This window comes from Cavia porcellus, unplaced genomic scaffold (assembly GCF_034190915.1).
Source record: "Cavia porcellus strain 051 isolate PalLab524CR breed Dunkin Hartley unplaced genomic scaffold, mCavPor4.1 scaffold_7, whole genome shotgun sequence".
NCBI classification, from domain to species: domain Eukaryota; kingdom Metazoa; phylum Chordata; class Mammalia; order Rodentia; family Caviidae; genus Cavia; species Cavia porcellus.
The window spans coordinates 24,155,634-24,279,518 of NW_026947490.1; the positions used below are offsets into that span (position 1 = coordinate 24,155,634).

The 123,885-nt window shown below is 52.0% G+C and overlaps 7 protein-coding genes and 2 long non-coding RNA genes across 21 annotated transcripts; 4 read left to right on the forward strand and 5 right to left on the reverse strand.

The window, feature by feature from the left end:
* Positions 1 to 207: 207 nt before the first annotated feature.
* Positions 208 to 8,509, forward strand: Calm3 (calmodulin 3). Its single transcript, NM_001173034.2, is given in 6 exon segments — positions 208 to 377; positions 4,326 to 4,356; positions 6,300 to 6,443; positions 6,563 to 6,669; positions 6,842 to 6,977; positions 7,068 to 8,509. Coding segments are annotated over 6 exon segments (450 nt in total). The 5' UTR covers positions 208 to 374; the 3' UTR covers positions 7,097 to 8,509.
* A 5,073-nt stretch (positions 8,510 to 13,582) lies between these two features.
* Positions 13,583 to 17,777, reverse strand: Ptgir (prostaglandin I2 receptor). The gene is made up of 2 exons (XM_003464600.4): positions 16,568 to 17,777; positions 13,583 to 15,576 (listed from the first exon to the last, which is right to left on the reverse strand). The coding sequence occupies exons 1-2, from the start codon at positions 17,333 to 17,335 to the stop codon at positions 15,196 to 15,198; spliced, it is 1,149 nt and encodes a 382-aa protein (XP_003464648.1). The 5' UTR covers positions 17,336 to 17,777; the 3' UTR covers positions 13,583 to 15,195.
* An 80-nt stretch (positions 17,778 to 17,857) lies between these two features.
* On the forward strand, positions 17,858 to 20,827 carry LOC134476877 (uncharacterized). 2 transcript variants are annotated; one of them, XR_010048662.1, is made up of 3 exons: positions 17,858 to 18,037; positions 18,214 to 18,579; positions 20,527 to 20,827. It is a non-coding gene; the product is annotated as an uncharacterized LOC134476877 (long non-coding RNA). The 2 variants fall into 2 exon arrangements; XR_010048663.1 differs by lacking the exon at positions 20,527 to 20,827 and adding an exon at positions 18,757 to 19,202.
* A 5,573-nt stretch (positions 20,828 to 26,400) lies between these two features.
* On the reverse strand, positions 26,401 to 36,152 carry Gng8 (G protein subunit gamma 8). Of its 2 annotated transcripts, none has more exons than XM_063252944.1 (3): positions 29,308 to 36,152; positions 26,843 to 26,928; positions 26,401 to 26,591 (listed from the first exon to the last, which is right to left on the reverse strand). In XM_063252944.1, the coding sequence occupies exons 2-3, from the start codon at positions 26,924 to 26,926 to the stop codon at positions 26,463 to 26,465; spliced, it is 213 nt and encodes a 70-aa protein (XP_063109014.1). In that variant the 5' UTR covers positions 26,927 to 26,928; positions 29,308 to 36,152; the 3' UTR covers positions 26,401 to 26,462. The 2 variants fall into 2 exon arrangements, with proteins under 2 accessions (XP_063109014.1, XP_003464737.2); XM_003464689.5 differs by having other exon boundaries at positions 27,939 to 36,152.
* Positions 36,153 to 36,306: 154 nt separating this feature from the next.
* On the reverse strand, positions 36,307 to 45,881 carry Dact3 (dishevelled binding antagonist of beta catenin 3). Of its 2 annotated transcripts, XM_063252939.1 has the most exons (4): positions 45,553 to 45,879; positions 40,002 to 40,098; positions 39,718 to 39,870; positions 36,307 to 38,488 (listed from the first exon to the last, which is right to left on the reverse strand). In XM_063252939.1, the coding sequence occupies exons 1-4, from the start codon at positions 45,799 to 45,801 to the stop codon at positions 37,098 to 37,100; spliced, it is 1,890 nt and encodes a 629-aa protein (XP_063109009.1). In that variant the 5' UTR covers positions 45,802 to 45,879; the 3' UTR covers positions 36,307 to 37,097. The 2 variants fall into 2 exon arrangements, with proteins under 2 accessions (XP_063109009.1, XP_063109010.1); XM_063252940.1 differs by lacking the exon at positions 40,002 to 40,098 and having other exon boundaries at positions 45,553 to 45,881.
* Positions 44,965 to 54,207, forward strand: LOC134476878 (uncharacterized). The gene is made up of 2 exons (XR_010048664.1): positions 44,965 to 45,170; positions 46,770 to 54,207. It is a non-coding gene; the product is annotated as an uncharacterized LOC134476878 (long non-coding RNA).
* Positions 52,236 to 80,377, reverse strand: Prkd2 (protein kinase D2). Of its 3 annotated transcripts, none has more exons than XM_063252935.1 (19): positions 80,226 to 80,377; positions 79,372 to 79,776; positions 77,287 to 77,425; positions 73,926 to 74,057; positions 72,792 to 72,946; positions 72,483 to 72,693; positions 71,077 to 71,154; positions 70,842 to 70,998; positions 69,686 to 69,803; positions 68,752 to 68,829; positions 66,735 to 66,993; positions 64,621 to 64,673; positions 64,451 to 64,523; positions 63,224 to 63,330; positions 62,243 to 62,404; positions 59,803 to 59,901; positions 56,778 to 57,045; positions 52,856 to 52,941; positions 52,236 to 52,582 (listed from the first exon to the last, which is right to left on the reverse strand). In XM_063252935.1, the coding sequence occupies exons 2-19, from the start codon at positions 79,606 to 79,608 to the stop codon at positions 52,370 to 52,372; spliced, it is 2,625 nt and encodes an 874-aa protein (XP_063109005.1). In that variant the 5' UTR covers positions 79,609 to 79,776; positions 80,226 to 80,377; the 3' UTR covers positions 52,236 to 52,369. The 3 variants fall into 3 exon arrangements, with proteins under 3 accessions (XP_063109005.1, XP_063109006.1, XP_063109007.1); XM_063252936.1 differs by lacking the exon at positions 80,226 to 80,377 and adding an exon at positions 80,054 to 80,177; XM_063252937.1 differs by lacking the exons at positions 77,287 to 77,425; positions 80,226 to 80,377 and having other exon boundaries at positions 79,372 to 79,500.
* A 1,834-nt stretch (positions 80,378 to 82,211) lies between these two features.
* On the reverse strand, positions 82,212 to 108,312 carry Strn4 (striatin 4). 4 transcript variants are annotated; one of them, XM_013146925.3, is made up of 19 exons: positions 107,986 to 108,312; positions 100,454 to 100,557; positions 99,987 to 100,060; positions 98,598 to 98,676; positions 95,776 to 95,973; positions 92,320 to 92,461; positions 89,512 to 89,671; positions 88,842 to 88,955; positions 88,411 to 88,505; positions 87,050 to 87,124; positions 86,786 to 86,961; positions 86,656 to 86,703; positions 86,253 to 86,374; positions 85,430 to 85,597; positions 85,176 to 85,316; positions 84,677 to 84,775; positions 84,448 to 84,534; positions 83,089 to 83,323; positions 82,212 to 82,937 (listed from the first exon to the last, which is right to left on the reverse strand). In XM_013146925.3, the coding sequence occupies exons 1-18, from the start codon at positions 108,265 to 108,267 to the stop codon at positions 83,154 to 83,156; spliced, it is 2,334 nt and encodes a 777-aa protein (XP_013002379.1). In that variant the 5' UTR covers positions 108,268 to 108,312; the 3' UTR covers positions 82,212 to 82,937; positions 83,089 to 83,153. The 4 variants fall into 4 exon arrangements, with proteins under 4 accessions (XP_013002379.1, XP_013002378.1, XP_003464651.1 ...); XM_013146924.3 differs by having other exon boundaries at positions 88,411 to 88,526; XM_003464603.5 differs by lacking the exon at positions 87,050 to 87,124 and having other exon boundaries at positions 107,986 to 108,311.
* On the forward strand, positions 107,855 to 117,496 carry Fkrp (fukutin related protein). 5 transcript variants are annotated; one of them, XM_005001341.4, is made up of 3 exons: positions 107,885 to 107,926; positions 109,518 to 109,582; positions 113,294 to 117,496. In XM_005001341.4, the coding sequence occupies exon 3, from the start codon at positions 113,333 to 113,335 to the stop codon at positions 114,815 to 114,817; it is 1,485 nt and encodes a 494-aa protein (XP_005001398.1). In that variant the 5' UTR covers positions 107,885 to 107,926; positions 109,518 to 109,582; positions 113,294 to 113,332; the 3' UTR covers positions 114,818 to 117,496. The 5 variants fall into 5 exon arrangements, with proteins under 5 accessions (XP_005001399.1, XP_005001398.1, XP_013002380.1 ...); XM_013146926.2 differs by having other exon boundaries at positions 107,907 to 107,926; positions 109,521 to 109,582; XM_023562820.2 differs by having other exon boundaries at positions 107,911 to 107,926; positions 109,477 to 109,582.
* Positions 117,497 to 123,885: the final 6,389 nt, after the last annotated feature.

Below are 123,885 nucleotides of genomic sequence, written 5' to 3' on the forward strand. Positions count from 1 at the left end.
GACCCAGGGGGCGGCGGCGCGCGGCGACGGAAAGTAGTCCGTGGCGGGGGCGCGAGCCCGTGGCCAGGCGCAAATTCCACCTCTTTGCTGTGTGAAGACAAGCGATCCACGCGCCAGTGGTAGCGGAACGGGGCGCGGAGGGATCCGTGGGAGCCGCAGTGCGGTAGCGCGCGAGCCGGGAGGGGCGGGGCCGGGCGAGGCGGGGCACGCGCGGCGGCCGGTGAGGGACCGTTGGGGCGGGCGGTGGTGGCGGCGGCGCGCGCTGCGGGTGTGAGTGTGGAGGCGCGGACGCGCGGCGGAGCTCGAGCTGCTGCAGCTGCTGCGGCCGCCGGAGGAACCTCGCTTTCCGTGCTCCGGACACCCTGGGCCTCGCCATGGTGAGTGAGGCTGAGGGGTGGCCGAGGTGCCGGGTTCTGTAGGACGGGAGGACCCCCGAGGGGGCGAGAGAGATCCGAGTGGGGGCGTCGAGGACCCGACGGGAGCCTCGAGGCTTTGAACCTTCAGAAGGACGTGTGGGTCCCAGAAAAGGGCTTTGGGGCTTTCACTAGCAACGTTGACCCCAAGTAGCGTGTTGAGTCCCTAGATGGGTGTCTGAGCGTTCCGAAGGGACAGTTAAACCCAGAGTGAAGCATTTGGGCCCCCGAGGGAAGCGTTCAGACCCCTTAAAATTATTTTTCGGTTTAAGACGGAGCTTGTGGTTTCAGGTTTGGGTGTGTGGAGCCCCAGGAGGCGGATATGAGACATAAGTGGCCGAGGAGGGAGCTATGTGGGCCCAGATGAAGGCTTTGGGTCCTGATGGAGGAAAGAGGGGACCGAGTGAGGCCAGACTCCTGGACGGGTGGCCTCGGGCGGCTCCTGGGTGCAGAGGGGAGGATCGGAGGTAGGGGCGACTTTGGCACCTTAGATCCTTGGGAGAAGGGTCTCCAGCAACCAGCATTGCAGAGGAGGAGGGAAAGGTAGGTGCAAGCCAAGGTGAGGAAGAGCCTGAGGTGGGTGGCAGCGGAGGATTGGAGATGCTTTTGAAGCCTGCAAGGACTGAGAGGGATTGGGTGGCAGATGTAGTTAAAGGGGGTGTCAAGGCTGCTGCTTGCCCGTACTGGGGGAGCAGGGAGCCTTGTGGTTGATTTGAGGAAGCTGGAAAAGGTTTTTAGAAGACTAGTGGGTTAAGATTGTTGAACTAAGGGTTTTTTTTTTTTTCCCCTTTCTTTTTAATGGGAAGGAGTTGGGTTGGGAGTGTTGTGTTTGGGTTCCTGAAAGGATAGGTTTCCAAGGTGAGCGGTCAGGAGAGATTTTGACTTCAGTGTAAAGAGGTGAGGTCGAAGGGAGCTGGGAGTGTAAAAGGGGATGATGGATGGCAGCCAAAGTGGGCCTAGTTTTGGAGGGGGGTGTGGGGAGCTCCCCACCTGTCTCTGGGAAAAGGCCCAGATAAAGACGGTGGTTCTGAGCGGGTTGGGGGGGCAAGTGGAGTAGGGGGCTGCAGATGCTGGAGGGAATGGCTATGCAGTGTCCTGCTTCCCTGGAGAGAATGGATTGGTAGCACCAGGGAAGTGAGAGCAGGTGGGCGGAGTTGTTTAGGCCCTAGTTGCGCACTGAAGCCCCATAAAATGGGAATGGGGGATCAAAGTTGGGGTACATCAAATAACCAGCTTGTTTGAGCCTAGAAACCTTAACCCCCTGGCTACCCATTTAGACCAAGGTAGCTGCCTTCCAGATAGGGGGCTGCTTCCCTCTGATCCCCAGCTCCCTGGACCCTTCTGCATCTTCTCACAGGTTCCAAATGACAGTGCAGTACAGTACAGTGTGGCGTCAGTGACAGTCAGAAGCCTATTCCCATGCCTTCAGGGTGGGGACTGCAGCGCTTGCCCAGAGGGGACTTTAGGGAACCTTTCATTATCCTGAGGGCCTCGTGTTCTTTTTCCTGGTCCTCGCTGAGTGCTTCTGTGAATTCACCCAGCCAGAGCTTTGAGAAAAACCCAGCAGACTACTTCTTTCTACTCCTGACACCCACGACACCCACAGCCAGTCCACACACACACACACACCCAGCCTGGAACCGTGTGCAGCCATCTACCCTGGCAAGGCCAGAGAGAACAGGCAGCCACGACTGTGTATCAGATCTCATACTTGCTGACACAGACCTAATGGCTCCTCTTGCCACTATCCCATTTTCCCTCAGCAGAACTGTGCTAATGGGACTCTGCAGTGCTCACAGGTGCCGAGCAGGCCCCCCACCTCCAAAACAGGGCCCCAGCATTCACCCTGACCAGTTGCTCTTCCCATTTGTAATCAGCAAGGTATGGGTGGGACGAGGCACTGTTAACTGGCTTTGGACTTTGGCCTGAGCTCTGTGGCTCCTCCTTGGCCCCAGAAAGGGGCCCCTGGCCTTGGTTTCTGATCTCATCTGACACTACTGGCTGGCATTGGCTGGGGGCTGGAGCAGGCAGAGAAATAATACCCTCCTCCCTCCCCCACCCCAAGCTTTTTTTTTTCCACCCCTTTACTGGAGCTCAAGATGTAAGGACAAGGAAGCAGGAGACCAGCTGGGTTATTTTGGAGACAGTTTTTGGTGACTGTTTACAATCTTCTAGTCTGGAAAGGGTAGACACCCTGGGGAGGGGTCCCAGTGATCACTTCTCAGGCAGTTGGTTTTCTGGACAGCAGCCAGGCACTGAGATCTATAGCTCGGAGCTGGGACCTTTCCTGGGCCGAATGGGACAAAGAGCTCCTAAAAGGCAGGGAGTCTGACAAGCCCTCCAGGCAGAGCCACGCCTATTTGCAGCAGCCCAGGAACCAACTGCGCTCACCTGCAGCTTCTAGCTCTTGGGTGGGGACTGGCAGGCACTGGCCTTCAGCCGCGCTCCAGGGCATTCTGCAGCCTCTTGCAGTGCTGCCCCAGGCAGGCTTGGTGCAAGGCAGTGCTGCAACACGCCTGGGCTGGCGAGGGCCCTAGCTGCACTCTCTGTTTCCACTCTGGGCCTGGGGAGGAGAATGAAGAGCAGATGGAGCTGTAGCCCTCCTAGTCACCCTTCCTCCGGGACCGCTCCTCTGGCTTGTGCCTCTCCCCCTTCCCCAGCCGCGCTGCCATAACCAAAAGCCCATCCATCCCCTCCTCTCACTTTCCCCAGCAGCTTCCTCATGTGTCCGGACAGAAGGGCGGGTCTGAGCCTCTGTCCGAGGGAGCTGGGGGAGGCAGTGGAGTCCGTGCTCACGGGTTGGCATTGGGCCTGCATCCCTGAGTCTTTGCTGATAGCCTTGCAGAAGAGTCTCCATCTGACCTCCTCACCTTCCTTTTAGATGTTGGGGTTTTCTAGAATATGCATGTGTGGGGTTTTTCTTCTGTGCCTTCCTTCTGTTTCCAGGACTCTCAAACTTAGGACCAGAATCTGCTGCAGAGTTGGAGCTAATTGGGAAAGGAAGGAAAGGGAAGGGAATGTTCATGGGATCCACCATAGCCTAGGGATATAAGGAGCGGGGCCTGCTTGTCTTTTAGCTGTCCGAAGTACCTATCCTGCACTCCCGCAGGACATCTGTGCAGGAAGCTCAATCCCTGTGCCTCCCCGCCATCTGCCCCAGCCCAGCCCAGCCCACATGTAGCATGGGCTGCCTGCCACAGCCGCCCAGACCCCAGAGTGGCTCGGCTGGAAAGGGTTAAAAAGTGCAGTGCTGAAGCTGACTTCAGTGTTTGCCACTGCTGCAGTTCTCTCCCTGATACTCATCCCTTCCACTGGAAAGAAACAGATCAGGGTGGTACCCCGTGCCTACCCTGGTTGCTAGGGGCTGGAGTAGCGACCTCCAGCCTGACCAGGGTTCTTCAGGCACCAGAGCAAGCAGGTCACTGGATAAGAGAATTTTTGCCACTTGGGTGTACCCTGCCTGGGCCTAGCACCTCCAAATAGGTGACACAGAAACTAGCAGAGATGGCCCCACACATCTTTCCTCTGCCCTACCCACGGACTGGCCTGTTTCAGTTTAGAGTCTTCTAGAGCTGCTTGGTTGGGCCTCTAGGGCAACCGCTCCTTCATGCGGCCTCTGGGGCTCCTAGCAGCAAGAAGAGAACCCATTCTGCTCCATATTGCTGCAGCTGGCTTGGGACTGGAGCAGGCATTGTCCCTGCCATGGGCCTGGGTTTCCAGCCCACCTGTCCCCAGCTTCTGCAGCTCCACGCCTCGTTCTCTGCCCAGCTCTGCCTCAGACCCTCACTTGGTCCTGTCTCTTGGCCAGTGGAACACCATGTGGCAACCTTTGCAGAGGGCTGGTAGGGTGGGGGAACCCATCCTGGCTGCTGGGCAGCTGGCCCAGGACTGACTCTCCTTCTTCCTTTCCAGGCCGACCAGCTGACTGAGGAGCAGATCGCAGGTGAGTTTGCTGACTCTTTCCCGTCATCTTGGCTGAGAGAAGTCTGTATCCCCAGCCAGAGCTTAGCCCCAAGACTAAGCCAGCAGAGGAGTGTATGTGTCCCTGTGTCACCCAGTGCAACACCTGTGCCTGGGATGGTAATACGTGTGCTTATGAGCTCGCCCTGCCAGCGCCATGGCCCTAAAGCAGACCTCAGACCTCTGATGGGTAGCAAAGGCTGTGTCCCCCTGCTGGCTGCTGGTCATTCAGAGTCTTGAAATCAAGGGCCACAGGACAAGCCTAGCTCTTTGCCAGTGACATCCAGCTAGGCCTAGAAGGTGAGCTTGATGTGGGCCCATGGAGTCCTGTCCCACTTTAGGAGCTGCCCCTGAGATGACTGTCACTCCCACCTCTGCGCTCGCCTGGCTGTGCGCCTCCCTTGGCACGTGCCTGTGTGCCTGCGCTTGCTTTTTCCTTTGCCAGAAACGCTCCCCTCCCAGCCCCTACAGGGCAGCTCCTCCCCCTCCCTCAGGTCATAGCTCTGCATCCCCTGGGAGAGGCCTTCCTGGCCCCCTAACTAAGTAAGTAACCTCACTGTACGTCCTTCCTGGCATTTCTTGCTGTCTGCAACTTGTTATTGTCTTTACCTGTAGTATCATCTGTCACTAGAAAGGAGTCCCTTGAGCCGAAGACCTGGTCTTGCCATCTCCTCGGTATCTGAACTTAGGTGATGCTGCATACATGCTGCCAGCTAAGTGGTGATCAGAGAAATGACTGTGTCCCTCCATTGTGTCTGGCTCATTCATTTTTGTAGATGCCTCCCCAAGATTCCCCATGCCTGGAACTGCTGTGTGACTGTCTTGTGTTCCCCCTACCCATTCTGAACTGCCAGAGAGTGGGGGGCCGTGGCTTATCTCGCTGCCTCTGAGTGGAGGGGGCAGGAATGGCCTCATCCATTGCCCCTGTCCCTGGTGCCCACACAGGTCACACTCACAGCTTCTTAGCTTTAGCCCGGGGCAGGTGGAGCCTGAGGAAGAAAGAGAACTGCGTTTCCTGATTGTGAGCAGGGGCCCACATGACGAATTCTCTGCTCCCCACCCCTACCCCCACCTCCAGCAGCACAGGGAGCTGACCCTGTCCCCAAGCTGCCCAGTGATGTGTATCCCTCCCAGTCTATTTGCCACCAGTGCCCTAGCATTGCTGTCCTGTGCCACACCCACCCTCCTCTTCTCACCCTGTCCCCGTTAGCAAACTGTCAGCTGCCTCACCCCAGCTCACACCCCCAGGAATAGGCTGCCAGGCATCTGTTGTCTGAGGGTTTGCGGGTAGGGGAGCACCAGGTGCCAAAATGGCCCCCGTGGGAGGGCAAGAGCCACATGCTTCTGTTCCTGACTCGTCCCCAGCTGTGACCTTCCCACCCGGCACCACTCACTGCTCCAATTCCCGGCCCTGATGCTGCCAGCCTCTTACCTTCCGCTGGCGCATCAGCCACGCTCTGCTGCCAACTACCCCCACGGTCACCACCTCGAAGGCCCAGCCCTTCGGGAAGCCAGCAATGCCCAGCACAAGTAATTCCGGGTCTACATTTCCTCATGCTGTCGAGCTGTGTCCCACAGCCTCTGCTCTCCTCCCCTTTCCTCTGCCAGTTGACCTTGGCTTCAGAGGAAGAATTCACCGAGCTCCCATCTACTGCATGACTTTAGCCCATGTCATCATTTGAGGAAGAAGCTACAGCCAGACCAAAAAAGCCCACACAGTTATCTAAGGGCAGCGTCAGTCCACTCTCTCCCCAGCATCTTCCCTGAACTGAGTTGGCTGAAGAAATTGGGGCACCAAGAAGAGGCTGGGCTTGGGGGAAGTCAGGCCCCACACCTTGTGGTAGGGCCGACTCCATTGCTTTCTCCATGGAGATCGGGCACACCCTGTGGCTTCCTAACCCAGCCCCGTGCCCTCTGTTCCCCCAGAATTCAAGGAGGCTTTCTCCCTCTTCGACAAGGATGGAGATGGCACTATTACCACCAAGGAGTTGGGGACAGTGATGAGATCCCTGGGACAAAACCCCACTGAAGCAGAGCTACAGGACATGATCAATGAGGTGGACGCAGATGGTAAGCCCCAGAGAGTCTCCCTCAGGGACAGATGGGACCATGTGTCCTCTCTGGGGTCTCCAGGCTCATCTGCCAGGGCCCAGGCCAAGGGCTACTCTTTCTTCCCTTCCACCTGCCAGGGAATGGGACCATTGACTTCCCGGAGTTCCTGACCATGATGGCCAGGAAGATGAAGGACACTGACAGTGAGGAAGAGATCCGAGAAGCCTTCCGAGTCTTTGACAAAGTAAGTGGTCCTCTCGCTCCAGGGTGCTGTGAGTATGGCCAGAGCCACTAGCTGCTGCCCAGGACAGCCTCAGCCCCTCCAGGCCCCAGCCACCTCTTCTTGCCTTCAGTCCTGCCTGCTTCCACTCCTTTTCCAGGGGAGCTAAGGCAGAGCCTTTGTCCCCAACCTCCAGGACGGGAACGGCTACATCAGTGCTGCAGAGCTGCGTCACGTCATGACGAACCTCGGGGAGAAGCTGACCGATGAGGAAGTAGATGAGATGATCAGAGAGGCTGACATCGACGGCGATGGTCAGGTCAATTATGAAGGTAAGCAGTGCTGGCACCGCGGCCCCTGGCCCTGGTGCTTGGAGGCCACCAGGCTCCGCCACACTCACCGCCTTCTCTGTCTCTCCACAGAGTTTGTACAGATGATGACCGCAAAGTGAAGGCCCGGGCAGCTGGTGATGCCCGTTCTCCTGATCTCTCCTCGCGCGCGCTCTTTTCTCTCCAACACTCCCCTGCGTACCCGGTTCTAGCAAACACCAATTGATTGACTGAGAATCTGATAAAGCAACAAAAGATTTGTCCCACGCTGCATGATTGCTCTTTCTCCTTCCTCTGAGCCTCCCTCCATGGACCCCCTCGCTCCTTTTTGCCGCCTCTGCCTCCCCCCATTCAAACACTCCAGGCCTGATGCATTCATAAGAGGACCCTTGTCCCTTAGGGAGCCTCTGCCCCCCTCCTCCAGCCTGGGTGGCTCTCCTCCCCTGCGGTTTGTTTCGTCTGTCCTCTTATTTGGGTGCCGGGGTGACTACCAGCCCTGTCCCGGCCCTGTGGGTGTGAAGCCCCCACCCAGGCAAGGAGCATGCCCATGGCGCCTGCATGCAGCCAGCCTGTGATTCAGTGTGCAGATCCCTGCAGCCTGGGGCAGGGGGCCCGGAGGGGTGTGCGGAAACCCTGGGGGTGAGAAATTGTGGCATTGACCGGAAGTGGCCCAGGAGGGGGCAAGGAGCCCTTGGAAGCTGGGGGCTTTTTGTACGGGAGGGACCGGCTTGGAAGGGAGCAGACAGAGCGGACGGCACTCAGGTTCTGCTGGCTGCTGTTCTGGAACCATCTGTCTGGCTTTCTGAGGTGTGGTTGGGCAGGGCTGCTCATTAGGCCCCTGTCCCTCGGGGTCCCAGCTGTTCTGTAAATACCTGGTGCTAACATCCCATGCCACTCCCCTACGGCGCACCGCCCCGGGCGTCTAGGAATGGATGTGGGGTTGGTCGCTCTGTAATGTGCTGGTTAGCCTTTATTTTTCTTTTTTCCTTTATGTCCCTTAAAATTTTGATTTTGGTCCCAAACCATGCCAGGCCAGCCGAAGGGTAGAGAGAGGGAAGCTCAGCCTCTCCACACCTTCACAGGAATAAACCCGCAATAAAACCCTCATGCTAATCCGCTTCACGCTGCCTCTGCCCCTCCTGCCCCGGCCCCAGCGGAGAGCATGATCCGCGTCCTCGCTTCTGACTCACCTCTGGGACAAGTCAGTCACCGCGGGCAGTCAGTCTGGGTTCTTTTCTGTTCTTTTCATCTGGCTCCCCCACCCCAGGTCGATCAAGTGGCTTTCCTGGGACCTGCCCAGCTTTTGGGACCCTTCTCCTCCACCCTGTGGCACCAGCCTCCAGGGAGGGAGGGAGGGACGGGCCAGGTGGGAGACCCGGCCAGGAGTTGAGGGCAAGGGCAGGTAGGCGTGAGGCTGTGGACACTTCCAGAATGTTTTGAGTTTTGTTTTTTTAAACCGGGCAATATTGTGTTCAGTTCAAGCTGTGAAGAAAAATATATATCAATGTTTTCCAATAAAATACAGTGATACCTGATGTAGCTTGCTCCTCCCATCTTGTCTCGGATCCTGAGCCTGCCCTGCCATGGACTTGGCCCGTGTCACTTCCTGCAGAGTGGGCAGCTCCGTGTCACGGTCCCTGACACAGTGTGACTGCAGGGTTGTCGAGCAGGACAGGGCTCTTGAGTGCTGGGGTGGGTCAGAGTGGTGGCACACACAGTGCCAACTGCACTCTGTAGAGGCCAGGAACTTGGTCACACTTGACACTGGGCAGACAGCAAGGCAGAGCCACTGCACCACAGAAGGACCCAGAGACTGCAGTCAGGCGGGCACCCTGCTGAGGTGGAAGCTGAGTGCACGTGGCCAGGGATTTAGCTCCGTGGCACAGCACCTGCCTGGCAAGCAAGAGGTTCTGAGTTTAATTCCAGGTACGCAAAAAAAAGCTACAAACAGTTGTGAACTACAGAATTGCATTGACTTCCCATTCTGCGCAGGCTGTCATGGAGGGATGTGTCCCTATCCTGATTCTCCCAGGGCTTCTTGCGGAGCAAATCCCCCAGACATCTCTGGGGTCTTCTGCGGGGCTGACGCTCGACACTCACTTCTGGACAGCTGGGCAGCAGTGGACAGAGACAGCATCCTCCGTTTTTGCTGGCCAAGAAAGGGCAGTGGCTGGGGTACCAGGCATGGCCACTGGGGGAATTTCTATGGCGGGGTTGAGCCTTGGCTGGGGCGTCCCTGTTATGCCAGCATCAGACCTCAGCCATGGCCGGAGATGCTCGAAGTGGCAGCTGTTTCTCCAGAGCCTGCATCTGTGTTGCCTTTGTCGCCAGCTGCGTAGGGCGTGGTATTTGTGATGCAGTAGACAGAGTGTAATGGAAAGGCGTCTGGGACTCAACCCTCCATACCTCTGGACAGGTGACGTCCCTGTGGGCTGCAGATGAAACTGGGCAGCCAGATGAGCCCAAAAGCCTCAGTGGGCATCAGTCAGTGTTTACTGGGTGTGTCCAGCCTCACAGGTCATCTTCTAAGCTCCACATCCGGGACCACAGTAAAACCCTAAGCAGCCATTTGGCTGGGTATCATGAGTCTGCCTTGTGCTAACTGGTAGACTTGAGACCCAGAGAAGCAAGGTCACTCCTCCTTGGATCTGGTAGAAAGGTTTTCTTTCTTCTTTTTTTTTTTTTTGAGGTAGGGTTTCACTCCATGGTTCAAGTTGGCCTCAAACTCGCTTTGTAGTCTAGGCTGGCCTCAGACTCACAGTAATCTTCCTGCCTCAGCCTCCCAAGTGCTGGGATTACTAGTGTGCATCACCACACCCAGCCACTATTGTGGATTTTTAACTTGCTGTTTTTTTAAATGCTGACTTCAGGCCGGCCAAAGACAGAGCCAGCTGGGCCTGAGCAGAGACTTTAGCAGCATGGGACTCTGACGTGGGAGTGGCCTTCTTAGCAGCCTGTGGGAAGTTCTGGTCTAACAATTGATTGATTTTTTTTTTTTTTTTTTTTTGAGACAAGTTCTCACTAGGTAGCCCACCAGGCTGGCCTCAAACCCATGGCCATCCCCCTGCCTCAGCTTCCTGAATGCTAAGATTACACAGGTATACCATCATGCCCTGCTGGTCAGGCACCCGATGGGAAGCAATCCCACAGAAGGAGGCTCCTACCCCAGCTGGACCACTCACCAGAGTGAATGAGTCTTGGCCCTCACTAAGCCTTAGGGACCACCTCGGCCACTTCTGACTTGATAATGCTACAGAGGTGATTTTGTTACTCCAAGCCTCAGTTTACCAGCCTGAAAAATGGAGAAGAAACTAAAAGAAAGATCATAAGGATAACTGCCTCGGTGGATAGGGTCACCAGACCATTTAATTCTGACCCAAGCCACATGGGTCTCTACTGAATTTCAGCACCTGCTAGTACTCATGGTATGCATGCTCTGGCCCAGGCAGAATAAATGATTACCCAGCTCTGACAGGAGAGAATGGCAGTGGGGCAGATAGCGCCTACCATACCATGCTGTACCTTTCTTGTTTGGTTTGGTTTGTACTGGGAATCGAACTCAGGGCCTCGAACTTGCCAGGCAGCCACCATGACACTGAGCTAATCCCAGGCCCAACGCTGCACTTCTGGGAGCTGTACTTTTAACAGCTGAGCTGGATCTCACAACTGGATCCCATTTGCTCGGATCCCGAACACCAGGCTTTTAACCACTGCATTCCTTGCCTGCGCTCCTCAGGGCTTTTATCATCCCCCCAGGCCTGTGTTTTGGAAGACTTTTACCCCCAGACAGTCTTCGCGATTAAGTAATCATGACTTCCTTTCCCATTCTTTATTAATCAAAGACACATGGAAGGCACTCAGCTGCTAATGGCCCCTGGGCAGCACTGAAGCTGTGGACTGCAGCTCCAGCTCAGCCTTGCTGGCTCGTGATCATCTCCTTGGGGGCTCCCAGCTCTGCCAGAGCAGCTCACAGCCTGTCCTGACAAGGTGACCAGACAGGGGGACTGCAGAGGCCCCCTCATTTCCCAGAGCATAGCGGGCCTGCTGGCTTAACTACTGTGGGGCCGCTTCAGAGTGCCACTCCCAGTGTGACCAGCAGGTGGAGCCATGGCGACAAAAGGCCCTGGATAGCCGCAGCTCCCAGGACCAGCGAGGGGATGGAAGTAGGTGGTGTGCCTAGAGAAGGCCCTGCGTGGGTTGGCCTCCCACTAGGGAGACAGAAATGAGTAAGGACTCATTCCCAACGTTTCACTTCCTGACCCCCGCCCCAGACGAGGGTCGGCAACTCACACTGGCCCCTGCATATCTTCCTTTCACAGCTTTCGATTTTGCATTTGAGCTGCTGCCTCCGACGTGTGATTATTCAGTTGTCCCATGATTCATGAGCCAAGTAGGACCAAGGCTGTCATTGTCACTACTACATCCCCAAGGGACACAGCAGTCAGCCCACAGCAGGCTCCAGGAACTTAGTTAAGGAACTTAGGAAAGGCACAGGTCTCCAGAGCCGGAACCAGAAGAGCGAGTGACAGATTCCTCTTTCCTCCATCACTTTCCTCCAAACTCTCTGGCTCAGCCATCACTCCTCCAAGGAGCATCTCCGGGCCTCCCTAGGCTCCCCCAACCACCACCCGCCAAGCCCCACCCACTCTGAGGACAGAACTGTCTTCACTGGACAGTGAGGGTCAGGAGGGTATGGCCAGGGCTGTCCCAGTCACTGTCCTGTCCCCAGCATCATGGGCGGAGCCCTGCCGATCAAGAGATGAGTCTGTGCTCAGGCAGCCTTGGGCTTGGCCTGTGGCCTCCAGGCGGCCGGCAGGGAGGTGACCCATCAGACAGCGCCCCCAGCCAGCGCTGTGATAGTAGTGGGCATCGAGGACAAACTCCCACACTTGGGACAACTCCAGCCAGGCAAAGAGTTTCTAACTCATCCCGGGCTGTGGGGAGGCAGGAGGCGGCTGTCTGAAAACCGCCAGCCTGACAGACGATGTGACATCCAGATCAGAAGGCAGGGTCCTCTCCCTGAAGATGGGACTGATGGCCTCTCCGGGGTTGAAGGACTGAGCCCCACACCAGCATTTACAAACCCTGAGGGCAGCGAGAGAAGTGCCTCACATGAGGGATGACAGTGAGGAGGGGAGTGGTTCCCCATCCCTTTGTGGCTACCTTCTGTTCAGTGGGGGACCTTTGGATTTGTTCCAGCTGAGACCAGGCCAGGTTTGGTGACAAGGGCAAGACTCATTTTGCTATTCTGGATCAGTTTGGTTTGGTTTGGTTTTTACAGACAGGGTCTCATTATATAGTTCAGGGGGGACTTGAACTCACTATGTAACCCAGACAGGCCTAAAACACTGGACAATCCTGCCTCAGCCTCCAGAGTGCTGAGATTACAGGCATGCACCATCACACTTGGCTTTTTTTCTTATAATTGGACTTTTTAATTGTTAGATTCACCCAAGATATTATTACTCAGTTACAATTGCTATAAAAGTCTCTAAACACCCTCATCTTTTTCGGTATTACATGTGGTTTTTTGGGGGGAGGAGGTGCGATTCCCATTATACAAAGGTTACTTTTTGCAGACTTTACAGTTGATTACAAAGTTGGTGGCATTTAGTACATTTATATTGTCAACAACTGTTCCCACTCACATTCCAGAACCACTTCGTTACCTCCAAAGAAAACCCCATATCAAGCCGGGCATGGTGGTACACTCCTGTAATCCCAGCACTCAGGAGACTGAGGCAGGAGAATCATTTGCAAGTTCAAGACCAGCCTGGGCTACAAAGTAAGCCGAAGACCAGCCTGAACGGCATAGTGAAATCCTGTCTCAAAAAGACAAAAAAAAAAAAAAAAAAAAAAAATTAAATAGAAAACAAAGAAAAAGAAAAACCCACACCTTTTAACTGGTCACCTCAACCTGTTTGTTTTGCTTTATAGTGCTGAGGATTAAACTTAGGGCCTTGCATATGTAGGCAAGCGCTCTGCCGCTGAGCTACCTCCCCAGCCCAACTGACTGACTGATTGTCTTTTTGAGACAAGGTTTCACCATGTACCCTAGGCTGGCCTCTAATTCTTGGCGATCCTCCTGCCTCAGCCTCCCTAGTGCTGAGATCACAGACATGCAACACCATACCTGTTTGTTTGGTTTTTTTTAAACAGTACGGGGGGATCAAACTCACAACCACATGCTTTCAAGGCAGGCGCTTATGTCGCTGAGCTAAATTCCCAGCCCCTTATATTTTATTTTGAGATGAGACAGAATCTGGCTAAATTCCCCAGCCTGCCCTTGAATTTGAAATCTTCCTGCCTCAGCCTTATGACTAGCTGGGATTATAGGCGTGTATCACTGTGTTCAATTTTGATCTGTTTTTAACTCTCCCCCAAACACTCTTTGTTTTGCTCTTTTATTTTTGGTGTTTTGAGTTGAGACAGGGTTTCATTGTGTAGTTCACCCTGGAACTCAGGGCAATCTCCTGCCTCAGACTCCAGGGTGCCAGGATTGCAGGCATGCATCATCATACCCAGGGTACCCCTTGTTTTTCTTGAACGTGCTTTGAAATATAGTGAATACAAATAAGTAAATAAAAGTGAAAATAATGATCCCATGCTTGCTTCATTTGGTTTTCAGGTCATGTTTGCTCAGATAATAACGGAAACAATAATGGCAGTAATAGTAATGTCCAGTGCAGCCCCTCTTGTAAGCCCTGCACTTCAGAGGGATCTTCAGAGGCAAGCTCTCTCTCATCCTCACAGCTTGAAAGCTAAGCACCTGATTATAGTCAGAAAGGGAGCAAGGCACAAAGGGGTTAGGAGTTGCAGCCAGCAAGCTGGGCCCCGCAGTGGACTAGACCATCCAGCTCCATGGCCAGCAGTTGGCTCCACTTCCGCCCTGCTGTGTGACCCGGGGCAGTGATTGCCCTCTCTGGGCCTTGACACCAGTGTACTCCTAGCGGCTCTCATCACAGGCTGCGCGGTGGCTGGAGGGTGTGCCTTGCATGCAGGACTGCTCGCTTGCCACCAACTTGCTGATGAGCTCTCAGGTATACTTCACTACCCTTCCCCAAGTGCAGCTTTATTGTTTTGGGCCAGGGGCGAGTGAGGAAGGGGAACTGAGGCAGGCAGTGTGGGGTGGGAGTGGGAAAACCCTCCCCCAGGTCTCCATACCAACTTACTTCTGTTCCCAAGCTCCCTGGATGCCCACACCTGAGAAGGAGGGGCTGGCTGGAAATCACCCCAGCAGGCTCTGGAGACTTTTCTGTGTCCCTGACACCAGGTGGAGTTGGCACCTGCTGTGTATTGGTTGCAAGAAAAAAAGAAAGAAAGAGAGAGACAGAGAGACAGAAAGAGAGAGAGAGAGAGAGAGAGAGAGAGAGAGAGAGAGAGAGAGAGAGAGAAGAAAGAAAGAAAGAAAGAAAAAGAAAGAAAGAAAGAAAGAAAGAAAGAAAGAAAGAAAGAAAGAAAGAAAGAAAGATCTTTGCAAGGACTCTGAGGACAGTGAGGTGAAGTCAGGCTCTGTAAGGAGGCAATACTTTGTCCCGGCCCAGAGGACAGCACAGGCCTGGGGTCTGTATTCCTGGCTGATTCCGGGATTCCCCCACCTCCACCCGTTGAGTTGCTGTCCTCCCAGCTGCTGTCACTGGCAGGTCACAACGCATGACCCATTACACTATGACGTTTCTTGGGTACCAGGCATACGTCCACCAGTGTCACCTACGACGCAACAGCCTCTCCTTCCTCCTGAGTTCCCTTGGGACACAAAACACCCAAGAATGATGGAGAACAGGAAGTGGGGAGCTTTCTGGGAATCCCTGGCTTGGGAGAAGGCAGGGCCTTTCCGTGGGAGCTGGGGAGGGTAGCTGGGACGCCCCTGATGGATAAGAAGGGGAGCAGGAACCCTAACCTCTGCAGATTTGAGTACCCTGAAGTCACTGGGAACTTTGCCACCTTCTAAATATTTGGACAGTGAGATGGATGGGGAGCCCAAGGCCAGGGCCAGCAGGTCAGGCTGTGGGCTATTTTGAGACAACTGTTCTTTCATGCTCCAGGGTAACTTTCTCTCCTCCCACAAACTACACGGCCACCCCAATGGAGGGCAATGGCAGCTGGTCACCCCCACAGTTCAGAGGCCAATGTGCTGGCTTCCATAGCATCGGCCGTGTCCCTTGTTTCCCGGCTCCTCCACCAGGAAGACAGGGCAGGAGGTCAGGGGCCGATGTCCTTGTCAGCAGAGAGAGCAGGCAACCGCAGCCTCAGCTTTGGACAGTGTCGCTGTTCCCACGGTGCTGCCGCCACCGGGCCGCGAGACCTGTGCCTTACTCCAGGCGGACAGGGGCACCCAGGTCCCTTCTTTGTCCTCCAGACCAGCAGGGATTCTGGGGTCCCTTCTCCCTGAGGCTGGCCGGGACTGGAGAGTCTCTGAGTCACCTCGAGAAGGCCGAGGACACAGACAGCAGAACCAGAGCCTGAGTCGCTGGAAAACAGCCTTTCGGAAAAGGATGAAGACCCAGGGGTCCAGGATGGGGTTGAAGGCATTGAAGCGGAAAGCAAGGAGGTCTCCCATCTCGCTGCTGTCCGGGGCGATGGCCTGGGTGAAGCCGCGAATCTGGGGTGCAGAGAGAGGGACCAGGAAGGGGCTATGAGTTCCCTCCCTGCCTCCTCACCTCACTCCTCATCTCCTATTTGTTCCTCACAGAGATGAGAGGGTGGCACATCAGAGGAGAAGGAAGCAAGATAAAATGAAAACAAAACCGCTAATGCATCTGGAGCAGAGGGTGGGGAAGCTCCAGGAAAGCGCCCATCGCCCTCCAGCAGGACAGACGGGCCAGCCATGCACCTGACCCGCCCGTGGCACCTGGGAGGACCTTGGGCTCACAGACTCTAGTCTGTGGGCTGAGTCCAGGTGCTGGCTGTGCCTCTAAGTCCCTGAGTCATCCTAAGCCTCCCAAAGGCTGAAGTAAAGACCCCCAAATCCAGCCCAGCACCTTGCATTTTACAGAAAGAGAAACTGAGGCCCAGAATAAAGATGAGAGGACCAGATGTCACAGACCCTGGTGCTGCTCCAGTGGAAAGGGCGAGGGTGGCAGCCTTAAAGAGCCCAGAACGACTGCAGGGTGGGGCTAGGCTGGAGGACCCGGGAGCACTAGATAAGGGGTGACCCTGGCCAAGAGATGCTGCCCGTCTCCATGAAGGGTGGCAGGGCTGAACTTTGCACCATTTCCTGCCCAGTGTTGCAGGCTGGGCGTGGAAGGTTGTTTTGAGGGTTATCTGAGGAGGTATTTAAAAGCCACAAAGCATCCGGTGGACAGAAGGCAAATTCTCTCAGATGGTAGGTCCCACTGTCACAGCTCAGGGGAAGGCAGGGCTGCCTGATTATGGAGGATGTAGACAGAGATAGGGCACTCAGTGGTCAAGTGAAGCAGAAAAAAATGGGGAGAAGTGTCGCTGGGAAGTTGGAAGCTGTTTGGCCTGGACCAAGTCTCAGTCTGACCTCTTCTGAGACTCAGTTTCCCCATCTGTGAAAGGGGCTCATCCAATGGTAGGGCTGAATGCTACTCTCCTGTCCTCTCCCTGCCCCCACCCCCAAGGAGACTCACCGTGAGTGGCAGAGAGCACACGGTCATTATGACTGTCATGAGGGCCAGCAGGATCAGGTGGTCCACCTCGTCCTCGTGTGTCCGGGAGCTAAGGACCAGCAAGCCCTGGTGGCGCCTCTGCTGGCGGTACATTCGGCAGAGGCTGAGAGTGACGGAGCCATTGCACAGGACAATAGCACTCACCAGCAAAGCCACAAGGCTGGCATAGGCCAGGGAAAAGGCACAGCCCCTGGGCTCGGCAGACCGCAGGCGGATGAAGCACCAGCTGCCCGGGCAGTACTGCTGGTGCTGGCCCAGGCCGAGCAGAGGCAGTGCGCAGAACAGCATGCAGAAGGCGTAGATGGTGGGCAGCGCCAGGCGGGCACAGCGTGGCCCATCCAGCTGGGCATACAGGTAGGGGTGGCTGAGTGCCAGGCAGCGCTCCACCGCCATGGCGAAGAGGATGAGCATGGAAGCTAGACCAAAGAAGGTCATGGCGAAGGCGAAGGCGTCACACAGAGCGGGGCCCCCTCGGGCCAGGCCCAGCAGCGAGCTGTTGCGAGCATAGGCCACGAACACGGCCGGGCTCAGGAAGCAGGTGCCCAGCAGGTCCGTCACCGCCAGCCCGGTGACCAGCACGGCAAAGGCTGATGGGCGGGACTGCCGCCGCGCGCCCAGAATGCCCAGCGCCAGCCCATTGCCCACCACACCTGCCACAAACATCAGGGTGCTGGTGGCCGGTCCCACCGAGTCCCGCACGTAGGTGAGGTTGCGGCAGGAATCGGCCATCACCTAAGGCAGCGTGCAGCCTGCGCTGGAGAGCTCCCAAGGGTGGGACCACTGGGATGCCGGCTGCAGGCCACTGTCCTTATGACAGCTGGGGTCTGTCGCCCCCTGGCCCAGTTCTCCAAGTGTGTGTCTCTGTCTGTGCTCCTCTGGACTCCTCTGGTGTCTGTGCAGTCTCTTTCCTTCCCCAGGTCTCCTCCTGTCCTCTCTCAGCGTCCCTAGCTCTTTCCTCTGTCGCCCTGCCCTTAGCTGCCTTAGCTGTCCCGATCCCAGCTCCCTCTCTCCAGCCCCTATCTGCTCTTGCTCAGCATTCCAGGACTCCGAAGCCCCAAGCCCTGCAGCCCCTGGCTTCTCCTCCTTCTGCTCAGCAGCATCTGGCCCCAGCGCGGTCCCGAAGTCTGAAGTCTGCGTTGATCTCTGTGTCAGCCTCTCCGTCCCTCCCCCTCCACGGCCCGCCTTCCCTCCCTCCCTCCGCATCTCGCCTGCTTTTTCATTTCCTCTTTGCCCCGCCCTCCCTGCACAGCCTTCTCCAGCAGCCCCCAGGGCTCCCTGCACCCTCCCGCCTTGCACCCTGTCCTCCCTGCATCATCCCCCCACCCCCGCCAGCAAGCGCCTGCCTCCCCTCTCTGCCTCTCTCAGGCCCCACAAAACAGCCACCTGCTTGCTCCGGTACTTAAGTCTGTCCTTCCTCCTCCTCTGGCCAGGGTGGGTATCACAGTCCCAGCGCACTCAGCCAGGAACAGAATGCCTCCGCTCTCCTGAGGTTGGCAGCCTGGGCTGTCTCAGGGTGGCCTTTGGGCTCTGCTCTGGGCTCCAGGCCTCGGGGTTGGGACATGGCCCCCGGGATTGAGAAATGACTGGGAAATTCCTCCTTGATGCAGTGTTTTCCAGACACCACTGAGATTTCTGGTCCCCGGACATAATTCACTCCTTCCAGAGGCTGAGGAAGGCGGTGGCCTGGCCAGGCCTTGTCCCCGGGATCCCAGCTTGTGAGCACAGTGTCCAAAGGAGGAGCGGCTCTGGTGTCCGGTAGTGGGGTCAGGCCCGGAAGACTTGGGTGGCCCCTCATGAGAAAAGCACGCTGCGGACCTCTTCCTTCTCACACAGCAACTGGTCCAGGCCCCAGGCCAAGCTCCGATGACCTTGATCTCCAGGAATAATATTTTGGCCACAGAAGGGTCTGCAGAATCACTGCCACATGGATGACTTCCATCCTCCCCAGACACAGCCCAGCCGCCTCCTCCCAGGTCAGTGTGGTCAGCCCACAGGTCACAGCTGTCAGTACAGCAGTGTGGGTCATTCCCACCTAGGCCACAGCTCTCCAGGGAGCCTTGGGGACCTTGGGGGGGGGGCTCATTTGTACCTGGAGGGTAGAGATTCCAGACTCAGGATTCTGCATCTGTTTCACTTGTGTTTCTGTCCAGAGAGAGAAACAGAGAGCGACAGAGAGAGTCTGTATTACCGTGAATTAAACTCAAGGCTTTCACATTGAGCTACATGCCTAGCTCTTTTAAAATGTTTAATTTTGGGGGTCTTGGTGAGGGCAGGCCTTGCTAAGTCAATAAATTGCCCAGGCTGGGCTTGAACTTATGATCCTCTCAGAGTACAAAACTGTCCCACTTTGACCACCTTCTTCCTGTGTGATGGTCCTGGTCAAGAACAGGAAGCTGGTGTGCCTCAGTTTCCTCTTCTGTGCAATGCCTCATACCAGCCTCACAGGCCTCTGGCTGACAGGAGCCAGCAGCATGGTCCAGGTGTCTGTGTAGCCAGGAAGGATCCTGTGCGGTCTCCCAGCTCCACGGCACAGGGCCGCTGCAGACCTCAGTGCCGGACTGAGGGCAGCTGTGGCCTTGCCCTCTCTGGCCTCTCTCCCGTGACCACAGCTCCCTTGTTCTTCTCCCATCTCCCTATCACCCATGCTCAGCTGGCACCCAAGCTTCCGGCAGGATCAATGCTCTAGCTCCAGACATACCAGGGATCCCCGAGAGACCACATAGCCCCACCCTAGGGGTGCCTGTGTGTGCCACCGTGCTCTCTGGTTCCCAGGCAGGGCAGAGGGAACTCAGGAAGTTATATCATACTAATGAGGGATGACGCCGGGCAAGCTTGGGTCCTGTGTCAGCACCAGGGGAGTTGTTGGGGGGAGGTGGGGAGCTCTGGTTCCCGGAGCTCTCTCCTGCTGGCTTCCCATCCCCAGTCCCCATCAGCATCACTAAGCATTCAGGAAGTTCCTTCTGCTCCCATGCCCAGGGGGACCTAGGACAAGCCCTGTTTTCCTCAAAGACTCAGTTTCCCCTTCTATGCCACTTGGGGACACAAGTGCTTGCACCGCCAGTATCAGTTCCATGCTCCTGCATCAGCAGCTGAAGAAGGTGACAGCTTCCTTCCTAATGAGGGGACCAAGGGCAGACGGAGGGGGGGGAGCCTGTGTCAGGCTTGCTGTGCGTCCATGCATTCCCTGGGCATGGCTGGCCTCTGCCTGGCTACAGCCCAGCAAGGTCCACTGCCAAGCCCACAGCAGGAGCCACTGGGATTCAGTTCCGCCCAGGTGCCACGGGGGAGGGAGGTGGCAGCCCTCACAGGGGGAGGGGTGTCTTGGGGGGGGTTCAGGGAGGAACTGCTGGGGTGTTCAGGGTGACTCAGCAGCTCTCTCATCCCTCCTCCACTGTGAGAGCAGGACTCATCCTCCCTGAGGGACCCAGGGAAGCTGGCAGAAGAGGAAGAACAGCCCGAGACTACAGAGAGTCATTGTGCCAGAAGGGCGGGCTTGGGGACCCAGCAGAGGGCAGGTGCTAGGACTGTGCATGGGAATTTGACATGGTGTCTATGTGCAATTTGGGGCCCTCCAGGACTTAAGTGAGCTTCTGTTTGTTTGTCTGTTTGGTTTTTCTCTGTGCTGGGAATGGAACCCAGGGCTTCATGCATGCTGGGCAAGTGCCCCACCTCTGAGCCAGCTCTTTTTAGTTGAGTCTTCCTGAATTGCTCCAGCTGGCCTTGAACTTGTGGTTCTCCTGCCTCCTAAAGCAAGCTGAGATTACAGGAGTGCATCACCATGCCTTAAGAGAGCATTTTGTCAGCACAATGATTGTGGGTGGTATGTGTGTATGTGTGTGTCAGCGATTGGAAAAACATAAACTATCTGTGTGGCTTCTGTGAGTGCATCTGGGTTGGCTATTTCTTTTTTTAACTTTTAGGGGTACATGTTTTCCCAGCTCTCAGGAGGCTGAGGCAGGAGGATCTCCATGAATTCAAGACCTTCCTGGACTACACAGTGATTTCAAGGGCAGCCTAAATACATAGCGAGACCCCTGATCTCAAAAAGCAAACAAACAGAAAAAAAATAGTACACAGGGGTCAGGGATATAGTACTCAGTGGCTCAAAAGCTTGCCTGGTAAGCGTGAGATGAGTTCGATCCTCAGTTCCAAAATACAAAAATAAAGTACACATTTGTAGTCCATAATGTTTACATTCATTTTAGGAGCTACATGCATATACTTATCACACAGTAATTCTTTTTGTTATTTACCCTCTCCTCTCCTTTCCCCCTCCCTCCATCTCTTTGTCCACTTTCTGTTTGCAAAAGGTCAATCTCCCTGTTTCTTATTATTTTTTTATTTTGTCTTCTAAATTATTTATTCTTTGGATATCTCATATCAGAGAAGCTATACAATATTTAAACTTGTTTGCCTGATTTATTCCACTTAACATTATGGTGTTAAAGTGCATCCATATCCCTGCAAATAACTGAAATTTACCCTTCTTTCTTGCAGAGTAGTACTCATTATAAATAAATCCTCGATTTTCTTTATCTGTTCTTTTTTTTTTTTTTTTTTAAGATCTGGTCTCACTATGCAGTTCAGGCTGGCCTTGAGCTCACTTTGTAACCCAGGCTGCTCTCAAACTGGAAACAATCCTCCTGCCTCAGCCTCTTGAGTGCTAGGAGTACAGTTGTGCGCCACTATGCCCGGCTCTTTATCTATTCATCTGCTGATGGACATATGGCCTGATTCCAAGCCTTACCAGTTATGAGCTGTGCTACAAAACACTTGGCTATGCGCTTATGCCGCTGAGCTAAATCCCCAGCCCCCTCTAGTTGTAGTTTTTGAGGATGCTCCATAGTGGTCTCCATTGTGATGTCACTAGTCTGCTTTCCCACCAGCCATGCGGAAAAGTTCCCTTTCCCATCCCAGGCAGCTGGCTGGTTTTGGTGCTGTGTGTGTGAGTGTTGTGAGCAGGACAAATTCTGTGTGCACGGACACGCCCAGATAGGTGCTGCCGTGTCCCATTTGTGGCTGGATCTGTGTAAGGACATTTGTGACACAAGCCCTGTGGGTCTGCAGCCGTGCTTGTATCCCCATGGTGCATTGCTAAACTGTGTGGCTTTGTGGGCAGTTTTTCTCAAAGAGCATAGCTGGGTCTACTTGTATGGCGGTGTGTGTTGGTTTAATGTGTGCTCACACATCTCCTTACGGCTGTGTCTCCTCCCTGTGTGTTTGTATGTGGAGGGGCCCTGGTTCAATGAGAAGAGAATGAATTTTTTAAATTTTGATTTTAGTTTTTTGAGACATGGTCTCCCTATGTAGTTTAGGTTGGCCTTGAATTCACTACATAGCCCAAGCTGGGCTTGAATTTGTGGTGATCCTCCTGCCTCAGCCTCCCAAGTGCTAGGACTATAGACACATGCCCAACAAGAATTTGAAGATTTTGAAGCTGTCTCACCACTCACAATTTGTCTTGTGACCCCAGGAAAAAGACCGCCTTGGAAAATCCTTGATTGTCTTCATCAAAGTGCCATCTTGACCTCATTGGGATGCTGTATGAAAATCAGGGGAAATTCACCCTGCCTATACTTCAGGAATCCCCCCAAGAGGTCATGGTGTTATCATTCATTCAACAAACCTAACAGTTTCCTGTGTACCAAGGACTGGGAAAGAGAGGCTTTGTGAGCACCAAGCAAAGGGGAACTGAGTATAAATCCACATGGCATGAAGACCTGGGCAAGGGGTTTTCAGCTGAGGTGTCCCTCACTCAGCTAGCACAGCCATCTGGGTGTGTGTCCTCAAGGCAGCAAAACTGCCAGGTGCGGTAGAATGGGCCTACAATTCCAGCATTTAGGGAGGCAGAAGCAGGATGATTTTACATTCCAGACCAAGTGTATGTACCCTAGTGCCACTAAGCAAGACCTTGTCTCAAAATAAAAGTTTAGGGGCTAGGGATTTAGCTCAGCGGCATAAGCGCCTGCCTTGCAAGCAGGCAGTCATGAGTTCGATTCCTGGTACTGATAAAAATGAGAAAGACCAAAAAAAAAAAAGATATAAATAAAAGTTTAAAAGGAGGGGGCTGAGAATGAAGGCCCAGGGCTTAGTCGCCACTATCAGGGTAGGGGACATGCCTATAATCCTAGCACTCAGGAGACTGAGGAAAACTCACCGTGAGTAGTTTGAAGGCAGCCTAGGCTACAAAGTCAGACCCTGTCCAAAAAAAACCTGAGACAAGCCATGTGTGGCTCATGCCTGTAATCCCAGCACTCAGGAGGCTGAGGCAGGAGGATTGTTGTGAGTTCAAGACCAGCCTGGTCTACAAAGTGAGCGCAAGGCCACCTGAACTGCATAGTGGAGACCCTGTCTCAAAAAAAAAAAAAGCAAACCTGAGACAGAGAGAGAGACCGAGAGCCACACTAGGTACAGAGCTGTGACAAACCTCTCCCATACCTGCCTGCCTCTGCCCAGGCAAGAGGTGCCACAGACTTGAGACTGCCGTGTGCCCTGAGAGTGACCCTCTCCTGCCTGCCCGGCTTCCAGCCTCCTGGCCCCCACCTGAGAAGGCTCACCCCACCTCATGCCCTACACATCTGCGTCACCAGCTGCCATGTCTCACCGGGCCTGCTGGTCTTTGGTCTCTGGCTGCTCCTGCTGCTGCCGTAAGAAGCTGTCCTGTGTCTGTCCAGACCTGCCGTCCTGGGCAGGCCCACTTCTATCGTCAGAGGCTGTTTTTCTCTGCCTGCCACACAAAGGGGCCCTTGCAACCCTCCCTGCCCGGCCCGGCCCTCTGCCTGGGGTGTGCCCCCACCAAGAGAGATGCTCACGTCCCCTCCTCCAAGGCCCAGCATCCAATCTCTCCTCACAGCCTCCATCAGACCCTTGCTCCAATCCCCAAGGCCACCTGGCCAGAGGATAGCCCCTGCTCCATGCCTGATTTCCACATCTGCAGGATGGGCATAAACACTGTCCTTGGGTGGCCTGGTCGTGGTGAGGATCCAGTGAGATGCGAATTGTGAAAGGGACTCCCAGTGAGTGGTGGCTGTCACTCTCAGCTCCACCAAGCACAGTGATAACACATAGGGTCAGAGTGTGGGTTACAGGGGTGTAAGGGAGTGACTGCCTGCCCTGAGTGGGGCAGTCAGAGCTTTGCAGTGGTGTTGAAGGGGGAACAAACAAGTTCCCCCTTCTGCTTGGCCTGGCCCTAGCCCCAGCCTGGGCCTGGCCCTACAGCTGACCTCACAGATAGGGTGCCTGGGAAGAGCCCTGAGTGACCAGACCTGGTCCAGCTGTAAGGCTAATAGGATTAACTGAGTCTGCACACATGGCAGCTGGCCACCCAGGGGCCTGCCCTGTCCCTTCTGGCTTCTGGCTTCTCTCTCATCCCAGCCTCCTCACCTCCCCCCTCCCTCCCCACCTCCCCTTTCTAGGTATGCCTCTCCTCCTGGTCCTTCTGTTCCCCCTGTCCTGGGTCCCCTACACCAGTCCCAAACAACCACCCTCATTTCCCCACAGATGTCCAGAGCCAAAAGATGCAGGCAGGAGGGTCAGCCTATGGAGCTCCCAGATTCCAGGCTGGGAGAGTCTGAACCCAAAAGAGCTAAGCTCCAGAAGTCCCTACCCTCCTGAGGTGCCCAGCTCAGAGTCCCTGCCAGACAGAGAGCTAAGACCCAGGGATCTCAGCCCCACAGGTTGGCAGACACCTTGGAATCCAGTCTTCAGAGGTGCCTAGATGCCTCTGTGTGTCAGGCTCCGGCTGCAGCAGTGCCGGGGCTGAGACTTTGGGGACGCTTTCCCACTCCATCCCTCCCTGGCATCCTCCCCCTCCCCCACCAGCTCTTTCTTGGCTCTCACCCTATCCCCCTGCTCCCTAGAGGCTCCCACAGACATGATGCAACCAGGCAGAGCCGCAGAGAGGTGGGAGGCAGGAGGGAGAGGTAATTATAGTCACTCCTGCCCCAGTCCTACAGGAAGCTCAGAGTAGGGCCCAGGGGACGCTAATTCAATCCAAATGGAGCATTTGCCAAACTCATGGAAGGCACGCAGGGAGGAAAGCTCAGCAAGCCACCTCCAGCCACACCCATGGGTCCAGCCTCGATCAGCCCCAAGCTGATAAGGAGGGAAAGGGCTAGGGGACGAGGGTAAGGAAGGGGCTTGCAACCCAGAGGCCCTCAAGCCAGCAGGTGAAGTGATTAAATAAAATTATGGCCCACCTGATCCGAATTTTCCTTTCTTCTTTCTTCTCCTCCTCTTTCTTCTCCTTCTTCTCATCCTCCTCCTCCTTCTTCTTTTCCTCTTCCTTCTCTTCCTTTTTCTTTTTTTTGTTTCATGAATTGAACTTGCAAACCTCATGCTTTCCAGGCAGGTGCTGTGCCACTGAGCTATATACCCGCCCCTCCTCCTTTCCCATTTTTGTTAAAAACAGGGTCTCTATATGTAGTTAGGCTGACTTTGAACTCACTTTGCAGTCCAGGCTAGCCTGGAACTCATGCTGGTCCTCCTGCCTCAGCCTCCCTAGAGCTGAAATTACAGGTATGCACCATCCCATCCAACTCTCCAGTTTCAATGGAAACAGAATATTACACTTTACACTGAAGCCCCAACACAGGCTGCATGATAAATGGACCCTGGCCTTCTGCTCTTCTTTAGCAGGAAGACGGTGGAGTGTGGTGGGGATTTCCGGCAGGCCGGAAAGCCAGGGTCAGTCTCATAGCCTATGTAACCCGATGGGTCAGTGGACCTTACAATTCATTTGGCAGTGTGGATTTTCATTCAAAATATCTCTATTTTTCAAATTGGGAACTGAGTCAAGAATGTCTTTAAATATCATGTAGGCTAAAAGTAGAAAGCCGAAAAGTATAACTGTTATTGCAGGCCACCAGTGTGTGTGCTGGGAAACAGCAGAATCCAGGACCGTCACAAGTCACTTTCCTCTGTCCTCAAAATTTTAAAAATAAGATTTTTTGTTTTCTTTTGTTTGCAGTACTGGGGATTGAACCCACAGCCTTCGAGCTATACCCTCAGGCCTTTTTATAATCTTTTGAGACAGAGACTTGTTAAATTGCCCAGTCTTCCTCCAACCGAGCTCTTTCTGCCTCAGGTTCCCAAGTCTTAACACCGTGCCCCCTCTCAGAAGTCTTCTCCAGGAAGCCCTCACTGTTCCCAAAACTGGGTCAGGCTTGCCAACATATCTGTCTAGGAACCCTAAGCCCCAGGAGGGCAGGACCAGGGCTTTCTAGGTCACAGCCACAGGTCCAGCATTATCCCAGCACAGCGCTGGTCACAGAGCAGGTACACAGAGAGTGAAAAGAGAAAAAGGTAAGGACACAGCCAGCGGAGGAGAGCAGGGGCTGGAGTCATGCAGGGAGGAGTTAGCCCAGCCAGAGGCACAGGGAGCCTGGGTTCCGCAGTCTTTGCCCCATTATCTCCAAGCTCTGTGACTTTCAGGCTCAGAGATCTCATCTGTAAGATGAGTATCATGGAGCTGTTCTCGGGAGTCGTTGGGACAATTTTTTTTTCCTTTTGGTACCAGGGATCGAACTCTAGACCTCGCACATACCAGGCAGGCGCTTAAGCCACTGAGCTAAATCCCCAGCTCCGTCGGAACAATTTTTAAGTAAGTTCAGGATAGGATTGTGGGGACCCTGGTGAAGGACAGCTTCTTGCGAGGCTTCAGTACCGCTGTGCACCCTCGGCATCCACGCAGTCCACGTTTCACACACACTCGTAAGCAAGAAGGAGCACAGGTTCGCTCAAGGCAGTCCCAAGCTCAGCGCGTGCCTCAATTTCCCCGAAAGCATAGGCACCACCACAATCACCAAATTTATTGGACTCGTAGTTTGGCCAGGAAGGGTAAGCTGTCGGGAGGGGCTCACAGAAGGACGCAAAAGAGGCGCTTGTCGCGGAAGGGATTCTCGGCGGCCGGTACCGGCGTCACCAGCGGGTCGTCTTTGGCGTGCGTCTCGCAGAAAGCCAGGAGCTCGGCCGCTGCCTGCGACACCTGCAGGAGCGAAGGTGGATGTATGGAAGCCCGGGCCTCGAGGCCCCGCCCCTGGAACAGCCCCGCCCCCGGAACAGCCCCGCCTCCTATAAGGCCCCACCCCCGCACGACCTCACCTCTCCCGGTAGGCCCCGCCCTTGCTTAGGCCTCGCCCCCGAATCCGCCCACCTAAGTACCCAGCCCTCTGTGGTGGGCCTCGCCCCCAAAGCCAGCCCGCCTGGACGCCCACTCTTAGCCTCAAGGCCAGGCACCTTCATACGCTCAATGTTCACTTCCAGCTTCAGTTGTTCCACCGTCTTTCGGGCCTCGGCGATCTTGGCCATGTTGTTGGACATGGCTGCAGCAGGTTAGAGGTTAACTAGCTGACAGGAGTGGGGAGGCCTGCAGGATGCCTGCGTCCCCAGATAGGGTTGGTGCCTGGTGGGACCCAGTCACAGGGGCATGGATGTAAGGTCACTCGAATGGGGAGTCTAGAGACGAGTACACTGGAGAATGAAGGGGTACCCAAATGGGTACACAGAGGCAAGTGTGGGAGGAACAGAGAGAGCCAGAGGAGAAGAGAGAGATGCACAGATGGGAAATGGAGAGGCCGATGGAAAGATCCCAGAAGGACAGGGCCACAGGTGCTGGATCAAGATCTATGGATCCAGGTGTCCTCACCCCCCGGGGATGGAGCAGGAGACAGGAAGGGGGAAGGGGCTCCCCAGGCCAATTAGCAGTGGCTCCAGGGAGAACTGAGAATTAAGATCGCGGCGGGAGGGGCGCAGAGGTGGCCTCATTAGGGCCTTAGCAGCAGCTGCCCCCTCTGCCACCCTCGGGGAGACCCCCCACCCCAACCCTGGCTACCTCAAAGGCTGCTCTGCTCATTAGCAGCCAGGAGAGAGACTGGGGGAGCTCAAGCCAGACAGACAGGAGAGGCAGGGCAGGGAGGATGGAGAGACCAGAGCAAGGGAGCAGCAGAGGGACAGGAGAGCTGGGCATGGGAGGACAAACTGAGGATATGGGTAGAGAGCCGGCAGGATACAGGGATGAGGAAGAAAATGAGCGGAACCAATGGAGGGGTAGAGGAAGGGGCAGAGTGACACAGGAAAGAGAAGCACAGAGGAGACAGGCACAAAAGAAGGAGGCAGGACGGAGAAACAACCGGCCAGAGAGAAATGGAGGGGCCAGGGAAGGATGGATGGAGAATGGGGAGAGAAAGGGGGCGGACGAAGGGACAGAGAGAGATCCAGGCTGATGGAGACACAGTAGTACAGTCATCCATTCACCCACTCATTCATTCATTCCCAGGCAGACAGATGGTGGCCCCCGGAACAGGTTGTCCGAACCAGGACCAGAACCTCCTACCTGTTGCTGCTTATGGCTGGGCTGGGATGGCTGCAGGCCTGAGGCTGAGAGCCGCAGCCGGGTTGGTCCCCTCCCCAGCCTGCCCCGCCCCCTCCCCTGGGGTGCAGCCCTCAGGGCCCGCCTTCTCCTGCAGCTGCCACCCTCACCAGCCCTGAGTCTCTCTGGGTCTTCTCTATGTCTCTCTGTCTCTCTTTGTCTCTCCCCTGTGTTTCTGTCGCTCCTGTTTTCTTGGGGTGTTTCTCACACTCACAGAAAGTTGGGCACCTCCAGAGGTACCCAGTGTTCCACAGTCACATAAGCCTGTCCCGTCGGTACCACACAGCCCCTTACCGCATCGTACACACCTCACCCTGTTGATGCAGTCACACTGAGCTGTCCAGTGCTACCCTCTCACTGGCGGCCTCTCTCAACAGCATACCTGGGAAGTCCCCCAAGTGAAGGGCACACAGTCTTAACGGGTACACAGGCTGCCTCACTTTCATGGGAAACCTGTGTCAACACAAGCTCACAACTTCTCTCCAAACACCACACACAGTTACCATCTCTCACCGCATAGGACGCCATTTCCACAACTGCAGATAGGCCATCTCAGGGTGCGAAGTGTACCATTAAGTTTTGTCACCCTCAGGCACAATTTCTCAAAATGCCACACGGACAGGCTTGCAGTTTAAACTTCTCCCGCAGTCTCAGTGCCCGACATAGTGACATGCCACCTGTACAACAGTGCACATGGACAGCCACATATCTTCTGGTACAATGAGATGGCACACAGTCCTACACATTTCCTCCACCATGGGACCACGGAGAGAGGCCCTGTCTGTCTGTCTGTCTCTCTCTGTCTCTCTCTCTCTGTGTCTCTCTCTTTTTCTCTCTCTCCCTCTCTCTCTCACACACACACACATACCATTCAGTGTCATAGTTACACATGGTGACTCAGGGTCTCATAGAATCACTCTCAACCTCAGAGCTTCGCACACACTGCTGAGCTTCATTTTGGGTCATACGTGGCTGTCACACTCATTCCCTGTCTCACGCATCCCCATGAAGCCATCTCCAGTGTTGTACATACTCACTTCAGTGGCTGTCACAACCCTGAAACACGTGTCACACATACTTTCTCACAGCCCGTCTCACACTGTCTGCCACCCCCAGGACCCCTGCATGTTCACCCTGCCTGCTGATACCAGCACTTGGTAGACCCCAGCCTTCACTCGTCCTGCCCCACAACACAAATGGCACTCTTGTCCCCCACCCCTCCATGTAGTGTCACATAAGGTCTCTCCAAATATGGTCTTTCAATGTCACAGAGTCCCCAAAAGGCATCTCTCTCAGACCAAACCACATGATCCCCCATGCCATCCAGGGTCACCTGCAGTATCCCTGTGGCACAGGCACTTCTAATCTCGCAGTGTCACACACGGTCATCGGCACGTAGCTCACACGTGCAGTTCCCTTCAATGCCCCCATGATCGCTCTAGGCCACAGTCACAGGGCCTCCCTTCCCGACGTCGCAGAGCACCTCCAGGTGTCACTGTCGGGCCCCACCGTCTCTCTCGCTCTTTCACTCTCGTGGCAGGCCTCGGGCTTCTCCCGATCTTCCTGCCGACCACACGGCGGCGCCCGTGGCCCGCGAGGCGCCACTCGACCCGCGCCGAGGCCATCAGGACCGGGAGCCCACCACGGGCTCTGCGAGAGATAGAAGCAGGGACTGGAGCTGCAGAAAGAAGTGGGACGGAGAGGGAGACCTCTGGAGTTGGAGGGGCCAGGGACCAGAGGCAGAAGATGGAAGATGAACAGCGAAACTCAGAGCTGAGAGATGCGGGAAAGACGGAGACACAGTTAGGGACACAGACGGTCACTTGGAGAGGTACAGACTTGAGGAATCAGAGATGGAGAGAGGACTGCAGAGCGACACGGGGACAGGAGAGACTGGACACACACAGACACAGAGGGTACAGGAGAAAGGCCCAGGGACGGCTGCGGGCAGACACCACGCGCCTTCCAACCCCGCAGGAACAGCAGAGCCGCGCAAGGGGCGTGCCTTGGGGGCGTGGTCAGGTTAGTTGGGCGCGGTCTCTGGGTGGGCGTGTCTAGAGGGCGGGGCTTCGGTTTTTCTCTTGGAGGGCCTCTGGAAAAGAAGTGGAGGAGGAGGTCCAAGAGGAGCAGACGTGTCCCCACCTCCAGCTCTAACCAACTCTCAGATTTTAAAACCTGGACTGGAAGCAACGCGGGAAGGGAGGGGACACTGGCTCCTGGTAGCCTCTTAATACCGGAGTGGGAGCCAAGCTCCTTTCCCCCTCCCCCACGGGCGCAGCAGGGCCAGGTTGGGTTGGGGAGCAGGGCCCACATCTGGAAAGCATCAGGCGCGCCGGACGTGCCAGGGCCCGGGGCCGGGCTGCGGGGGCTGGGGGAGCGGGAGCCAAGGCACTCCCCCACCACCGATCGGGGTCCGCCGGCGCCGAGGAGGGGCCTGGGCGTATGCCGAGCCCGGCGCCTCCCGCAGCTGGTTTTCATCAGCAGATCAGGCCGGGCAGGCCCTGAGGAGGAAACCCAGCTCAGAGCCGGGGAAGACAGGGTGACACCCCAGTCATGCCTCCCTCCGTCCCTCCCCTGGACAAAGGGCAGAGGCGGGGGAGGGTCACAGGACTCCTGCCGCCTTTCCATCCGGAGACAACCTTCCTTCCCACCTTGAGTTGCACTGGGACCGCTCCAGCCCCTTGACAACCTACTGCTCGGTCATATTATTGTCCCCCCTTATTTGGAGGTAGAAACTCAGATTCTGGACTCGGATTCAAGGAATGATTAATAAAAGGGAGCCTTGAATTCCCAGAGTCAAGGACCAAGGCCTACTGAATGTCTGGTGGGTATCTCGAAGTGTCAAAAGTCACCCCTAATTCCATCTGCCACACCCTCCCTTACTTCAGCTTTAAACATCTCAATGGGTGGTAATTTTTTTTTTTTTGGCGTGTGTGTGTGTGTGTGCATGTGCCTGTGTGATCCTTGACTCCCTCAGCTCACTCCACAACTCAGGTAGCCACAAATTCCAACAATGCAGTCCCAAAGCTTCTCCAGAACTAAATGCTTTTCCTCTGCCTCACCTTAGTCCACGTGGGCTATCACAGTGGCTTCCTTGTTGGAGGATCCTGGAGGCTCCTGCTGGCTTTTACACCTGGCCCTCACAGCCTGTTCCCCAGAGCAGTCAGAAGGACCCTGTGTAAATCTAAGGCCTCGTGTCTCAGATGTAATGCTGTATACCTGTAATCCCAGATTCTGGAAGGCTGAGGCAGGAGGATTATCAGTTTGAGCTGTCCTCAGTGAGCAATTTAGCAAGACCCTGTCCTCAAAAGAAAAATGAAGATAGGGCAGAGCCAGGCATAGTGGTGCATGCCTGTAATCCCAGCAGTTGAAAAGTGAGACAGGAGAATTACGAGTTCAAGCCCAGCCTAGGCTACATAGTGAGTTCAAGGCCAGCCTGAATGACATACTGAGGCTTCCTCTCAAAAGGTGGGGATGGAAATGAAGCTCTATGTGAAGGCCCTGGATTCAGTCCCCAGCACCACAAAAACAAAACTAAACCCCCAAATATGTAACTGCAAAAGTTAGTCTATGGAGAAACCAGAACCTTCATATATTCATGGAGATATAAAAAATGGTGCAGTGGCTTTAGAAAATAGTCTGGTAAGCCTGGCATAGTGGTATATGCCTGTGACCCCACCACTCAGGAGGCTGAGGCAGAAGGATTACCAAGAGCTCAAGGCCAGGCTGGGGTACACAGTGAGTTCAAGACCAGCCTGAACTAGAGTGAGACCCTGTCTCAAGCTATCCCTCAAAAAAAACCAGTGGGGCAGTTCCTCAAAAAGTTAAGCGCAGCTACCATATGACAAAGCAATCCCACCCCTAGGTATATGCCCAAGAGAAATAAAAACATGCCCACACTAAACATGGTCATAAATGATCAAGTCAGCTTCCTTCATGACAGCCTCAAAGCAGAAACAGCCCAGGCTCCACCAGCTGATGAAAGGGCAGAGGAAATGCAGGCTATCTAGGCAAGGGAATAGCATTTCACAAGGGAAATAAACCTGGGACTGACACACACTATCACGCTGATGAGCACAAAAACGTTATCTGGGTGAAAGAAGCCAGTCACAAAAGGCCACGGATTGTATGAGTCTGTTTATGCAAGACCTCCATCCAGGACTGGCAAATCTATACAAGACAAAAATAGATTCACGGTTGCCAGGGGCTGGGGAGGCTGGGAGATGACAGCTTAAGAATGTAGGTTTCTTGGGGATGATGGAAACGTTCTACGACTGACTGTGGTGATAGGTGCACAAATCTGTAAAATTACTAAAAACCATCAAACTGTATACTTCACAAGGGTGACTTTATGATACATGAATTACACTCAGAAGAGCTGTTAACCATTCCCTCCCTCACATACATGAAAAAAACCAGGAAGTCTTTCTTCTGTTCAGAATTCTCCCATGGCTCCCACCTTAGTTGGAGTAAAACCTAGAATCGTGCTCATGGCTTCCCACACCCTACACAATGTGGCAGTCCCTTCCACCTCTCTGGTTTCCTCTCAGTGCTCCAGCCGCATGGCCTTTGTGATGTTCTGCTAATATGCCAGGCACATGCTAGCCTCAGGGCCTTTGCACTGACTAGTCCTTTTGGTTGGGATGTTCTCCACTATGAAATCCACAGTCTTACAAGCACCACCATGCCCAGCTTTTAGCTGTCTTTCAAATGTGACTGCAAGTTTGAGGTCAGCCTGGGATAAGTAGATCATATCTCAAAAAATTTTTTTTGGGCTGGGCATAGTGGCACATGCCTAATAATCTCAAGAGACTGAGGAAAGCAAATTACTGAGAGTAAAAGGCCACCCAGGGCTACATGGCCTGACCCACATAGCAAGACCCTGTCTCAAAAATCAAAAACAAAATTTTTTCAAGTCACTTTCTCATCTGGGCATGGTGGAACATGTCTGTAATCCCAGCACTCAGGAGGCTGAGGCAAGAGGATCACTGTGAGTTCAAAATCAGCCAGGGCTGCAAAGTGAGCTCAAGTTCAGCCTGAGCTAAAAAAAAATTTTTTAAAAAAAGGTACCTTCTCAATGGGCCAGGGATTTAGCTCAGAGGCATAAGGGCCTGCCTGGCAAGCACAAGATCCTGAGTTCCATCCCTGGTATCAAAACAAACAAACAAAAAACAGCAAGACTACATGCAAAGTGGTAAGAATGGAGTCTGACATTAATAAGTAGTCAGTGTGAGCTGCTAGGTTTTTTGTTTGTTGTGGTACTGGGGATTGAATCCAGGGCCTCATGCATATGAGGCAAGCACTGTACCACTGAACTACCCCCCCCCTTTTTAAATCGAGACAGGGTCTTTCTTTGTAAATTTCCTAGTCTGGCCTTGAATTTCCAATCTTCTGCCTAAGACTCCAGTGTTACTGGGATTACAGGTGTGCACCACTGAATTAGCTGTTATTTTGGTGAGTACTAAAATCTTTAAAAGGTCATCCCTACTCATTTCGATCATTTTGACCACTAGGTGGCCTGTGTAGCCCTGGCCCAGTCTCCCCTACTCCCTGGTTTCAGCTGTCAATATGGAGTGGACCGGCACACAGCCCCCCCAAGACCCTGATAAGCTACCGCCTCTCCTGGCAAACTAACACTGAGCTAAAAACATGGAACCGAAGGCCTCGCACATGCTGTACCACTGAGCCACACCCCAGCCCCAAAAGTGATCTTTGCTTATTGCCTCTCCCACAGAAACACACGCTCAGCCCTCAGTCCTAGCCAGCCAGAAGCTCCATGCTGCAGGCACTTCCTTTATTTTGGTCCGTGCTGTATTCCTGGAGCCTGGCTTGGTGTTGAAAATCTAAGTGAACTAAAAAAGAGGTCTTGTCCTGTTCTTTCAGAGCTCAAATGGACAAGAAAGTAGCTCCTCCCAGAAAGACATGTAAAGCAATAAATATCCATTCTTCTGATGAAGTGCCCCTCTCTCCAAGCCTCTATTTACCCACCAATGTAATGGGTAAAATTCCTGGGCTTACCTAAGGAAAAATGGGCAAAGAGTGTGAACAGGCAGTTCATGTAAGAGGAAATGCAAGTGCCAATAAGCACACAAAATATGCAGGACTCCAAAGAAATAAAATGATGTAGGGCTGGTGATTTAGCTCGTGGTATAAGCGCCTGCCTGGCATGCATGAGGTTGTGAGTTTGATCACTAGTGCCACAAAAAAATAAATAGAAAAAGAAATAAGATGACATGCTAACTAGAATTTTTTTTTTTTTTTTTGTACTGGGGATCAAACTCATGACCTCACACTTGCCAGCCAGGCTAAATTTACTGAGCTAAATCCCCAGCTAACTAGAACAGTTTAATCACATAAGTTTGTCAAAATGAAAATGATCAATATTTTTTGACGAAGGGGTAGAAAAATAGGTACCATGGCTGGGGAATTAGCTCAGCAGCACAAGTACCTGCCTGGCAAGTTCAAGGTCCTGAGTTCAATCCCGGTACAAAAAGAAAAATAAAAAATCAAATTAGCCAAAAAAAGATTACTGTTAGCTGGGCATGATGGTGCACACCTGTTACTCCAGCACTCAGGAACTTGAGCCAGGAGGATCCCTCAGAGTTGAAGGTCAGCCTGGGCTATATGGTGAGTTCAACGCGAGAACGAACTACACAGTGAGACCCTGTCTCAAAAAAAAAAAAAAAGGTGTAGCTCAGCTGTAGACCGCATTGTTAGCAGATTTGGTCCCTGGGTTCAGGGCCCAATACCTAAAAAAGAAAAGAATGGAGAGGCAGAAGGGGAAGGAAGACAATAAAGGGAAAGAAAGAAAAGAGAAAGAAAAAAGGAAAAGAAACATTTGTTGCAATGTTCATGGAGGCATCATAGGGTCAATTCAAAATTTATATGCTGTAACAGTGGAGTAATTTTATTCCTGGATGGAGCCTAGGAAATTTGCTGGTCTGTGCACGAGAAGGCAAACCCAAGGACAAGGCTCCAGCCATGAAAGGACTGGGGCACTGACCATAAAGGCAGATTATGGGAATCCCTGCAATGCATCTCTGTGCAGCTCCAGTAACATAGGGGAAGGAAAGTCATCCACTTTTAGAGGAAATGGACACATTCCTGAGTGAATACAAACTAACAAAACAGACACTAGGAAAACAGGCTAAAAAGTACTATAAGGAAGAAATCTCCCCCGGGGATTTAGCTCAGCAGCACAAGTGTCTGTATGGCATGCACAGGTCATGAGTTCAACCCCTGGTACCAAAAAGGAAAAAAAAAAAAAAAAAAAAAAAAAATCTGACCCTTAATTTAAATCCTGTAACCATAAACCAGGTGCACTGATGCATGCCTATACTCCTAGCTACTCTGGAGGCTAAGGCAGAGGATCCTGAGTTCAGGGCCAGACAAAGAAACTTAGAAAGACCCTGTCTCGGAAGACCCCCCCCCCCCAATCTCCAAGCCTCCAATGCTGGTGCACACCTGTAATCCCAGCACTCAGGAGGCTAAAACTGAAGGATTCCTGAGTTTGAGGCCAGCCTGGGCTACAAAATGAGTTCAAGGCCAGCTTGAACTGCACAGCAAAACCCTGACTCAAGAAGACAGAGAAAGCCAGAGATTTAGCTCAGCAGCATAAGCACCTGCGTGGCAAGTGCAAGGTTGTGAGTTCGATCCTTGGTACAAAACAAAACAAAATGCATTCAATAGTCAAAACTAGCTGGGCTTGGTAGCATGCATCTGTAATCCCAGAACTCAGAAGGCTGTGTAATCTGTGGCATCTGTAATCCCAGAACTCGGATTGCTGTGCCTTCAAGACCTAGTGAAACCGTGCCTCAGAAAAGACCAAAAACAACAGTTAAAACTATTTAAATGCATGTTTGCATGTAACTATAGGTAATATAATTGTATATATATTTAAATTCATGTATGTGTGCAAACACGAAGGATGCATTCCAAATTGCTGATTATAAACCCAGTGTGGTAGCACATGCCTGAAACCCCTGCACTTGGGAAGCTGAGGCAGGAGAACTGCTGCAAGTTCCACGCCAGCCTGGGCTGCATAGTGAGATCCTGTCTAAAAAAAAAAAAAAAAAGGAGGAGGTAGTGGTGGAGATGTAACTCAGTTCAAAGGCCCTGCATTCAATCCCCAGTCCAGGGGAAGAAAAAAAATTTTTTTTTTAAAAAGAACCCATGGTAGGAATATGATGTTGATGTTGAAATGCAAGCTGGGACCTGCCATCTGGTTTTGGGTACTGCCCTATCCAAAATAAACAGAAGCTGCTCAAGAAATGTTAGCTCACAGGAAAAGGCGCATTTCTGCCATTTCTGCATTGAAGGAGAGGCCACCGAATATGTAACTTTGTGCATTTATTTACAAGAGGTTAGAGAAACACACAGAATCTGGCCCCCCTATGTACCGGGGAGTCACCATCGTCATAATAAATACAGTTATTCTTAGAAAAAAGAAAACTAATTGGAACATATGGTCACCTGCTTTCCCCTCCCTCTCACAAGGGTGGGACACGATATAGAAACCATTTTCCTTCCTCTCTTTGACCTCCCAATCCTCCTGTTCAGGAATAGAGGTAAGAGTCCTTTCTAGGTTTTGCCAACTCCTACTTGACCCTCAAAACCCCCAAGTCTGTGCTCCTTTCCTTCCTAGGGCACTCTGCAGGCACCGCGTGAGTCAGGCGCAGAGTCTCTGACCAGGGTTCCAAGGGGGTAGGATATCCTAGGAGTCCAGGGGCATGGAGGGGACACTTTGTGAATGACAGGGGCCCATATCTGGGCAGGGAAAGGAGGAATGAGAGTACTTGGTGACAAAGTGAAGGGCAACAAACCCGCTTCTACACTAAAATGGGAAAATTCAAGTCGAATCACCCCTTTGCATACATGGATGCCCATGATACAGATGAGGAAAGTGAGACCCACCCAAGGGGAACTTCCTTGTTCGAGAGCTCGCTTCTTCCCCTTCCACCCTGCCTGGAGCTTTTCTGTCTGAGACCACTTTTGGCCGGGGCGAGGAGGGTCTTTGGAAGCAGAGAACACGGTGGTCTTTTGAAGGTGGGTGTGGAAGGGTCAGCCATCAGGAGTGTGGAGGTGCAGAGGCCATGAAGGGGGAGCCCACGCAAACCCCCAAACTCACACTGTCGTCATGACCTTAAGAGAACCCGAACGGAAACGCAAGATCTTTTTCTTCAGCGCGTGGGAGGCCTTGATCTTCACGAAGACTTTGGCGGGGCCTGCGGGGGCCCCCCCACCCGCACCGCCCCCGGGCCCGGAGGCTGCCACCAGCTGCTGCGGCCACACGAGGCCACCGCTGCCGTCCGAGTCGCTGGAGGCCGAGCTGAAGGCCGGCGACTCGCCCTCGCTGGCACTGGATTCGCTCTCCCCATAGCCGCCGCCGACACCACCTGGGGGCCCGCGGCGGCCGAGCGGCCCCAGGCGGCCGGCAGAGCACTCGGAGTCGCTGCCTGCGCAGCCATAGAGCAGACGGCGCTGGGGGGCGGACGGGGACGGCACGGGCCCGGGGGCGCGGGGCGCGGGGGCGCGCGGCCGCCCGCGGCGCCCGTCTGCGGCGTCGATCTCGGCCGTGGAGCGCCAGCGGCGACAGGAGCCGGCGGCCTGGGCCGCGAGCGTGGGCGCCGGGCCGCGGCGGGGCCGGGGCGGCCGCGGCTCTTCCCGTTCCGCCGTGGGGTATTTGGGGGGCCCGGGAGGAGCCGCGGCGGCGCGGCCCAGCAGGCTGGTCTCCGACTGCGAGCGCGCGGCCTTGCGCGCCCTGGGCGAGCCGCGGCGGCCCGAGGCCTCGGCCATGCGTCCTCGGCGGCCCGAGGCCCGAGGCCGCTCCCGCGGCGGAGACTGCTCCACGCTGCGGCCGCGGGTCAGCGGCGGCGCTTTGCGGCGGGCGGCGCGGCCTGGGAGCCCGCGCGTGGCGGCCTGCGCGGCCGGGATGTACTGCGCCTTCACCAGGCGGCCCTCGGCGGGGCTGTCGGGCGGCGAGGGCGCGGCGGGCGACACCGGGGGCTCGGGCGCCGCCTCCGCATCCCACGACGAGGCCCAGGCGCGGCCCAAGGCGGCGGGGCTGGCGGCGCGGACCCCGGCGCGCTCCACCGAGGGCTCCCGCGCGGACCGCGCGCCTCCGGGGGGCGGGGACGCGTCGGGCGGCCGCTGGCGCACGCTGTTCTGGCGCCGCGGGACCCCGTCCGCGCCCCCGGGACTCGTCCGGGGCTGACCCGCCCCCCGGCGGCGGCGCCTGCGCAGGAGCGCCGAGATGTAGCCGTCCAGGGGCCGCCCCGCCCCCACCCCCCCGTCGGGCGAGTGGACGGGCGAGCGGCCGCAGGGGCGAGGGCTGCGCAGCGCCACGGCGTGCAGGGGGCTGGGCGTCAGGAAGAGGCCCGCGCGCGCCCGCCGCTCGGCGGAGGAGCAGGCATCGGGGCCCGCAGAACCCGCAGCTGTCGGGTAGGGCGCGGAGTAAGAGCGCGGCACCGCAGCCCGAGCGCCCACAGACTCCGGAGTGCTGGGACTGGCGTCTCCTAGGGAGGAAGCGAAAAGGAAGAGGGAGGAGAGGCTCTCAAAGTCCTTTCTCCTCCAGCCTGGGAGAGGCAGGCCTGACTCCCTCCCCACCTCACTTCAGCAGCAGCCTGGCTCTCCCTTCCCTCCTACAAAACCCTGCAGGGTTCGGCCTGGTTCTGTCTCTCTAAATCCCAAACCTACCCTGTCCTGTGTAGTTCTCCAGCCACATGGCCCCGCATGCACGGGATAGTCAAGCTCCAGCCTCAGGACCTTTGCACTTGGTACTCCTGCTTCCCTGGCAGTGTCTGGTGCTTGGCTTGGCCTATTGTCACTTCAGGGAGCTGCTCAGAGGTCACACTCTGTGACACCCTGCCCAGTCTTTTTTTTTTTTTTGTCTTCCTTTTTATCAGTACCGGGGATCAAACTGATGACTGGCCAGGCCGATTGCAAGCAGCCTTTATGCCGCTGAGCTAAATCCCTAGCCCCCCCCCCTTTTGTTTTTGAGACAGGGTCTCACCATGTAGTTCAGGCCAGCATTAAATTCACTATGTAGCCCAAGCTGGCCTCAAGCTCGAGGCAGTTCTGCCTCAGCCTCCCAAGTGCTGAGATTATAGATGTGCACCACTACACTCGGCTGGTCATTTTTTTTTTTTTTTTTTTTGTCTTTTTCCTTTTTATTGATACCGGGGATCGAACTCACGACTGCCTGCTTGCAAGGCAGGCGCTTATGCCGCTGAGCTAAATCTCCAGCCCCACGGCTGGTTATATTTTCTACAAGTCTTGTTCCTTCTCCAAACTCAAAGGGAGGCATCACCTCCTTTTTCCCTGGTTTAGTTCCCATAGTAGATTTATCAGTATCTAGTACCATAGATACCTTACTTGTTTATTATGTTTCTGCAACTAGAAGATCCATTCGATTTGCTGTGCCCCTCACTCCTAGGACAGTGTACAAGAGCAGAGTAGGGGCTCAGGGCGACCTACTGTATGAATGATTGACAGCAGTCCTGTTTAGCCAGGGGCCACCTTGTGGAAGTTCCGGTGCCTCAGGGCAGAGGCCCACTAAGTGCTGAAGCATCTGTACTTGTTACCCATTTGAACAGATGGACAAACGTAGGCCCAGAAAGCAGAGCTGCTCAAAAGTCACACGAAGAGGGAGGTCCCAGCCACAACTGGAGTCCAGGGTTGCCTCACAAGCGTCCCACCCTCTGTCCTCGTCCTGGTCTCAGGGCCCACACGCCATCCACCTTACCTAGGGACTTGGGCCTCTCGCTGGCATAGATGCCCCGGGGCTCAGAGGGACCTAGGCGTCCATAGGAGCCAGATCCGGAGAAGCCACTGTCCCCGCAGAAGGTCGAGGGTGGAGAATCTGGGCCTCCTGTGGAACTGGGGTCCTCGTAGAAGCCTGGAGTCCAGGGGGAAGCCAAGAAACCATCAGGGTTGGGGAGGAGAAGGGGGGCGGGGAGAGATTAGGGTCAGTGGAAACAACTGGGAAGGAGGGTATCCCAAGAAGACCCTCTCCTCCCCCATGCTCACCCGAGCTGCGCCCGCTCTCCTGGTCCAGGCCCCCTGACTCCAGGCTCAGGTCTCCCAGCTGCTGGCCCAGATCCCAGATGAGCCCGGGCAGGGCCTCCTGGGAACATGTGGGAAGCAGGGTGGTCACAAGGTCCCCAAGCCTCTGGTCACCCCATTCCCTCTTAGAAGGCCCATGTCTCGTCCCCTCCCATCAGCTGTCCCCCTTGCTGTGCTCACAGCTCTGTAACCCCTCTTGGATGATTCCTCTTTGAATCTAACTTCAGATCTTTCTGCTGTAGGGACACTTCAGCAGTGACAGCTGCTGACCAAGACCCAGCAGTTCCCTTAGCCTTGGCTCGGCCACCTCCTAGTTCCTGTTTTTGTTGTTTTCCTTGAGACAGTGTCTCAAGATGCAGTTCTGGGTAGCCTTGAACTTTTCTTGAGATCCTCCTGCATCAGCCTCCCTAGATGCTTCCATCTCCCCTCTTTGCCCCTTATCACTTGTGGAAAGTCCTTAGCCCTTCTGCAAGTCTTCCTTTAGTGTCTCCTGCTGCAGGTGGATTCCTTCCCAGGGATAAAACAGACCAATGCTACAACTCTGCGTGTTCACCTTCCAGTACCATAGCAGTGATCCCCAGCTCTTCTTGGCCAGGTGCCTTACAGTCTAGACACCACACACCACATCCCCCATCCTGGCTCCCTTCCCACCGAGATGCGCCCCCTCAGTGCTTCTCAGCTTCCTGAGTAACCCCTGCCTTTAGGGGGTGGAAGCCAAAACAGCAGGGACAGAGGTGGCACCCAGAAGCCAGGCCTTTGCCTCGGTGATCTGTGCCTTCGTGATTTGCCGATTTTCATGAGGCCTGAGGTAGCAGTGAGGCCTGAGGTAGCAGCCCGGCTGGCGGTTGACCCTGAGACAAAAGCAGCTTGTCTGGCCTCACAAGGGGAGGAGGGCCAGGGAGGGCAGGCACCCAGCCTGCCTATTTAGGGCAGAAAGGCTGGCTGGCTCCCACAGCCGCCTCCCAGCCTCTGACTCCTCAGGGCCCTGCCCCCTTCAACAGAAGCCCCCATCTGGGCCTGTTTATGTGAAGAAGGTTAACAAATCATCCAGTCCGGGCTCTGCCCTGGGTTAAAGAGAAGCTCACAGAAGCACAGAGATCACTTTGAACAGAACCCAAAGTGCAGCCCCATGGTGTAGTAGCATCAAGGGTAGCATAAAAGAAAAATCTCAGGCAAACCAGGTGTCTTGGGGATGTCTGTGATACCGGTACTTGGGAGGCTGAGACAGGAGGATCCCTGTGACTTTGAGGCCAGTCTGGGATATATAGAGAGTTCAAGGCCAGTCTGGACTACATAGTAAGATCCTGTCTCAAAAAAAAAAAAAAAAAATCACAGCAGCCTAGGTCCCAGGTGTGGTGGCCCATGCCTGTGCTCCCAACTTTTGGGAGCCTGACACAGGATAGCTAGTCCAGCCTGAGCAACTTAGGAGGACTCTGTCGCAAAATTTAAAAATTTAAAAGGGGCAGAGCAAAGGCCTTTTAGAGCAAAGGCCACGGATTCAATCCCCAGTTCTGGGGGAAAAATAAAACTGCAGGCAGCTCATCAGTGTCCCATGCCACACTGTGAATCTGTGCCTCGTCACCTGGCTCCCACCATGCTGGCCTCCTGGCCAGTCCTGAAACAGGTCTGTGTTCTCCCACCCAGGGAACGACTCCCCACAGACTCTTGCTGGCTCCCACCCCAGCTTCTTGGAGCCTTCTCCTGCCCTCTTCCACATAGCAGTAATGACCTCTCATGGGGAAATTATATATTGGGGTGACTCTTGTGTCTTGTCTCTCTCCCCAGGATGTCATCCCTGGGAGAGCAGAAATGGGTGTCTGTTCACAGCTGCATCCCCAGGCCTAGTACAGTGCCTGGCACCGGGAGATGGGGAGATGCTCGGAGCATAGCTGATGAAAGAATGAAGGTTTACAGTGGGCCACTACACAGCTGCGAAGATAAAACAAGGCAGAGTTGGCGCATGTCTGTGATCCCAGCACTTAGGAGGTTGAGGTAGGAGGATTGCTGCAAGTTGAAGGCCAGCCTGAATTACATAGTGAGACCCTGTCTTAAAAAAAAAAAAATGGACGAAGGCAAAGCCAAATTGCTTCAAGTACAGGTAGAAAGCGAAAGTGCAGAATGTGTAGCAGAGGAGCAAATGAATCAGAACTACAGTCATGTGTCACTTAATAGCGGGGATACATTTTGAGAAGTGCATCATTAGATGATTTCATCCTTGTTGCAGACATTGTAAGCCGGTTATAGTGGTGCATGCTGTGATCCCAGCACTGGGGAGGCTGCGACAGGAGGATCGCTGAGTTTGAGGCCAGCCTGGCTATACGGCAAGACTCCAAAAATCACAGGAAAGCTAGGGTCCCTAGGTGACATGATCTTCGAGGACTCCCATACTGTATAAGTCCACGGTTGACAGGTATGTTAGTGCCAGACACAGCCATACCTGGGGGCTTGTTAAAACTCACACTGAGTCCCAGTTGCAAAGCTTCTGACCCCCATCTGGAGTTGGGCCCAAGAATTTACCTCTGTAACAAATCCCATGGGATGTGGGACCAGACTCTGAGAAGCATAGCCTCCCCTAAGAAAGTGGAATTTGTAAAAACACACAGCTTTTTGAAGGACTCTGCATTGCTTTCCTGACGCATAAACTCTTTCTGCAAGTAGATGCATTGGAAGAGACTTAAAAGGACTTAAATCAAGGTGCCAAGGGCAGTGGCCCCAGGAGAGAGGCTGAATTTAGGGGGTCCAGGAGAGGGATGGTACAATCCACTGCTTCAGGAGGCCTGGCTTGGTGCCAAATTGCCAGGGTTCAAATTCAACTCTGCTAAGGCCTTGGATAGGTGACTTTGCCTCTCTAGGCCTCAGCTTCCTCATCTGTAACATGGGCATCATAGTACTTGTTCCTGGGGTTGGCCTGATGATTAAATCTCTCAAAAGAGCAATTGCTAGCCAAGTGCAGTAGCACAAACCTGTAACCCTGCTTGGGAGGCTGACACAGAATTGCAAGTTCAAGTACAGCCTGGTTGATTTAGTAAGACCCTGTCTTGCAATAAAAAGCACTGAGCATATAGTTTAGTGGTGTAGCATTTGCCCAGCCTATGTAAGGCCCTGGGTTCAAATCCCTAACTCACACCTGCATAGCAGTTGCTCTTAAGCACTTAAGAAGTGTTAACTTGGGGTTGGGGATTTAGCTCAGCGGCATAAGCACCTGCCTTGCAAGCAGGCAGTTATGAGTTCGATCCCCGGTACCAATAAAAAGGAAAAAGACAAAAAAAAAAAAAAAGTGCTACCTTATATTACTACATAAAAAGAATAATTAAAAATATTACATGCATAATTGAAAATAAATGTAAGATGATGGATCTGGGGGTAAATTGTGCAGGTCTCATTTCAGTTTTTCTATTATGGGGAAGGGCAGTACTTGGGGAAAGTGACAGTCTAGAGTCCTCTCCCCCAATATCTAGGCCCCCAAGGTCTCCTTGCCTGTACCCCTAGTTTTGCAAGCCTGACCTCATTCCTTCCAGCTGCCAAAGGATGAACATTTAAAAGACCAGAGATCCTTGGCCCAAATCTTGCTTCCTCTCTCTCCCCACAATGCTCCTCATCAAAAGGATTTTATTTTATCTTTTGCAAGCCCTTCTACATGCTGGCCATGGAGTTCAGAGGAGCTTCACAAGTTTGTGGTTGGGCCTGGGTACCTGAAAACTCCTTTGCCCGAACCACGCACTTGTTCCTCTCCCTACATTCCCTAGTTGGGGTCCAATGCCCTTTACCTTGTTAGGAAGTCCTTCTGCAAGTCTAACTTAAGTCCTGCTTGCTGGAAGGGACCTTTTTCCTTCCTGGGAGCACAAAGGCCCAGGGACCACTGCTCCCCAGGATCTAGGCCTCTTTCTGCAAACACCTCTTGTCTTCACCTGATATCCCATCATTCCCATTAGCAAGTCAAGTTTAGCTTCAAGTCTTTTTTGCTTCGAAGGGAGTGTATTCCTGGGGTGGGGGTGCCTGGTAAGTCCCACAAGACAGGCTCAGGGATCAGAGGTGGCCCCACTTCTTCAGAAGGCCCTAGGCACCCCCAACACTAGGGGAGATTATATTTAGCGTTTCTCTGCTCCTCCCTCCCCGTCGCTGTCTCCCTGCCACCCTTTACTGCCTCCTCCCTAGGCTGAGACTAGCTCGGCTTGGTGACCACAGCGGGGGACAGACCTCCCACTACCACCTCTTGCCCGGATGGGGGTGTTGAGGGTGGGGGAGAGGCAGAGGGCAAGGCTAGCCGGTCCTCATGCCTTCTCCCTCTCACGATGGGGCGGAGTGGGGTAGCAGCGAAGGCCCCCACAATCCGGCGCTAACTTCGGGAGGGGGCGGGGCCTCCCACAGCTGTTTCTGCTTGCAAGAAGAATGTGCAGGGTCCCACCGCCGGCCGGGGGAGGGGCTGGACGTCCGCGCCGTCTGGCTACAGTCCTCTGCCCCACTTCCCATTTGGGGAGGGGGCAGCCGAGGTCAGCAGCAAGGAGAGCCCCCTCCCCCCACAAACTCAGCTCAGGTTTCCCTAAACGGCAAGCTCCGGCCACACACAGACTCGGGACGGCGGTGCGAGGGAAGCCAGGGTCTGTGGGCTGGGGGGAGGGGAAGGAGGCAGACGTAGGGCAGGAAGAGCTAGGGGAGGCGGCGGGCGGACCAGGGAGGCAGAGAGGCTGGATTAGGAGAGGACAGCCGATCCTGGAAGTCTTGGAGATGCGACAGGCAGGAACAGAGGGAGGGAAAATAGGAAGGGAGGGAAGCGAGACCCAAGGAATGATGGACGGAAGGAGAGAGGGCTTCTTAAATTTAGAGACCTCTGGTCATTTCCAAAACTAGGTTCCCAGGGAGCCCAGAAGTGAGCCCACGGGATTCCCCTAACCCGGCTGCTTTTGGGTTAAGGTAGGAAAGAGGGGAAGTGTCATCAGCCGGTTAAGCTGCTAGTGGAGTCCTCGGGGGCCACAGTTTCTTCTCAGCAGTGGTCCCTCCCCCAGGAGGCCTAAAATCCCCTCCTCCCACCCCGCCCCCTCGGAGATCTCCAAGCACGCCGGGACTTAGGGAAGATGGAACCCGGCTGCGGGGTCCAGAGGGGTGCAGGTTTAGATCGCGGCTGTGTGACCTTGGGTGAGTCACTTCCTCTCTTTGAGCCTCAGTTTCTTTCTCTGTAAAATGGGGACTATCACCGTCTAGCTCCCAAGCTGAGAGAAGACAGCGCGTGCAAAGTACTCGTACTTGAGCCTGACACGTACTTGGTGCCTAGAGGGTTTTGTATGGGGAGGGGAGTAGGGTTTGGAACCCATGCATCTCAGGGTCCCCCAACATAGGCCATGCAGTACCCTCTGCCCCGATTGGGGGGCGGGGTAACCAGGTCCTGCTCGCCGCCCGGACTCCGGGCCTGCAGCCCTCCCCCTCCCTACCCACCTCTCAGGACCGGTGTCTGAGAACCCACCCGCGACAGACAGACACGGGAGAGGGTGAAGGGATGGACTGACACACGGTCCCTCACCAGCTGCTCCTCCAGGGCCGCAGCGGCCCGGCGCGCCGCTGCCGCATCCTCGTCCTCGTCGGCGTCCTCCTCGTCCTCGGCCTCGGCGCCCCCCATTCCGGGCTGGGCCAGCCGCAGCGCCTGCTGCACGCGGTACTCCTGCCTTTCCCGGAGCCAATGCAACTCGCAGAGCCCGGCCAGGCTGCCTTCCAGCCATCCCCGCAGCCGGCCCCGCTCGGGGCTCACCGGGAACGAGAAGGCCCGGATCATGGCTGCGGCCCCCCGCCCCAGCCCGGCCGGGCCCCACGGCCACCCCTCTCCCGTTCCCACCTCCCGCCCCAGCAGCCCGCCTGCCCGCCCGCCCGCTGGCCGGGCTGTCACCGTCTCATCTGCATAGGCGCCCGCCCATTGGGCCGCCCACCCGCGTCTTATCTGCATGGACACGCCCCCGGCGACACAGCAACGGCCGCCTATTGGCCAGTTCGCATCCCTACAAAGATGCTCCACTCTGCCACCCTGCCGCCCAACACGACGCATGCTCAGAGCAACCTACTCGCGCTTCTTTAGGCCCGCCCGCCCCGCCCCGCCCCGCCCCGCCCCCGTGCGCAAGCTTTTGAGCTCTGGCAACGCCCCCTGAGCGTCACAATGAAAGAAGTCGGCTCTTGCTTCAATGCCATTGGCCCATACCTCCCCAGTCGTACATCTGATCCCGCCTCCGCTGCGGACGAACTCTGGCTACCATTGGACGGTCCAGGAGAGACAGGATGGGTGGTCTATAAATAGAGAATAGGTCCAAGTGACAGTTTGGCACTGCTCCCCACCTCCCCTTCCTAGCTTGCGGCTTCTGAGGCTCCGCCCGCAGAGGGCTGGGTAGGAGGGTCGAGTTTTGATCTAACCTTCTTTTCCAGGAAGCCTTCCCAGAGCCTCGCCTTGTAAAACAGGACACATATCGTTGGATAAAACTATGCTTCTGAGTAAACCCAGCTCCACCAGCGTGGGACACTCGCGAGGTCCTTAGCAGGACCCTCGCACTTGGTTTAATGTTCTACAGTTGTTATCCTGAACATTCTTATCTTTTGAGCAGGGAACCATTTTGCACTGGGCATGCAAATTAGGTAGGCAATCTTGCTTCTGATAGTCTTAGATAGGTTGTTTCCCAAATGCTGGAAGTAGAAGGCCCTGGATGGAAGATGCCAGGATCTGACCAGAACAGAATCTAAGCTGCTTTTGTCTCCCAGGTGCTGTAAGGCTGTGTGCTCGATCGGTCCGCGGCTCCAGAGCCCTTTGTCCTGTGCTCTAAGAGGCTTTGTTCTCAGCCTTCTGAGATGCTCTGTTCCCCGCGTCCCTCCGTCCTCGCACCCGAGCCCGATCGGGGTTTCCAGGATCGCTCTACCGGCGGCACTAGCGCCCCCTCAGGCGGCCGGTTTGTGTCACTACGAGTTGCCTCCATACAACCTTCAGGATTCAGCTCCAATGCTCATACTCATTTCTGAATCACAGAAAAAGCAGGGGCCCGAAGGTCTGATGACAACTTCCCTCTTGGGATTCTGGTGCGCAAAGCCACCTTCTGGTGGGGAGTAGAAGGCATTGGTACCTAGAGAGCAAAGACTCCCCTGGCTTCGAACAGTTCAATGGGCACAGAGCTGCCTCTTTCCGGCTGTGCAGCCTTGGCAAAGGTACTTAGTAGCCTCTTCATCTACGTCTTAAGGAAAGTTTTTCCCTCCACCTTGAGATTAAATGAGATATTTTTCTAGTATTTATTGCCGTGTCTTCCGTGTTATGAAAGCTACAGAAGGATTGGACGTTTATGTTAAAAAATCCAGTGAACTCAAGGAGAAAAATTGAGTTGGACGGTGGTACAGACAGACTTTATTCAATCATCCTCTTGTTTCAAACGTATCTACAAAGCCTTAATGTTCCAACAGCTGGGGGATGGAGCTGGAAGCAGGATTTTCTCAGCGGCCAGTGTCTGCAGGAATGCAGAACTGGTTTTCACCCCTCCCGTTTGGGCGAGACCACTTGAATGAATTGCTGAGTAGGACGGTCAGTGTGGAGCTGATTCAGAATGAGAAAAAGACAAAGGGGACTAAAACCAAGATCCAAAGGCAGGAGGCAACCGGATGAGAGGAGTCCTGAGAAGGAGGTGAAGAGATGCCTTGGTTGGTGGAATCAGAAGCGCTTAGCCGTTCTGTAGATTTCTTTTTGTCCCCTGCAAGTTCTGTATGGATGGTGGTGGTAGTGAAAGGGTTTCTAGCTATAAAGAGGTAGCTGTTGCTTCTAACCATGGTGCCAACTCCTGCTCTGGATGCCATATCCCCAGGTGTACCCGCCGATTAGAAAGGATGGGGATCCATGTGTCCCCTGATGTTCTCAGCCACAGTGGTCACCTCTCAGAAGTGTGAACCACAAAAGATGCAAGTGGCAAGGGCGTGCTTTTGTTTTGTTTTGGTTTTTGGTGCTAGGAATTGAACCCAGAGCCTCGTGCTTGCTAAGCATGAGTATTATTCCCTGGCCATATGACCTTTTTTTTTTCTTTTTCTTTTTTTTTTTTTTTTTTTTTTTGTCTTTTTCCTTTTTATCGGTACCGGGGATCGAACTCACGACTGCCTGCTTGCAAGGCAGGTGCTTATGCCGCTGAGCTAAATCCCCAGCCTCTGACATTTTTTTTTTTTTTTAAAGTACTGGGGATGGAACCCAGGGCTTCACACATGCTAGGCAGCCACACTATAGCTCCACTACACCTCCAGCCTTGTAGATTTCTTAGGTAGCCTGGACAACAGTGTCCTAGATACAGACATTACCCAAACATGGCCAAAGGCCTACTTAAATGTACTCAATTCAAAGCATCTTCAGATCTTACCTCAGAAGGTAAAATATCCGACTTCCAACTAACTTCTGCAGTGTCAGGGACCTTATATGATTTTGAGTTCTTCTAACAGAGTGTGAAATGGGCAAAGGCATAGATGAGGAAGTAAATCAAGGTAAGATGGGAAGATTTGGAAAGGAAGCAAGTGCAGTATATCCATTAGCTAGGGAACTGCTCTGTAAAAGTTTGATTTTTTTTTTCAATTTTTTTTAATCTTTTTCATTTTATTCGGTACCAGGGATCGAATTCATGACTGCCTGCTTGCAAGGCAGGCGCTTATGCCACTGAGCTAAATCCCCAGCCCCTTGATTTTGTTTTTTGAGACAGGATCTCTCTCTCTCTCTCTAATTCAGTCTGTCCTGGAACTCATTATGTAGCTCAGGTTGGCCTCAACCTCCTGAGTGCTGGGATTACAGGAATGTGTCACCATGGCTGGCTTTATATATTAAATTAGGTAGTAATATAATAAACCCCAAATCATGAAGAATATGACCTTAAGCATTCTTAAAATTTTTAAATTCTCTTTCTTTCTTTATGTCTTTCTTTTGAGACGGGGTTCCCTATGTCATTAATTTTTTTTTAATGTCATTAAGTTTTAAACTCACTATGTAGCCCAGGCTTTCTTTGAGCTCATGACAATCCTCCTGCTTCAGTCTCCTGAATACTGAGATTAAAACCAGCATTCCAGAGTCTGAGGCAAGATGATGTTTGAAAATTCAAGTCCAGTCTGAACTACATAGTGAGGCCCTATTAAAAAAAAATTGAGCCTATCTTGGGCAACTTAGTAGGAAAACCATGTCTCAAAGTAGAGAGATTTAAAAAGGCTATGGATGTAACTCACTGGGGAGAGTACTTGTCTAGCATATGTGAGGTTCTGAGCTCAGTCCCCAGAATCACAGAAAATAAGCACACTGAAATGTCAGATGTCTGAAATCAATGTGTTGGCAGAGCCAGCTCTCCCCCAAACCTGTCGGAGAATACTTCCTGCTTCTCGCTAGTTCTGGCTGGTTGGCTGGCAATCTTCTGGTGTTCCTTGTCATGCAATCACATGGTTCCAGTCTGGCTTTGACATCATGTGACCCTTTTCCTGTGTCTGTCTCCATTTGGCTACCTCCTCATGAGGACCCCAGATGTGTTCGATTAGGGGTCTACCTTCCTCCAGGATGACCTCGTCCCAACAAATCAATTCTGCAATAACCCTTTTCCAAATGAGGTCACATCCCCAGGTCCAGGAACTAAGACTTCTCCCCCACATAGCTTTTGGGGAGGGAAGAAAGTTTAACTGATGACAGTGTACAATCTGCCATTCAGTCTTGGAGAAAGTTAATAATGGTGTAAATGCATTCTGTGGATAAGGTTTTACCTTCAAGGACAAGTTCATCAGCCAGACTTGATGGAGCACACCTGTTAATCCCAATGCCCTCGGAGGCTAAACCAAGAGGGTGGCAAGTTTAAACCCAGCCTCAGCAACTGACTGAGACTTTGCCTCAAAATAAAAAAATAAAAAAGAGTTGGTGATGTAGTTTAGTGGGAAGCTCCTAGGTTCAATCTCCATTTTCACAAAGAGAAAAAAAAATAGTTTTGTAGTATGATAGCCAATAGGATGAATTTATTTTTTCAGTACCAGGAATCAAACTCACAACCTTGTACTTGCCAGGCAGGTACACTGTGCTGCTGAGCTATATCTCTGGCCCCTAGGATTTAATGGTTTAAATTGTAAGATCTTAAGTTTAGATAGTGTGATTTTATCTTTCACAGCACCCTCATGATATTGGGCACCATGTAATTCTTACAGTTAATGTTATGGAGTATTTTTTGGCTGGGTATGGTGGCTCACACCTGTAACCTCAGAACTCAGGGAGCCTGAAGCAGGAGAATGGTCATGAGTTTAAGGCCAGCCTGGGCTACATACAGAGTTCAAGGCCAGGCTGATCTATAGAGCAATGCCTTGTTTAAAAAGAAAACTTCTTGCCAGGTCTGGTATGCACATCTATAATCTGTGGTATGCACACATAATCCCAGCATTTGGGAGACTGAGGCAGGAGGATCTCTGTGAGTTCAGGGCCAGCCTGGGCTACATAGTGAGACCTTGTTTCAAAAAAAAAAAAAAATTGTTTTGTTTTGAACCATGTCTGTAATTCCTGGTTTCAAGACGTTAAAACTAGTGGCCAATTTAGAAATGTGTCAAGAATCCACCTGAACAGCTTCTACACCTATTTTCTCCAGCCGGGAACTGTCATTGGACATGAAGTCATCCCTATGCTATCCACTCCTGGACGCTAAAGAGCCCATTTTAGAGGGACAGGCTTCGATCTGAAATTTTCTCCAGTAGGATTAGCTCCGCCCGCGCCTGCAAGGCTTGCAGCCCACTGGGACGTCCTCATTCACTCCTGAGAGGCACTTAAGCTTTTTCAATTCAAAGAGCTGCAGCTCCAGAAACCACCAGCAGGTGGACCATCCGCCGTGATTGGATAAACGCCAGGGAATTCCAGTCCTAGCAGCAATTGGCTGCTAAATTCTGTTTTTACAGTGCTCTGGTGAGTCTTTGATTACAACGCCTACTACTTCTGAGCCTGACTTAAGAGAAAGCGTTCAGGTGCACGCTGAGATCACTTGCCCTCAGCCACGGAGACCAGAGAAGAGGCGAACACAGGTTCCCTCCAGGCCATTTGCCCTGCCCAGGGCAGAAAAGAATCTTGAGAAGTCAGCTTAGGATCCCCCCCACCCCTCGCCTACTCTTCAGGCTCACCATTGCAGCCCTGTCCAAGGATGGGTCCATCTGACACCTAACAGTGAACGCCATGAGGGCAGGACCTGGGCCCTCTTGGTAACCACTGTGTCCATAGCAGCACCCAGCACAGCGTGACACACGATGAGTGAGCACATTCGCTGTGTAGAGAAGCCCTTGCAGCAATATGAGAAAACACGGGGCTAGAGTATAGTGGCAGTGTGCTTGCCTCAAATGTGTGAGGCTCTGGGTTCCATCCCCAGAACCAGAAAAATAGCAAAAACCTTACAAGATATTACAGGTTTCAGGTTTCCACTATGAGTCAGAACTGTGCTAACTGAATTATTATTATTAATAATCATGGTTAGTCATAACAAAAATAAATCAGAAACTGGGTGGTGCGGTGGTACACGCCTGTAATCTCAGTTACTTGGGAGTCTGAGGCAGGAGGAATGCAAGTTCAAGACCTGCCTGGGCACCTCTGAAGACTGTCTCAAATTTGTAAGAAGTGGGGTGTCTAGAGATATAGCTCAGTGCACAGGACTTGGTTCAATTCTCAGTACGGGAAAAACAAAACAAAACAAACAAACAAACAAACAAAAAAACAGTAGACACCATACTTTGAATTCATTCTTTTTCCTGGCTAGTGTGATTAGTCCCAAGACTCGTGCTCAGCAGTAGCAAAAGCAGAGTTTTAAAAAAAGAGGAGAAGGAGGAGGAGACAGAGTTTAATCAACTACCAGATCACAAGGGGAAACAACAGAAACTCCAGAGTATGTGTGGTGCTAGGCAGCATCCGGTAGGCTGGGTGGATTAATGCAGGATTTGTGATAGGTTTATCTGAACATCACCCCTCAGAGGAACCCCTGAACCTGCTTTCCTCCCAGACTCCTCAGCTCCTGGCCCAGCCTCTCCCCCATCCTCCCTCTGGCCTCTCCTTGTTTACTCGTCCTCCAGCCCTCCAAGCTCCTGCCTCCCAGCAGTCCTTCCCCTCAGTCCACTCTAAAGCTCTGCCTCCAGCACCCCCAACTCCTATCCTACTCAATCCTTCTCACAGGCAGCCCCCTCCAGTGAGTCCCAGCTCAGGAACAGCGACTCCTGATGCAGGAGTATGGCATAGTCCAGTCCATTTTAATTGTTGGGCAGGGTTCTTGGGGACTGGGGTTCTCCCTTCCCCCTTCAGCCCCCAAAACAGTTCATCCTTGGGATGTCATGGAGAGCAGCGGGTGGGCCAGGCACCAGGCTCAGAGGACGCTGATGCGCTCTGCCAGGCCCTGCATCTCGTGGTCCTGCGGCAAATGGGCCCCAGCAAGCTCTACGTGGGTGGGCAGCCCAGGGCCGGGCAGCGGATGTTCTGCCACAAACTGCTCCCAGCGTGCATCGTCACTCTCGTGGGTGATGTACCGCTCGCTCATCTTCCTCTCCAGCTCACGGAGGTCCAGCCACGTCTGGTACTCCTGGGCCGGGAGAACTGCGGTTAGCTGGGGGCTGCACAGAGGGCAGACACTAGAGGCCAGAGAAGCACTGATGTGTCTTGCTCTGTGGATCCGCAGGGTACCAAGGAAGATGAAGCCACACCCTTCAAAATCTGTCCAGCCAAAAGATACCTAGCCGGGCACCCTTCCACAGATTAGCCAATGGGAGGCTCGGCCACGCTTAGCTGCCCAATAGCAGATCTAGCTCCCCCCTTCCTCTAGCCCAGCCAGCGTGTCGGCCCCGCCCCCTATCACCTGTAACCAGGGGTGGCTGAGAGACTTGTCCACACTGTAGCGCTTGCGCATCTTGACTTGTAGCAGGTTGTTGATGAGGTCAATGGCTGCAAAGGAAAGTGTCAGTTGAAGTTCTGAGTGAGCCTCTCCCGGCAGGCCACCCCAGTCCACAGCTCGCCGTCAAGGCCTGTGCCTGTACTAGTTGAGGAGGCTAGGTCTGCACTGTGCCACACAACAGCCTGCTGATTTTCTCATGAAACTGCAGAACTGTCTCCATGTCATCATACTGGTTCCAAGCAAATAAATCATACTGGTTCCACAGCAAATATGTGAAAAAATGTTCATTCGAGAGGCACAAATTAAAACAACATTGAGATTCCACCTTACCTTGGAAAGAATGGTCATTATCAAGAAATCAAGCAATAACAAATGCTAAAGAGGCTATGGGGGGAAAGGAACCCTTCCCTTCCCTGTTGGTGGGAGTACAGATTGGTGCAATCACTGTGGAAATCAGCGTGGAGATTCTTCAAAAAACTAGGACTAGAGGTCTCATTTGACCCAGCTATTCCCTTTCTGGGCATCTTTCCAAAACAATTAAAAACATCCTACCACAGTGATATATGTGTGTCCATGTTTATAGCAAAACAGTTTGTGATAGCCAGATCTTGGAAACAACCCAAATGCCCATCGACTGAGGAATGGATAAAAAAGATACGGTATTTTTATATAATAAGAGTACTACTCAGCCATAAAGAAAGATAAACTGGAGACTTATAGGTAAATGGATACAACTTGAGAATGTACTCATAAATGAAATAAATGACACACGTGTAAACATCGTGTTGTCTCAGTGTGAGAAGCTAAAAGAAACGTCTATGTACATGTACATAAAAATAGTTAAGACAGATATACTACTGATTTCTCTGAGTTCAATGGAGAGAAAGATTTGCGCTGATATTATTTGGATAACTGAATGCAGATGTCTTGTGTTTTGGGTGAATGATTTGGGGATGACAATGTGTAATGAATATATCATTGTTACCCCCTGATTGACGTGTTTTCAAATTTTGGGTTTTTTTTTTCCTTCTCATTGAAATAAAAGTGGATTTGGAAAAAAAAAAAAGAAGGCAACTTGAGACTCTAAGAAAGCACTTGATGTTTTTATCTACTGGTAGCAAAATGGAGTTTTACTGTAGTTTTATAGGAAGTACTAATGTTTTTACGTATTTCAGGACTTTCACATGTTAAGTGGCAATTGCTTTAAATGTGTAACTACGAGTCTATGTCAGCATGTACATACTGTGCTGAAAGTCTATTATGTTTCAATTTGCATGTCATATTAATATGCAAAAAAAATCATATTGGTTCCTGTCTGTCTTTATAGATTCTCTACTTCAGGCTCCCCATTCTTATACCGTCTACACATCTCCCCCACCCCACCCTGTCCTGGTGACTGAACCCAGGGTCTCTCCACTTAGCCATGTCCCTGGCTTGCCTGCCTGCTTGCTTGCTTGCTTTCTCTCTTTTTTCCTTTTGTCTCTCTCTCTCTGTCTCTCCCTCCCTCCTTCCCTCTCTCTCCCTCAGGATCTCACTAGGTGGCTAAGTCACCCAGATTAGGTTTGAATTTGTAGTCCTCTGGTCTTAGCCTCTCAGAGTTCTGGGATTACAACTATACCCAGATCACTTTGCAGTTTTGGTCACACACAGGTGTATACAGGCACACCTGCACTACACCTCATCTAGTATTTTTGTTTAAGCCAAGTCATTCATATCCAAGATTTATTGTTAAGTAGACAAGCTGAAGATCAGCATACATAGTATGTTATAAAAGAGGAAAATAAAAAATATATTGTTATAAATATGTGTCATATATATTATATATGGAATAGAATTCTGCAACCACAATTATAGAATTAAGTTCATGAACTGAGGTAACACTGTAAAGAAAGACAAAAATGAAAGAATATAATACAAACATCTTTCCTGGGAAAGAAACAGGAGAGACTAGCAGATAAAGTGAACATGAATTTTCACCAGCAGTGTGTAACACCACACTCTATAATCCCAGGACTCAGGAGGCTGAGGCAGGAGGATCACAAGTTGAAGACCCTCTAGGAAATTTTGCATTTAGACTCAGTCTCCAAAAGGAAAAAACTGACTAAGATCTGAGGTTGTAGCTCAAAGGCAGACTCCTTACTTTAGCATGCCTGAAGCCTTGGGTTCAATCTTCAGCATCCCCAAAACAAAAACTAACCAAATCAACAATAATGTAAACCATGTGAATATATATATATATATTTTTTTGCCTTTTTCCTTTTTATCGGTACCAGGGATCAAACTCATGACTGCCTGCTTGTAAGGCAGGTGCTTATGCCACTGAGCTAAATCCCCAGCCCCAACCATGTGAATATTTAACCTATGTAAAAAAAAAAAAAATTCAAATCAATCTACATTTTTTTGAATATTTAACCTATGTAAAAAAAAAAAATTCAAATCAATCTACATTTTTTTTTTTTTTTTTTTTTTGGTACCAGGGATCAAACTCATCACCTCGTGCTTACCAGGCAAGTGGGCAAGCGTTTGAACTGCTGAGCTAAATTCCCAGCCCCTCAAATCACTGTTTTTTTTTTCTTTATCGGTATTAGAGAACGAACTCAGGACCATGCGCTTACAAGGCAGGCGCTTATGCCACTGAGCTAAATCTCTAGCCCCTCAACTCACTTTTTTAAAGTTTACTTTTGAAGGTGCAAATGTATATATTTCCAATAGAACCTTTACCCTACCCTGCTCAGTAGAAATTCAATAACATCGGCTATTTCCACAAAAGAAAAATGAAAAATAAAAGCAGGTCATCAGGTGGTACTTAGAACTGAGGCCTGTTCTGCAGGAAATGGCAGCCAGTATTTGTTTGAGGCTCTCTTTTGGGTGAGGAGCCTTGAAGGGCAACACCCCACCAGGAGCCACTGTGAGTACAGCTGCCCCTTGGTATTTGCAGGAGATTGGTGTCAGGGCCCCCACAGACACCAAAACCCACAGATGCGCAAGTCCCTTACATAACAAGGCAGAGTATCTGCACAGAACCTACTCAATCCTTCCATACGCCTTAAGTTACCAGACTAATTATAATACTAACACCATGCAAATGCTGGGTAAACAGTAGCTGTGCTGGGGCTGGGGATTTAGCTCAGCGGCATAAGCGCCTGCCTTGCAAGCAGGCAGTCGCGAGTTCGATCCCTGGTACCGATAAAAACGAAAAACACCAAAAAAAAAAAAAAAAAAAAAAAACCAGTAGCTGTGCTATGTTGTTTAGGGAATGACAAAGAGCTAAAAGGTCTGTACATGTTCAGTGTAAGTACAGCCTTTTTCCTATTTGCAGTCTGAAGATGGCTGAACCTGTGAATAGGATCCCCAGGGCACAGAGGGTGACTCTTTAGCCCTTATGCATATAGTCACCCTACCTTGGCCAACACCAGTCACGTGTCACACATCAGCCACCAACGCTGACTTCCACTGGAAGTGCACCCGGAATGTACTTCTATGGAGCAAATTCCAACAGGCAGTCCCAAGGACGCCCAACGCTGTTCCAGGACCCGGGTGGACCAGGCTCTCCTCACTCAGCACTAACTCCCCACGCTCCGCGAGGCCACGCCCCACTAGGGACCTTCCCTGCCCACTTCACAGACCATTCCTCAAGCCTCTTCCCGCAGGATCACTGTCCCGTACACCACAGCATCCCGAGCCCAGGGCACTCACTGCCCCGCACAGCAGACACTCAACACGCACCCGCTAAACGAACTGTCACAGAAGAATCAGTGACTGTCTCTCATCCGTTCCCCCCACAATCTGGCCCCAGGTTAATTCCCTATCCCTGAGTGGCAGCCCATCCCTCCCGTGGCCCCGCCCATCTCTAGGCCCCGCCCTGTCCCCGCCCCCAGCAGCTGACCTCCAGTGGAGATGAGGCTCCAGGGGTTGGCTGGGTACATGAAGGCTGCGTTCTGGATCTGGTCGCTGATGTCCTCGTCCTCGTTGAAGGGGAACGTGCCGCTGAGGCTAACATACATGATCACACCCACCGACCACATGTCCAGAGAGCGGTTGTAGCCCTGGTTGAGCAGCACCTCGGGTGCCAGGTACGCGGGTGTGCCCACCACAGAGCGCCGGAATGACTTCTCACCGATGATGCGGGCGAAGCCGAAGTCACACAGCTTCACCTGCCAAGGGTAGAGGGGAAGGTCTGAGGAGTGACGAAACCACACCCTGCAGTATGTCCACATCCATCCACCCAATGCCAAAGGAAACAATGGTGGGTCACTAAGCTCCTCAGCTCACTAAGCTGAATGAGCCCAGTCACGAGAATGTTCCTCTGTGCCTCAGTTTCCTCATCAACTGGGAGGAACATAATAACACATGTCTCAAAGGACTATCACTTCGGGAGGCTGAGGCAGGAAGCTGGCCAAGAGTTCAAGTTTAAGGCCAACCTGGGCTACATATCAAATGTCCTGAGGCAGGAGGATCACTGCAAGTTTGAGACCTACAAAGTCTCAGTGAGACTCAACCCTGTCTCAAAAGAAAAAAAAAAAAAAAAGAAGAAGAAGAAGAAGAAAGAAAAACAAAAAAAAAGGGGGGGGGGTGTCAGTGTGAATTACAAAGCGAGACACTGAAACAAAGCCTTAATGAAGATTACAAGCGAATCCATGCCCGGCCCACAGGGGCGCTCAAAAAAAGGTCCCTGCTGCTATCTCTGTGAATGGGTCTCAGCTGCCTCTTGCCTCTGTGTCCCCATAGGCACCACGCAAAAAATAAAAACAAAACTGTTTCCACCTAGGTGCTTGTATGGATTGGAAAAGGGAGTAGGAGGTCTCAGCTCCCCCAGGCCTCGGTTTTTCATGTGGACACTCCGGTAAAGTGGCCACTGGCCACAAGTGGCGATCGAGCACTTGAAAGTTGTCAAATGGGGCTGAAGAAGTGATTTTGTATTTAATTTTAATCCAGTCATCAATTCAGTTATTGGAAAACTTTAAAACATGATTGGAACAACTCGGGTATATCAAACCATTTTTCTAGTCTTATGAAATTTCAATGCAAACCAAGTATTTCTATATTCTTTTTTCTTGCAGTGCTGGAGATCAAACTCAGGGCCTTGCACACGTACCTGAGGTGCATCACTAGCCTCTAAGTATGTATTTCCGAACAAAATTTAGCATTGCAATTGAGGCTTGCTGTAAGTGTAAAATGCATACCAGGTTTGGAGGACTAAATATGAAAGGAAAGTCAAATATTTCAGTCAGATTTCACATTGATTTCATGTTAAATAATGCATTTTATGCTAGGCTAAACTATATCTATTTTGGGGGGGCTGTTTTTGAGACAGGGTCTTGCTATGCAGTTCAGGCTGGCCTTGAGTTCACTTTGTAGCCCAGGCTGGTCTTGAACTTGCAATGATCCTCCTGCTTCAGCCTCCCAAGTACTGGGATTACAGGTGCATGCCATCACATCCAGCATATAAACTATATTATTAAAGTTTAATTTTATTTGTTTCTTTTATCTTTCATAATGCAGCTACTTAAAAATGTCAAATGATATATCTTTGGGTTTTTTTTGTCTTTTTCCTTTTTATTGGTACCGGGGATCAAACTCACGACTGCCTGCTTCCAAGGCAGGCGCTTATGCCGCTGAGCTAAATCCCCAGCTCCGTTGTTGTTCTTCTTCTTTTGTACCTGGGATTTAACTCATGACCTCGAGTTTGCCAGGCAGGCATTTATGCCGCTGAGCTAAATCCCTGGGCCCCTGTGTTACATTTCTACCAAATCTCACTAGTCTAATAGGGTTGCTCAACTTGGCACTATTGACTGTGAGGGCAGATGATCCACTGTTAGGAGGAATGTTTGGGCACTGTAGAATGTTTAGCTATTTAATTATGACAACTAAAATGGCCTCCAACATTGTCAAATGTCTTTTGGGGGGAAACCCCCTTTACCTGAAAATCCACTGTTACAAGCTCCTTGAGCATAGAGATGACTTGTAAAACACAGATAATAAAGCAAAAACTTCACAGGGATGTGGAAAAAATGAGATCCTGTAAGTAATTGATCTAAAATATTAGGTACTCAACAAATTACAACCATTACAAACATTGCTTTTTCTAGCCCCACTCTATGTGGGCTCTCATCTCCTAGCCAGAGACTCGTCAAAAGCCATTTCTCAGTCAGGCACGGTAGTGGACGTCTGTAATTCCACACTGGGAGGCTGAGGCTGGAGGATTTCTTCAGGTTCCAAGCCAGCCTGGGATAAAGAGAATTCAAAACCAGCCTAAAACTGCATAATGAAACACTGTTTCAAAAAAAAAATGTCATTTCCCCATTAGGGCAACAGTTGTTCTCCAATATTTGTTCCATGTTTTTCTCTTCATAAAAATGTTGAATTTCAAGACTACATGGCCACTCACAATAGACTACATTTCCCAGTCTCCTTAGTGGTCAGCCTAGATCATGTGATCAAGTTCTGGCCAATAAGATGTGAGAAGTTCCAATCACCTAGAAAGGAAAGGGGTGAGTCCATTTCTTCCAACTCTGTGGTCCTCTAACCCAGCTAAAAAGACACAGCAGGGGTATCCTGGGCCACAGAAGCCAGCATCAGCATAGGGAAGCCTGGTCTCCAACATGGCGAAACTTTCTTGCCAAGCTCCACAGGAGGGAAAAACAAGCCTCTCCTATTTAAGCCACTGTAACGGGGGTGAAGGGTTTTCAGATCACGTATCAGTGGCGACATCTATACCCTGATTATTACACGTCCTCCACCCACCCAGTGTTGTTCTTTTTTTTGTCTTTTTCCTTTTTATCGGTACCAGGGATTGAACTCATGACCACCTGCTTGCAAGGCAGGTGCTTATGACGCTGAGCTAAATCCCCAGCCCAAACCCACCCAGTGTTGACTGCACTTCCCTGAATTGGGAGCAGGCGTTAACTGACCTGAGGAAACGGGTCTGCTGAAGCCAGCAACACGTTTTCTGGTTTCAAGTCACAGTGGACGATGTTCTTGAAGTGAAGGTGCCGCAAAGCAACCAGGATCTGAGGGGGGGAGGTATGGCCAAGTTCAAAAGGGACCTCCCAGGCCTCCACTTTAGTGCCAGCCCTCCACTTCCCATCCTCAAGGTCTCAGCAGTCCTAAAGACCCCTAGGCTCCAGGAAGTGACTGGGGATCCCACAGAATTTCAGAATCTCTGAGCTATGCACACTGAGAGTGAAGAGTTAAGGGTAGAATTTTAGAAAGGCTGGGCTAGAGCAACGGGCTGCGAGGATCTGGGACCCTCTGCATGCAGGAGACTTCTTTTGTGTGTGTGTGTGTGTGTGTGTGTGTTTCGTTTTTATCGGTACCAGGGGTTGAACTCACGACCACACATTTGCAAGGCAGGCACTTATGTCGCTGAGCTAAATCCCCAGCCCTCTAGGAGACTTCTTAAGTGCTATAAAAATTGAGCAGGGCCTTTCAAAAAGGTTCTATGTATAACTGCTTTTAAAAAAAATTTTTTTTTGTCTTACACAACAACTCTATGGAGGGTGGTGGTGCACACCTATAATCCCAGCACTCTGCAAGGCTGAGGCAGGAGGATCTCCAATTCACAGCAAGCCTGGGCAACTTACTGACTTACCAAGAATTTGTCTCAGAGAGAGAGAGAGAGAGAGAGAGAGAGAGAGAGAGAGAGAGAGAGAGATGGGATGTAGCTCGGTGTGAAGGACCTGAGTTCAATCCCAGTACCACATGTACACACACGCACACACACACAAATCCTGATAGTATTTCTCCATTCTGTGTAACCTACACAGAATACCAAATACCACAGAAGCCCAATCATGTAAACATGCAACTGTAACGTACAGCTCAAAATTTAAATTTTCATTTATTTAGTTTTTACTACTTGGCTTTCTAAGAATGAAATACTACTTGAAAGCCACTGCTGTGGTCCTCCTTCTCCAGGCCTATTTTTCACGTGAGATGGGGTGGAAAGAGGCAAGTGTATTTGCCATCTCCAGATTTTCTGGCAGCTGATTTGATTTTTTTTCCCAATTAAGGCAGTGAACACAAAGGGTAGATTGAAAGCAAGACAGAGTCAGATTCAAATCTTAGCCAGACAGCTTCGCAGCTGTAACCTGGGATAAGAGACTGCTGCCTCAGTGTGCTCCTCTATGAAGTGCAGTGACAATGACACCTACCTCAAAGGGTGGCGAGACATAAGATCGAAAGGTAGAGAGCTTAGTGCAGGATGAGTGGGCAAAGACCCATAGGCAGAAATCTGCAGAAAGGAGAGAGAGAGGAAGCAAAAAGATGAAGGGGGCTGGGAATGTAGCTCAGTGGCACAAGCGCCTGCCTGGCAAGCACGAGGTCCTCAGTTCAATTCCAGTTACCATAAAAAAAAAAAAAAGAGAGAGAGAGAGAGAGAAAAGGATGAAGAAATGCAAGACCAGAAAGAGAAGCTCTCTCAGTTGCTGAAAGCAACTTGGCGCCCTCCTCCCACCTGAAGTCGGATGCACCGGCCTCAGTGGGTTCTTGTACCCACTCTTGAGTCAGCCCAGATGTGCAGGCACGCAGTGTGGGACAGTAAGGGCACTGGGCAACACACACACACAGGGCTCCTTACAACCAGCAGAGAAAACATCCCAGAATAAGGCGGGCCCCCGCCCAGTGGGAAGGCTTTTCTAGGAAGGATGTGAAGCTCAGAAACTAGTTGCTTAAGGGAACGTTTAACACTGTAAAAGTTAAAGCACTAATTATCCCAGACATGCTGGTATATGTGTAGAGATCAGCTACCCAGTAGGCTGAGGCAGGAGATTACAAGTTCATGACCACTCTGTAAACTCAATGAAGCACTGCCTCAAAATAAATTTTTTTTTTTTAATTGGTACTGGGAATTAAACTCCTGACTGCCTGCTTGCAAGGCAGGTTCTTATGCTGCTGAGCTAAATCCCCAGCCCCTAAAATAAAATTTTTAAGAAGCTGGGGATGTGATGTATCTTAGTAGCAGAGCATGTACATAGCATGTGCAAAGCCCTGTGTTGAGTCCTCAGTACCAAAAAAACCAAACAAACAAAAAATGGAATCTATATGTCTATGTTTTTGGCAGCTGGGGAATTGGGTGATATGCTTTTCTTTTTTTGGTGGTGGCACTGGACACTGAACCAAGGCTTTACTCTGAGCTACATCCCCATTCCTTTTGCATTTTTTCATTTTGAGACAGGGTCTTACTAAGTCTCTGAGTTGCCCAGGCTGGGCTCTAACCTGTGATCCTCCTGCCTCAGCCTTCCTCTGTGTCAGGATCCCAGGTGAGGTCTGCTGTCTTTAGTCCTACCCAGCTCCTGTGTGGTGGTTCAGTGACTCGGGGCCCCTGCAGGGGGAGCTGGGGGAGGGGCACACCTGGGTGATAAGGAACTTGGTGAGGCGCTCGGGCAGCCGGCCCTTCTCGCTGGAGAGGATCATCTCCAGCATGTCCCCATGAAGCTTCTCCATCACCACAAACACTTTCTCGGGCGTCTCGAACATGCACTCCAGGTTCACGATTCCAGGGTGCCGCAGACTCTGGAGGGCAGAGTGGGGTCAGGATCTAGGTTGCCCCTGAACTCAGCCACGGAATCATATGGATAACAGGCAAGAAGGATGTCCCTGGGGGTGGCAATGGGGACTGAGCAGAGACTGGAAGGGCAGCACGTTCTGCGCCCCCCTCCTGCTGTCCCCAGAGACCTTGGCATCATGGACTTGGCAGTGGGAAGGCCAGGGCTGCAGGAGGCGAGGAGCAGGGAGCCTAGAGAGGCAGGCAGCTTTGTACGTTGGCACCCTTGGTTTTTCTTCTTATTTCTGTCTACAGCTCTTCATGGTGCACTTCCTCCCTTCCCCCAGCCCTGTCCCGGCCTGACCCCAATTCTCCTGCCCAAATTCCTCCCCAGATCCACCCAGGGCTCCAATTCCATTACATCCCTCTCTACCCACCCTCCAGATGGCAGCTCTAGAGATTTCCTAAAAAACACACCTGATCCTGGCCTTCCGTTGCACAATCCCTGCCCCCCTTGTTTTCTTTTTTAAATGTCTGAGATTTTGGTGGCACCGGGGATGGCCCCCACGGCCTCCTCATTCATGCTAGGAAGTGCTCTAAAAGGAAGTGTCACCCTCAGTCCTCCGAGTCCTCTGAGTTCCCCAGAACCTTCAAGACAGCCTACGGCATCTGGACCCACCCTCCCTGTGCCTCTCTGCACCATCTTCCCGGACCTCGGTCCTCAGGCCCCGGCACTGGCCAGCCCTCTGCTCCAAGCCCTTCCTCCTCCAGGAAGCCTGCCTGAGTTCGTCATGAGGAGGGAGAGGAAGAAAGTCCCCACTGGAGCAGGGGCAGGACTGTGCTGTCACCTGGAGAATGGCAACCTCGTTGCGCAGCTGACTTTCCTGCTTGGTGGGGAAGCGCAGTTTATCAATGACCTTCACTGCCACATCCCGGCCGGTCTTCCGGTGCTTTCCTGGGTGACAGAAGTGGGAGAGAAGGGATGAGAGAGCAAGGCCTCCCAATCCTGGCAGGAGAGACCCAACTGGAGATGGGCTGAGGTGATGGAAGGGCCACCAACGTGGCTCTGAGGGGACACTAATATGTGGGGTGGGGTGGAGGGGCTGGGAGTAAAAGTGGAAGGAAGATCAAAGGCAGGGCTCTGGTTAAGCATTGGACTTGTGCCTGGAATGGTAGGCTGAGGCAGGAGGATAGTCAGGCATTCAAAACCATCCTAGGCAATGCAGTGAGTTCAAGTCCAGCCTGGAATACATAGGGAGACCCTATCTCAAAACAAAAACAAAGGCCAGGAGAGGTGGTGCATCCCTGTAATCCCAGCACATGGAAGGCTGAGGCAGGAGGATTGCTGTGAGTTCAAGGCTAGCCTTGGATATAGTTAGTTCAAAGCCTGCTTGCACTAGATTGTGAGACCCTGTTTTTAAAAAAAAAAGAAAGAAAGAAAGAAAAAGAAGAAAGGAAAAAAAGCTCTGGAGAGGCCAATAGATAACATGGAAAGCTAGATTTATAACCAATCAGAAGGTGGGAGGTGATTATTGGTACCAAAAAAAACAAAAACAAAAACACACACACACAAAGAAGCTGTGAGGAACTGGAATTGCCTCTGTGGTCAATCAGAGCACAAAAATTTCACTCCTACTAACAGCAGGAAGAAGTGCACTGGTTTTCCCGAAGGGAAAGAGAAGCCTGCAACCACCTGTAGCCATGCTGTAGCTTTTTTTTAAAAATAATTTTTGTTTGTTTGTTTGTTTGTTTTTGGTACTAGGGATCAAACTCACGACCTCGTGCTTGCCAGGCAGGTGTTTATGCCGCTGAGCTAACTCCTTGGCAACAATTTTTTTTTTTTTGAGACAGGATCTCACTGTGTTGTTCAGGTTGGCCTTAGGCTAGCCTTGAACATTCAGAAATCCTCCCACCTCAGCCTCCCCAGTCCTAGGATTACAGGCATTAAAGGCAGGTGCAATACCACACCTCTCCAGGTTGTGGCTTTCTACGACAATCAGAACAGGTGAGCAACCAGCCAGTCAGAAAGGAAGGTAACCCTGGGAAGGCTCAGCCCAGCCCAACAGCCTTCTTACCTCCATAGACCACTCCAAACTGCCCTGAGCCCAGCACCTCATCCGGGAAGATCTGGTAGACAGTGGCAATGTCCTGCAGGATGGGGACAGAAGTGTCACAGGTGCAAATGGCGATGAAGGGGCAGGGAGGGGAAACTGCAGAGGTGTGCAGAATCAGGCAGGACTCTTACCACATTCTCCTGGATCTGACTGTTGGACACAGAGATGCTCAGGGAAGCTTGTCCTGAGGAGAGGGACAGACAGAAGCTCAGGACCGGCTCCACCCGGCCCTCCCATGGTTCCAGTCAGGTGACACAAGTCATCCACTCTGACCTCAGTTGCCTCATCTAAAAAACACCACTGGGAGGAGTAATAAGACATGCTTAAGAAGGGACATCACAGAGGCACGGTGGCACCTGTGATCCCAGCAACCTGAGAGGCTGAGGCAGGAGGATGGCAAGTTGGAGCCAGCCTGGGCAATTTAGTGGGACCCTGTCTCCAAATAAAAATGCATTTTTTTTAAGCAGTGGTGAAGTTTATTCAAGAAAGTAAAAGTGAAGAGTGGGAGAGAACTGGCTCTGCAGAGTGAGCTTGGGCCAAATAAATAGAAAAAGAGGGTGAGAAGAAAGATAAAAGCACACACTGCATCTGGGAGACACAGTGTGGGCTAGCATGGAAAGCTACGATAGCCAAAAATATAGACTTCATGGAATGGTTTTCTTTTCTTTTTTAGGGAAGGTTGTTTTGAGACAGGGTCTTGATACACAGTTCAGGCTGGCTTTGAACTCCTGACAGTCCTCCTGCCTCAGCCTCCCGAGTGCTGGGATTACAGGTATGCCCCACTACACCCAGCAAAGATACAAATTTTAAAAAGGGCTGAGGATGTAGCTCATTGGGAAGGCCCACTGGGTGCAACTTCCAACCCCCAAAAAGTGGCTTGACAAACCTGATGCTGACCATTCTACCCATGCCTCTGCCAAGAGAGGCATGTGGATCCCATTCCCCATAGTAGGAAACTGAGGCTTAGAGGAAATTCCAAAGGAATTCCAGCAATGTGCCCTGAACTTGTGCCTCCAGACCAAAGCAGAGCCAGGCATCTACAGGGTCCTGATCGTGCCCCATTCCACCTCTCCACTGCTGCCCAACCCAGCTCCCTGCTCCTGGCCCCTCCCCTGGTGTCCGTACCCCTGCCCTGCCCCCTTTACCTTCCTCAGGAACCCGAAGGGGCCCTGAGCCTCCCCTCTCACAGCCTGACCATGGCTCCCCAGTGGGAAGAAGCCTGGGCCCCTCAGTGATCTAAAGACCTAGTCAGGCCCTTCATCCACCTGATTTCAGCCTCTATTCAGTTGTATTTCCCACCATGCTGTCTCCCTGCTGGGCCTCCCACGCAGCAAGCTCTGTCCCAGACCCAGCCTTTGTATACACTGTCTCTGGACCAGGAATGCTAAATCCTCATCCCACAGTTGGCTCAAATATTGCTCCTCAGGCCACATATTACTCCAGCAAATGTCAGTCTTCACCCCAAGCTACATCACTGGTCATTGTTTGAATATTTATTTTGAGACAGAGTCTAAATTACTAAATTATGCTGACCATGGTGTCAGGCACCTGTAATCCCAGCACCTAGGAGACTGAGGCAGGAGGATCGCCCTGAATTTGAGGCCAACCCAGGCTACCTAATGAGATCAAGTCCAGGCTAGACTGCATAGTGATACCCCATCTCAAAAATAAATATTTCAAACTTTCGACCCTCCTGCCTCAGCCTCTCAGGGTGCTGGGTTTACAGCTGTGCACCTCCATACTTAGCACATACTTGCTGTTTGTACAGGACAGTGATTAATGTCTAACCCACACTGGGTAACAAGCAGCCAGAGGTGAGAACCTGATGTCCTGTGATCATCTGTTGCCTCTACCTGATGTATTTTCCCTTCCAGTTCTCAGTGTACGTGTGGCCTCCTCCAGGAAGTCCTCCTGGATACCCGGATTGGGTCAGACATGCCCAGTTCCCTGGTTTCTCTGCCCCAGTCCCGCCCAGTCTGGGTTATTACTGTCTGGGGATGGGGAATGATGGATACGAGAAAGTTCCTGGGCACAAAGAAGGTGTTTGATAAACACCTGGGAGGAAGCTGAGTGTGAAGAGGTGTGCCCAATGCTACACAGCAGGTCAGAGGCCTCACAGAGACTTGAACCCAAGTTTGCTAAGTCCAGGTGCCATGTTCCCAACCCCAACCACCAAGGCCTCTCTTCCTCCTTGTTCTCCCCTAGCTCTGGACCCATCCTCCCGGAACACAGGGTGGGGACATACTGTGCGGTGCATGGCCTGGGGTGCTGGGGGCATCCTGGAGGATGACAGGCATCAGGGCCTGGCGGATGGCCATCTCCCAGCCCCGGGCGGCCTCAGCCCCCTGCCCACTCGGCCCGCCTGGGGCCCCGCCAGGTGTCTCGCCCACGAAGTAGGTGGCATTGGCAGTGATGATCTCGAAGCAGTGTGGGTTGGTGCCTGGTGGCACAAGGCTGAAGTTCTGAGAGGGCTCCACCGAGAGGATTTCTGACAGCGGAATTTCCTGGTGGGACATGGAAGTGGTGTGGGTGAAGACAGGATCCTGGGCAGGCCCTGAGGCTCCCCCGCTCTCTCAAGGGTAGCACAGAAGCCAGAGTCAATGACAGGCCTGGTTTGCAGGAAATAGTCAGATACTGAAGTAAAGAGCCAAGAGTAAGAAGAAGTTAGCAGGCAAGTAGAGGGAGCATCGGGTGCAAAGGCCCTGTGGTCAAAAAATGTGTCTTATCCTCAATATGCAGGATGGTACCTGGCACACAGGAGGTACTAATAAATGCCTAACACATAAGTGAAGGAAATACCACACAGGACCCTGTGGCCTAAAAGGATAAGCCCGGACTTTGTCTGAGGACCACAGGGAGCTACTGAAGGGTTTTGAGCTGGGAAGAGATATCCTGGGGCTGTGTGTGGAAGCTGCATGGGATGAGAAGAAATGCAGACAGGAGACCAGGAAGGCAGCTGATGGCAGAGAAGATGCAGGGACTATTGTGGGGGTTGAGGAGGGAGAGCACTAAAAGACAGGAGGGAACGAGGAAGGTAGGACAGTGGTGCTTGCTTGGAGTCCCAGGGCTGTGAAAAGCTGAGGCAGGAGAAATGCAAGTTCAAACCCAACTTAAGTAACTTGTCAGTTTAGCAAGGCCCTGCTGCAAAATAAAAAGGAAAAATTAAATAAATATAAGAGGAAAAAAGAAAGGCTGCTTAAATAAGCAGTGACCCAGGTTGTGATGTGGAGACTGCCATGGGGCATGGCGTGAACAAGATGGGAAGGACAAGAACCAGGCCCAGCAAGTCCAAGAAAGGCATTCCGGGCAGGGGGTTGGGCTTTAAGGACTGTGAGAGCCACTGAAGGCTGTGACAGCTGTTTGCTTGTTTGTTTAATTTTAATTAATTTACTTTTGAGACGGGTCTCACTATGTAACCTAGGCTGGCATGGAACTAATGATGATCCTCCTGCTTCAGCCACTGGGTATGGTGGCGCAAGCCTGTAATTGCAGCACTGGAGAAGCCAAGGCAAGAGGATTAGCAAATTGAAGTCCGGCCTGGGCAATTTAGTGAGACCCTGTCTCAAAAACAAAGAAACAATAAAAAGGACCAAGGGTGTGGCTCAAGGGCAGACCACCTGTCCAGCTTGCTGAGGCCATGGCATCACAAAAAAAGCAAAAAGCCTCTGGCAGCTACACAGGAAAAAGACTAGCTGCAAAGGCCCACTTGAGAGGCTGGTGCCACCCACCAGGTAGAGACTGGCTGGGACCCCATGACCGCAGGGAAGAGATGAGGAACAAAAATGCACCACAAATGAGCTCTAAAGCAAGAACAGGTGGATCGCACAGGCAGCAGCCCAGTCTCAGGCTATTTGCTTATGTTGAATACCTGTGATCTCAGTGGAGATTTTGTTTTTCTAATACTGGGAATTGAAACCCGGAGCCTTTGGCCTGAGCTATTTCCCCACCCCTTTATATTTATTATTTTGTGACAGAGTTTCACTAAGTGAAGGCTAAATTATGGCACATGCTAGGTTTGAATTTGTGTTTCTCTCTGCCTCAGGCTCCCAGAGTCCTGAGATGAAAGGCGAGTGCTCCACACCCAGCAGAGGCATTGTAGGCATTTATTTTCCAGCTGAGAGGTGAGGCACAGAGGTGAAGTCACTTTCCTGGGCCACCCAGCTGGAAAGCTGCAGGGCTCAAATCAAATGCGGGAGAAGGTGCATCCCTAGCAGTTGGGTGGCTGCACCCAAGGCAGTGGAAGGAGCTGGGGCTGAACCCACCTTGTAGTATCTGTTGGTCGTGTTGTTCTGGAACAGCGTGATGCACTTGCAGTCCAGGCGCCAGTAGTGCCGCTTCCTCTGATGGAGACATATTTGGGACAGCGAGGGTGACACACGCATCCTGGGAGATGCCTGAGGTCCAGGCTCTCTCCAGTCAAACTCCGCCCCAACGCTGGCCCCGCCCCTGACTTTATGCTTAGCCACGCCCCACTCAGCCCGGCCGTCTCAGGTTGTATCCCGGCCTCCATTCTGGCCCCGCCCACCACTAATTCAAGCCCCGCCCCTTATCAAACAACCCTGCCCCTGCCAACTGACTCCACTCACCTGGCCCCTCTCTATAGCCCCTCTAATTTGAAGTCTTCTTCCCCTCTTCCTAACCCCCACCTAACTCTTGCCTGCATAGAACCGGTCCCACCACTTTAAGTCCCCTTCTAACCTTTGAGCCTTCTTTTAACCCCACTTTATCACTCCCCCCCCCTTAGTTGTAATTAATATAGACCTCACCCCATCTTCTCTCGCTTTAGTCCCAAACCTAACTTGGGCTTTCACCTCTATCCCTTTTTTGTTTTTTAATGTTTGTTTGCTAGTTTTTTGAGGGTAGCTCAAGGCTAGACATCAGCTCACTTTATAGCCCAGGCAAACCTCGAACCACAGTAACCCTCCTACCTCAGCCTCCCAAGTGCTGGGATTATAGGCATGCTGGCCACCACACCAGGCTTTCACCACTTCTTGGCCTTGGTCTTTTAACTTCTCTCTTGGCTCACTCTTTGGGGACGGCTCTTATTCCACACTTAAAATCGACACCTCTGATTCTAGCCCTGCCCGCCGCCCCGCCCAGATCACGCCCACTTAGAACATATATCCAGCCCCCTGCTCTAGTCCCGGGCCTCTTAGACCTCCCCTCTATCCCAATGGCCTCAGCAGGCTCACTCACCAGGGTGTCCTTGTTGCTGTAATGAACCACCCACCCCTCCCGGAGCGTGGTGCTGGATTTCCGCGTTGTGTGTCGCACTGACTGCACCACCCTCATCAGGGGAATGTAGCCCAGGGAGCTGCGGAGGGCAGAAGTGGGGATGCACAAAAGGCGTCAAATAACCGTCCTGCCTGGAGCTACAAGGTGCATCTCTGGGCTCAATTCCCAGTACAGGAAAAATATTCAGTGGCAAGAGGTCAGAGATTGTCACTTTCCACATTTCCTAGTGAGGAAGAGGTCTCTTTTTGTTTTGGCCTTTCTTTCTTTTTTTGTTTGTTCTTTTGAGACAGGGTATTGCTAGTTTGAACTCTGTAGCCCAGGCTGGCTTCAAACTTGCAGCAATCTTCCTGCCTCAGTCTCCCCAGTGTTGAGGTTACAGGTATGTGCCACAATGCCAGGCATGAAAGGGGACTCTTGAGAGATGTCTTCCACTAAGAGCTGGGTTCCTAGCCAGGTGTGGAGCTGCACACCTGTAATCCCAGTACTCTGGAAGGCTGAGGAGAACTGCAAATCTGAGCCCAGCCTAAGCAATTTAGAGAGGCTCTGTCTCTAAATAAATAAATAGGACTGGAGATGTAAATTAGTGTCAAGGCCATAGGTCAATTCCCAGAACAAAAGCAACAAAACAGTTTAAAATTTAATAAAAGGCCATAGTGGTGCATGCCTGTACATTTAGCACTGAGGAAGCTGGGGCAGGAAGATTGCAAAATGGAGGCCAGTCTGGGATACCCTCAAATTTATGAGGGTTGCCTGAGCTACATAATGAAACCTTGTCTCAAGAAAAGAAACAAAGTATTTGATGCTTTTTTAAAAAAATTATTTATTTATTTATTTATTTATTTGAGACAGTCTCACTAAGTAGTTCAGGCTGGCTTTGAGCTCACTTTGCAGCTCGAAATGGCCTTAGACTTCAGGAAATCCTCCTGCCTCAGCCTCCCCAGTGCCAACGTTACAGGTGTGCTACCATGCCTGGCCTGTGGTGCTAGTACAGATCAGTCTCAGAAACTGGGAAAATTTACAATTATAAGGTGAAGTTAGCCTATTGTGGCGATGGGGAAGTTGAGGCTTGCTATGGGGAAGAGCCTTTCCCAGGGCTCTCGGGGCATCCTGTGGGTACCTCTGAGCCTTGCCTTCTTCGCCTTCCTCCTCCTCACTGGCATGAAGGGCATTTTCAGAGTGGGATCCTGGGATGACACCGGAGTCATCTGACTCATCCATGAGGAGGGCGGTCTTGTCGGAATCATTGAAATCAGAGGCCTCCTCCATCGGCATGTCTGGGGGACAGGGGCATGTGAAGCACCTGGCCCTGCCCCTGCCCCTTCCTTCCCTCTCAAGCACTCTGGGCCTCTTACCTCCATTGATGAGCGCCTCTCCCAGACAGTCGTTAGGGACACGAGTAGCACAGCGTTTATGGCAATTAAACTTGCAGTCTGCCAGGAGGACAGGGAACAAGGGATAGTTACCTTCATTAGAAGAGTCTGGGTTTGTGATTGTTGTTTTCACTGGTCTTGTTTAGCTAAACTGAACCTGAACGTGTGATCCTCCTGCCTCAGTCTCTCAAAAGTGCTATGATTACAGGTGGATACCACCATACGTGGCCAAGAACCATTTTTGGTTGTTTTGTTATTTTATTGAGATAGTCTCACTGTGTACATAATTTAGTCTGGTCTTGAATTTACTATGTAGCTGAGGCTAGCCTCAAAGTCACAGTGATCCTCCTGCCTCAGCCTTCTGAGTGGTGGGATTATAGCCATGTGCCACCATGCTGGGATCTGAAAACCTGTATTTGAAGAATCTATGATTCTATTTCCAAGGCCTGAGTTTGATACACAATCCTCTAGAATTCCACAAATCTATGATTCTAGACTAATACTTTGGCCCTGAAGATATGCTCAGTGGCACAGGGCCTGCCTGGAAAATACAAAAAAAAAAAAAAAAAAAAAAAAATAGACTAATGCTTCTTAATGTCCAAGTTTTTAGGATTTGATATTTAAATTCTAAAATGTAGCATTCTGTGATTCTACACTTCTATGCCTCCAGAATCTGATGATTCCAAAATTTTAGAATTGTATACATCTAAGATACTAGATTTTTATATCCTTATGATTATTTAGGTCTAGCTTTCAAAGTTTGTTTAAAGTTCTGGAGGTCCAGGTTTCTAGGAGTCTAGGATTCAGTACTTCCAAGGTTGTAAGATTCTAGACTTGTAAAGCTTTCAAATGGAAGTCTCCTAGACTTTGATTATTCTCAAATTCTATGCTGCTAAAATTCTAATATTCTACTGCCTTTAAAAAATAAAATGAAGGGCCGGGGGTTTGGCTTAGTGGCGTAAGCAACCGTTTAGAAAGTGTGAGGCTGTGAGTTTGCTCCCTGGTACCAAAGTGAATAAATAAATAAATGAAATGAAATGAAATTCCAATATTCTAAAAGTCTGTAACAGTTCTAAGATTTATGGTCTAAAGTTCTGTGGTTATGTAAGCTGAATTCTATGATTCCAAAATTGAGTCCTTAGTGTACAATGTTCGCTTTACTACAGACGTAAGGAATTCCCATGGCAAGTATCTTATGGCTCTAGATGTCCAAGGTTCTAGGATTCCGGAATTCCCAAGGTTCTGGAATAGCAGGATTCAGGACACTCGCATCTCGAAGTCCTGTGCTCCTCAAGGTCAGAATCCCAGGTTCCCCAGTTCCTCCACAAGTCTAGACGGGGCCAAGGGCAAAGTTCAGACCCTGAGCTCCTCCCAGCTGGCCCGCGAACCTTTGCACTGCAGGCCCTGACGGAAGAGGCCCTTGAGGAGTTTCTTGCAAGCCTGGCAAACGGTGGGCCGAGTGTAGCTGTGGATGAGGAAGGTGTGTGGCACCTTGACCTTGGAGAGCAGCATCTTGTCCAGCTCAATGGGGCGGCCCGTGTAGAATGAGGAGGAGGAGGAGGGTGGGCGTCGAGGCAGGAGGTCCGTGGTGCTACGGCTCTGCGGGTAAGTGAGGGAGAAAGGGATGCCTGAGTGTGTTATTCAGTCCTGGACCCTGTCAGCCCCCGGCCACCAACCTGCCCCTGCCAGGTCCTCACCAGCTCCTCAGCCGTGCAGGGCAGGGACTCAGAGCTGCCAAGGCGCACTGAGTGGCCACTGGCCAGAGACGTGGAGGACAGGCGCCGCTTGCGGGCCCCGCTGCAGTTGTTGGGGATGCTGAAGGCGCAGCGTTTGTGGTAGTTCAGCCCGCAACCTGCGGGAGGCGCCAGATGGTCAAAGACACAGCCGGAGGCCCTCTTAAGCCCACACCCTTTTGAAGCTGGGCATCCAGCTCCCCTCCAGGCCTTGCCCTATCACTTACATCTCAATTCCCTCCAAAGGGAAGTCACCAATCCCAGGTCCTGTCCCTAATTCCAGTTTGCAAACCGTCCTCCCCAGGAGACCTGAATTAGGCTTTATGCCCCTCCCCTTGTCTTCCCGTGGACTTCAGCCAGGGACACCTTTGGGTCACCTCCTAGACACCAGTGCCCTGCACAAAGGGCCTGCTCCTGCTTCTGGCTCTGCCCCCACTTTCCTAACACCCTAACACTTAAGCTCTCCCCAATCTGTTCGTCGGTGATGACACCAGACTGACCAGAGGTGCACACTGATGGTCAGTTGTGTCAACTCGAGCCTACTGTGCACCTGTCCTCTGCCACACCAAGGACCCCGTGGCGGCTGCTGTGAAGGTGTTTGCAGATGGGAGTAAAATCTGCGATTAATGGGCTGCAGGGAGGGGGATTAACCGGTTAATTGCCAGGCTCAATTCCATCAACTGAGAGGCTTCCTCCCTGTGGACAGAAGCTTGGGTCTAGAAATTACTGCCTGTCTCCACGGCGGTCCAACAGACGGGGTGCGGGATTCTGTGGGTGCAGAATTTGGGAGCTGCCCGGCCCACCCCACAATCCATAAACCACTTTCTTCAGATAAATATCTTCCTGTTGGTCTCCAACTCATTCTGTCTGTGCTTGACACCTGACACAGCCGAGCCTTTTCCCAGGGCCTCATTACTTCTCCGAGCTCTTTACCTGAATCCCTGTCTCCTGCCCTGATGCCCACTTTGTGGGCTTCAACCCCAGCCCCGAGCTCCGCCCTTCCAACCCCGCCCCTTCCAGAAGCTCGACGCACAGGCCTTGACCCCGCCCCAGACCCACCCGAGGCTCCGCCCCCATCCTCTTTCCCTTCTCCCTCACCATCGCACTTGAGGCCCTGGCGCACCAGGCCGAAGAGCATCTCCCCGCAGTGGTCGCAGAAGGCAGGTGCGCGATAGGAGTGCACCGTAAGCGCGTGCGGTCGGATCTGGAAGTCCTCAAAGGTGGCAGAGGCTGCAGGCAGCAGGGGGAGACGCTGTTGCCCACCAGCATTCCTAGATTTCACACAGGCCACCCCTGTGCAAGCTGCGCCCTGCCCATTCTTCCCCCTCTTCCCACAGTACGCTGCATCCCCAACAACTGCAGCGGGGCCCGCAAGCGGCGCCTGTCCTCCACGTCTCTGGCCAGTGGCCACTCAGTGCGCCTTGGCAGCTCTGAGTCCCTGTCCTGCACGGCTGAGGAGCTGGTGAGGACCTGGCAGGGGCAGGTTGGTGGCCGGGGGCTGACAGGGTCCAGGACTGAGTAACACACTCAGGCGTCCCTTTCTCCCTCACTGACCTCAAATCCCAGCTGCACCAATGAACAAAACACCACAGCAACCTGCCTTCCCCGAGGCTGCCGCAGAGGGTAGCGCGGGCATAGCCGTTTAGTGGTACAGGGCTTCGTTTCTGCCAGGTGAGAGCACTTCCAGGGGTTGATGGTATTGTAATATGTGCTTAACACAACCTGAAAAGCCTTGTGATGCCAAGTTTTATGTTACACAGGCTTTACTGCAACTACAAATTTAAAATCCTAATCCAGTTGAGGCTGAGCTGGCTGTAGCTCGGTGGTGCAGCGCTTTCCTAGTATGTGCAGTTCCCAGGGTTCCATCCTCAGCACCACAAAAGGGGGGAAAGGTGGGGGAGGGGGAGTCAGGCATGGTGGTGTAATCCCCTGTAATCCCACACTCCGAAGGCTGAGGCAGGAGGATCACTGTGAGTTAGAGGCCAACCTGGGCTACATAAGTGAGTTCAAGGTCAGCCTGAACTACACAGTGAGACTTTGTCTCAAAACAAAACAAGGTAAAGCAACTCAGCATTGTCTTATAGATTCCTCAAGGGTTAAATGCATTAATATGTGCAAAGCTCTTAAAACAGTGCCCTTACATGGAAAGTGCCCAGTAAATATTTGCTCTCCTTTTATTTGTTCTGTTGTTGTTTCTGTGGCACTAGGGATTGAATCAGGGCCTGGCACAGGTTAGACAAGCTCCCTACCACTGAGCTACACTCCCAGCCCCAAGGTTTTTGTTTTGTTTTGTAGCGGGAATTGAACTCAGGACCTCATGTTTGCCAGGCAGGCACTGCACCACTGAACTATATGCCTGGCACCAAGCTCTTAAGTTTCATTCTCGGACTACAGCCTCTCACCTAAGAACTGCCCTCCCCTTCAGTCCAATATTAAGCTATTCCTTTTACCATTATGCAACAGAGAGGACTCTGTTCTATATGCCAAGGACTGTTTACACGTTTAGGTTCAGGCCAGGGACAAGGCAGTTTTGGGGCGACAGATGAGAAATGTAAGCATGGAAATGGACAAGGACATTTCAGAAAATGCCCCCCCCCCCCGTGTTTTAACAACAATGCATCAGTGTGATAGCATAGAATACAGAGAGGTGACAGCCCTGCATGGGGTGATCGGGAAGGTGAGGAGGAAATGATCCAGATGGAGAGCAGACTGAGTGCAAAGAGCTGAGCAGGGAGGGAGCTGGTGTGTGGAAGGGACAGAGAGCAGCTGGCACACAGCTGGGATTGAATGAGGACTTCAGGGACCTGGCAGAGGCCTTGCCACAGATGTCCCTGAAGCCATGCTAAGGAGTTTCTATTTTATTCCCCCTGTACTAGGGAGCTAGGGAAGCATTTTGAGCCACGGAGTGTCATAATGTGACTTATTTGATTTCTTAATAGTCTAAGCTGGACATGATGGTGGCTTGGACCGTGGGGGTGGCAGGACACAGATTCAGGACATGGGTTCACAAAAGGGCCAGTAGGTTTGCTGAGGGATCAAATGAGGAGCTGGGAGGAGAGAAGAAGAGGAACAAAGGAGGTCTGGGGTTCAGTTCGAGGCCTGCCCACCTGGGTGAACAGTCCTGTCTTTCATTGGCCAGGATAAAGAGGACTGCAGGCAGGCAGAGTAAGTTCAGACGGGGACCCCAAGGCTCTGTCCTGGGCTGCAGGAGGGCTCCACAGCACAACACCTGCCTAGCCTGTGCACGAGTCAGGATTCCCTTCCCAGCACCATGAGAGCTCTGTCCTGTTAGGGCCAGATCTGAGACTCCTACTGGATACCAAGTGCTTCACAAGTGTCTGGGAGACACCTACACAATCAAGATTTAGGTTGAAGAGGGAGACCGAGGCGAGGATATTTAAAAGCTACCACTTTAGAAAAGGGTATTTGATGCCTGAGTAAGTTACCCAAGGTGCAAATGGAAACTTCTAGTTGTCATTTGCCCATTGGACACACTTTGCTGAGCACTAGTGTGTTGCGGGTGGGGGGGACACAACATGAGGAAGGCAGAACCCCCCACTTAAGAAGGACTCGAAACTCAGAGTCAACTGGGGAGCTTTTAAAACTATGGAGGATGGTACCTCATTTCATCTTGCAAAGATGTGGACTTCACCAGCATTTCCGTGGGAGGAGGCACAGATGTCAAAACATTTGTAACTTTCTTTTAAAAAAAAAAAAAAGCACTAGAGATTGAACCCAGGGCTTTTGCCTGAGCTGTGTCCCCAGCCATTTTTATCTATTTTGACGGAGAGTTTTGATAAACTGCACATACCAAGGCTCAGGCTAGCGATCCTCCTGCCTCAGCCTCCCAAAGTGCTAGGATTACAAACCTGGCCACCATGGCCTGCTACATTTGTAACCTCATATTCAAGTATAACTAACAGATCCAACATGATGTTCTGAAAATGACACATATCAGAAGTGCACAGCCCAGTGAAGCAAGACCCTGTCTCAAAATAAAAAAGTCAAACAGGGCTGGGGATATAGTTCAGTACCACAAAGGTCTTGGGTTCAGTCCTTAGTACCACAAAAATATTCCCCTCACCCAGTCTCTGTTTTGGCCAAAGGATCCACTTTCCTAACACCACACAGAATAATTACGTCTGTCCTTGTGCTTTTATGCAAGATCTTACAGTGCGGAGGCTGGTGTCTAGACCTCTCTCTCAGCATTATGTCCAGGAGCCGATCCAGGTTGCCGTGGACAATTCGTGCCCAGCGCTGGCACTCACAGTGCCACTGTGGGAACAGCCATACACATCTATCCGGTGGGCAAAGGCAGGCGCTGGGAGCCCTCCCAGCAGATTATACTTTGCGGAGGCCGCACAGAAGTGCATTGCTGAGTCCAGTGTACCCCATCCCACCTCCTCCAGAGGCCCCGCCCCATCCGAGGCCCGCCCCTAGGCCAGCCTCCGCCTCTCACCAGACAGTACCACCTCCACCAGATCGCCCTCCTGGATGTCCCCGGCCGAGCGCACCAGCTGCAGGAGGTTGGCCGACGTGGGGTCATGTTTGAAGAGCAGGATTTTGTCATAAAGGCCATAGAAGCCACACTCCGGGAACTAAGGGGCGGTAGAGGGAGGTGGCGTCGGAAAAACTCAGAGCTGCCTGTACCAGAGAGCTGGAACCCTCCCAGGGCAGGGCCGGCTGTTTCCCCCGGAAACTCAGGGGACCCCGCAGGCCCGCCCCACTTCCTGCCTGCCGATCCTAACCCAGCACGAGCAAGACAGGATGCGGGGGCCCAGGTGTGCGGGGAGGGAGCGATTGCCCGAGTCTGGTGGCTGCAAGGGGCAAGACTGGCAGGGAGGGGGGTGTCAGTAGCTCCGGGAACTGGATACCTCGAATTTTCCAGGACTCTAGGAGCCTGAATGCGCACCCCTCCCCACATGGCCACTACTCCCATCCCAGCTTCCTTCCTGGATCTATTGTTGTCGAGCCATCTGGCTCGAGGCCCAGTATTGGTGCAGAGCAAGCTGGAAGGACGGGTGGGCTGGGTCTCAGCCAGAGGTAGGGACATTGCCCCTCACTCCATGCTGACAGGACCCAGGTGTCCTGGCCCGTCAGCGGGGAGAGGGTGTCAGGAAATGAAACCTGGCAGAACAGAAAGTGAAACTGCCCAGGTGGGGCCTCGGGAAGGCAGGCAAGCAGAGGCCCTAAAGCACCTGGACCAGGAGGGCAGAAAGATAAAAACGGGCTGAGGTCTGAGGCGGGCTGGGGATTTCAGCTGTTGGACAATTTCACCCAAAGGCTGATGTGCCCCAGCCCAGCCTGGCTTCTACAGAGAGGCTGAGAGGGGTTGGGGGTCCTGCCGGATAGATTTGGGAGCTTGGTTCACTAAACTCTGTTCTCCACAGAAAGTCAGGAAAATCTTGGCTTTGGCCTTCTGAAAGATCTTGCTCTAAACTCGTTTCCTCCTCTATGAAATGGGGAGTTGGACCAGTTCCCAACATGTCTCTGAAACCCACAGGATTCGTTTTCTGGGGTCTGAGAAAATTCTGGGATTTGAATATTTTAAGATTCCAAGATGCTCACATAGTATTATTCTAGATTCCAACATACAGTCATACATTTTAGGATTTCAAAGACCTAGATAAGCAGTAATCTCTTAGTTTTTATGTTCTAGAACTGACAAATTAGGCTCCTAATCTTTGAGTATCTTAGCATTAGAGGTCATCCCAGCCTCCCAAAATTCTAACATCTCAGCATTCTGAGAATTCCCAGGGATTCTAAACTTTTAATATTTGACTATTTCAACAAGTTACAATTCTAGCATTTGAACACTTTAATGTTTGAGGAATTCAATTAGCTACAATACATCTTTCAACTACTTCGGATTCAACAATTCTAATTAATTTTTAGTCTGGTATTCCAACAACACACAAATTCACAATTCTAACTTTTAACATTCTAGGGTCAAGCATCCAGGTCTGCCAGCTGCCACATGCCATGATCTAAGAGGCTCCCACCCTGGGGACCCTGGGCAGATGGACTGCAATTAGAAGGGGGATAGAGTCCTCAGGGCCTCTGGGGGTGAATAAGGGGGTGGAAGAGGCAGGGATTGGGGAGTGAGACCTTACTTGCCCTGGCTGCTTGTGTACAAGCCCACACTCACACATGTCACCCGATCACCATGGCCAGGTCAGCTTCAATTTCTGTTTCCACCAAATGGGAGGCCTGGGATGGGCCTGAACAGGGAGGTCCCCCATATCTGCTGCCTCTACCTGGCCCTTTCTCTCCACTTTACACCTAGCAGGCACCTCCCTTGCTCTCTGCTAGCTGCAGAAACCAACAACATGCAAGGACATGTAATTTGGGGAGGCCTCTGTAGCACCCCGCCCCTGCAGGGGCCTCCCTCAAATGAGTGATGGCCTGAGGAGAAATGGGGGCCAATGCTTCCAAATTGCCCAGTTGCCCTCCCTCCCTTCCCAAAGGTCAGGCCTAAGGCTGCCTCTATCAGGCCCCTCCTGGGATCTGTCCCCAGGCCAGATGGGGAGCCCAAGGCGCTTACCTTCTGGTCCACGATGGAACAAGCTAGCTGCTTCACATGGGCCAACTCAGAGGCAGCCGGCAACAGCACGAACTCACGGGTCAGGCCGATCTGAATGTGGAAGGAGATCCCGGGAGCAGGGGCCTGGGGCACCAGGGCCTGCGGTGGCGAGTGTAGCTCCAAGCCGCCGGCGGAGAGAGGGGACCCCGGTCTCGGAGAGCACGGGAGCCCGGCGGCGTGGGAAGGGGCGGCGGCCATTGGGGCAGGCCTGGCCCCACAGCCCGGCGGCCACCCGAAATCCGGCTGCAGGAGCCCTGGGAACCCGCGTCTTCGAGATGAACGAAGGAGCCTGTGGGGTGGTGGAAGGAGCGCAGGGGTCCGCGGAGAGAAAGCCGGCAGGTTGAGGGACCGAGGATGGCAAGGATCCTAGGAAACAAGAGAAAAGGACTCCAGTGGATCACACATTTGGAATCAAGGGATCACAGATCAGAAAGGAGAAAGGGATGGTTTGGAAACCCAACAATTGCGAGATTCCAAGAAATCATAGGAAAATCTAGTAAGTCAGGTTTTCAGGGAGCAAGAGACCCCGCAATTCAAAGGTCCTTGGACAGAGAAGGGATCGGATGAGAGGGGAGCAGTGGGACCCCAGAATTCATTGGTTCAAAGACCAAGATTTGACAAAGGGGCCCGAGGAATTCGCCACCTTGGGGGCGGAGAACCAAAGTCCCTGTTGGGAATCAAGTGGATCCCACGGATCTTCCCGGCTGAGGGATGCACAGAGAGGTCCCCAGAGCCAGGGTAGATGGGAGGGAATTTCTCGGGTCACCGAAGTTGGAGAAAAGTTAGGTCAGAAGCCGCGAGGCAGGGGGCGTTACCGGAGGCGGGGTGGGATGGGGAGCAAGGGTGGTCGCACAGCGTAGGTGGCTCTTTTTTCCCCTTCAAAGTTTAAGTCCGCGGCGGCGGCCCAGAAGGAAGTGTCCGGAACGACTGCGCAGTCGGCCAATCGGCGCGGGCCTTGGTGACGCCGAGAAGGGCGGTGCCTGCCAAGAGGCCGGGGCGGAAGGCGAGGGAGGACCCAGCGCCTGGAGTTGGGGGCGGGACCTCCCCCATCGCATGGAGGGCCCCTGGGGGGCAGATCGGTGTCAAACTTGCTGGTCAAGTCCTCCTCAGACTGGGAAGTTAACTTTTCTCCCTGAGCTGACCCACTGCAGGGCGCGGGGATGGGGTTAGCAGGCACTTGGTCCTCCACGGAGGGAGCAGTCTCGGCTAGCCTGCATCCGGCGCCCACCCCAGGCGAGGGTCGGAAGTTGGATGTCAGGTCCGGCCCGCTTTCCGGGCTCGGTCTCCCTGTCCCTGGACTTCGGGCCAGCCTGGGGGTGGGGGTGCTGTCGCGCACGCCCACCTATTCCACAGATGGAAAGGGAGAGGCGCCACGTCGCCTCAGGGCTGTCCCCAGCCCCCGGGCAAGATACACGGAGCCGGCTGGAGGGCAGACGTAGGGGGATGATTTCCTTGCACAAGCCCGCAGGGTCTTGAGAGTGCCAGAGGCCTGGGGGAGACCACACACCAGTGTCCCTTCTCAGATGTTGAACTGACTCTCCTGGGACCATTTCCCTCCTGCAAGCCTCAGTCTGCCCACTGTTAGATGGCACTGAATAGGGCTGATCGCAGGGGTCTGTGGGACTGATGACTTGATATGGGGACACCCAGAACACAGCTCGAGTTCAGTAAATGGTGGCTGTTGCTCTTGATCTGCAGAGGTTTGGGTGGGTTTGTTCATCAGTTGTGACCCAGCAGATGCTGAGGACCTGCTTGCTGGGTGGGCACTGTCCAGCCCCCAGCTAGTGCTCCCGCTTCATTTATACACTAAGAGCCCAGGCCTGGGACAGGAATGACTGGCCCAGGATCCACCCCTGGGGCTAGGGTGGAGGCGGCAGCAGGATCCACACACACCATAGAGGGCGGCTAGGGGCCACTGAGGTCGGTACAGTGTCGATTCTGTCACCACATCCGGGGGCTGGGGTGGGGAAGGAAGTCTGAGGCTGAAGCGAAAACCCAAACCACCACCTGGGGAAGCTGCACAGCCAAGGTAGGAGGGGAGCAAGGCCACGGGGGGTCCACTGCCTGGCTCCAGGCCCTGCCACCTACACCACCTTCCCAAATGCAGCTCACACTACGGATCTCCAGTCCTTCAAGTATTCTGGAGGGGCCGGGGGCCAGGAGAGTGTTCGCATCACCAGTTTATCACAGAGGGACTGGGAGAAGGTGGAGGCCTCAAAGTAGGCTGAGGGCGGGGACAGTACGCCAACTTCGACCTGCAGATGCCAATCGAGAGCAACCCCTGCTGCTCTGCATTTGCTGAGGTTGTCAGCACTGTGAACAGGCACTGGGCTGCACTCAGCCTGGCTTCTCCTAAGCACAGAGTAACTTCTAACTACCAAAGTGGAAAAGGAGGGTTTGAGGCGCTCTTATGTGCTCAGGGACCCTCCTGGCAGGGGTGGCAGGCCACTTTCTCTTCCTGCTCTAAGGGGCAGGGTGTGGGGTGCAACAGGGTGGGCAAGGACTCAGTTCCTGACACAAGCTACCACATGCTTCAGCTGAACTGTCCCATCACAGCATTGGCTTGCCAGACTTGTCCCTGGGGACAGTGTACTTCGGGACAAAAAGGAGGGGCACAGGAGATTCGGCCCTGTGCTCAGCTTCCGCCTCTTCACCCACACCCACCAAACTCTAGGCCCCCCTCTGCACACCCCCTCAAACCTCAAGCCTATCATATCCCTTCTCAAACGCAATGTAGCTTAAGAGGCAGTGACTGCTCCTAAAAAGTCACCATCCCCTCAAAAGATGGCACGGGCACCACCTTACTCCAAAGGGTTTATTAAGACAAGTTTCCACGTACAAGTTCAGGGCAGAGGGTGGCTTATAAACAGGAACCTCAAAGGGCAGTAAAGGGCTTGGGCACAGGGTGAGACCCAAATGAAGAGTGAAATAAATAGAGGCAAAATGTGGAGCCAGGAGGGGACAGACGAGGACTATCACACAGTGATAACGTGGGGGAGGGGTGCCATTAAAATCCCATTCATTTATACAGATATACAGGGAGCTACATAGGGCTCTCACTTTACCCCCAAGCCTCAGGGAAGGGCACCCTGGGAGTCTGGGGGCACAGCCTTGGCCCTGGAGGTTAGTGTCTAGAAAGCAGTGGAGAGGTGAAGAGGTGGGCCAAGCAGGCTCCCACTGCTACAAGGATCCACGAGGAGGAGGGGCATCAGGAGACCCTCCCAGCACAGCTCCCACAGGCCAGGGGGTGGGGGTCAAGGGGAGAACCTGGCACCTTCTGGCATCTTGGAAAAACTGATCCCCGAAGACTCCTGCCCTGGCTGAGCTGCACGTGAGAGGACAGCTGGTGCAGGAATGGGTATTTGAGGCCCCCAGCAGCAATTCCTGCAGGGCCCATCCCCAGGCCAGTGTATGGGGACAAGAGCTGCAGGAGGCCGTTCCTGGGACAGGGTCCTTAGTTAGCACCACCAGGCTCCACAGCAGGTGGAGAGAGGCCATCTCGAACCTCCAAGTGAGGCTGCAGCCACCTGTGGGAGACAGAGGAGATTGGACCACCACCCTGAGGGCCTCTCCTCAGGATCAGCCTCCCTTCTGTGACCCAGGGCAACCCTAGTCATTTTCATAGGACTGTGGGGCTTGGCACCTGAGTACCAGGCAGAAGGGAATACAGGCCCTCACCTCAGCCCCATCTGCCTGGCCCTGCTCCTCAGCCAGTGTGGTGGCCAGGGCAGGCCAGGTAGGTATCATACGAAGACCTTGGCCAGGGCGTCGGCACCAGCGCTGGCAATAAGGGCCTTGCTGGGGTGGCAGGCGACAGCATGGATGGCCTCCTCATGCTTCTTGCGATGGGCTGTGATCTCCTGTACGCAGGTCTTGTTGTCCAGGCTCCACAGGCGCAGGGAGCAGTCATGGCCTAGGGGGGCAGGGAACTGTCACTGAGGTCCTCACATACCCAGCTCTTGAACCCCTCACTTGGCCTCATCCGGACACCTTGGTGAGAGTTAAGACTTGAGCCCCTTCCTTCCTTTTCTCTGCAGAAGGGACAGCCCTTCTGTCCCCACCCTGTCAAACATCCATCCATCTAGCTACAAACTATTCACTGAGCACCACTGTGTATGAGGCCCTGGAAGGCGCACTCAACAAAACAGGGCCCTATGGAGGCTGCAGCGGGAGAAAAGGAGCAAGAAAACACCCAACAGGGCCACGCTGTGGTTCAGAGGCACAGCACTTGCTTAGCAGTTCAAGACCTGGGATCCATCCCCAGCACCACAAACAAGAGGGAAGGGGTCAGGGTGATGGCGTACGCTGGCCACCCCAGAACACACTGACCACCTGGCTCAGGCTCCAGGGCCAGGCTGACATGAGGACTCTAGTCCCTGCCCCAAGCATCACAGCTCCCAGATCAAGCTCAGCCTTGTTTCTCTGATGGTCCCTTCACACCCTCTGCAAAGACAGCTGCTGCCATTACCCAGCAGCTAGAGAACAAGATCTGGGGCTAAGCTATTCAACCACCAAGCCATCCCCAGCCTCTGCCACCATGTTCCCACCCCTATCACATAGGACACACGCTCACATGCCACCATCACTGCCATAGGTCTCACAGAGGTCTGATACCAAGAGGCAGTGTGGATGGGTGCAGGCTTCAACCTTCAGCAGAGCCCAGCCACCCCAAATCTGGTTGCTTGCCCTTAGCCAGAGCTCAAATCCTCGTGAATATCCAGTTTTGCACCCCATGGTGATATATAGCCAATCTCCAACACTCCGTAGCCCCACAGCCTGTCTGTCCAGTGGGGATAAACCACTCAGCTTCCAAGGCTACTCAGAAGAGGAACAAGGTGAAGGAGACATGTGCCTTAGTGGGTTCAGAGCACAGGGCTGTGCTGTAACCACTGCTGTGACCACCATCACTTCTGCCCCTGCTGGGCCCCAGCCCCAAGGATGTCTTGGAGCATATGCCCATAACTGAAGCCCAGCTCTCCTCCCTGTCCCCTTCTTCCCACCCTGGGGGGAAGAGACCACCAAGAGAGATCAGCTTACTTCCTGACATTAGGAACACGCCATTGGGGTCCACAGCTAGGCAGGTGACTGCATCCAGGTGGGCAACCATGGAGTGCACCGATTTACCTAAAGAAGAGAGAGTAGTGGCAGGTCACCTGCCCACTCTGGGCCTTACCTGGCAGGTGAGGGGCTGGAAGATGCTCTGAGAGGAGACTCTGTGACTACCAGGTTCCACCTGCCCACAGCCCAGCCAAGTGTGAGGCCTTACCTGTCCGATTGTCCAGGAAGCGGATGCCCCTGTCATCATGGGCAGTGATGGTAAGGGGCTGGTTCGGGTGACTCACCACTTGGTTGATCTGGCTTGGGCCTGGGAGGAAAAGGGGACAGAGGGAAGCTCAAGGAGACATCAGGAAGACTAAGACAGAGAGCCAAGAGTGTGGCACCAACACCTCATTCCTACATCTCTGCCTGGAGGCCATGGGAGCCAGACCCACTCCTGGGCCACACTACTGTTTCTGCAGAGCACTGGACAGGAAACACCATGTCTACTCACCCAAGTGTCCATATCCATGACTTGATCCCTAGCCTCCTCTCAGTCCCATTTATCAGCCACCCAAGCCTCCACTGAACTTAATTTCTTTGCTACTTGGGCCTAGGAAGGCCCAGGAGAGTCATCCTGCCCTAACTATCCCCAAAGACAGGGGAGGAATGGAAACTCATCAGGCATTCAGGCCTCAATCCCACTGGCCTGCCCTGTCCTCCCTTACCGCTGCTCCCTCGGGACTCCAGCATGAGGAGGGCACTGCCAGCCTCTAGGTCATACAGGATGGTGTCGCCAGAGCGGAAGGAGACCACAACGTGGGCAGGCTCGGTGCTGGTGAAGGCCACTGAAGTGGGGACCCCGTGTTCTGAGGACAGAGGGGAGCAGGCTGTCCCACCGCCTGGCCCTGCCCTGGGGCTGGGGCCTCCTCAGCACCCACCCCTTCTGTCCCTTGCTTATGAGGCACTGGGCCCTGCTCACCGCTGGCTGTGGGGAAGGTACAAAGGCAAGCTGGGCTGCTGCTGGGGTCCCAAATGCGCACGGTGCCATCAGCAGAGCAGGAGGCCAGGCGCTGGCAGGTGGGACTGAAGGCCAAGCCCCACACGGCATCCCCATGGCCCTCCAAGACGTGGCTCAAGACACTGGGGTCTGGGTCGGTCCAGGGAGGAAATGGGCTGTTAGGACTGCAGGCTCCGAGACAGCCCAAAGCTAGACCAGGTGGCTGGGCCGAGGCAGCCCTCAGGGGCTTCATGCCAAAGCCTGGCCTCCAACTGTCCACCCCGAGGACCTGCACTATATGGCTGCTCACACTGACTGACCACTAGATCTTCTGGGCAGCAACCGGCTTTGAGGTCTCCTCAGACTTTAGGAGCCCGGGATTCCCTAGTCACTGCTGTCTCCGCAGGGCCCAGAAACCAACTGTTCAGTGGGAACGCTGGGACTCCAAGTCCCTGACGGCCTGGCAGGGAGCACTTGCAACCTCTGGTCACATCAGGAGCCTTCTTTGCCTGAGCTTTGGGTGGGCCAGACCCAGGACCTGGTTTTTCCATAGCTGGCTGCTGCAAAGCCCCACCACTGCCTCCAAGCCATCAATTCAACACTGGTGCCCCTGGCTAAGCCTGCTGACACCTAGAGTGTGGTAGCTCCCCTGGCTGGGTCTGACCCTTGACTTTACACAGGATGATTCTTCAGTGGAAAACAGTACAGTCTCACTGATGGAAGGCACAGAGTTCTGGACTCTCCTGAGACGACGTATAGCTCAGGGACATGTGTAAGAGCATATAGGCGACAGGGTTGTCCTCACCGTAACCATCATAGGGATCCATATTGAGGTCTGGAATCTTCCAGCTGTGGATTCGGGCATCAGCGCCACCACTGTAGCAGTATTCGCTATTGGTGCCCACAGCCACTGCCAGCACAGGGCCCCTGTAGTGCGAGGGTAGGTAAGAGAAGGTGGGCGACAAGCCAAGCCTGCCTCTGCTGGTCTCACCAGTATTCTTCAAGGATAGTTAAAAGAGTTCAACAGGTGGGGTCTGGCTATGCACCTTGGCCCCACCTGTCTTCAACGTGTGAACCCAACTGGACCCAGAAGTAAGGAGATTTGTAGAGGGATGCCAACACAAAGTGGGGTCTCCTGGGCCTAGGAGGTGGTCAGGGTCACATAATGTGGCTGAATACAGTTCCTGGCAGGTACGGACAACACCTACCTGTGACCCCGGAAGGCGTGGATCGGTTCCACGTCCAGAGCGGCATTCCTGTTGGAGACAGAGAAGCTGGATATCACTGAGATGCCCAGGCTAGGCCCACCCTGCCACACAGCTGTCTTCATGCCCTCACTTCTTGGCCGTGACTGCCTTCTGCAGGTTCCAGAGCTTGAGAGTGCCGTCCTCAGAGGCAGTGAGAAGCGCCGATTGGCTGTGATGAAAAGCCAGGGAGCGGATGCCATCGTAGTGTGAGCGGAGGGTGAACTTGGAGTTCCACGTCTTCTTGAAGGCATCTTTGCTGTCAGACAGCTGAGGGGAGGAGGGCTGCTTCAGCGTCCCTGTCACCCTGGCAGTCACATAGACACTGACTCTGAGCCTCACGACATCTCTCACCCACCCAGACTGTGGCTCCGGCCCTGATGCTCCTCTTCCCATGTGGTTGGTGGGGTCCCTGTGCCCACTCATTAAGTTCCTACAGGGTGTCAAAGTCTGGGCCTCAACCTTGCCTCTCGCAGTTACGGAATTTTGGGGAGAGACAAGCAGATCCTAAGTGCATAAGATCATGAACTCCAAACAGTGTTATGAGTGAAGATGCATGGAACAGGGCACCAGGCAGCCTGGCTCCTCTGTAGAGCCAATGGCTCTCCTGAGGCAATAACAAGGGAGCAAAACTTAATCTGAAGCAGAGAAGGAAGCAGCATGTGCAGAGGCCCTGAAACAGGAGACAGCAGGGGCACGGGCCAGGTTCTGACAGACAGGGGTAACTGGGATGCATAGTCTGGAAAGCAGCAGATGAGGCCAGAATGGTCTACAGAAAATTGAGCGATGTTCAGAGGAGAGGACTGACAGAGGTGGCTCTAGTCACCCCAGGAGGCCTAGGTTAGAAGAAAGAGCAGCAGATAGGATAAGAGGTCATGCAGCCCAGGAGAGAGGAGGACATCAAGATCAGACACCTGGCTGCAGAGAGGAGCAGGTGAATGGGGAGATCTGGGAACACACCAACAGCCTCTGCAGGAGTCCCTAAAGTCCTGCACAGCCCTGGCAGAACCCAGTGGCTGAGTGGGAACCCAGGAAGGATGGGCTTTTGAGACACAACGAGACTGTCAGGTAGGCCCCTATGCCCTGTCCAAAATGGGCTTCACACTGGATGAACCCCGTTTTCTGGACTGAGGGCACTTCAAGCTCCAACCTCAGATACCATTCATGCCACAGAAATTTGGAGCCAGAGATCTGTGGCTGTGTGGCTCCCCTGCTGCTTCCATACTCCCCAGGGGATGACATCTGGGGTACATGGAAGACCCCATGGCACAGCACTCCAGGCTCAGACCCTGTGCTCACCTCACTTCCACTCTGCATCCCACCACCACCTGAGATTCTGTTCTTCCCGGGAAAACACACACGCATGCCTATCCGAGGGTCCTGGCCACAGGGTCCCTTCACTACAGCCAACTACCCCATTTGTGCCAGACTGGCCTGACCTGGGGGAGCTCTGGCTTGAGGCCCCATATCACCAGAGGTGGGAGAGCTGCTAACAGGGGAAACCGATACTGTAAGGCTCTGCACCTCCAGGACTATGACCAGCTCCTTTCACTGTCTGCTTTGCAACCAGCTGTAAAATGGGGTTGGCAGGAAGAGTCACCTCCTAGGGCTGTGGAACAAGCTCACATAGCCATGAGAGGGACTGAGCCTAAACCTGGTCAGAGACTGCCAAGGGCCAGCAAGTTGAGATGCCCAAGGGAGAGCACCCCAAGAACTTACATCACAGCTGAGGTCGTTGTCGTTGGTGACGGTGAGATCTGCCAAGTCCCCCAGGCTCACCTCCCCGCCCCCGATAGTGTCCATGATGAATACGTCTGAGGAGAAGCCAAAGGAACCTGGTAGGGGGAGGGGAGGGAGGGGCAGAAAGGGCCAGGGAGAGAGAGAAGCAGAGAGAGGCAGAGAGGGAGATAAGAAGCAAGAAAGAGAGGGAAGAGGACGAGACCAAGAATCACAGCTGGAAAGGAAGAGACAGAGACAGAGACAGACAGGGCAGGACAGACAAAAGAGGGAGACAGAGACAGACAGACGAACTTTTGGGACAAGGGAGGCTGCAGATTGGAGGCTGGGCCTTGCCCCCGAGGACACAGAAGCCTGGGTTTAGCTCTGCAGCCTCCTCTGCCATGGACCCAAGGGCCTGGGTATGGGGTTACCTTCATGGGGCCGGGGCTGGGGTGTGCCAGGCGATGGGCCTGTCACTTTAGGGGGCAGCCCATCCACGTCCCGAAGGTCAGCCAGAATTCCCTGGAGTTTGACTCGGCGGCTCTCTGCAGGGATGACACACAAAACAGGAGTTGCCTACCAGTCCCAACCCAGCCTTGTGGGGCTCTCACCTCCCCCAAGCAGCAGGCCTGGCTGCAACTGTGAGAGGGTGAGAAACAAAGGAAACTGAGGCAGGCAGGGACTCTATGAGGTGGTATGTCCCTGCCCTGGCCTCAGTTCCACCCACCCACTCAATGTGACCTAAAGGCTCCCCTGGAGAGGTCATAGCACAAGGAAAAGGATGTACCCTCCCCTACCTGCCTCTCCCCACCAGGCCCTTATCCTGTTCCCTCCTTGAGCTTGACCAGAACTGACAGCCTGCTGAGAAGCCTGTGGCTCGGCCTCAGGAAGAGCTGAGTAGCCTGTAGCCCAGGGACTTTCCAGGGAAGGGTGAGGGAATGGCAATCAGCTGGGCCTCCAGGCTCTTCAGGCCTCTGCTCTCGGGAAACATCCATCCGGTGAGCAGACTTGGGCAGGAAGCAGCTGCAGGGGCTGCCTGTGCAAGGGGAGAACCTGGGCCCACCCCCACCCTCAGGGAGGAAGGCCAGACAGCCAACTCACCCAGCTCATGGGGGTTCCCCTCAGTGGCACAGCGCCGAGGGCCTGGAGACCCCTCCCCATCCTCTCCTGAGCCCAGGAAATCAAACTCGTTGATGGCATCCTCGGAGTCGTCCTCCTCATCCTCATCCTCCATCTCAGGCACGAGGGCCTTGGATGGGAGCTAGGGTATGGACCAGATCAGATAGGGGCTCATGTCCAGGCACCAAGACCACTTAGTGTCAGCCCTAAGAACAGAAAAGCTAGGGTTTCTGCCCTCTTTTGCCTTCCTCAGACCCTTTTTGCCTTGGCTACTAGCTAGTTGCCCTTGAGTGACAGCTGGGCCTGTGGTGCACACCACATTGGGAACCTCCCAAAGGGGTCAGTGATGGGGTTGGGGCTGCCTCCTCAGCCAGGCTTTGAAGACTCCTTGGGCTATGGACTCTACTGAGACCACTTTGTCCTCCAACACATGCTTCTCAGAAAGTGTCAGGTAATACGGTGAGGGAATAAGGTGGATCATGTGTGCATGTAGATACAAGTTAACAGGTGAAAGAACAGAGCCACTAGGCCAGCAGTAATGAGAACAGTGAAAGTGGCCACCCTGCACCAGTCACCATGCCTATGCAAGAGCAACTGATACCAGCAGGATGAGCTTTACACACTGCTTTCACCCTGACCCCCAGGCCTGTGAGCAACCACTAACATTCCTGCAGGGATTGGCCTGACTCGTGGTTAAGCGACCCAGCAAGAGTAAAGGACCCTCTCACTCCAAGTCACTAAGTGTCAACCAGCATCTCGGCCAGGACAGCTCTGAGTCCTCTGAGCCGACTGGCCCCTCAGCAAGGCAGGCCCCGAGCTCAGTCTGGAGACACCAGATTTTCTGGTTCTCAGAAGGCCAGCCTCAGGCCTGCAGAGGGGATCAGAGGAGTGGGACAGAAGCCCTGGTCAAGGTTTAGACTGCAGCACATCCGGCGAGGTCCTGGCTAGGGTCGGAGTTCTGAGAGGGGAAGGGTCATGGGAGCCATGCAGAGTGCATAAGCAGCCCATCCGACTGCACTCCTAATGCTGGCTGACATGTGACACCTGGTGGGCTGTAGCAGGGCAGCAGGGAAGCCGTGGCACAGCAAAGCACTTGCTACACACACACACACACACACACACACACACACACACACACACATTTTCATCAAGTCCTCCAGCCAGAGCCAGGGGGCCTTGGTGTAGGGCCATGTCCTCAGTCATGTTGCCATGCAGCGGCCCAGCCAGAAACACTACAGGTCTCCTACCATCTGGGTACATAACTAAGCCACAGAAGGTCTGCTGTGTGCAGAAGCCTAGGAGACTCCTTCCCATGAGCCAGCTCAAGGGACTCAGGGGACAAGTACAGTGACAACTGCAAAGGTCTAGGAAATACCAAAAAGCCAATGATCACGGTGTAGTGACAAGCCTGTAATCCCAGTACTCAGAAGGCTGAGACAGAAGGAACACTGTGGGATCAAGGCCAGCCTGGGTTAGGGTTAAGGCCAGTTTCCCACAGGAACACATAGTGAAAAAAAAAGTAAAAATACCAAAAAGCAGGAGGGACCACGATTCAAGGCCAGGGAGCAAAGTGAGAGGCCTGACTCAAACACCTGGGTTTCCACTAATCCTCTTCTAGGGCTTGACCCAAAGGCCTTATGGGGCAGGACCCTGAGCTAAGGGCAGGACCCTAAGCCAGGTGTGAGCATGCTGGAGAGAGACTAGAGAGGAGGGGCATAGAGTCACCACCAATGCAGTCACAACTGGGAAAGGGGGGTCCACAGTGAATTAGGGAAGGCATCCTGGAGGAAGCGATGTCCCAGCAATATATGAAGGAAGGACAGATGAAGGAGTCCCAGCACAAGCCACCACTGGAAGGCCAAGATGAGGGAAAGCCCCAAGGATCCCCACCCAGGCCTCCGTCCTCAGCTTGTACCTCTGCCTGCCATCCTCATGCACACAAGCATTTATAAGACCGCAAGCTGCTTCACAGGGCCCCAACTGTATGACTCCTGTTCCTGCTGCCCATACAGAGCTCGCCTGGGAATACCCTGACAGTTGCTGGACAGGAACCTACTGTGTGTGAAGACACTGTCCTTGTGAAGGCAGAGGCACAGGGCCCTGGCAGGGAAGGCCCAGTGGGAAATGTGGAGGCCTCACTCAGATCACCAGACCTACTGCAAGGGCAGGGTTCCTAGGCCTGGATCCTGACACCAACAGTAGATTGGACACCTACATCCTACAGAACCTCCCAGGCTGAACAGTGGGCCCAGCTGCACTCATTCCATTTATAAATATTTACTCAAAAGCTGGGTGTAGTGGCCCAGCCTAGAATCCCAGCATTCTGGGAAGCTGAAGCAGGAGAATTGCAAGTTGGAGCTCAGCTTGGGCAAAATAAAAAACAAAGCCTAGAGCTATAGCTCAGCACAAAGACTTTGGGTTTAATCTCTAGCACCATAAATAAATAAACAAAATTAATTTTTAAAAATTGCTTTGTGGCACACTCTGCAAAGCCCCTGTATGGTGGAGGGGCAGACATAGACCAAGTCATACTAAAACCCTCCAACTCCACCCAGGCAGCACAGCACAGTGTGTGTGTGTGTGTGGGGGGGGGGAATTAGGGCCAAGAAATGGCCCCAAGGACATCGTGAGCTGAGATAAGGCAGAAGAGTGCTGGGATGCCTGGGCAAGGTAGGAGTGGGGGGCACACAGAGGTGAAGGCTGCAGTCAGAGGAGAGAGTCGGGCTGCAAGAGGGGACCTGGCAGGAACAGCACATGGACAGGGGTGGGTGGGGTGCAGGGGTGTTTCACCTTCACGCGCTGCTTCTTGTGCTGCACATTGTCAAGCTCATCGTCCTCATCGCTGTCCTCATCCTCACAGTTTTGCAGGAAGGGGATCTGCTCCAGCACTGAGCCACCCAGACGCTCTTTGCCATCTTTACCTGCTGCATTCCTGCCCGTGACAGGGATGCAAACAGGACATTAGTCCCACCAGGCAACAAAACCCAGATAGAAGGGCACCCAGGCTTCATGGCAGAGCCTGGACTCGGCGAAGGCTGAGTCCAAAGAGCCTTGATCTTGACTAGATGGCTTGACCCAGCCATACCACATCAGAACCCTCAACCAAAATAAGACCCAGTTGCAGCCTACGTACACCTCCCGAAAGGGACCATTCAGGAGGAAAGCACACCTGTAACCCCATCACTTAGGAAAGCTGATGCAGGAGAATCACAAATTCTGGCCCAGCCAGGTATGGTGGTGCACTCTTGTAATCCCAGCACTCAGGAGGCTGAGGCAGGAAGACTGCTGCAAGTTCAAGACCAACCTGGACTATATAGCAAGACCTTAACATAACAAAATAAATAAATAAATAAAAAATAAAAATAAAACAAGTTCTGGCCCAGCCTGGGCAGCTTAAGAAGGTCTTGTCTCAAAATAAAAAAATAAAGAAGTGCTGGATACAGCAAAGTATGCCCTTAATCCCAGTATGGGAAGCTGAGGCAGGAGGAGCAAGCAAGTCAGAGTCCAGCCCAAGCTACACAGTGAATTAAAGACCAGCCTAAACTGCATAGTGAGACCCTGCCTCAAAAGAAAAGAAAAGAAAAGAAAAGAAAAAAAGTAAAGGGCTGGGTATGTGGTACAGTGCAGAGAGCTCCTGGATTCAAACCCCAGTGCCACCAAAAACAAAAATGTGAAATGAAAAGAGGAACAAGGGGGAAGGGAGGGGAAGGGAAAGAAAGGACAAGAGAAAATGTACCAATAAAAAAATAAATACTGCCCCTCCTTGCCAAAAAAAACAGAGACCATGCCACCAGCTCAACGACAGGTGAACCAGAGGCAGAACTGCCAGAGCAAAGAGGAACTGCCACCTGCTCACTCGACCACAGACCAGCAGGGCCGCTCCATGAGGCCCGCACCACACTGTCACCAACGAGCACCTCATGTCTACCTCCCAGCCGCTGGCTTGATCAGTGCTCTAGGGGATGCCTGCCAACCATGAATCCACATTGGAACACGGGTGGGTCCAGGTGGGCACTGACACCCCATTCCTGCCACCCCAGAGTTCTTGCCAGTGCCACCAGTTGCCACAAGCCACCAAAGACTTACCTGTCTGCCTAGCGCTGCTGGGCCAGCACTTACTGCCCTGGTCTCCTGGCACCGTCACAGAACAGGCCTCCTCACTGCCAGGCAGGCAAATACTATCTTGGGCTCCTCTCCCAAGAAACACCCCACACCAGCTCCCTGGCCCCTGCTGCTCCCTCCCTTTGTCAGCCTCCGTTGTCAGCGTGGGTGGCTCCAGGTTCTACACGGGGATCATTCCCTCAGACTCTCCCTGGTTCTGTGGCTTTCCACACAGTCGCAAGCTGGTGAACAAGAGCCCTGAGCTTATGCAACCTCTCCATGTGGGTACACAAACATGCTCTACCTCAACGCCCCCTGCTGCTCCCCATCTCAGGAGCTGCTTGCTGCTTGGTGACTCAGACCAAGCCTTGGAGTCACCCTCTTTCACATCAATGTTGTTTTTTTTTTTTTTTTTTTTTTTTGTCATTTTTTGAGACAGAGTCTCACTATGCAGTTCAGGTTGGCTTTTGAGCTCACTTTGTAGCCGAGACTGGTTTTGAATTTACAGCGATCCTCCTGCCTCAGCCTCCCACATGCTGGGATTACAGGCGTGTGTACCACTTCCAGCTTTTTTTTTTTTTTTAATTCATTTTATTTCAGAGAGAGAGAGAGAAAAAAAAGAAAAATGAATAAAACAAAATTTCAAAACATGTCAATCAGGGCAACAATGGCACATGTATTGTGCATTGTTATCCCCAAATTATCCATCCACAGCACAGGACACCTGCCTTCTATTGTCCAAACAATGCCAGCACAAATCTTTCTCATCAATGACCTCCAAGAAACCAGTAATGTAATTATCTTGACTATCTTTTTATGTAGATATACATATGTACACAGATGCGCGCGCACACACACACACACACACACACACACATTTCTCTCAGCTCAGCTCAATCTCTTAAACAGTGCTGACCATCACAGAGCAACTACTTACAATCCTAGCACTTAGGGAGGCTGAGGCAGGATGATCCCAAGCTGGGTAACTTAGTGAACGTCTTGCTCCCAGTTTTCCAGCAGTACTACCTGGACACTGCAAGGATCTCCTCCCCAGCCTTCCTGTCACCAGCCTCTCCTCAAAGCAGATCAACATGACAGATTTCTGCCATGTCACATCTCTGCCATAAACTACTGACTTTCTACAACCCCAAAGGTAGAATCTTTTTTTTTTTTCTTTTTTGGTTAATACGGGGCCTCTGCACTGAGTTACATCCCTAGCCCATTTTTTTTTAATTTTGAAAAAGGGAGAGTCTAAAGCTCTGTCTTTTTTTTTTTTTTTTTTTTTTTTCCAGTACCGGGGATTGAACTTACAACCTCACACTTGAGCTAAATCCCCTGCCTTTTTTTTTTTTTTTTTTTTTTTGAGCCTAAGGATCTTAAGTTATTCAAATGGGCTCAAATTTGCCCTCCTGCCTCAGCCTCTTAAAGAGTGCTGGAACGACAGGTGTGTCACAGTATGTGGCTAGAATCCAAACCCTTTATTACTGTCAGGGCAGCCCTTCTCAATCTGCCTAAGAGCTGGTCTCACCACAGCCCACAGGCCACATGCTCCTCCCTGCACTTCTGTTGACCCCTGCTTACGGGGCATGCCAAGGCCCTTCCTGCCTCAGAACCCAGGCCCTCACCATCACCTCTGTTGGGAACATTCTGTCCAAGTCATCTCCACACAGGGGGCCTCCTCACCTACCTCACCCAATGTAGCACTATTTCTCCTTTTTTGAAGACAAAGTCTTACCAGTTGACTTGTTGGACCTGGGCTCAAGTGATTCTCCTGCCTCATTTTTTTGTTTGGTTTTCATTGTTTTGAGACAGGGTGTTTTTGGTTAGTTTAGGCTGGCCTTGAACCCTGGGCAATCTTCCTGCTTCAGCTTCTTGAGTGCTGGGATGACAGGCATGTGCTTTTATCACTCTTATATTTAATGTTTTTTCTAACTCTAGTGTCACTTAATAATATTACTTATTCAGCTGAAAACAATTATTGATGATAGAAAGAATAAAGGAGAGCTTCCAATGGTGATGACCACGTGCCCTGTTTCCTGCTATGTCCTAGGAATTCACCCTGGGTTTGCCTTCAGTACAGGCCTGAGCTGGAAAGTAGGGGCAGGAGATGAAGCCAGGGAGAATCCCACCAGGCCCAAAGCTCACCTCTTGATCTGCTCCTCAATCTGTTTCACCAACAGGGACTCGCCGCCACTGAGACTCCCAGGACTAGGTGCCACCCTGGGGGGCCCCTCGCTCGGCTCAGCAGCCCCATTGAGCTCCAGGGAGCGGCCAAGCAAGGAGCGCACGCGCTTGGATCGCATGTCGAGGATGGTGTCCGTGTAGCCCACCTCTTCCAGGTACCTGCCGGGAACAGGACCAAGTGAATTAGACACCCTGTGCTGCTTCACAGACCACAAGGCACACACTGCCAGCGCCTTCCACGGGGCCACATGAGAGCAGACACCAGCCTTCCATAAGCACAGCCTGTCACACAGCAGGGTCACCTCCAAGACTACTGGTCAACAGAAGCCCTGGTCCACATGATCACTGCTACTGAAGGTGCCCCCAACACCGTGCAGGGAAGAGCCCAAGTATGGGAGCTTGCCTCAACATGCAGGGACAGGGCTGTGACAGAAAACTACTGAGAGGAACACAACTCAAAAGTTAACTGTAGCAGAAAGCCAGAAGACAGCTATGCTAAACAGCATAATGAAAATGTTAAGTTCCATGGAACTGCAGTTTTTGTTAAAAAAAAAAAAAGAGTTAGCATATTTACACCATACACAGATACAAAATGACATCATGAGGGGCTGGGGATTTAGCTCAGCGGCATAAGCGCCTGCCTTGCAAGCAGGCAGTCGTGAGTTCGATCCCTGGTACCGATAAAAAACGAAAAAGACCAAAAAAAAAAAAAAAATAAATAAACAAAATGACATCATGTCCCCAAGAGATCTACGAAGACATACTAAGTAGCAGTGACCTCTGTCAAGTGGCCTGGGGGTCACAAAGGCCCTTCTACATCTTATTTACTTCTACAACTGAGCACTCATTGCTTCTGCAATTGGAAAAAAAAAAAAAAAAGCCAGCAGAGAATGGTCTAAAGGAAAAAGAATAAAGAGGCAATTGTGGGTATCTGTGTCTTCAAAAGATGAGAGAGAGCAGCTCCTCATCCCTCAGAGGCCTGGCTGGGAGGCTGGGCCTGTTCATCCCTGGGGAGCTGAAGTCACCTCTCGCCAGAGGCTGTTGGCCTCATCTCTCAGATGCCCACACATGGTGAGGCTGCCATCCCCCCACAGCGCTGGCAGGAAGGCGTTGTGGGTAAGGGGTGGGGGTGGGGTCTGCCTGAAGCCCACTCCAGCCCAGGACATATTAACTGGACATCCTACAGCAACCAGACCCCCTCTGCATTTGACTTTCTCATCTATGAAACTGAGGTAATGCTGGGTGTTGTGCTGCACAGGCACAGGTACTAGAAGACAAATCCATGTATGGGAAGTGCCTGGCATAGGACCAGGTACAAAAAGGGTACTTGATGAGTACAACCCAGTGTAATCATCATCATCATCATCATCATCATTATTTCTTCTTGGGATTTTTTTGGTACCAGGGATCAAACTCATAATGGTACTTGCCAGACAAGCACTGTGCTACTGAACTACATCCCGGCCTTGTTTTTGTTTTTTGAGGCAGGGTCTCACTATATAGTTCAGGCCTCCCTTGAGCTCACAGCAATCCTCCTGCCTCAGCCTCCCAAGTGTTGGGAGTACAGGCATGTATCACCATGCCTAGCCAATCATCATTATTTTCATAGTCATTTGGTGTATTGTTTGTGCACACTGTATGCACTTGTAGCTATGGAGCTTCAGCAAGTCAAGAACAGCAGTCTGGTGCTTACTACACTGCCTACAGCACTGAAAGACAAAAAACCATCTTGATAAAGTAGAGCATAAATAATTTATATGGAAGGTGTTCATAACACTCAGCAAAAGCAATGCATTACAAAACAGTGAAGCGGGAATCCTAGCTTTCTCTCTCTCTCTCTCTCTCTCTCTCTCTCTCTCACACACACACACACACACACACACACACACACACACAGAGCTACGGAAGGTATAGGCAGTCTATATGACATGTCTTGCTGCCAAGAGGCTCAGAACCACCAGTGGCATGTGCATTACTACCGCATCAGGTGGCATGGGATGGTGCTATCGAGTGGCACAAGCCACCCAGGAGACAGTCATGCAGGTAGTTCAGGCCAGCAGAATGTATTAAGAGATCAAGAGTACACACATCAAAATGCTTATGGGGCTATAAAATTCCTCAGGTTGTAGAACTGTGAGTGCTTTTACTTTTCTTTTTGTTCTGCTATGTTTTCCAAAATGTAAACATCTCTTCAGTAATAAAAAAATCATTTGAAAAAGAAATAATCACTTGGCTGGGAGTATGGTTCAGTGATAAAGAGTAAATGCTTATTTTCTTTAAAATTAAAAAAAAAAGAATATAAAAGGTAAGTGCTTAGAATGCTTGAGGGCTGGGTCCTACGGTCCTTCTTCCCTGTCAGCCCCCCCACAGAACAGTTCTGGCATTACCCTTTAAAAAGGTGCCACGGAGGCATTAATGGCTGTGTTCCAAGAGTGTCCGTCCCCCAAGCCTGACAACAGCAGTAAGTCTCCCCTCTGCAGCCAGAGCTCCACCCCCAGGGTGACAAAAGTCATTCCAAGGGCTGTGGATATAGCTCAGTGGCACAAGTGCCTGACTAGCAAGTGTGGAGTCATGAGTTCAATCCCCAGTACCAAAAACAAAAACAAAAAACCAACAGCAACCAAAAAAAAGTCATTCCAGTGGCAGCTGGCTGGGATCCTGACAGATCAGTGTGTCCCCCTCTCCTCCAGCAGGACAAGAAGGACTACAGGGTCTTTGGGGTTATCTCCTGAGCCAAACATACCACAGCCAGCCCCGCCCCCCAGGTCAGCCCTCATGCTCACTGTCGGAGAAGCTGCCGTCCCTCCTTCCACACCAGCGGGCTGCTCTCCAGGGTGACTGACTCCACAGGGCCATTGGGAACTGGTGCAGGGAGAAAGGAAGAAGCCATCTCAGAGGACAGCTACTCACCCACCCGTCACCTTGCTCACATTCCTCACTCTAGCCCAAATCCATCCGTGACACCAGTGCTCAGTGTCCCTTGTTGAAAGTCCTAACCCCACCCTGTTTTCAGTTTTAAAAGACCTTTTTTTTACGGTTTTGAGATAGGGTCTCATTATGTAGTTTAGGCTGGCCTTGAACTCATGGTGATCTTCCTGTCTCAGGCTCCAGAGTGCTGAGATTATAGGCATGCACAACCATCCCAGTGTTCTCAGCAATTCTTCTCCTAGAAACACTTCTCCATCTCTGGTCTCCTGACTGTCACTCCCCAAACCACACCCACCCAGTACCTTCACTGGTTGGGCTGGCTTTTATTTTCCGAGCCAGAAGCCAGCCTGGTTCTGAGAATGGGCAGCTGGCATCAAAAGCAGCTCTGCCACTTTTCACACCTCTGTGGGACTGGGGAAGCAGGTTAGCTCACCTACCTAAGCCTCAGCTTCCTCTGCTGGTGGTAAGGGGAATATTAACAGCATCTACCTCTTCAGACTATTGTGGAGGTCAGGCTGGATAATCTGGTCAGTATTTTATTCATGAAGTATTTATTGGGCACCTGCACTGCATCTGACTAGAGTCTGGGGCTACACAGACCTGCCTTGAGGAACTTACATATAGTTGAAGGAATCTGACCTAAGGTAATAATAATCACTCTCAACCTGGCAGGCCAGATCTCCACTGCTCCGTTCAGCCAAGCTTTGGTGTTACCAAGGCCAGCCTGATGGGCATGCTGCCCTGACCTAATGCTCCAGGCACACAACTGACTCCCTGTCCCAACACGCCACCTTCACCCCCTGCCCAGGAACGAAATCTTCCTGTGAGGAAGGAAGGCCCTTCCTACAAGGGCCCAGAGAGCAGAGACCTCCTGCCTATCTTGCTTTCCTTGTTCTATGACATAAAGCCAGCACCTCACAAACTTTCCTTGGAGAAATAATTGAATGACAGCCCAGTGCAAACACTGCCTCTTCAATGAAGTCTTTCTGAGCTTTTCATAGCACCCTATAAATAGCTGGCTCCCTTCTCTGGCTCCCAGAGAGGGAGGCAATGTGCTACCAGTGCCTCAGATAGCTCACCCCCAAGAGGGACCTCACTGTGCAGAAGGGACTCATCCCTCAGAGGGCCTTCACCCCAGAGGCCAGAGGGCCCTCACTCCACAGAAGGCAGCACAGTGCCAGGCAAGAGCAGAGAAACAAAAAGTGCCCCAGCCTGGGCAACTTGAGCAGACGTGATGGGAGTACCTTGTTCTGATAAATCTGGTTTCTTCTCTCCCTGGTTCAGGTCTGTCCCAAACTTCAGTTTATGATATTTGGCCCTAAATAAGTGAAATTAATGAGTAAGAGATCTGAGAGTAGACAGGGCCAGCAGCCACCCAAGGAAGCCCCAATCCCAGAGCTTCCGGCAGCCACTTGCACCCCACCCACCATATCCAGCTGCCCCTAGAAAACGGCACGGAGAGGCGGTGGTGCAGCTGGTTTCTTGGAGTCACGCCAGCAGCCATGCCAACCCTAAAGCCTCCATACCTTATGGGAACAGAACCAATGAAACCCAGCAGGCTGGTGGGAAATGAGGGAGAGGGTGAGCACCCAGGAGATGGCATACAGGGGCTGCCATCGTCATGAATGTCAACTCCAAATCTCTCACCCATGCTCGCTTCATGCCCTTCTCCTGGAAGATGGGCTCCTCAGCAAGCAGCTACCCGGCTCACCTTTCCTGCTTCAGCGCGTATTCTAACATCTTGATCCGCCGCACCAGGTCTGTCTTTAGGTTCTCTTGCCCCTTCCGCTCTCCCTGAAGGAAGGCCACCTGAGCCTAGACAGTCAGAAGAGAGAGAACAGTGGAGCTCAGGCTTGGTGCTGATTAATCCCTTACTAGTCAGAACAGCTCTGGCCCTGACCCTTCAAGTGATGCCAGGGTTCATTCAGTAGAGCAATGAAAATACTGGGTCTATCTCCAGTGTCCCCATCCATGTCGCCCACAATGAAAAAGCTGGACTTAATCTATGAAATTAAAACTGGTCATGAGTTCGATCCCTGGTACCGATGAAAAAGGAAAAAGACAAAAAAAAAAAAAAAAAAAGATAAAAAAATTTTTAAAAAGGGGCTGGGGATTTAGCTCAGCGGCATAAGCGCCTGCCTTGCAAGCAGGCAGTCATGAATTCGATCCCTGGTATCGATGAAAAAGGAAAAAGACAAAAAAAAAAAAAAAGAAAAGAAAAGAAAAGAAATTAAAACTGGGCCAGCTAGGTATGGTGCCGCACACTTGTAATCCCAGCACTCAGGAGTTGAGGCTGGAGGATCACCATAAATTCGAGACCAGGCTGGGCTACAGAATAAGTTAAAGGCCACTTTGAATTACATAGCAAGTCCCAGTCTTGAAAGATGAAAACAAAACCAAAACACTAATAAACCAAAAGTCCAAAGCAACATGTTGGCTAGTGTAGACCTAACTCAGCTGCTAGTATGGGGGAAGTCAGGCCCGGGACTGTAGGCCGGGGGATGGTTGTTAACAGCCCTGGTCTCTCCCTCATACACTCTCATCGACTGCTATCCCTCAGGGTGCTGGTGGAGGTGGCAACCCACTATTCCTTCCAGAGCATCTGTCTCCCAGAGGCGTGGGAAGCTACTTCTGGAGCTTAGGGACAAGAGTGGGTGGCTTGGCTCAGCTCTCACTGCAGTGCAGGAGCTTTACCACCCGACCCCCACCAGCCTCACCATGAGATCAACCATCACCAGATGTCTGCCCTAGGCATGAGGATGGCCCAGGCTCCTGCCAAGCATTTCACACCATGTGCTGGCTCAGCCTGCCCCCGTCTGCTCATCCGTCGTTTGGAGACACTGTACCAGTGGCCTTTAAGGCAAGATCCTAGCCCTTAACCACGCTGTTGACCTCCTTCTGCCAAAGCCCTAGGCATGGGGCTCATGCCTGGCTTCTCCCCGAGGGCTCCACTGATCCAGCAGGGACAGTGTGAGCACCAGACCTGGCTAGGCAACTTACTTGCTTAAGCAGGTCCTAAGCTTAGGCAAGCCTCCAGCTGCCCCTCCAGAAAATGGGGTACACAAGAGACTTTCTCCATTGTGGCCTAGCTCGGAATGAAGGCTGACAGCAACTACCTCTACCCTGGTCATTTTTATTTCTGTCTATTCTTTCATAAGCATAGCTCTTTGAAACATTAGCTATAGAGTAGGAATGCTATGGATTAAACCACCCCCCCCTGCCGCCCTTGTGGACAGCTGCATTTTCCCAGTGCCATGCTGCCTGGGTTTCAGAAGCTCCTAGGATGACTCAAGACATTTTCTCCAGGCTGTGTTCTGTCTGTCCTGGGTAGCCTCTCACCTAGATGGCTCTTCCTCTTCTTGGGGCTTACAAGGCTCTGGCCTTCCTGCTGTGTACACCTGGAGCCGTGTATCACCTCTGTCCTGCTCCAGGGCCAGGAGTAGCCCTTGAGTCAGCAGAGAGCTGGACTTATGCTAAATGATGTCCAGCACACCAGGAACATGGCACCACATACACTGCTAAACCAGGTACAACTGCAATCCTCCTGGAGAAGCCGGTGGTATCCAGAACCATAAACCACACACACTCACTATACCACTGGTCTCACCGCTGTAATTCTGTCTTAAGGGTGCCCTTGCAATGGTATCCCTCCTTATGAAGAAATAAAAAGAACACATATCCACTAATGTATGACAAAAGTTCACTTAGGCACAAATACTTATGAACCCCAATTATGAATCAGGGTATAGTACTACACAAAATGGGATTTGTATTCTAGTATGGGGAATTACAAGACAAATAAGCAACAAATAGTCAGGAAATACTCATGGAAAACATACTTCTGTCCACCGAAGGGAAGGGACCTTTGTTCCTCTTAACACACACATACACCAATATCCTCAGCCAGTTAGCCAGACTCCTCACATGTAACTCCCAGTTTCCAATCTACTCCACCCATTGTTTCAGAAGACAAGAGAGGAAAAGGTTCATCATGAGGCATAAGCTCTAAGTGTTCACCTCACTGTCACCTGCCTTCTGGGAGTCTATACAGGCCCTGTGCAGTGCAGTCTGGCACCACTATATGGTGTCACTGAGCATGCCAGGCACTGTGCAAGGCACTGGGGAGGAATCAAAAAGCCACAAAGCTCCTGCCCCAAAGGGGCTCTCCATCCGCAGGAGACAGGTATCGGTGGTGACAACCCACATGAAATGTACACAAGGCCATGGGGATAAGCAAATGCTACAATAGGAAGAGGGACAAAGAAATGACCTTTCAGCTATGAACTGAGTTTGACTAGAAGATAGCCAGATGAGAGGCTGGATGCTCTGGGCAGAAGACAGAGAAAAGAGTGGCACAATAGGCCTGAGGAACTTGAAAGGGTCAATATGGCTGCATCAGCCGGTGCCAAGCAGGGCTGAAGCTGCAGCTTCATGATGGAACCCTTGCCATGCCCCTTAGGCCTGGGTTTGATCCCCAGCACCAAAGATCCAGAATGACTGTGCAACAATGTCCGTGAGGAGCCAGCATGGTGGTACAAGCCTGTAATCCCATCAATCTAGGAGGCTGAGTCAAGAAAGTTTAATTTCAGCCTGGGCAATTTAGTGACCTAGCAAGACAATTTCAAAAAATTTTTTTAATTTTAAAAAGGAGGGACTGGTGATATAGTTCAGTGCAAAGGTACTAGGTTCAATTCACAAGCTTGCACACACAAAAAGAGAAAAGTCAAAAAAATTAAAGGAAGCAGGCCTCACAAGGGATTGTGGACTGTGGGAAAAACATGAGGAAGCTACAGCAGTGTTTAAGCGAAGGAGAGGTATCATCAGACTTCATGTGCAAAGTACAGACATGCAGAACCAATTTGGGAGTCAGCAAAGAGAAAGGCAGAGATATCATTCATAGAAGGGACCATCACAAAAATTCCAGATAGAGGGGGCTGGGGATTTAGCTCAGCGGCATAAGCACCTGCCTTGCAAGCAGATAGTCGTGAGTTTGATTCCCGGTACTGATAAAAAGAAAAAAGAAAAAAAAAAAGTATTTAAAAAAAAAATTCCAGAGAGAAATGGCAGTGGCCTAGACAAGGACCAGACAGCAGGGGAAGCAGGTCTGAGAGAAAGAGGTCAGCAACAGTCTTTCCCTGGCACAGAAGAGAGGAAACAGCCACAGGCCCCATGGCACATGTCTGCAATCCCAGTACCCTAAAAGACTGAGGCAGGAGGATCTCAACTTTGAGGTCAGCCTAGGCAACTCAATGATTTAAGATTTTGCCTCAAAATAAAATGTGAAAAGGGATGGAATGCAGGTCAGCACGAAGGCCCTGGGTTTAATTCCCATTTACTGCAAAAAACAAAAGGAAAGGAGGAAACAGAACCAGAAAGATGTGGTTATAATGTTCTAGACTGTGAAAATCCAGGGAAAGAAGAAGGAAGCGCTGATGGTCAGTCAGTCTCTCTGGGCCACAAAGGCCCCCACCATCGGATCATAGCATGGGCCAGGGCTTAAGTGAGGCTGAGATTTAAAAGGGCTCTCTGCTCACTACCTCTACCCACTGTCTCTCATTTTGGCCAGCCAGACAATACACTTGCCTCCAAACCTTACTTTAGGACTGGGCTACACCTCTCTCCAGAAAGGCAGGGCCTTTCCCAGGCTTCTGCCCTTCTGGGAGCTGAAGCCTCTCTGCTCCCGCTGCGATCTGCCTGTCCCTGGGTTTCACGGCAGTGCTGGGAGCCCTATAGGTCTGACACTCTTTTCCAAGCTTCTGCAGCTCCTGCACAAGGAAGTTTCCACTGAGAGACTTAAGTGGGGAGGGACAGCTCCACACCCGGCAGCTCCCTTGTTCCCACCTAAAAACCCAGGTTAGATCCATTCCCAAAAGGTTCCTTCTGGAAGCACGCAGCACAGTACACAGGCAGGGCCACAGAAAACCCCATGGCTCTACGACCTAGAACTCTACTATGGTTTTTTTGTTTGTTTTTGTTTTTGCTTTTTTGTCTTTTTCCTTTTTATCAGTACCAGGGATCGAACTCACGACTGCCTGCTTGCAAGGCAGGCGCTTAGGCCACGGAGCTAAATCCCCAGCCCCCAGAACTCTACTATGAATGAGCATATATAGCACATTCTCCTGTGCAAAGTGCCTCTTTGTGCTGTCCTGGAAGTTTTGTGAGGGCAGAAACTACATTGCCTGCTCATTATCAGACTCAGTAAGTCTGATATCCACCACAAACACATTCCTGCCTACTATCAGACAGCACCCCCACATCCCCTGCTCCAAGTTGGGCCTTGTGGCAAGGCCTTGTCCAACATCTGTATACTGAGCACGGACTGCACTTTGGGCACTCAGAAGTTCAGTGCATCTGGATTCAGTGCATCAGGGTTATTGAGAAGCCTGCTTCTACAGTTGGGAAGGATCTCACAGAGAAGTTGGGGCCTTCTGTAAGCTTCTGTGAGTGCTGCAGGGAGGTATGTAGGAGTTATCACCACTTTATAAACACTCCTACTCCACTATTCCACCCATCCATTCTATTTGACACTAACACAGGAAGATAAACACATACACCAAAGCCATTCCTGATGGGGTAAAATAATGGAAACAAGTCCTCAAAGTTCACCAAAAGGGATCAAGTTAAAAAGGCTACAGAACAAGTACAAATGGAATACTACGTAGTTATCAAAAAATAATGAGGAACAGCTCTTTGCTGATAGGAAAGTTAACACCAAAAGACAACTCTAGGACAAGTCACATAGTGGTACATGCAGTATGATCTCATTTATCACATATGCACATGCACACACACACACATACCTAGACTACTGTAGCAACCACAAGTGGGGGAAGCAAGATGGAGAAAAAAATAAGACACTTTCCCTTGTCATTCACATGCACATATAATGCATATATATGCCACATATGTTCATATAAACAGACACACCTGAAGTGTTCATATTCTTATCAATACAACAAACAGAAACACAGGGAGAATGCTAGAGCAAAGATGTAAGCGAGCCTAACAGAGCACTTCCAAATTCCCCTATGCTCCAAGGAGGGGCATAAGCAAGGGGCTCCGTACCCACCTCTTCTCTCTTTTAGAAGGTGGTACGCTGGAAGCTGCAGGATGTACTGATGTAAAGCTCTCAAGACCAAGACTCAGCCAAGCTCTGCTATGATCCTGTGGATGACCTAGAAAGGCCACTGAGCTACATTAAGTCAGTTTTCTCACCTATGGTCAGTGGCAGAGAGGGAAAGAACACAGACCAGCTCTGACACTCACTACTGTGATCCTTGATCAATCATTTGTATTCCCAAAGCCTGCTTCCTCCTCTACTTATTAAAAAAGGAAGGGGGCAGATGCTGTGGCACGAATATTATAATTCCAGTACTCTGGGGAGGCTGAGGGAATAGGACTGTTAGGTTCAAGGTAAGTCCAGGTAACTCTGTCTCACAAAGGAGTAGGGTTGTATGTAGCTCAATGTGAGAGAGGGAAGGATAACAAAATTTACCCTCCACAATGTTCAAAAAATAAATGATAGAAGGTATCTAAAGTGCTTAATATAATGCTCAACACATAATATACATTGAATAAATAGTGGCTGCTATCATTATTGCTGAATGAGGTAATGACATTGGCCCTGCCTATATAATGGGGTATTGAAAAGATGTAATGAAACAAACGTTGGGAATGAGCTTTGGAAGAAGAGTGGGCAACAAAAGCAAGGAGCAATTATGTAAGGGTTCCTTGCCCATCTAAGGCAGACTGCTACCACCCAACTAAGATGGGGGGACAGACACAAATGTGAGATGTCCTTATTATTCAGCCTATGGACAAAATTCCAACCAGTTACACACTAATTGGGTTTCTTCTTCAACTAGATAGGAAATGACAACTGGGAAGGGAAAAGTTGGGCTGCCAGACTCAAGCATTGACAACTTCTGCTAATATCACCCCAGCCGAGGAGCCCAGAGACTCCTGGAGGCCCATCCCTGGGTTCCTTCAAATTCTCCCCTCCCCATCATCTCCAGGCTCCTCCAGACACTCTCTACGAAAAAATACACATTTCTCAAGGTCACAGAGGCCCTCTCTTCCACATTTGATCCCAGGGCACATTCCTCTCCCCATCCTCTAATAGCCTTGGGAATGCTCCCCCAGGACCTTTCACTGACACACCTCTCCCAAGGGTGCCCCTGAGATGCTGCCTGAGGTTGCTTTCCTGCTGTTCAAAGTGCTCCCCCTAATGCATCACCCCAGGGTAACCCCATTTCTCGCTGTTCTCATCCCAAGGCCATCATCTCCACAATGGACATGCCCAACCAACCCCCCTCCAGTTCAGGACTCTTTCCAACATCTCACACACACCTCCCATCTCAGGGTCATCACCCCAACTTCCCCAACATCCCCACCCACACTGGCGCTCCCACTCTCAAGCTGTCCCACTCCGACTCCTAGAATGTGTCCTCTGTCCTGCCCACGCTTCTAGTCCAGGAACTCATTCCCTGCACTCTGCCACACATGCTCAGGGTCCCCAAGGTACACTTTCATCTAGAGACCTCTCAAAGCTCCCCTCCCACAGCCATCTTTCGCTTCCTGCCACCCAACCGCCCCAAAACACACTCCATCCCGGATTCCTGGACTTTCTCAGCTCGCGCCTCCCAACTCCTCCAGACCGGCCAAAGCGCCTAGCGGGTCCAGGGCTCCCCCACCCGAAGCCTCCAGACTCAACTTCCGACCCGCACCTGGCGGGAAGGGGTTGGGGAGCTGTCCCTCAGCCTCAGCACCCTGAAAGCTTCAGCCACTTCCACAACGACGCCAGGACTTCCCCGAGGCCGTCCCGAGCCTCGCGCCGCCGCCTCAGAGCCCCTAGCCCCTCTGCTTCCTCCGCTGGGCCCCTCGCTCTTTTTTTTTTTTTTTTTTTGTCTTTTTCTTTTTTATCGGTACCGGGGATCGAACTCATGACTGCCTGCTTGCAGGGCAGGTGCTTATGCCGCTGAGCTAAATCCCCAGCCCCGGCCCGTCGCTCTTGGTCTCTACTCTCCCCAGTCCTGGCACTCGCATTCGAGCCACTCAGGGCCCTCCCGCCCCGGCCCAGTGCATGGAAGGCCTCCCACCGCTCCCGCCAGCCGCGGTCCCCTCACACCCCCCCCCCCCAGCTGTCCCGGCGGCCATTGCTCCAAGATGGCGGCGACGGCGGCGGGTGAGGCGAGGCCAAGCCGGCCGGGCCGGGCGGGGGTCGGGGTCCCGGGCGGCGCTCACCTGCAGCTCGGCGCGCTCAGCCTCCCAGCGAGCCTTTTCGGCCTCGAAACGCGCCCATTCATGCTGGATAAAGTGCAGGATCCCGGGCAGGCTCAGGGGCTCCGGGCCGCCTGCTGGCCCGGGGCTGCCTCCGCCGCCGCCCCCTTTTCCTGCCGGGCTGGGCCCGGGGACAGGGCCTGAGACTGGGACCGTCCCAGTCGGGCCGGGACCCGTCGCGGAGCCGAGCGGGCGGCAGGAGGAGGCTGCAGCGGCGACCGCGGCGGCCGCTCGCTCCTCCATCATGGAGGCCCCGGGGCCGGCCCGCGCGCCCGCTGTGTCTCGCGCGCCTGCGCGGCCACTCCAAATCCCCCCCCACACCCCGCGCGCGCGCTCGACAGGGCCAGGGAAGGCGGTGCGAGCGCGAGGTTGGGCGCGAGCCTCGTCCCACCGGGGGTCTCCCCCGGCAGCGCGCGTGCGCGCTGGTATGTGAGGAGGGGCGGGGCTGGGCGAGGAGCGGAGAGGAGGGAACCCCCAGTAAGGCAAAGGAACCCCTAGTCGTACAGATCCGTACGTCTCAAAGGAGCATGAGTTGGGAAAGGGCTGCTTTCTGCTCCTCTCATTCACCCTGTCCCTGCCAGACCCAAATAGCCCACTGAACAATCGATTTCACCATCCTCTCTAGTTCCTGACCCTGTCAGTTGTCATGCTAAACCTTCAGGAGCCTAGACTGCCCCCCACCATTCTCATCTCTGCTACCCCTTTGTGGTTTGGAGCCCCAAACCTCTTTCTTCTGTCTTCACCAAGAAGAGGTTGCTAAGATAACCTAAGTCCCTGGTGGTTCTTCTGCCCCATAGTCAGTTACTATGGCAATCCCCTAGATACAAACCTTGCACTCAGGTAGGAAGAAACCCAGCCCCAAGGACACTGGCCTCTAAAGAAAATTAGTACTTCTGCCCCACCCCTCCCCCAAGGCCACTCAGTTGGTATTACCATGGTAACCATCTTCCTTTCCCATCATGGGAGGTCCATGGACCTAGCCCCACCAGGTGTTTTTATCTAAAGGAGGGGATGCTCCCCTGCATGACAGTTGCTATGGTTATAGGATCTGGACCATATGTGTGTGTGTGTGTGTGTGTGTGTGTGTGTGTGTGTGTGTGTGAAACAGGCAAATCCAGTCCTTGGTTACTATGATAAAAGGACAACCTCCCCTCCCCTCTCAAGTGACCTAGGAACTAAGCTCACCAAGCAAGGTCAGGACATTTTGGGATTGTCTGGAAGGGGTAAAATGTCTAGGAAAGGAGCCGTCATCATGGTAACAGCTTCTGCCAGTAACTACCCCTACTTTTCTGAGCTTTTTCAGAAAAGAGGGATGGTTCTAGATTGCTAGGAAAACTGCCATCCCCACTTGACTCCACTCCTGAGTTGCTCCAGGTATGCCCAAATTTATGAGACTTCAAGAAAAAGAGTTCCCTGACTTTCCTGGGTAAGATAAAATTGTGTTCTCTTGGGCAGAAATCAGCTGACTTGGGGTTTTCTGGTTCTCCTTCCCTCAGCAGAGCTGCTGAGCTCTTAGACTGGAACTGCCCTCCTGAAACTCCCCCAGCCTATAGCCTAGGAGGTAAGAAGTCACGGTGTCCCAGCACCCACGTGGAAACTGCCCTTTCCTCATCCCCAAAGGCTTTCCCATGCAATCTCATTTGCTTTACCTGCTGCCCAGGGCAGAGGCTCAGGCCAAATGAGAGCGAGGCATGGAGAGACCCAGTAAGGTACAAGCTCAACTTCTCCCTCCCTGCCTTTTCTGTGCACACTCTCTGGTTTTCTGGTTCATGTGCCCTACTGGTCTCCTGAGCTGCATATCTGTAAGTTCTTCGACTTTTTCTGTCTTCTCCTGTCTGGAGGTCAGTCCCAACCCAGTGACTGCCTCTTTCATCCTGTGTCCTCGGGGTCTGACACAAAGAGCATTCTATAAATATCTGTTGAATTGATGGGTTGAATTAATTACAATTACTAAGGCATATTTAGTTTCGCCAGCACCTGTCAGGTTAAGATGAGAAAGCTCACCAAAAATGGACTGAAAAGTTGGGCTGGCTTTGGGCTCCAAGAGAGCAGAGTTTATTGTTTATTGTTTGGAGCCAGGTTCTTGGATCAAATACTGAGCTCACCACTTCCTACCTTGTGTGACCTTAAGCAGATGTCTTTACCTCTCTGTACCTGAATTTCCTAATCTTAAATGTCATCATTAGGAGGAAATGAATGAAGTGCTTAAAACTGTGAATACTTACAGAGTGCTTAGAACAAGGCCTGATACATTATGAACTGCTAGACTGGTGATGTTATGTATACTGATTTAGAACAATATAGACTGGGCGGGGGATTTAGCTCAGTGGCATAAGCGCCTGCCTGGCAAGTGCGAGGTCGTGAGTTCGATCCCCAGTACCGCAAAAAAAAAAAAAAGAACAATGTAGACAGTCAGGTTTTCACCATCATCATTTGGAGCCAAGTATAGTATACTGTTCATGCCTGTAATCCCAGCACTTGGGAGGCTGAGGCAAGAGGATTACCATGAATTTGAGGCTAGCCTGGACTACATAGCAAGATCCTGTCAATTTAAAAAAAATTATCATTCCAAGCCAAGCATGGTGGCCAACACCTATAATCCCAACACTTGGGAGGCTGAGGCAGAAAGATTGCCATGACTACATAGGGAATTCAAGGCCAGCCTGAACTACATAGCAAGACCCTGTCTCAGAAAAACAAAAACAAAACAAAACAAAACAAAAAATCATTCCATTGACTTTGCTCCAATAAATGTGTAGGTCCATGAGTTCAGTAAGCCAAAACCAAACTTACTGGGGTACTACATGGTTCCCTCTCAGTTCCCCTCACATCCTCACCACAGCTAGCACCTTGTCATCAAAGCCACTGGTCCTTAGGAACCCAGTTTTAGTCCTCTGCCCTTCCCAGCACCTGCTCACCCAGTGTCCTCCAGACAGATTGGCTTTGGAAGTACAGACCTGGTCCTATTCCCCTGATCTTTGAACCAATTTCCCTATGTTAACCATCTACATTACACCTGTCATACCTTGAATGCATGTATATATTTTTTTTTTTATCGGTACCGGGGATTGAACTCAAGACCACCTGCTTGCAAGTCAGGTGCTTATGTCGCTGAGCTAAATCCCCAGCCCCAATGCATGTGTATTCAATGCCTGTATTGGAATGGGCCCTGAGCTGTGCTCTGAGGACATGGAACAAAACAGGCAAGGCAGATTCCTTGCCCTCAGTGGGGACTCTGACAACAAACAAGAAAGTCAAACCCACATGCTAGTTACCAGGGAGAAAAGTAAGGTGGGCGGGGAGGGGAAGTGTTGAAGAGGACAGCCAGCCCAGGGCTCCCTGGAAGGTGATACTGAATCAAGGGCTGAGGGGCTGGGGCTTGGCCAGGCAGGCAGCCGCAGTCCTGCAGCCAGCAAAGGCATAGATGCATCTGCGCGATGGGGAGGGTGCTGGTGTGACTAGAGCTGAGTGAGCAGTTGAGAAAGGGACCCATGAGGACCTTGTGGACACAGTGAGGACATGGGTATCTCCTCTGAGCACAAGCAAGAGCTTTGGGGGTTTGCGAGGAGACAAGGCCAGTTCTAACTAACTCGGTTTTTCAGGTTTGGGGGACTGGGGATTGGACTCAGTGCACTGAGCTTGCCCTTTTACTTTTTGACACAGGGTTTCACTAATTCACTAAGCTGCCCAAGCTGGGCTCAAATTTAAATCTTCCTGCCTCAGCCTCCTGAGCCATTAAGATTGCAGGCCTGTACTGCTGTGCCAGCTCAAACTCGATTTTAACAGGATCCCTCTGGTGCTTAGCGGAGAACAGGGCACAAAGGTGGTGGAAGTGAGAATGAGGTCCCTTGCTGCCTTTTAGGGGTGTGTATGGAGGAGCTGGGGATGGAACGCAGGGCCTTCACACTGACCTACATTCCCCACCCCTTATTTTTATTTCATTTCAGTGTTTTTGGTTTTTGGGTTGTTTTGGGTTGTTTTTTTTTTTTTTTTTTTTTTTTTTTTTTTTTTTTTTTGAGATAGGGTCTCACTATATAGTCCAGGATGGCCTTGAACTTACCGTGTAGCCAAGGCTGATGACCTTCCTGCCTCAGCCTCCATACCTGGCATATTTTTTTATTTTTGAAGCAGTGCCTACTAAGAGTAGCTGGTACTAGAGGCACATGCCACTATACCTAGAAAAAGTCCCTTTGGTTTTGATTGTTTTTGTAGTGCTGGTGATGGAACCCAGGGCTCCCAGGTATAGCTGTGCTACTGAGCCACACCCTAGCCTGCAAGTTACTCTTAATGTGCAACTCGGATTCTTTTTTTCCCTAGGTTGAGGATCGAACCAGGGCCCTTGTGCTTGCTAGTAAGCACTCTACCACTGAACTACATCCTCCAGATTTTTTTTTTTTTTTTTTTTTTTTTTTTGTATTTTTGTATTTTCACTGGTACCAGGGATCTGACTTTTTTTGCAGAATCAGTGGCCTGGCTGACCATCAGATCACATGATGGTGCATGGCTTAGGGAAGTGAGAAGGGGCAAAGGTGGGGCTTGGGGTAATGCTGGGGGCTGCATTATCAACCCGGCCCAAGATTCAGGGCCAGGAGTAGAAGGGAAGCAAAGAAGAGATCAGGGGTTGCTTCCCAGAAGAGGGAATGGGAGGAAGGTGCAAGTTGGGCTTGGGAATGGAGTCAAGGTGATTATAACAGACCCTGAATCTGGAGAAGTTGACAGACTTTCTGAAGGATGAGACTGAATAAAGAAAGTGATTCGGGGCTATGGGGTACTGAGCACCTAATGCATACCTGGTTTTCTCCTGAGTGAAGGTAGCAGTGAGCAAGATAGCCTCGGGGCTCCCCATCATGGTGGTCCCAAGTCTGTGGGGGACAAAGGCCCTTTCCCACATAATGATGACAAGTGTGGTCAGGCTGATGGAGGGGAGACCCCAGGAAGTTGTAGAAGCCCAGAGTAGTTGCCTGACCCAAGCTGGAAAGTCAGAGATTTGCTGCTGGAAGGGGGGCGGGATAGGAACAGTGAAGGCTAGGGACATAGCTTGCCCAGCATGTGAGGCCTAGAGTTCCATGTCCAACCCCAAAGAGGGGAGGCTGGGGATAGCTCAGCGGTATAAACGCCTGCCTTGTAAGTGTGTGGTCGTGAGTTTGATCCTTGATACCGATAAAAAAGAAAAAGACAAAAAGAAAGAAAGAAACCAACCCCCAAAGAGGTGGCTGAGGGAAGGGGCTAATGACAGCCAGCTCCAGTTTCCCCTTCTATTCTGTTTCCCCAGGATGCCCTGGATGCCCAACTAGGGTCTGGCCTTGGCCCCATGCGACTCACACGCTGCCAGGCTGCCCTTGCAGCTGCCATCACTCTCAACCTCCTGGTCCTCTTCTACTTCTCATGGCTGCAGCACCAGCCCAGGAATTCCCGGGCCCGCAGCCCTCGCCGGGCATCCACCACCGGTCCCCGTGTCACTGTCCTGGTGCGGGAGTTTGAGGCCTTTGACAACGCAGTGCCCGAACTGGTGGACTCCTTCCTGCAGCAGGACCCAGCCCAGCCCGTGGTGGTGGTGGCTGACACCCTCCCCTATCCACCTCTTGCCTTGCCCCGCGTCCCCAATGTTCGCCTGGTGCTGCTCCAACCTGCCCTGGACCGGCCCGCCGCCGCTTCGCGCCCGGAGACTTACGTGGCCACCGAGTTTGTGGCCCTGATGCCCGATGGGGCACGCACCGAGTCACCAGGCCAGCTGGAGCGCATGGTGGAGGCGCTGCGGGCAGGAGGTACGCGCCTGGTGGCCGCGCCCATCGCTACCGCCAATCCCGCCCGCTGCCTGGCGCTGAACGTCAGCCTGCGGGAGTGGACGGCCCACTATGCCCCAGCGCCCGCCATGCCCCGCTGTGATGCCCTGGACGGCGATGCCGTGGTTCTGCTGCGCACCCGCGACTTCTTCAACCTCTCGGCGCCTTTAGCGCGGCCGCTGGGCAGCAGCCTCTTTCTGCAGACCGCTCTGCGCGGCTGGTCCGTGCAGCTGCTGGCCCTGCCCTTCTCCGCGGCGCGCCAGCCCCCACTGGCCACGGCTCACGCGCGCTGGAAGGCGGAGCGTGAGGGGCGCACGCGGCGGGCGGCTCTGCTGCACGCGCTGGGCATCCGGCTGGTGAGCTGGGCTGGCGGGCGGCTCGAGTGGTTCGGCTGTGGCAAGGAGAGCACCCGTTGCTTCGGGACCGTGGTGGGCGATACGCCCTCCTATCTGTACGAGGGGCGCTGGACGCCACCTTGCTGCCTGCGTGCGCTGCGTGAGACTGCGCGCTACGTGGTGGGCGTGCTGGAGGCCGCGGGCGTGCGCTACTGGCTGGAGGGTGGTTCGCTGCTAGGTGCTGCACGCCACGGGGACATCATCCCCTGGGACTACGACGTGGACCTGGGGATCTACCTGGAAGACGTGGGTAACTGCGAGCAGCTGCGTGGGGCCGAGGCCGGCTCGGTGGTGGATGAGCGTGGCTTTGTGTGGGAGAAGGCTGTGGAGGGCGACTTCTTCCGCGTGCAGTACAGTGAAACGAACCATCTGCACGTGGACCTGTGGCCCTTCTACCCCCGCAACGGTGTCATGACTAAGGACACGTGGCTGGACCACCGGCAGGACGTCGAGTTCCCCGAGCATTTCCTGCAGCCTCTGGTCCCCCTGCCCTTTGCCGGCTTTGTGGCGCAGGCCCCCAATAACTACCGCCGCTTCCTAGAACTCAAGTTCGGCCCTGGGGTCATTGAGAACCCTGAGTACCCGAACCCCGCACTCCTGAGTTTGACAGGTGGCTGAAGCCCTGATGCCTGCACCTGGGGACCCTGGGATCAGGCTAACATTCAGACACAGGGAGCCTCCTGTATCTTCTACTGTCTGTCTGGGTGTGGAGAAGCTTCCTTTCATGGGGGTTTGCGGGCTGTGTGCTGGAGACAGGAAGCCCCGAGAGGGGGAGAGAACCTGACTGTTGCAGGAAGAACCAGGCCCAGGATGGGAAGCAACACCCAGAGATGCTTCAGTGGCCCTTCCCCCATATGAGCGGCAGATGTGACTGGGGACTGAGCTGCAGACATTTGGTGCACAGAGCTGGGGATGCCAGGCCGTCCTTTAGGGCCTTGGAGAAGTGTCCTGTGCCCCTGACTAGGACATTTTGGCAAAGAGTAGGTTCTGGATTCTGGCACTACCACTTGGAAGCACTGTCTCTGCCTCAGTTTCCTCCTCGATTGCCAGGGCTTGTCAACCAGTGCCCAGTAAGGCAATAAGCGCTCTGGACCCTTGGCTGCTAAGATTGCTTGCTCCACTAGAGGGCGTGTCTGTCCCGCCCCTGGTGGCTTCCTGTGGCTGCCAAGATGACTGAGCCCAGTGCTGTCTGGGGTTCCATAGCCATCACCTCTTTTGAGTTTTTGGTATTCTCAGAAACACTGGGAGGTAGGACAGCAGTGGCCATCTCCTCTCTGCAATGTGACTCCTTCCCTACAGGACTGTGTGAGGTCTGTGCTGCTCTTTTTTTTTCTTTAATCGGTACTGGAGATCGAACTCATGACTGCGTGCTTGCAAGGCAGGTGCTTATGCCGCTGAGCTAAATCCCCAGCCCATCCCTGCTGCTCTTAACCCTGCCTCGCTGAGCAGAGGACAGCTCTGAGCACGGTTGGCTCTCAGCGCTGCTCCTGCAGCGAGGCATAGGTGACAGCCCTTAGCAGGCACCACACGTCACGCAGTGTAAACACAGACACATTGACTTGTCCTCACTTCATCCCTCTGCAGTGACAGCTGTTACTTGTTCATTTTGTAGTGAGCACAACTGAAGCCTGAATGGTCATGTCGCTTGTCTTCCTTCTCCCTCTTCCCCTTCTAAAAATGTCACCCAGAAGCGGTTAGGAGCCCCCATCTCATGGGAAAATAGTACAGGGGCATGCACTGTAGTGTGTGTATATTTATAAATTATGCACAAATTCTACTATAGTGTGTAAGACTTACATTATCCCATCGTTCAATAAAATGTGAATATGAGTAGAGGTTTTTAACTTATCCCAGTGACTTGTTCCGCATACCTCCTGAGAGCTTTTTTTAAAGCAGGGCTCAGCCATGTATAGCTGTGATATCAGCTGTTCCGGAGGCTGAGGCAAGAGGATGATGAGCCCAGAAGTTCCAGGACAGCCTGGGTGACAGCGAGACAACAAAAAATGGAAGCATAGAACTACTCAAAAGAACAAAACACAGGTCCTGAGGTGGCAGTCGGCTTCAAATCACTGCCCCTGCCCCTAGCATGACTCAGACCTCTGCTTTGTGTCTGGGAGATGGGCACAAAGAAAACAGAAAGGCGAATCAGTAGTGAATGGGTTGGCGTCAGGGCTGGGTTTGAATCTTGGCTTCACTTAGTTTCTTTGTGACCTTAGGCAAGTCTCTGCCTCCCTGCAGGTGAGGGACTCCCTCTCAGGGACTGGTAACATTGCAGAGTTGAGCCCTTGAAAGAGTCGAAGAGGATCATTTACCAACATTCGAGGCCCAGATCTCCAGATCTCCTTATTGCCTGGCCTCACCTTTAACCACGAACCCACCATGGTTCCCCAAGAAGCCAGAGCATTCCAGCATGACACTTGGCTCGAAGCACACATAAGCTCTGGAAGGAAGATGCCTTACAGTATGCAGCGTGACTCCCCATCGGAGAGCCTCCTCATCTCATCCACCCATGAATGGGTCCATGTCCTACTGGACATGCAGGACCAAAAGGTGATATTTAAAATATTTTGTCCCAGACATATTGCACACCTGTATTCCCAGTGCTTGGGAGGCTGAGGCAGGAGGATTGCCTCAACTGTAAGGCCAGTTTGGGCTACATAGTGAATCCAGGCTGGCCAGTACAACACAGTGAGACCTTGTCTCAAAGAAAGTAAAATAGTGGGCCAGGGATATAGTTCAGTGGTAGAGTACTTGCCTCACCTGCACAAGGCCCTGAGATCAATTCCCAGTACCACACACACATACACACAGAAAAACCCAAACAAAAATGTGAAAAAAGTAAAATATTTTGCAACTGGCCTAGTAGTATAAATTTATATAGGTACCTATGAATCAAGTTTTCAGAATACTTTTTATTCTCTACATAATCGAAGCATTCCACCTATACATATATATTTCCTTAAATCGTCTGCCAAGAACATAAGGTGAAATTCAACTCATTCTCATTGTTGAAATGCTACTGTCATTTAGAAATTGTTGATATATACCTGAGCCTGATGGCACATGCATGGAATCCCAGCACTTCAGAGTCTGAGGCAAGAGGATCGCTATGAGTTTGAAGCCAGCCAGGGCTACATGCTGAGTTCAAGACCAGCCTGAATTATATAATGAGACCCTGTCTCAAAAAATTGTGGGTTATCAGAACTTATTAACATTAGTGTCACTAAAGTTGGTATACCACCCCCCACTGCTAAATTTGACTGGCTTTTAAAAAAATAAATAAAAATTAAAATTAAATTGTTGATACGATTTTTTTTCTGGTAGTAGAGATTGGACCTGGTGCCTTCACACTGAAGTATATCCCCAGGGCCTTTTTTATTTTGAAACACACTTGCTAAATTACTAAAGTTACTCAGGCTTGGCTCATACTTGCAGTCACCCTGATTCAGCTGCCCAGTGTTGGGATTACAGCCTGATTACAGCCTTGCGCCACCACTTCAACTGACATGATTTCTGGATGGACACAGCCATCAAAATAGTAATAAATAGTCTGCCTCAGCTGCGATTTGATACAGAGAACCACATCAGTGCTTCTGGAAACTTTCCACTAAGTTGAGAATCGTTAGGTGACTTGAAGTCTCAATAGATCAATAATTTCTCAAGACTAACTGAAATCTTAGGAGTTTTTCTTCTCTCTTTTGTGTATGACCTAACAGCAAATAAATTAAAAGTTTTCCTGGACTTTATCATATTATCTGATAAATTTATATATTCAGTATCTTACTATGAACTAAGCTATGATAGGACAGAAAATCCATCACACGTAACATCGTCTGATGAGACTGAATTAGAATATGAACCATTTCTGGTTGTAGTAAACACTTGTCTGTAATCTTAGCACTCAGGAAGTTGAAGCAGGAAGACCACTGCAAGTTCTGGGCCACCCTGGGCTGCATAGTGAGTTCAAGCCCAGCCTGTATTACACAGTAAAACCCTGTCTCAACAAAACAAGAAAAAAAGCAAACAATTCAGACTATTGAAATCTGCTTTTCAACACTCTTCAATGGGGGCTGGGAATTTAGCTCAGTGGCATAAGCACCTGTCTTGCAAGCAGGCAGTCGTGAGTTCGATCTCGTACCGATAAAAATGAAAAAGACCAAAAAAAAAAATTCTTCAACTATTAACTGGCCAAATAGAACTATTTTGACAGATGAGCAACCAGTGTATCGGTACCAGTGAAGAGCAACTGAATTTCAACCTTCCGTGGAGATGAAAACGCTGGTAATAACCATCTGTGCCCCCAATCAAATTCACTCCTGTAAACACAAAGTCTTTTTTGTGAGGATTTAACAATCACTGAATTTTCCAGGAAGTGCAGCCACCGTGCAAAATGAGGAAGCTTCAACCCAGCTAGGAACTTGGCCAAGGATTGTTTTCCCTGTTGGAAAATCATGTTGCGCTCAGCTCTTGGCAATTAGACACCAACAGAGCATGTTTCCACCACATTAGGTTCTGAGGCGGTGGCCCCACAGATTTGCATATTGAGATGCATATTATAAATGACTGTTCTATTATTATTTTTTCCATACTAGGGATTGAATCCAAGGCCTTCACATTGAGTTATATCCCCAGCCGTTTCCTATTTTCATTCTGAGACAGTTTTCACTAAGTCTTTACATTCTTCAAGCTGGGCTCAAATTTGCAATCCTTCTGCCTCAGCCTCCCAAGTGCTGAGATCATAGGTGTGCATCACAGTGCCTGACTACTCTCCTTCTATTTTTCCTTCTTCTTACTGTTAGGGTAATAAAGGATTCCTCCCTTCCTCTTTTTCATATCAGGAATTGAACTTAGGACCTTGTGCCTGCCAGACTGGTGCTGTACCACTGTGCTATATCCCCAGCATCCTTTCTCTTTCTTTCTTACTTCTTTTTTCCCTTGTCTGTTGTGCTGTTGTCTGTTGCCATTGATCAACTCAGAGCCTTGTCTTATGAGGCACATGCTCTATCACTGAGCTTTACACCTAGCAGAAGATTGGGGTTGTGTGTTTGTTTGGTTGGTTGGTTTGGGTACCCAGAATTGAACTCAGGACCTTGCACTTGCCAGGCAGGCACTGTACTGTTGCACCACTGAGCTATATCCCAGGCCCTGGTTTTGTTTTTGTGGTTTGGTTTTTGCATTTGTTTTTGCTTGGGCAGGAGGGTTATTTGGTTTTCACTTTTTTGAGACAGGATCTCGCCAAGCAATTCAAGCTGGCCACTAACCCACTACAATCCTTCTGCTTGTCTCGAAAGGGTTTCAGGTGGGCACCACCATACTGGCTGTTGTTTTTTTTTTTTTTTTTTCCGGTACCAGGGATTGAACTCATGACCTTGAGCTTGCCAGGCACGCACTTATACCGCCGATCTAAATCCCCAGCCCCTAGACTTTGTTTTTTGAGACAAGATCTTGCTATGTATTCCAGACTGGCCTTAAAATCGGTATGTAATTTAGGCTGACCTTGAACTCTCAGTAATCCTCCTGCCTCAGCCTCCTGAGTGCTGGGGTTACAAGCCTATGCCACCACTCCTGGCTTGGGGGGTGTTTTAGGGGCAGAGAAAAGGGGGCCGCTGATAGACTGAATGTGAGGTAGGAATGACCAGAGAAGGAGACAGGCAGGAAGAAAATAAAATGACTCATCAGGCTTATGTGCCAGACCTGCTTCCACCTCGTTGGCAGCCCTGGGGCACCAACAGCAGGCTGGAGCCAACCCCAGCAAAAGCAAAAGTCCTCAAGCTCTCTGATATCTGCAGCACGCTGTGTCACTACGGACAGAACTTACCTGGTGTTCAACTATTTCAGCTGCAAGGGACAGGGGCCACGTTGGAGGATTCTGATTCTGAGTCCCAGTCTCCGGAGGAGGTGGCAGAGGGCACACTTAACCCACCCCTTCCATCTAAGCTACCATTTCTACCTGTCATAGACACTTGCACCGACTTCATTGTTTTTGTTTGTGAGACAGGGTTTTGCTAGGCAGTTCAGACTGTCCTTAAACTTGCTATGTAGCTCAGGCTGGCCTGGAATTTGAGGGGATCCTGCATGTACCACCATGCCTAGCTAGTCCACTGGTTTTTTTTTTTTTTTTTTTAGTCCACTGTTTTTTTAAATATTTAAAACCATTGATCTAACGTTGTCTTCCAGCTGGGCACGGTGGTATACATCTGTAATCCCAGGGGATCTCAAGTCCAAGTCTACCCCAAGTAAAAGAAACAAGAGATGAAAATAATTGGAACCACCTCAGAGAGTTGTTTTATAAAAATATGCACAGTGGGTTGGGGTTACAGACAGCAGCACAGCACCTGCCTGACAAGTGTGAGGTCATGAATTTGATTCCTAGTACCAAAAAAAAAAAAAAAAAAAGTACAATGATCACAGTAAGAATAATCAATAAATGTCCACTAATTATTCACAAAGCTTAGGAGCTATGTTTATAGGCTGCTTACTTTAGCTCCTGTTCATATAGCAAAGATCAGAAATAGTTCTAATTTTTCTATGTAGTCTAGAGCTATGTTTTAAACAAATTAGTAGCGTGTTCCCAGCAAATTTTTAAAATGGAAAAGCGATCAGGCTCAGTGTTGCACACTATAATCTTGGCTACTTGGGAGGCTGAAGCAGGAGAATCACCATCCTAGGCAATTTAGTGAAAACTTTTCTCAAAAGATAAAGAGGGGGTGGGGATATGGCACAAGGGTAAAGTGCTCCTATGCTCAATCTCCAGTAGCAGAAACAAATTAGCTTTTATTTATTTATTTATTTATTTATTTATTTATTTTGCATAAAGCACTTTTTTATGGCTCTAGAGGTTATCAAATTAGGGTATTTTTAGTGAGCTACTTCCTCGGCCCTTGTAACTTCTCTTTTAAATGTTAATGCTGGGGGCTGGAGGTTTAGCTCAGTGGCATAAGCACCTGCCTTGCAAGCAGGCAGTCATGAGTTCGATCCCCAGGTTAATGCAGAGTCTGCTAAATGAGTAAATTGCCCAGACTGAAATCCAACTTGCAACCCTCCTGCTTCTGCCTCCCAGAGTTCTGGGATTACAGCTGTGACTCACCATATCTGACTGTAATGAAATCCTACCCTCATCTGTAAACCCTAACCAACTCTCCCAGATTTGAAGACACTCCTAAACCCCTATCCTAACCCACCAGCGACTGTGATAATAGCGGAAAGCATTTAAAATACCAGTTACCTGGGGCTGGGGAATCTAGCTCAGCAGCTTAAGCACCTGCCTTGCAAGCAGGCGATTGTGAGTTCAATCCCCGGTACTGATAAAAAGGGAAAAAAAATTAAAAAAAAAAAAAGATTAAAAAAAAATACCAGTTACCTGATTATTCAACACATAGATTTTAGCTGCACAGAATCTGATATGAATTGTTTCCTTTCCATCCTACAAAGGTCACCGGGTGTAACAGGACCAGAGAGATGCTAAAAATAACCCAGATGCCATCTACCGTTGGCGTGGTCATGCCTCCCGGCACCTGGGGTTGGCGGGACCTCAGAAGGTGAAGAGGAAATCAATGTAGAGCACGACTCACGCTTCCGTGAGCCAGAAGAGAACCACTAGAGACCACATCCGGGACTCAAAGGACTTCTGACAGCAGCACAGCTGGTTTTCAATTCAAATAGCAGACGTGGGTTTTCTTAGAAACAGCAAGCCAGGGGGCTGGGGATTTAGCTCAGCGGCCTAAGTGCCTGCTTGAGCAGGCAGTCGTGAGTTCGATCCCCGGTACCGATAGAAAAGAAAAGAAAAGGAAAAAAAAGTAACAGCAAGCCATTACATGGGCCTGTTTAAGTCACAAGATACCAGCTATCAAGGGATAGTTAGATCCTATGTAGGTGGTTACAGTGGGAAATGAATTTACCATGATTTGTACAAGGTTGTTTTGTTTTGTTTGGTGATGCTGGATGTTGGACTCAGGGCCTTCCCTTTGAGCGACATCTCCACTTTTTAAATTTTGATATAGGGTCTCACCATGTTGCTAAACTGCCCAGGCTGGGCTTGAACTTGTGATCCTCCTGCTTCAGCATCTGACTGCTGGGATTACAGGCTGGCACCACCGCACCCAGCTTCTTTCCACAAATCATCAGCATCACCCGTCTAAGTGTGTATCCATCCTGTTCCCGCTGCCGGGTTTTCTCTGTTATGTGAGGCTGCCAGCTTCTCCAACTGATTTATGCCTGGCTCTTGGTAGTTGTGCACCGAGCACCTAGACCATTTGCGGATTACCAGAGCCCAGGAAAGGGAGGGTGGAGACAGATGGCGGACAGGTGCAGAGCTGCAGCTGCACGGGAGAAATAACTCCTAATGCTCTCCCAGCGCTTTAGGATAAAGACGTTGGCAACAGCTGTATATTTCACCATCTCATTGCATTGGTCAGCTATTCACTGCTGGACACAGCATCTGACAACCATAACTCAAAGGAGAAAGCTGTGTATTTTGGCTCAGGGTTTAGTCCAGTCAGCCAGTTCCAAGGCAAGAACTGTTTGGTGAAGAAGGGTCTGGCCCCAGCAGCCTAGAAACCATGAGGAGCAGAGCCAAGGACCTGCACCTATGGGTCTAGGCCCTGCCCCCCAGCAGCACAGTCTGCTACTGAACTCAAGGGATGAATCCGTGGGTGTCTAGCGCTCTTGTAGGCCATTGCCTTCGAAAGACATGATCTTGGGGGACATTGTAGACCTAAGCCATAACACTGATGGAAGTTTGAATGTTCCTGATGCAAAGAAATGATATAGGTTTGAAGTGATAGATATACTGATGGCACTGATCTGACCATTACTCACTTTATACATGTACTGAAGTGTCACTGCACCGCCAATACACATCAATTAAAAAAATCTAAACGGGGCACTCTTGTCACCCCAGCATTCTAAAAAGCTAAAGCAGGAGACGCACAAGCTAAAGCACAAGAGGGCTGGGGATTTAGCTCAGCGGCATAAGCGCCTGCCTTGCAAGCAGGCAGTCATGAGTTCGATCCCTGGTACCGATAAAAACGAAAAAGACAAAAAAAAATAAATAAATAAAAAATAAAGCACAACAAGATGCTCTCAAAAGAAAACAGGGGCTGGGGATTTAGCTCAGTGGCATAAGTGCCTGCCTTACAAGCAGGCAGTCATGAGTTCGATCCCTGGTACCGATAAAAACGAAAAAGACAAAAATAAAAAAGTAAAAAAAATTTAAAAATTCTTGACACAGGGTCTACGTAGTGCAGGCTGGCCTCTATCTCACAGCAATCCTCCTGCCTCAGCCTCCTGAGTGCTGGAATTACAGGCATGTGCCACACCTGGCTTCCATCCCCAAATCAGTAATAAATATTTGCAGGGCTGGGGAGACAACTCAGTGATATAAGTTCCAGCCTAGCAAGTGCAAGGTCCTGAGTTTGATTCCTGGTACTAAAAACATGTAACACTTGTGAACAGTTTGTTTTTGGAGAGGGTCTTACTTTGTAGTATAGTATAGGCTGGCTTTGAACTCTGAGGTCTTCCTGTCTCAGCCTTCTTGAGTGCTGGTATCACAGGCACACACCAGCACATCCAGCTTTTTTTTATCGGTACTGGGGATCAAACTCACCAGTATGTGCTTGCAAGGCAGGCACTTATGCCGCTGAGCTAAATCCCCAGCCCCCTTCATGTCCAGCTTGTGTACAGGCTTT

What these genes read in the sequence shown, in the direction of transcription:
- Fkrp (XM_005001342.4), top strand. Translation starts at nt 113,333, where the DNA reads ATGCGACTCACACGCTGCCAGGCTGCCCTTGCAGCTGCCATCACTCTC.
- Dact3 (XM_063252939.1), bottom strand. Translation starts at nt 45,801, where the DNA reads ATGATCCGGGCCTTCTCGTTCCCGGTGAGCCCCGAGCGGGGCCGGCTG. An exon ending in CGGCCCTGGAGGAGCAGCTG is followed by an intron (nt 40,099 to 45,552) that starts GTGAGGGACCGT and finishes ACATGTTCCCAG; the next exon opens with GAGGCCCTGCCCGGGCTCAT. An exon ending in CGAGAGGCCCAAGTCCCTAG is followed by an intron (nt 38,489 to 39,717) that starts GTAAGGTGGATG and finishes CTTCCTCCCTAG; the next exon opens with GAGACGCCAGTCCCAGCACT.
- Ptgir (XM_003464600.4), bottom strand. Translation starts at nt 17,335, where the DNA reads ATGGCCGATTCCTGCCGCAACCTCACCTACGTGCGGGACTCGGTGGGA. An exon ending in TGTGCTCTCTGCCACTCACG is followed by an intron (nt 15,577 to 16,567) that starts GTGAGTCTCCTT and finishes TCTGCACCCCAG; the next exon opens with ATTCGCGGCTTCACCCAGGC.
- Gng8 (XM_063252944.1), bottom strand. Translation starts at nt 26,926, where the DNA reads ATGTCCAACAACATGGCCAAGATCGCCGAGGCCCGAAAGACGGTGGAA. An exon ending in TGAACATTGAGCGTATGAAG is followed by an intron (nt 26,592 to 26,842) that starts GTGCCTGGCCTT and finishes TCGCTCCTGCAG; the next exon opens with GTGTCGCAGGCAGCGGCCGA.
- Prkd2 (XM_063252935.1), bottom strand. Translation starts at nt 79,608, where the DNA reads ATGGCCGCCGCCCCTTCCCACGCCGCCGGGCTCCCGTGCTCTCCGAGA. An exon ending in CCAGGGCCTCAAGTGCGATG is followed by an intron (nt 72,947 to 73,925) that starts GTGAGGGAGAAG and finishes CGCCTCCCGCAG; the next exon opens with GTTGCGGGCTGAACTACCAC. An exon ending in GAGCCTCATCTCCACTGGAG is followed by an intron (nt 52,942 to 56,777) that starts GTCAGCTGCTGG and finishes TTTCCTTTGCAG; the next exon opens with CCATTGACCTCATCAACAAC.
- Strn4 (XM_013146924.3), bottom strand. Translation starts at nt 108,267, where the DNA reads ATGATGGAGGAGCGAGCGGCCGCCGCGGTCGCCGCTGCAGCCTCCTCC. An exon ending in ACAAGAAGCAGCGCGTGAAG is followed by an intron (nt 89,672 to 92,319) that starts GTGAAACACCCC and finishes TCCATACCCTAG; the next exon opens with CTCCCATCCAAGGCCCTCGT. An exon ending in TACCTTCCCCACAGCCAGCG is followed by an intron (nt 85,317 to 85,429) that starts GTGAGCAGGGCC and finishes CTCTGTCCTCAG; the next exon opens with AACACGGGGTCCCCACTTCA.